Here is a 121,896-nt window from a genome sequence, read left to right as displayed (position 1 = left end):
CAATTAATGTAAAGTTTTATCTAACGAAGTTTCAAGAGGCAGATCTGGAGCAAATAGCTTTCTTTTACACACAAAATCCGGACAAAACCGCACGATGGACAGGTTTTGGCCGTTTACAAAGCAGAACCTCTCCTGAGGAAAACACTCCGGAACCCAGCGAAGGTCTTGGCATTGGGAATGACGAGCGTTCGGGATTTGCAAAATTTGCAAAATGTGTCTAAGAAACAGATGGCCGACACATTCTGCTACGATATGCTGCGAAAAATTTGCCCCTGGCACTTCCCATTTGTTCAGGAATGGGGTTGTTTTGAAAAGGAAAATGGTGCTTGGGAAGTCGGCGCCAGTCATTCATGAAGGAGCTAGCGCCAGAGAAGACCTACAAAATACTCACGGATGGTGTCGATGCAAGCTGTCGGCTTTCAGGGAGAAGCGGATGTTGCCGGGGAGCTCGTGAAACCTAAATCCGACGCAGAAACTGCAGGGGATTCCCCTACAAGAGCTTGAAAACTGGTAACCTTTTATCAGCCTCCGGCAGCTGACGGAGTGACGAAAATCGGTATGGGCAAATATTTTTGGAGATACAGCAAAGGGTTTGGTTTCCAACCTTCCGAATCAGTTGTCAAAGCATGCATATTTGTCTAGTGCGGACGGGGGCGCGGAGTCGATGGATTTTCGGCGACTCCGACTCCGACTCCGACTCCGGCTTTCAAAAACCAGCTCCGACTCCGACTCCGACTCCGGGCAGAATTGTCGACTCCGACCGACTCCAACTCCCGACTCCGACTCCGCAGACCTAGCAGGGCTGCGGAGTCGACAGGTTTTCGGTGACTCCGACTCCGACTCCGGCTCTGGTTTCTAAAATCGACTCCGACTCCGACTCCGACTCCGGTCACAACTGTCGACTCCGACCGACTCCGACTCCGACTCCGACTCCGCAGCCCTGCACACGGACACCAAAACCTTAGATTTTTGGCAGGTTCTTATATGCTTTATTGACATGGGAAATGTGTAAACGAACTTTTGAGACACCCTGTAAGTTTAAGATCTGCTTTTGTCTTAATGTCTTTAAGTGTTTAAGCCAACTGCCATCTTGCTGGAATTTACCTAAATATTACATTTAAAATACCTTTTTTATAATAATACACCATGGAAGTGCTGTGAAAATGCCTAGCTGTCAATATTTTATTTACCTTACATTCATGGCTCTAATTTCTGTCCTTTTTTTGTATTTTCACCATAGTTTGTGATTTTCTAAGTCAACAACTTACTGTTCTACAACCATGCTACCAAACTATCTTTCAGACACGATGTCTGATGGGAGCGCCGCCGCCGCTGCCGCGGACCATCCGTCAGCAGCAGAGACGGATACGTCGTCCGCCGCCTCTGCCGCCGTCAAAACCGATGACGAGTCCGCCGCGCCGACGGATGACGTCATCGTGGAGGAGGAGGCCACGCTGGAGGCGGGCCGCGCCAAGGGCCTGCTGAACTGCGCGCGCTGCGCCGTACGGCTGCAGCACGGCGTGCACGAGCCGCGCCTGCTGCCCGCCTGTCTGCACACACTCTGCCAGCAGTGCGCCTCGGGCGAGAACGGTGAGCCGGGACGGCGGAGTTGGAGACGGGCGGGACCACTGCGGGATCGGCTATCGAAACTCGGAATCCGGTGTTGGTTATTGATGGCAGCTTTCGAGGATTATGTTCATGAATAGGACTGTTAAATGCTTATATTAGAGGACAATGTATTTCGTAAACAGCTCTCATGAGAATAAACAGCTGCTTTTCATCTCCTTCCTGGGTTACGTCGAAGGAAGACTTACCTTTTATTGAATGCGGCCGTTGTCGTCTCCTACGACTTTAAATGACCGTGTCTGCCGCTTGTCTCGTCCTCGTGTGAGAGTGGCCGTTATACGTGGTCTGTCTCGTCTCCGTGTGAGACTGACCAGTATTTGCGGCGATGTCTCACCCCCCGGCCGGCAGAGGGCGCCGAGGTGTGCTGTCCGCTGTGCCGGTGCGTCTCGCCGGGTGTGGTCGCTCACCCGTTACTGGAGACGATGTTACTGCAGTCGCACGAGCACCGCGCCAGCACTGAGTGTGGCCAGTGCGCCGAGCGGGGCGGCCGCGCCAGCCGCGCCGCCGGCACCTGCCGCGACTGTCAGATCGACCTCTGCCACGACTGCATTCAGGTCAGCGGGACCGCCTGCGAGGTAGCGATACCGGGTCATGCGTATTGCCTCCCCTTCTTCACGCGTAGACAGGTGTATTTAGTTCAGATTGACGTTCCCTTTGACGGTCGTGGAGGGCGTGAAAATGACGATACCACGCTTTTATAAAGCCATTTTTAATCTTCATTTTTTTCAATGTGGTATAATAAATCATTGAAAAAAAAACTTAAAGTCACCAGCCTTGATGCGACGAAACACTAAATTAGGGACGCGATACTGTATCACACACCGCCAGTCTCGTATTATGATTTCCCCTTAACCACTTTACCAGACCTTCAGTCTGAACAAACAACTGACTGTCATTTGTCCTTCCGCAGGCTCACAAGATCACGCGGGCGACGTGGGGCCACAAGCTGGAGCTGACGCCCGAAGCAGAGAAAGAGGACCTGTGTCCCACTCATGGCCTGGTCAGTTTACGGTGTCACCCGGAAGAACCAGCAGCTGACGCTGTACGCTGGGAAATGAGTCGGTTATTTTGTGTCAGCTTGAGGTGTTCGTGAGGCGTATGCTGATGTGTGCCTACTGCATATGTTTTCGCGTCGATGATTTCGTTAAAAGTCTCTAAAAGTCTCGCTATTGGCCCCCATACTAGCTTGTTAAGCCCTTTCCCAGACTACCACCATTCTCGCGCTCCTGTGTTGAGCTCCGTAATTTCCCTCCCCGCCGACAGGTGTTTGACAACTACTGCGACTCGTGCAGCGTGCTGTGCTGCCGCGACTGCATCCTCTCCGCCCACCGCTCCCACCAGTCCTGCACGCTGCAGGAGAAGCTGGAGGGCGTCCGCGGCACCATCCGCACCGGCCTCGAGGGCGTCCGGTGAGAGAGCGACCGGGCGGGGCGGCAGGGGTGCTTTTGTGTCGAGAGGGTTAGGCAAGGGTTAGGTATGATGGGTTGAGTCAGGTATGAGAGAGTTTTGTGTGATTGGTTGATGTTTTAGTGAGAAGGTGTTATTTCTGAAAGTGCCAATCAATTATCCTTATGAGGAGGATCCGTGCAGATTTCACATGAAATCCAACAATGATGGAAAATTATGAAAAATGTAGAACAGTCTGGGTGAATGATGGATGATGTGAAAAGAGGTGAATTTGTATCGACACTTGGCTAATAGTTTTACGAATTTCGAATACAGTCATTTAAAGTAACTGGTCCCTTTTACGATACCCGGCAAGAACAATCGTTAAAATGTTATTGACGTAACATTATGGTCCTCCGGGCCGGATAGAGTACCGTAAAATAACTGTAACCAGTTAAGAAATTGATTGACTGCGATTTGATAGGTAACGTAACTATGAGTGTACGATCGGCTTGCGGTGATAGGTCTGCATCTGCAAGTCTCAAAACCCGAAGTGAGGCTGAAATGAGCTCTACGTCCACCACTCGCAGTTCGGTAAGGAGGCGAGCGCTCGTATCACAGCTCAAAGCCGAACAGGCGAAGCGAGTGGCAGACGAGAAGATTAAGGCAGCTGAGGTTCGTGCGAGGCTAGCAAGAGATGAGGCTTTAGCTGAAGCACGACAGGCAGCTGACCAAGCGGAGGTAGACGCGCTGGAGCTTCAAATAATGGAAGAAGAGGTTGGATTGCGAAATTCGGTCGGCACTCCAGATAAAGATGGAATGCGACCGGTGTCCATGCACCACCAGCCGCCGTCCATGGACCGCGCTGTTGACAAGTTGAGCCCTGTGCCGCCGACCCCGATGGCTCGCGCTCAGAACGAGCAGACTGATCAGCGGGTCCAGTGTCAACTGCTTGGTGACACGCCAGCTGCAGCGTGTCAAAGTATTGCCGGAGCGCAGTCTGGAAATGCGGGAGGGAGTAACCCGACTCGTCCACCCGATCAAGAGAACAACCCGGCAAACAGATCGCCCGATCGAAGCCATCGCACAAGACGATGGGTTGAAGCCAACACAAACTTCGCTCCTGTTCATGCCTCGCTGCCCAAGATACAGCTTGGGATGTTTGATGGGTCTCCGTTAGAGTGGCCCCGGTGGATCTCGCTCTTTCGAGCCCTGGTTCATGATAATGCGTCACTGACTGACACAGAGCGCATGATTCACCTCCAGTCGTTCCTGACGGGAGACGCTCGTGAAGCCGTGCGTGGTCTGCTCTGTGACGTGTCGCTCTATGAAGTGGCGCTGAGCGAGCTGGAGACTCAATTTGGAAACCCGACTGCTGTCGTCCAGAGCACACTCAGCAGCATTCTTCAGCACCCGGTAGTGAAGCACAACGATATCGCTGGCCTGACAAGTCTGTCGCGAGCCCTGCACACGGCCGTGTGCGTACTAAAGAGCATGGGCTACCAAGCGGATTTGGCCGCGACCTCTTCAATGCAGCAGGTGATAGCCAAGCTACCAAGCACGCTGGCCTGGCAGTGGGGCCAGTTAGAGGTGGAAATGATGCCACACGTACCCACTCTGGAGGACATTGATTCTTGGCTTGGGAAAGTAGTGCTGGCGGGCCGCCGCGTTCAGCCTGCGCTCTGCTCAAGGGTACAGGACAGTGTCGCCAGATCAGCGCATACACCGGCACCGCTGAACAGGCGCCGGGGCGACACAAGAGGGAACACAAGTTCAGCTCAGCGCACAACTTTAGCGACTGCTTCAGGAGCGGCTGTCAGTGCTGAATGTGTTGTGTGCCAAAGTGGCGCCCACGCACTCGCCGAATGCCCATCTTTTCTGGAGAAAACACCGGAGGAGCGCGGTCACATCGTGCGCAGTGGCCGTCGCTGTTTCCGATGTCTCAGTACTGGCCACTGGCTGAGCAAATGTTCGAGCAGGACAGTTTGTGGAGAGCGGGACTGCAAGGGGAGACATCATCGCCTTCTCCACATACCGTCGGCGCAATCTCCTCATCCCGCTCAAACAAGACCGACGGCGACGACAGACGCCCGTGACGTAATGGCAATGACGCAGACGGAAACGCATACAAGTCAGCGCACCTTGCTACAAATTGTTCCAATCCGGATTCATGGAACTGAAGGACGCTACAAGGATACCCTCGCACTGTTGGACTCCGGTGCCGATACGAGTCTGTGCGAGGAGCACGTGCTAAAGGAACTGGGGATTGACGGAGACAGGAGGGAGCTACAACTGGCCAATGTTGAAGGAAGCGGAGACAACAGACTCGCGATCAGAACGAGTCTGCAAGTGTCCTCCTTGTCCCCAGGAAGTAACGCCAAGACGGTCACAGTACAAGAGGTGTTCTCCGTCGCCCGACTGAATGTGCGTCCTCAAAGCGTGGACTGGAGGCAAAGGAAGGCCTGGAAGCATCTGGATGATATAGTGATTCCAGACAACAATGGAAAGGCCGTTGAACTGCTGCTGGGGGCCAATGTTCTGGAGGCCATGCTGCAGCAGGAGGTCAGAGTCGGCAAGCCAGGACAACCAGTGGCAGTACGAACCCACTTCGGCTGGTGTCTGACCGGAAATGTGGCTCAGCTGGTGACCCATGGCCAGCGAGAGGTGATGCACATTTCCAAGCACCGCTCAGCTGATGACGAGCTGGTGACTATGCTGAAGGACTGGTGGTCAACGGAGGCATTTGGTACTGCGTACAACATGAAAGAGCCGACATCTCAGGAAGACCGGCGAGCTGAAGACATCATGGCAAGGACTACCACGTGGCGCGGCGATCGCTATGAGACAGGGCTGCTGTGGTGTGATGAAAATGTCAAGCTGCCTGACAACTACCCCATGGCCATGCGCCGGCTGGAAAACACAGAGAGGGCTCTGCGCCGAGCTCCTGAGAAGGCGACAGCGTACCAACAGAGTATGGAGGAAAATGTGAAGGAAGGATACGCGCGGAAGCTTGATGATGAGGAACTGCTGGTACAACATGACCGCACCTGGTATTTGCCTCATCACGCAGTCGCCAGCAAGCCAGGCAAATTCCGCGTGGTCTTCGACGCAGCGAGCAGCTATGGAGGTAGCTCTCTTAACGGGCATCTGCTGTCTGGACCGGACCTCCTAAGATCACTCCCAGGGGTGCTGCTACGTTTCCGTCTAGGGTCCGTTGGTCTCTGCGCCGACATAGAGAAGATGTTCATGCAGGTGGCTGTGAGAGTTGAGGACCAGGCCTCACTCCGCTATCTCTGGCGCGATCTGGATAGCACCCGTCCGCCAGATATATACCAAATGGACAGGGTAATATTCGGCGCTCGGAGCTCTCCAGCATCAGCCAGCTACGTACTACGCCGAACAGCCCAGGAGAAGAGTGATGACACTGTAGCTGGACGCAGAGCACGGGATATTGTCGAAAGAGACTTCTATATGGACGATTTGGCCACCTCTGAAGCAGACAGCGATACAGCACAAGAGACGGCGGCAGAGGTGACAGCGCTGCTCTCCAGGGGAGGCTTCAGACTCTGCAAATGGAACAGCAACTCCAGGGAGGTGCTTGCGAGGATCTCGATGGAAGACAGAGCGGCTGGTGCCGTAGATCTAAACGCGTCACTACCGACACAGAAGGTCCTGGGTGTGCAGTGGGATGCAGAGCTAGATGAGCTGAGTCCCAGTGCTCCGTCAGTCACGAATGTCGGGCCGACAACACCAACTACAAAGCGCGAGATCCTACGGGTTATCGCTGGTATTTTTGACCCGCTGGGGCTGGCGAGCCCTTTTCTGGTCCTGGGGAAGATGATACTGCAGACACTCTGGTCGACTGAACACACCTGGGACAGCCCTCTCTCTGACGAGGAGTGCAGCGAAGTGGCAGCTTGGATCTCAGAGTTGCAGTCAATAGAGAAGATTCGAGTCCCAAGATGCTACGCGTATCAGCAACACACCAAGAAAACAGTCACGAAGACGTTACACGTCTTCTGTGACGCCTCTGAGCGAGCCTTTGGGGCAGTCGCTTACCTCAGGCACGAATATGCAGACGGTGCCATCCACTGCTCCTTGATTATGAGCCGATGTAGGGTGGCGCCGCTAAAAAGGTTGACGATCGTCCGTCTAGAGATGCAGGCGGCGGTGCTGGCTGTGCGCTTGGCGGCCCAAGTAGCTCAGGAGCTGAACTTGAATCAAAGTGACACGGTCTTTTGGAGCGACAGCAAAGTCGTCCTCAGCTACATCGAGAACAACAGCAGGCGCTTCCACACGTTCGTTGCTAATCGTGTGGCCGAGATCCGTGACGTGTCTGAGCCCAGACAGTGGCGTCATGTGCCGACCGAGCTCAACCCAGCAGACGACTGCTCGCGGGGATCGAAAGCCTCCGACCTGAAGAGAGACAGCCGATGGATAAGGGGACCCGACTTCTTGTGGCAGTCAGAAGATGCCTGGCCACCAGACCAGCAGCTGTCACTGAAAGATGAGGATCCAGAGCTTAAGACCGTGATGGTCACACAACACAGCACCCGGCTGGCCACCCTTACCCTGCCTGACCCACAACGGTTCTCTAAATGGGTCCGCTACCAAAGAACTGTCGCCTGGATTCTGCGATTCACGAGGAACATGTTGAGAGTGCTGAAGTCTCAGGTCGCACAGCCAAACGCCCTCGAGCGGGAGCCACTATCTGCCGAGGAGCTACATGAAGCAGAAAACATGGCGGTGCGATGTGCCCAACGGCAGGCATTCGCCCAAGAGATTGAGGCACTGAACGAAGGTAAGGAGCTCCCTTCGTCAAGCAGTCTTCTGCAGCTGACTCCAATGCTAGACTCAGAGGGGCTGTTACGAGTCGGCGGACGGCTATCTAATGCTCCTGTGCCAGAAGAGACCCGCCACCCTGTGATCCTCCCGAGAAGTAGCTGCATCTCGAGGCTCATCATCGACGCAGTTCATCGACGATTGATGCACGCGGGAACCGAACATGTCCTAAATGAGCTCCGTCAGGCCTACTGGGTGCCGCGCGCCCGGCAAGAAGTCAAGAAGGTAGTGGCTGACTGCCCTCTTTGCCGACGACGCCGAGCTAAGCCGTGTCAGCCCCGCATGGCCGACTTGCCGACCGCACGTTTCGACACGAAGTACGCCTTCAGTTCAATTGGGCTCGACTTCTTCGGTCCTCTAAAGATCAAGGTGCATGGAGGACGAATCGAGAAGAAGTGGTGTATGCTGGTCACGTGCCTCTCCACGCGCGGGGTCCATCTGGAGCTGACATCCTCCCTGAGTACCGACAGCTTCCTGATGGCCTTCCGCAGGTATATCGCACGACGTGGACCGCCATCAGACGTCTTCTGTGACAACGGATCGTGTCTGCGGGCTGAAGAGAAAGAGCTACGCCAGCTGCTGCGACAATGGAACCAGCACACTATCAGCGATGAGCTCACTCAACGCGATATCCGGTGGCATTTTAACCCACCGGCTGCCTGTGATATGGGCGGAGCCTGGGAACGGATGGTGGAGACTGTCAAACGCGCGCTGAGAGCTGTCCTCGGGCGGCTGCTTGTCTCCGAGGAAGTACTGCACACTGTTCTGACTGAAGTGGAAGCAGTCGTCAACAGCCGCCCACTCACGCACGTGTCGACAGACCCGAACAGTTTGGAGGCACTGACGCCCAATCATCTGCTGTTGGGGCGTCCGGTCAGGCGTCTGCCTCCAGGATTGTTCCGAGACGAAGAGAGCTGCTCTACACGAGTTTGGCGGCAGAGCCAGGCGCTAACAGACCAGTTCTGGCGGAGATGGCTTCGAGAGTATCTACCAGGACTGGCATGCCGACCGAAGTGGAGATCGGAAAGTCGCAGCCTGGCAGTGGGGGATCTCGTCCTCATCGTGGAGAACGGCAGCCCGCGCGGCCAGTGGCCCCTGGGACGCGTGACCGAGACAGTTCCTGGGCCTGATGGCCGCGTCCGGTCGGCGCGCGTACTGGTCCGTGGAGGAGAAGTGCACCGCCCCGCCCGGCGGCTCTGCCTGCTGGAGGAGGCACTCGGGTCATGAGCTGGCGTGCGCCTGGTCCGCTCCGTTGGCGGGGGGAGGGTGTTATTTCTGAAAGTGCCAATCAATTATCCTTATGAGGAGGATCCGTGCAGATTTCACATGAAATCCAACAATGATGGAAAATTATGAAAAATGTAGAACAGTCTGGGTGAATGATGGATGATGTGAAAAGAGGTGAATTTGTATCGACACTTGGCTAATAGTTTTACGAATTTCGAATACAGTCATTTAAAGTAACTGGTCCCTTTTACGATACCCGGCAAGAACAATCGTTAAAATGTTATTGACGTAACAGAAGGGAGCTGGGTGGTGGGAGTGTAGCTAATTGTGAATGGCGTTTGTGTGTTTGTGTTTTTAAGACGGCCAGTTTGATTTTACGTCTCGACACCCACTATGCCGCATGGCCATTGTTAACAATGATGTTTTCCCCTCATTTTCAGAGATATAAAGACAAAAATAGAGGAAGATATACACAATTTGAAAGTGAAACTAAAAGAATTTGACGAGGGGAAAACAAAAGGGCTCCAAGGAATCCATGCCTGTTATGACGAGTAAGTTTGTCCATGCTTAAGTGTTGACCTGTTGGGGTTGATCGGACAAGCAGCACAGTCAGTACAGCTCGCCTCCACCCATTCAGGGTCGTCATTTGGTGTTTTTTACGTGCTTGTCTTGCATTGCTGAGGCTGAGTAGTTGTTTATCATTTGGGAATGTAACCGATATGCTGGCGAGCTTTGACTGTTGACGTTACCTTAGGCGGTTTTTTAAATAAACAACCCGCTTCTGGTAATGGCAACCAATCTAATGAATCAGCTTAGGTATAATCTACACAACTTTGAATTGTTATCTTGGTCTTGCTATTAATTAGTGCTCCTGGTTAACACCAGTGATTTGCAGTTGACGCACAGGGGTGGGTAATTCAAATCCGTTCGGTCTGATGTCACATAAAACTGCTAGTTCCGTGCCGCCCCGGCTGAGTCCCTCCTCTGCCTCTCAGCTCGCTCTCCGTCTCTGCCCGTCAGATACCAGGACCAGAAGCGCAGCTTCTTCCTGAGGCAAATGGAGGCGTGTCGCCGGCGGCACGACGCGCACAGCAGTCAGCTGATGGAGCGCCTTCAGGCGGCCTCGCTGGTCGACGCGCGCGCCGCCCACCTGGAGAAGCTGATCGGCCGACTGCTCGAGTGCCGCCGGCCCACCACCTCACTGCACTACTTCAGGTGGGTGGTGGTGCTTTGAAGAGTCTGATGGGACTGCGGTGGTCATCGGCCTACTCGCTGTAGAGTGGGCACTGGGCGCTGGGCAGTGCTATTGTGTGGGTAACATGAGCTTCCATGTATCTTGAGCGTGTGCGGGAGTCTGGGGAGTTTGTCTGTTTAGTTTGGGGGTTTGCTTTGAGTTTGGTTTGCTTGACGGTGATTGGGATTGGTGTGAGTCGCATTTAAGGCCAGGAAGTTTTGTGAGGGCTGATCTCTGAATTCCAGGGCTCAATCTTATAAACGCCGTGGAATGGATATGGCAGCACTGGCTGAGTTCAGCTGCAGAAAACGGCTATCAAATGCAAAATGGTTTTCACGCATTTCAGTCCATCGTATGTTGACGGTCCAAAGAATTATTTCGTTGACTCGGATAACTGTTTGTCGGCGCTAGTGCGCTGATGACCACTGTCAGTCCGGGCGCCCAAAAACCCCAATTCATCATCATCATCGTCGGCACTAGTATCACTGTTTATGTTGCCAAATGCCGTGAATAGAATAGTACGGCATTTTATAAGATTGGGCCCAGGACAAGTATTTATCTCATACCTATCTACAGGTGATGATCAATACCTTACCTGCTGCGTTTTTGTCTTTTTCGCATGTGCAGTCTTCACATACACCAGGGTAAACCAATGTGTGAGTGTCATTCATATTTGCAGGCATATCTCCAACCTGTCGCAGCGTCTTTTGAACGTGGATATACCGGAGGGGGAGACGGAGATACCGGTGCTGAGCTTGCGGCGCGTGCTGGGCGTGGACCGTGAGTTTCACTGTGTTCCTAGGGTTAGAGGTGAGATGAGGTTAGACGGGGCTGGGGCTGAGGCTGGGCGTGGAACGTGAGTTTCAGTCCAACTTGTGTGGGTGGGAGGGGGGGGGGGGGGCTGAGAGGATGGAGCGATAAGAGGCCGCAGCTTCTCTCTACAATCTATGGAAGCATGCGTGTTGATTTCTTGTAACATAAAATCCACTGCACTGTCTCACGCAAGGTTTGTCTCTTTTCACTTTTCATTTTCCTCTCTGTAAGTTAGAATGGTTCAATTTTCGTTAGTTTGAAGTATATGACAAATTTATCAACCGGCCTCAGCCAAAAAAGAAGTGAAGAAGAAATAACTAACTTCCCTCCGCCGCCGAATAAAGGAAGTCCTCCCCACGGTGGCAACTCTGACGCCCCCCCCCCTCCCCCTCTGACAGGAATACACCCCATGATTGCACTGCTGCTGTACGAGGGTAGCACCTGCCTGCAGCCGGGCACCAAGGCGAAAATTTGCCACCATTTTATGACGTCCATCCAGTCGTTAGTGAGCTCGGAGCTCAAGACCGACTCAGACCTCGGACTGCGCTACGTGCGCATGATGTTCCGGCTGATAGTCAACTGCGCGCGGGACATGTCGCCAGCGATGCGGGAGCTGGTGTCGGAACTCCACAGCGCGGTGACAGCGCTGTTCCAGGAGCAGCCGTCCATGCACCCTCCGAGCGGGACGGCGCCGCCGCCGCCGCCCGTGCCGCTGCAGAGACTGGCCGACCCTCCGGCCAGGAGCTGGCTGATGCAGCAGCAGGAGGAGGAGAGTCACTCCGAGGACGGACAGAGTAGGCGAGAGGGAGAGGTGGACCTGGACGAGCCGCTGGTGGTGTGGAGCGGCAGGTCAGACGGAGGTGCCCGGTCGGCACAGTCGCGCAGTGGACAGGGGACGGCGACATCCTCCGCCGCGCCGCCGACCCTCAGCACGTGGAGCTCGCTCGGCCAGTCGACCTCGGCACCGGCGTCTGCGACTGTAGCGCAGGTGAGACTGCATTCACAATTTGTGGACGAACGATCGAGAGGGAGATCGCATAGTTTTATACTGGACGTGTGCATCATTTCACTGTTTGTCGTTGGCCATTGAAGACTGCCTACTGGTATCAGCTGTGCCGCTCCCTGTCATCAATCATACTAACCGGTCCCTTTACCCACAGGTTACCACCGCACGACCCAACGTTTCGGCGGCCTCCGCAGCACCATCACAGATGCCTGTGTTGTCTGCACGACTGCGGGAACAATCCAAGGCGTCTGACCCGACAGCGGCGCCGGTCCCCGTCCCTGCGACGGCTTCGGCGTCCGCCGTCCGGCACCCGGCGCCCGGACCGGCGGTCAGCCCACGCGGTGTGGCGGACGCTAGACCGACGCGGCCGGGCGCCAACGTCGCGACTCCCAGTCCATCTGCCATCGCCGCCGCCGCCGCTATTTACAATGCCGCCGCCGCCGCCGCTGCCGTCGCGTCCGATGAGGCGGCGACGATGGCGGCGTGGGCGCCTGCCACCGTCACTGTGCCTCGAACAGTCGTCCGGGAGTCTACCAGCGCTCGGGTGACCATGCCCGCCGCCGCGACAGGGGTGCCCATGGCGCCGCATACTGTGAGGTTAGCGGCCACGACGTCCAGTTTCTTCAGAGCGGCGGCGGCGGCAGATAAGACACCGACTCAGAATCCAGCTCAGGCGTCAGCTCAACAATCGCCTAAAGCACCACCTCAGACTCAATCTCAGAAATTATCTCAAGGAGCTGAAAAAGCAGCGACGATGGCGGCGGGGGCACCCGCGCCAGCTCAGAAGTCAGGGCAGGTACCAGCTCACACACAAGCTCAGGAAATAGGTCAGACCACAGCTCAGAAATCAGCTCAGGTACCAGCCTCAGCCGCCGCACCAGCCCCAGCAACATCATCTCAGGCACCAGTTGCCCCCGCAGCGACTCTGGGTGCAGCTGCTACGGTCTCCGCTGCACCCAGAACCGCAGTTCCAACACCGACCGGTGCACACCGAACTCCGCCTGTCGTCGCGTCGTCTAAAGCTGCGGCGATGGCGGCAGGTGCACCTGCGGCTGCCCCTAGAGTTCAGCACGTGACCACCACCCCGCCACGCACCGTCGCCCAAGCAGCTACCAGCGCTCGGCTAACCACGTCTACAGCGTCCGCTACGGCAACGGCGGCAGCAGCTCAGGCACCAGCTCCGGCGGTAGCTACCGCGGCCTCTTCGCCGAGTCTCGCATCTCCAAAAACGATCAGGACTCCTAGTCCTCGAGCTGCGTCAGCCACCACCAGGGCTCCTGGAGCTTTGTTCGCCACCACCAGGGTTCCTGGAACTGCGTCAGTCACCCTCTGGTCTCCTGAAGTTTCGTCAGTCTTCACAGGAAAGTTCCGACTTGCGTCGGCTTCCGTGGGACGCCCGGCTAGGCCTCCTGTCACACCTCCTCGGAGACCGGTCCCGATGCTTCAGCCGATTATCATACACATGCCGAACATCGAATCAATCTCACCAGAACGACCGATCGCTCGAAGCCAGCGACCGCCACAGCGGCCGGCAACGCCACCAGCACCGCCACCACCGCCTCCACCACCGCCGCCGCCGCCGCCGCCCCCAGCGCCGCCGGCGAATGCCAGTGTTTCGGATGACGACGACGACAACTCCCTGTTTGTTGACACCAAAGTGGATGTGATGGATACGGCTCTGGCCATGATGGGTATGTTACCCCCGGAGCCGGAGCCTGCGTCTGCCCCGAAGCCAGCGTCTGCCCCGGCGCAGGTGCCGACGTCTGCCCCGAAGCCAGCGCCTGCGCAGGTGCCGACGTCTGCCCCGAAACCAGCGCCTGCCCCGAAGCCTGCGTCTGCCCCGAAGCCTGCGTCTGCCCCGAAGCCAGCGTCTGTGCAGGTGCCGACGTCTGCCCCGAAGTCTGCGTCTGCCCCGAAGCCAGCGTCTGCGCAGGTGCTGACGTCTGCCCCGGAGGTGAAGACGGCGTCCGCTCAGGAGCCGGAGACAGCGTCTGCCCCGGAAGCGGAGCCAGCGCCCGCCCCGGAGCCGGGGCCGTCATCTATCCTTGAGCCGCAGCCAGCATCCGCCCCGGAGCCGGAATCAGCGTCTGCTCCGGAGCCAGCGCCCGCCCTAGAGCCGGAGGCGGTGGCTGCCCCGGAACCGGAGCCGCCGTGCGCTCAGGAGCCGGAGCCGGAGCCATCTGCTCCAGAGCCGGAGCTAGCGTCTGCCTCGGAGCCGGAGCCGGACCAGTCGTCCGCTCCGGAGCCAGAGCCTGCGTCCGCCCCGGTGCCGGAGCCTTCATCTGTTCTTGAGCAGGAGCTTGCATCCGTTCCGGAGCCAGCGTCTGCCCCCGAGCCGGAGACGGAACAGTCGTCTGCCCCGGAGTCGGGGTCAGATATGGAAATGGCGTCGGACCCGGAGCCAGAGTCTGCCCCGGAGCCGGAGCCGAAGCCAGCGTCTGCCCCTGAGCTGTCGTCTGCCACGGTACTGGAGCCTCCGCCCACCCTGGCCTCGGTGCGGGAGCCTGCACCCGCCCCGGGGCCGTCGTCTGCCCCGCCAGCCGGCCTGGCCTCGGTGCGGACGAAGCCGGCACCGGTGCGGACTGGACACGGCCACTCTGGTGCCAAGGCGGCCTCCAAGACCGCCGGAACAGAGACGGTGTCACAGCCGGCCACCGTGCCAGTGGGAGACCCCGACTGGAAGAAACACCTGCGCGAGAAGCTGCACCGCTCCATGGAGAAACTCCGAGCGAAGCGCGCCGGGTCGACCGCCCATCTCACAAAGACGCTAAAACGCGGCGAGAAAGTGACTCGCGGCTCGCCAGGAGGTAAAAAGCGACGGCACATGGTGGGAGAGCGAGCGGACGGCGAGCCACCAGTTAAGAGTCGTCCCTCCTCGGCGACCGGGAGACTGGACCGCTCCCTTCCGAGCACGCCGGACAGGGACGGCGGCGGGGGCAGCCGCGGCGGCTCGAGGACGTCGTCACCGGGATCGTCCGGCCGCCAGGCGGAGAAGGGCTCGCGGCGCGGCCGAGGCCGGCTCTCGAGCCCCACGCCACAGCCGCAGTCGGCACAGGACCGCGCGCCGCCGGTGGCCCGGCAGCCCTCGCTGCTGGTGGACGACCACGGGCGGAAGGTGAGCCGCGCCGGCGTCAGCGTGGAGACCCCGCTCACCGACCTGCTGGACAGCATGCTACTGGCCGGCACCGCCGCGCCGCAGGCTGACAAAGGTGAGAGGAGGAGAGGGGTACTGCGGGCCAACACAGTGGGCGGTCACTGCGGCATGACGCCCAATGAAGTGGTGCAGTTGTTCGGAGGTGAATGCGTGTCTTCGCAACTGTTTAGAACTGGTATAAGCGGTAAGGGAGATAAGCGTAAGGAGATAAGGTAAGGGAGTATAAGCGGTACTGGTAAGCTGGTAAGGGAGAGCGCTAAGCTTTTGATATGTTATTCTCACTGCGTCTCTTTTTTGTGGTATTTTGTCCCATAGTCGCGCTTTGTTTGGCACTGCATTTAACCAATTATATTCTTTATGTTCTGTCATTTTCATCTGCTGTCGCCTGACAGTTTCCTGACAACTGTTTCAGCGGGAGGCATTAAAAGACCGGCGCCGCACGGACCAAACAAAGCTATCCCCGCTTTCTGCTCTCCAAGAGGTCAGGGTAAGCCACTACCGAAGAAACCCCGGAGTCCCGAGGCGGAGGCCACGGCTGACAAACCTGCTGAATCAGCGACCACAGCGGCGGCGGCGGCGGCAGCAGCGGCGGAGTCATCGGAACGACCTTCCGCGGCGGCGTCCACCACCGGCCGGCGGCGTCGGCGGCGGCGCGCGGGGCTGGACCGGCAGGTGTCGCGACAGCTGATGGACGACCTTCAACTGTCGGAGGATTCGCGCGACTCCTCAGCGCCGGGCACTTCCGCTGGGCCCGGCGGTGCGGCTGGGCCCGGCAGTCCGGCTCGGTCCGGCAGCAGTCAGTCGCAGTCCAGCAGCAGTCAGTCACAGTCTGGAGACAGTCAGTCGCGGTCCGACAGCAGTCAGTCGCAGTCCGCCAGTCCGGCTCGGCCCGGCTCGTCCTCCTCCTCCTCCGGCAGCGGCGGCTCCTCCTCTCCCTCTTCCACCTCCTCTGGCTCGCGCTCGGCGTCCGCCACCTCGTGCAGCTCGGCTGTTCCCACCCCAGCGCCGCCTGAAGACTCCAAGGAACCGCCGCACCGGCCCCGTCCTTCCACGTCCACTCTGGTACGGACGCTGCCCGTGTTCGCCGCCACGCCGCCGCCGACGGCCGTGCGGCCAAAGTTCACCCCGCCGCACCCTGCTGTTGGTGAGGAGGACGGCGGGGGCGGTGATACCGGCTCCTCCGCGCCGGCTGCTCCTGCCACGACCGAGGGGCCGTCCAAGACACCGCCAAAGCCGAAAACAGACGGCGCGGCGACAACGCCGCCGCCACGACGTCTGTCGCCAAGTCCGCCACCACTGTCACCGCCGCCTAAGGCAGGCCGTTCTTCAACATCGCTGCCCACCCACCTGGTCCGTCCTGCGGACCTGGTGCTGTGGGACCGAAAGCGCGACCCGCTGGGCATCGGGTTCGCCAATGACGCGCTCTACAAGCCGCCCGAGCGCGGCCCGCAGTCTCCGAACGTCAGCTACTGCGTGCTGTGCTGGGACGGCGGCGACCTGGTGCTCTGCGACCGCTGCGAGCGCTCCTTCCACGCCGAGTGCTACGTCGGTGACGTCGATGACGAGGAAGAGTAAGTGACGGGATGGGAGGACGGTAGCGGTTAGCTGGCTCCAACGACTTTAGAACAGCGTTAGTGATTTGGGGTATGTTTTTTTAGTTAGGAAGTTCAAAGCTATCTAGAGGCCTGACAGTGGCCACAGTTCAAGCCTGCTTTTGGCCTGAGAAGAAACTAATTTATATCTTGCCCCCTCACCAATCCTAAATGACTGCTCTAATCATTAGTCGATAACTGATATCAATGTAACGTCTTGCGGGTCCGATTTCAGCGTCTGAACGTTACTTGGCATTTTTGTCTGCAGTTTTACCGCTTTACAGCTCGCTCTTGAAACTTAGCACGGCTGCCGAGTGTATCTCTATTTTATAACCCCAATCTCCTTCCACAACCGGATGTGCGAAGCTTCGGTGCCCGCACATTGTGCCAAATTACGACGGCATGCCCGAAGTCGGCATGACATTGCTTTTTTCGCGTATCTGCCTGCATCTTCTCGCGATAAGCAACCAGGTATAAATGTCAGTCCCCCGATGGCTACCGACGCCGGAGTCCCTGCGGCGATCACGTGATTACTGACGTCACAAGGTCAATGGACACGCACTGGTCACATGCCGGAATCAGCCGGCGAACAGTAAAACCACAGTGCGAACACGTGACTCATGTCACGGCCAAATTTATGGGCCGTGTCCGTAAAGTGCCGATAAAGCAAAGCGAGCGTCCGTGCCGCTTCTTGATCTGTACGGACTGCAGAGTGAGGGTTTCTTTTGTTCGTAGATGATAGGCTTAGCTTCTTTGTGTAGGTGAGAAGCATGATTGGTTCGGCTGAAATGTTATCGCTTTTGAGCCACAAGTATGCTTGATATGACCCGATCGGTCGTATAACTGGTTATAATATGAAGTACTGCTACATCGACGTGAATTACACACACTAGCCCCGTTGACATTTTAATGACTCCTTCCCGTAATGAGTGAGGTGTCCCTCCCTCCCTTCTCAATGTCACTGTGTAATGTCTCCCTCTCTCTCTCTCTCTCCAATCAAGAGAAGCTGTGCCTGCCGTGCCTCCCTCCCTCCCTCTCTCCCTTCCCAGTGAGTGTCTGACGTTTCTCCCATCCTCTCTCCCCAGCAAAGAGTGGCAGTGTCTGATGTGCCGGCCCGTACCGCGCGTCCCGGCGCCAACGGACCGCCGTCGGGGCAGGCCGAACCTCACCCGTTCCGAGAAACTCGTCGCTCGCCGGCTGCTCCTGGAACTCTACGCTGCTTACTACCCCTGTCTCTACTTCAAGAACGCTGAGAACATGGCCGTGAGTTAACCAGAGATCAACACATTCACACTTTATTCTAGACAAATCGTAATCTCATACAACTTAACATTTCAGATTTATTGAAAATGACATTGTGTTACAATTTGCGATAATTCACGCAGCCCTATTCAGAGCGCGTGTCTATTGGACGATTCAAAGACCCACATGCAATCACCTGCAGCCTTGCCTCACATTCACACGTGTCGTTGCTGAGATATGCGCACAGGTGTCTGTCGTCCCGCGGCGTGTGTTACGTGCATAGGCACAACGGCCGTCGACCCGCGACTTATCCCCGATCGTCACTCTCGACTGATCTGATACCCGACCGTCTGTGTCGACAGATGCTGCCAGAGTACCGGCGTATCGCCAACCCCGTCTCCCTGGACGACATACGCGATTGCCTACTCAATGACGGCTTCCCCACGCTGATGGAGCTGCTGGCTGCGCTGCGCGGCATCATGGGACTGGTCAGCGTGCTGAAGGTACGGCTAGCGAGATGCTGAACAATAAATGGCAATTGGTAATGGAATCTGCCGTAGGATTTACCGGCGAAGTGTATCGTATATTATACGTTCCACTAACTCGGATACGTGTTTGACTGGTGGTATATAAAACTATTGAGCGATGCAGCCCATTTGAAATGTAGGACATTACGATAGTATGTAGGTTAAAGACGTGCCGTGCCGTAACTGTCGTCCCTCTCTCTCCTTGTCGCCGATAGCGGGGCAGCGCAGCTAAGAAGTACCTGAAGGAGTTGGAGGAGGTCTTTGACATGTTCGTGCGGGACCATTTGAACGAGCACTGGCTCATGCTGGACGACGAGCCAGACCGGAAGAAACGCGCCAAGTAACCGCGGCCGGCGCAGTCCCGTAGCTGAGCCGTCTGGTCGGCCTTCTCGGGGATAACGGAACGGGTGAGGCTCGAACGTTCGATAGGTATTAGTGGTTTTCTCAGTGGACTTTTGGCTATCGTTTTATATGCATGCTTACCAACGAGTGATGTGTAATGTGTATGTTCATAATGGTGTATTTTGGTGTTTGTGAGACGTCTGCTATGCAGTTATTGAAGAGCAGCAAGATGTGAGGTCACCGAGTGTCTGACGAAACATCGACCTTGTTTGCTGAATGTGTATTTTGAAACGTTTTAAAAGCACTGAAAGGTGTCAAGCTATTGCGCGGCACTGCGGTGTGCGGCAGTCATCATAGCTCCCGTTATTGCGTTTCAATGAGGCGCGTAGTACATTGCTGGCAATTTAAGTTTAGCTAGCTATGTCTTTCAACCGGTGAGCTAATGTCTGTATTCGGAACTGTACTTTGAGATCTGTAGCGAGTCTTCATGGCGGTCTACACAAAGTGTTTAACATCTCTTTCTTGTCGCGATTAATGTCTATCGTCGGCTGTGCGGATGCATTTAGTCTTGTTGACATAGGTCGGTGTGTATGGATCTGTTACAACGAAAACGTGGAAGCGCTACGATAACTCTGAACGGTAATGTGTATCGCGGCGAACTGAGTGCCGTACATGCAGGCTTCATGTAAGCTGTGATATATCGTCACCGTAGTGTACAAACAAAACGGAAACGCATGGCCAGTTGGCAGTTAGCGACGCCGCTCAGGACTCTTAGATGAGCAGTACCTACATTTGACCGGAAAATTTCGAAATTTAGCGAACGTAGTGCGGCGTGTATGTTGTACGTTGCCTTAATCTCAGCTCGTTGCCTTCTCAACTGCATTCGATTCCCCGTAGGTCATTTTCAGCACTAGCTTGGCTGTGATCCGACATTTTGGTGCATATTTTTGACACGTGTTTTCAGTCTGCCTTTGGCTATGTGTATATGATCTAATCTTGATACGCTCAGGTCACGCCATGGGCGAAACATGCCTCGGCTAGGTGTAAAGGCCTGGCTACACTATGCGTTTTCTGCGTGCGTTTGAGCGGGTTTGCGTTTTTTTGCGTAATATCGTTCTAGACAAAAAAAAACTTATAAATATAATTTTTACATTAGTTGTGCATTAGTTATGTACAAAAGCTAATAAAGCTCTTATATTAACAAAAAAAGCGTAATATCGTGTTTTTTCTAGAACGATTTAACCCGCAAACCCGCAAAAAACGCACGCAGAAAACGCATAGTGTAGCCAGGCCTTCATGCCGCTGCCACAGTGCCATTTCACAATCGCCCTCGGCAGAGGACGTGCTCTGCGCCTCACGTGCTGGCCAGCTGTCCGGTAGGTGCGCTGAGACGGTGCCTGTGTGACCGCCCATATTGTACGATATGTAGGTACGCTCCGAATCTCGGACGCATGTACAAATATAAATCAAACATCGAACGCGAATGTTTTCTGTTGATTGTGGTAAGTGTATGAAGTTTTTTTTTTTTTTTTTTTGGCGGTTCGTTGGCCGAGAAAATCACTACGATCACTGAAATTATTTATTTATACGGGTCATAGAAAATACGTCATTCGCATAGAGCTCCGGCCGTGCGTGTTAAATCCTGGAGTGAACAGAGGAATGATACATATTATCGCACCGTCCATGTACTGAATCGCTGGCTGTTTGCGTCGGGCTGCGGCCATCAGCACCTCGGTGTTTCTCTGGGAGTACATGCACTCCGATTGTGACGCGGTGGCACGTGCCATGGACGCCGCCCGGTCTGGTGACCCGTATGGCGCGACACGGACCGGCCGCAGTCATTTCCACATAATGCCTGAGGACCTCGGTGTGTGTCACGTGCCCCTCGGGGGCGTCAGACGTGGCCAAGGTGTGGCGACTTCGCCCCGGCTCCCATACGCCACCCGGCACGGGTCAGGGGTCGGTGACCCCGCCCAGGTGACATCTGCCGGGCTGGATAGATGTCGACAGGAGTACGGTGGATGGTAGCGTCGGTGGCGGATATGATTTGCACCTCTATATGATTTGCAACACCTTTTACTTAGCGAGCACCTGTACTTGCGGCCATCCAATCACCAAGTCGGACGCAAGTTCAAAAAAGCAGACTTGACGTGTAACGTCAGCAGTCGTTATTTACCTACGTCATCATTTCCCAATTTTAAGCTCTTGCCGGTTATCCGAAACGAATGCGACTTATATGTTTATTGCAACTGAAAGTAATTAACCCGCGACCTGGTGGGGGGGGGGGCTATTTTTTGCCCCCCCCCCCCTCCAGACTTTTCGATATATCTCCAGAACCGCTGCGCCGATCGTCACCAAACTTTCAGTACCCTCCCGGACATCAATTTTACACATTGTGACCAAATTTTTTTTCCAAAAGCTATGATAGGTTGGCCGGAAATGACGTCAGAGTGACGTCATGTTCTGCCGTTTTCGACCCAAAAAAGGGTTTCGCGGGAAGAGCTGTCAGGCCTATAGCTTTGCAAATACAGAAAAATGTTTAGGACATAAAAGCTGTAGAATTGACAGGGCTACAAAACTGCTATCTCGGATTTTTTATTTTTTTTTTATTTTGACCCCCAAAAATCAAAAAATAGATTTTTGGGATATAATAGTCAAAAAATCCAAAAAGTTTTATGAATTTCGCAAAAACCGGAATATATGTGATAGTCCTTACCGCCATCCATCCACATACCAAATTTTAGATTGATACCTCTTTTTTTGGCGAAGTTATAGTGAAAAAACTGTTCAAAATTGATTACGTCAAATTTTCAAACTCAATTTTTAGCAATTCTAGACCTCGTAGTGCAAAACAAAGACCACCATTAGACTCCCCGTGACGAGCTGCATCGAATCGATACCAATTTTATGCAAAAATATCAACTTTGAAATTTGACCTTTTTTGACCTGACCTTGACCTGACCTCCACCAGAAAGTGACCTAAACCGTACCTGATGGTCTTATAACCAACACCATTGGGTTGGAAATGAAAAACTGGCCATAAAACATGCATCGCACAACCTTAGTAAAGTTGGGTTCATGTGGTGACCCTTGGTGACCTTTGGTGACCTGACCTGTGACCTGACCTGGTATGACCAGTGACCTCTAATAGCAACATATGTACTAGACAACTGACGTCTTATCGCTGATTTTCGACAAAATGCGTTTTACTCGGTGTTATAGCGCTTTCCCTAGAAGCCCCGTGAACGGTGAAACATTTTATCTTTGACCTGACCTGTGACGTCATCGGTGACCCCGAGGTCAATAAAATTTGGTTTCCCTCGACAAATTTGACAGGGCTATCGAACGCCGTTTGAATTTTGCGGATCCGTCCAGTAGTTTCGGAGATACGAGGGGGGGCAAAAAATAGCCCCCCCCCCCACCAGGTCGCGTTATAAACAGACCCCACCAGGGCGCGGGTTAAAGAACGGCAAATTTTGGTTTCTTGCACCCTTTTAACATATGAGACGGTTTCAACAAGGACAGTAACCGACTACGTTCAAGCCGGAATTTTTTCGTATGACACCCTTTGCGTCTCGGCCAGGCTCATGTGTGGTTCGGCCGCTGATGACAGGCCGTCACCTGTTCGACCACCTGTCATGGTCGGACACACCTGTCATTATTATTTTTTTTTGGGGGAGGGGGGCTGACACAGCTGTGACCCTACTTAGGCGATTAGTGATTGTCTCGGCCAAAAACCAACAATCTCAAGAGAGGCGTCGATCAGTTTCGGCAGCCGGCGAAGATAGTTGAAGAAATATGCGAAGAAATATGTTCAGTGCACACCATATGCCTTCGTACATAAGCCACTACAATAGCTCAGAACATGATTTGTTGTTGATATTCAAGGGCCTATATACTGGACTTCGGAGTAAAAGTACTAAACCAAACAAAAGCAAAAAAAAAAAAACATTTTGTAGAATACAAAAGCTCAAATGCATTTAGAATTTCGGCGCCAGTTACACTGAAAATGGTGCGATGACAAAACCAGTATAACGCCTTTTGGGGCGACTAACGGAGCGAGCGAGAGGGTGGGCCTTGCACGTGCGAAATTTCGAGGGGTTACCTCCAACTGACTTGTGCACGGAACCTTACTAATCGGTCTCTAGCGATGTGCCAAATTTGAGCACAATCGGCCCAGCCGTTCTCGAGATCTGGAAGCGGCACGCTGCACGTGCGCACGTGCAAAATGGGTCCCAAATGACTTGTGCACGGCACCCTACTAACTGTTCCCTAACCGTGTACCAAATTTGAGCGCATTCGGTCCAGCCGTTCTCGAGATCTGGAAACGACCCCTGTACGTGCGCACGTGCAACAGCACCCCAACTCTGGCACAATGCAGTGCCTAGTGGGTGCCTACCTACATGCCAACTTTCAGCGCAATCGGCCAAGTAGTTACCGAGATATTGCAACAATTACAAAACGGACACCTCTTCTTTTTGCACGTGGCACGTGCATAAGGGGTCACCCACATGCATCAGGAATAGTCCAATACTTGGTAGAAGGAATGATGCTACCCTACAAAAATTACCGCATGTAAATCGGTCCAGTGGTTGCTGAGATATAAGCGTCGCAGAATCGTGACCACGGCCGGCCGCTCATACTCAGAAATTTCCGTTATTCTACGTAAGACTCCGCTCGCTTCGGTCGCTCCGTAATAAAAAATGTCTTCCTAAAGAATGTTCGCACCCCAAAAAGTTTAGATAAACGAAAATGCGAATGGTCACCCATCAATTAGGTCACCATTCGCGTATTCCACGGAACAATACAACCCGGGTGGGAACTGGGAGACTGGCCGTGACAAATCACTCCCTCCCCCCTCCCCGGGCGGGAGGGGTGGGAGGGAGCGTGAGAGGGCACATCGCCGCGACCATCAGCGACAGGTCAGATCGGCGGCGGCAGGGGCCGAGTTCACAGCTGCGGGCACACCTCCGTCAGAGCGGCGACGAGCAGCGGGCGGGCGAGAGGGGCTCACCGGCGCTGAGGAGCCGTGCAGCGCCGACCTCAGCGAGTACAGAGAGGAGGAGACCGGCGAGCTGACCCGAGACTAGGTCACGAACATCGAGATTCGTCAGTCTTCAGGACGGCAGTCGGCACTGGTTAAATTCACCGGTACACAAGCCTGGTGAAGCAGCTCACAGGTGCGACAGGCGGCGTCCGTGCTCGTGACGCGTCACGGCGGAACTGTGACGCCCCCGGACGGTGTCACACGGTCACCCGTCACTCTGTGTGTCCGAGGTGCAGCGCCGTCACATCACTGACGGACCGCTGACCGGAGTGGCGCCATGGCTAGCCAGGTAAGGGCTAGTCCTTCAAAGTGTTTTAACACCGCTTATCACATAACTTTAATCCAATCGATTGACTGAATGCTGCTCAAGAATCTCAATACTACGGATCAGCCGATATGCAATTTGGTATTTTGTCGGTCGGTTCATGACCTAAATAAAAATACAGAAGGAGGAAAATCTGACCTTCGATGACCTCTGGTGACCTGAATTTTAACATGAGATAAAAATGAGTAATGACTAGTACTTTCATAATAATCCTTGGCGGCTATTCGAACGCCGTTTAACGCTTGTAGTGATGTGTCCGATCCGTCAAAAGGTCGGTCCAACAGGCCGCAAATCATATTCTCAAATATGAATACGTCAGCCTCATAATTTGGTACATGCACGGTTCGTCGGAAGGTCATCTCAGGCTCAAAAGAAACGATATATACCATTCGAAAGCTTACGGTGAGCTGAATCCAAAAATGTATTTTTTATCAAAATCGATCGATGGCCTTTTTTGAAAATTGCGTTTTTGTAAAAACTTGATAATCTTTTATTCAACGAGCTGTCCCGGACATTCTTGAAAACATAAACATGTATTTTTGAGTTCCAGTGAAAGCTGAACGCCAAAAGAGCAATATTCAGCGAAGCAATATTTCCAAACATTAATATGCGTCTCCCACAGCCGAAAATAAGGCGCAATCACACAGCTGCAGTGTCACGATGGACCAAAGTCAGCCACACAGAAGCGTGAAATGACCCTTATCGACTCGCAGACCCGGCGCTCTCGGCCCGCCTGACCGGCCACGGAAAGAACGTTCGGCTCTCGTTCTACTAAACAAATGTCAAAGTTGTCAGTTTAACTGTCCACATCGCTATTAAAGCTATTCAGGATACCTGTGAAGAAAATTCATTGTTCTGTCATCTTCACATCATGCATTAATTTGCATCTGTTCATGTCTACTTCGCTCAATTGAGCTTGGTATCATGCCCATATAAGGAAAATTGGCCGCGCTGAAATGTCAGAGGCTGCACCGGCCTCAGCTCGGGTGGAGTGGGGGTAGCGCCCGGCGGGGCAGGGTAACCTTTGACCGGTCGCACGGCCGAGCAGCTGTCACCAGTACAGCCTCTGACAGTGAAACCCCGCTCACTTCCCCTCCGCGGGCACTGATCGCAGCTGGTTGGAACAAAACATGTATAAGAAAAATGTAAATTAAAGCATGTTGTAAATCAAGCAGAACAATGAATTTTCTTCACAGGTATCCTGAGTAGCTTTAATAGCGATGTGGACAGTTAAAGTGGCAAATATTACATTTGTTTAGTAGAACGAGAGCCGAACGGTCTTTCCGTGGCCGGTCAGGCGGGCCGAGAGCGCCGGGTCTGCGAGTCGATAAGGGTCATTTCACGCTTCTGTGTGGCTGACTTTGGTCCATCGTGACACTGAGATGTGTGATTGCGCCTTATTGTCGGCTGTGGGAGACGCATATTAATGTTTGGAAATATTGCTTCGCTAAATATTGTTCTTTTGGCGTTCAGCTTTCACTGGAACTCAAAAATACATGTTTATGTTTTCAAGAATGTCCGGGACAGCCCGTTGAATAAAAGATTATTAAGTTTTTACAAAAACGCAATTTTCTAAAAAGGCCATCGATCGATTTTGATAAAAAATACATTTTTGGATTCAGCTCACCGTCAGCTTTCGAATGGTATATACCGTTTCTTTTGAGCCTGAGATGACCTTCCGACGAACCGTGCATGAGCAAAGCCATCACGTTTCCGGTGAGCCGCTTTAATTACATATATTTAGCTATAAATTTTTAGACCACCAATTATCTATTTTTTCGCACAAAATTTTGTTTGGGTAGCTAGTAAAGAATTTCAGAAACGTGTCAGTCAAACGTTCGGAAGCCATGACAACCTTATAAATTACGTTTAAGAAAGTTGTTTTTTAAACTACCATACCATTTACAAGTCTCCGGTATCTTAACATATTCACTTTCCATCTGAAAAACGATTCCGATTTGGTCATGAAAGCTACCTCACATGAAACACATATGGACCCATATTCCCGTACGCTAATAAAAAGACAACTTTTCAAAAATATCCTTCAAATGCAACAGTCAGCAGCCAGGAAAGCATATATAGAGAGCGCATAAAATCGGCAATGGCCAATGCGTTTTGTGTGGCTAATGGTACCAGGTATATTGGTCGGAACCTCCCATAACAGTATTAAACGTGACGTTTTCAACAATCATGCTCATTTAGCGTTGATTCCGCGTATTGCGTAATTCCCTCCGTGGTGACGCGGTCATTAATGCGTTTATGTGGGAACGCCCTCAGCGGTGACAGGAAGTGAGGGGGAGGGAGAGGGGAGTGGGAAGAGGGGGAGGGGAGGGGAGGAGAGAGTGAAGGGTGAGCGATCGATGCCACGTGCAGCCGTGAGAGCGGGCAGTGGCCGACGACGCACCTGGCCGGCCGCTATATAGATTTTGGGGGGACAGTTGGGGCGAACAGGGGACGCTCGGTGTATGGAGGGTATAATGCGATCCTCGGGGCGGGGAGTCGCCGCGGTACGGTGGACACTGGACAGCAGGCAGTGCGAGTCACGCTGTGGACAGCAGCGGAGAAGACGTACCGCGGTGGATGGTGGAGAAGCGCTGAAAATAGTGGACAGAGTGGACGAGTTACCAGCGGTGGTGGACGAGCTGGAATAGAGACACAGTGGTAGTGAGCAATATTGTGTGCTTTTACAATTAGCAAAGCACACCACCGAACAACAACACAACATAAAAACGAAAGGAGCGCCGTGCTAATCATTACCAACGAGCCAAATCGCCTGCGTTCTTGTGAAGTCGATTCGCGGATCAAGTGCAAATTACGCCGAGGATAGGACGGCGGATAGCCAATAGGACGGCGCGTTACGGACTGACAGGACGGAGCGTTTGAGACGGACCGTATTCCGAACTCAAACGGAGCTCGATGCCGCGACTGGGCAGCTCCGACCGGTGCCTGGGTACGGACCGGAAGTATGTCGCTTCCGGTGATCCCGCCGTCATCCTGACGGCCTATACATTGTCGCTGCAGGTACTGAGAAGGGTAATGTAAATAAATGCGAAAGATCAAAGAGATAGGCTATGCAAATAAACCGAAAAATGTTCACTGTTCTTTGTAATGTTCCACTGTTAGCCTGATTTCTACTTATGTCCATTGATACGTTACACATAAAAAGCGTTTAAGTTTTCATTTCCCCGGTACCTAAACTCTTCAAAAGTCCCCGCGGTTCATCATAAGTCCGTGTGTACCAATCCCATCCTTATAATCCTTGATGCACCTACAGGTGAAAATCGTTCTTCTAATGTTCTAACTAGAGTTCGCTATCAGCATTCAGTAGTGCCTTTTGTAAAGGTGCATTTGCTGTGGTTGTAAACGCATAGTAACACCACATACGCTTCGGATCACGCCATACAATGTGTCATAAAGTTCGTCTTTACAGTGGCAGTAAATCTCTTTTTTCGTAATGACACAACAAATTGAGGACGTCAAAATGATTACCTTTCAAGTATATGATACTAGTAGGTAGAAAAAGCAATGCCGAGGAGGGAATTGAGAACTTAATCGTGATTATCATGATTCAAGAGAATGCCACATATTCTTGTTCACAAAAAGTGTTTTGTAGCGATTACCTATCATTACTTAAGAACATCGAATTGTGATGCGACCAATAAAAGATTCCCTATCACTGCTTGGTATGATTCACAGGTTCATTGTCTATGACCACTGTAATAGCATTGCAATTGCATAGCAAAGTTGCATTTTTTGCGAAAGTCTCTATGAAGGGATTAGCACCGCTGAATACAGTGAAGTTGAACCGTGAATGAAAGCCTCAAACCCTCCATAAACATCTGTTCACAGTACACAGAGATGAGCGAAGCCAATGGCAAACAGACGAAGGAGCCCATCACGACAGCACAAACGCCCGATATGAACGGGAAAGGAGCAAAAAATGTCGATGCAGAAGGAAACGTAAGTACCAACTACCATTAGAGTGAACGTAAAATGCATTCCTATTCTAGCGTTCTTAAATCAAATAGGTACCTGAACAAAAAGATCATCGGAATAGATCGTTTAAAAACAACTGATACGAGTACATTTTACATTTGTACATTTACAGACGTACATTTGTCTTCCAAAGCACTTTATCGGGTCGTTGCGTACCGTTTACTGGTGTAGCAACTGTGATTCATATACAGCGCAGGTAAAACCGTCAGAGCCATCAGAGACTCCTTATTCTGACCTCTCTCGCCCTCTATATGACCTCTGACCTCTGACCGGTCAGGCGGGCGCCGCCGACCAGGAGCGGGACCAGTGGAGCAGTCCGATTGAGTTCCTGCTCTCCTGCGTGGCCATGTCGGTCGGCCTGGGAAACGTGTGGCGCTTCCCGTTCACGGCGTATGAGAACGGAGGCGGCGCCTTCCTCATCCCCTATTTGGTGGTGCTGCTCTTCATCGGTGAGAGGGAGAGAGGGAGAGAGGGTGAGAGGGAGAGAGAGAGAGAGAGGGGGGAGAGAGAGAGAGAGGGAGCGGTAGCAAGCTATGATGGAAAAATAGGCTATGATGTGCTTGCTTAATTGATCAGTCTAGTTTGGTTGGAGTCCAATAATCCAACATGCTAAAGAAAGTATTACCTACTTGTTCTCTTGGAGCTCGATCACGCTTTACATAGCGAGGTAAGGTAACTTGATTGATCAGCCAGTTTGATAAACATTGCATTATTTGCATGCTCCCAGAGCATTTGCTTGTTGGGTTTGTTATGCTTATGCAGCTTTAGGCGGAAAATGATCAGATATACAGTTTAAAAATACCGGTCCATATTTTCGTGCTCACAAGTGTGGACTTTTATAACCAAGTGAATCAGAGTGCTACCCGCAACTGGCTGTCGTTACCACACAAAGCGCCAATAGGTTCAAAGCTAGACAAGTGTTTCTAGCGCTATGTGTGGAGGCCGCCGCACCCTGTGACTCTAATCCTGCATTCCACAGGAAAGCCGCTATATTTCATGGAGCTCGCCATGGGCCAGTTCTCGTCGTACGGCTGCGTCCGAGTTTGGAACGTGGTGCCGGCCGCCAGAGGTAGGTACAGGTAGGCTGTGCCGCAATGCACCAGCCGCCGCCTGGGTGCGTAGGCTGTCCCACACAGCCTCGCGGTCCCAGGGGATCGTCTGAGAATGGCTCAGCAGTCAGTCTCAGACAAAGCCAAAAGTGAGACTGCTAAAACGATTCGCTTATGTTTTTGCTACCCGTTACCCGAAACTGATGGACCTTCAGGTTTATATAGCAGCTTGTTGGTAACCCATCTCAAATAGTTCTCCAACGCACCTCGTAAGACACTCCGACGCATAGTTCAGGCGACCCACCAGCACGCCATCAGTTCGTGCCGCTGCCGCCAGGTGTCGGGTACGGCCAGATGATTGGCACCGCCTCCGTCGTCTCCTATTACGTGGCGCTGATGGCGCTCACCGTGTTCTACTTCTTCGCGTCGTTCTCGGCGGTGCTGCCGTGGACCTACTGCGACCCGAGCTGGGCCGACATGAGCCACTGCGTCGACCCGACCACCAACATCTCGGAGCTGAACCACACGCACGGAGATGACAGCCTGATCGGATCCACCGAGATGTACTTCATGTGAGTGATCCGATGGGTGTTTGAGACGTGGTAAGAGCAGAAGCAATAGGGGAGTGGAGACTTGAAGCAAGTATTAGGAGATTAACTGATGTGTTTAATGAATTGCGGTAGAAGAGGGGACAGACAAGTAGTCGACAGCATCCACAATTGTGGATTTTGGTGTTAATTTTCCGGAGGCAATTAATGAAAAGACAGCATTAATTTGAATATGAAAGTCAGATGAACTGCAACAGTGCTAAAAAAAAAAACAACTAGCAATGCACGATAGACCAGGCTACCCCGAATACTCCCCGGTAGCTTTCACGACACCATCTAAATTCATAACCCTTCCTATGCCACAGGAGGAACGTGTTAAAGGAGCTACCCAACATCGACGACGGTATCGGGGCGCCCGAGTGGCGACTGACGCTCTGTCTGGCCTTCTCGTGGATCGTGCTGTTCCTGACGCTGGTGAAGGGTGTCCAGAGCTCCGGCAAGGTGGCCTACTTTACAGGTAAGCGGCGCCTGCTTCACCGGTAAGCGGCGTACTGAGCTGAGAGGGCGTTCGGCAGAACTGGGCGGGACGGGAATAGTGATAGGAGTCTCGGGGCAATGACTGGTGTTAGAAAAAAGGAGTAGACGAGCCAGACCAACGAGGAAGGGAGCTAAATCACGTCGCATAGAATAGGTATACAGTATGTATAGGAAAGGAAATATCAAAGATCAGGCTAACAAGCGAGAGCCATAAACCTTTCCGACGTTGCCTCTTCGACCTCCTCTTCGACGGTGCATCACTGTACGACTGACGGCACCCCACGCACCGCCCTGCAGCGCTGTTCCCGTACGTGGTTCTGATCACCCTGCTGGTGCGTGGGCTGACGCTACCCGGCGCCATGGATGGGGTGCTCTTCTACCTGGAGCCGCAGTGGCACGAGCTGCTCAACCCAAAGGTCAGTCGCAGTGAGTTGGTTGTCTGGCAGATCTTAATAATTCAGAACATAACTCATAAAACCGATAAGATCTGAAAATAAAACGTTTTTTTTCATTTCTGCTATGAGTACCTAGAACAAAATGTCAGCACAAACAAAAAGCGTGACTTCAACGATAGACTGTAAGTAACGGACTTAATAAAACATAAAAGGTCCCGACGTTAACCTCCTGGTGATAAAAGTGCAGCCTTTACACTTTTTTACTTAAGCGCCACTCGACATCATCCCAGTATGGACATTGGTCACACCACCTGACCACCATCCTCCATTTCCATATCGACCTTACTGACCGTGCCGAACACCTGACCGTTCATAGGTGTGGTACGCGGCGGTGACGCAATGTTTCTTCTCACTCTCCACCGGCTTCGGAGCGCTCATCATGTTTTCCAGCTACAACGGCTTCAAACACCCCGTCGCCAGGTGGGAGAGCGTGGCGGAGTGGGCCTGACGTCAGCTAATAAAACAGGATAACGAACGGAAAAGAAATATATCGTGGAGTCAAGATCATGCATTTCCTTATTTATTCAGGTTGATTCGTTATCCGAGCACGCTTCATTCACGGCTGCTCAGCTCAACGCTCATTGCTGAACTCTTGGCAGCGAGTCTTGCGGTGCAGTATAACTTCAGGCGTTCACTACTACCGCCATCTAGTGACAGTCGATTGAATCACAACTGCATACGCGCTCCGCCGTCCGGACCACTGCACTAAAATGCCGGTTTTCTCCAAATGCTAATGAAACAAACTACGAATTTCTCGCTTTTCCTTCCTCAGAGACGCCACCATCATCAGTATCACGGACATGCTGACCTCCTTCCTGGCGGGCTTCACCATTTTCGCCATCCTGGGTAACCTGGCCCACGAGCTGGACACCACGGTTGACCAGGTCATCAAGGGCGGCGGCACGTCACTGGCCTTCATCTCGTACCCGCAGGCGCTGGCCAACTTCCACACACTTCCACAGGTCAGATCATGTGTAGACCTCCATATCCAGAGAATTGTCCCCTTGTCGATACAGAGATGTTTGCCGTATGATGTCATAACTGTAAAGTCATAGGCTCTGTGGCGAGCCGACCGGGTGGACGGACAGTATGCTGCAAATTGAAATATGCGGTGCATTTAGCCAGGAAAGCAAAGTAAGAACCTGCTTTTAAATTAATGCATTGGACACGACACAGCCACTGGCACTGTCAAGGCTAATGTTATCTTTGGACTGCTCCACAGGACGTAACCAAAGTTGCTTTGCGGCGCATTTTCATGACAACGATTAGCTTCCGCACACATGCAGGCCATCTGCCGACTGCCACACCTGTTCTGTTCTGTTCACATTTGTTTGCGGTGCTGTTCTTCCTGATGCTGTTCATGCTGGGCGCCACGGCTCTGATGGGCTGTTCTGTTCACAGTTGTTTGCGGTGCTGTTCTTCCTGATGCTGTTCACGCTGGGCGTGGGCTCGGCCACAGCTCTGACCGGCTGTATCATCACTGTCGTGTGTGACAACTTCCCCAACTGGGCGCGCTGGAAGGTCTCCGCCGGCATCTGCATTGCCGGCTTCCTCATCGGACTCATCTACGTCACACCGGTCAGTGCGCGTGACGCCGCAGGCCAGTCGCTATTATTCAATATTCATGCATCAGTTACTATTTGAGCTCATTGAAGTCAGGACTTCTCTGATATTGTAGCAGGTCATTATCGACTGATTCAACAGAACGAGAAACCTATCCAACATTTACGGGGCGTTCCAAGCTCGTATTTCTTCCTTCCCACACATGTCCACTTTGTCCAGGCATAGACCACCACATATCGCCAAGGTTTTCTACTCAACTCTCCGAATTCTCTCTCACCTGACTTCAACCCAACTCCCATCCACAGGGCGGTCAGTTCCTGCTGAACCTGGTGGACTACTTCGGCGGCGGATTCATCATCTTCGTGCTGGCCACGCTGGAGACGATCGCCATACACTGGGTGTACGGCATCAACCGCTTCTGTGACGACATTCAGTTCATGATCGGCCAGCGGCCCAACATCTACTGGCGCTTCTGCTGGGCCGTCTTCATCCCCATCTCACTGATCGCCATCTTCATCTACTCGCTGGTCAAGATGGAGCCGCTGCTGTACGGAGATGTCGGGTACCCGGACATCGCCATCAGTGAGTGTTCAAACTTAAAAGGACACCCACCTGCTCTGAGGGCTGTTTTTTTCATTTGCGATGTTGCTATGTTCCTCCAATATGGTGGCTTATTTTAGAAAAAAATGAGTGCCAACATCAATTCCACAGGTCTCGATTATTTTAATGGCTGATGACGATTTATCATGGACACCAATGACAATGGCAAATACTTGCTCCGTACGATCTTCTCAGGCAATCTGCCTTCATGTTCTGACGCGTATTCCGCCGTCCCATGTCCGTTCCTCCACAGACTGCGGCTGGGTGCTGACTGGCTGCGCGCTGGTCCCGCTGCCCGTCTGCTTCATCCACGCCATCTACGAGAGCCCCCACAGCGGCCTGATGAACGTGAGTGACACATAACAGCGCACTCGGCGACCGGGGCCGGGGGTAATGGGAAGCTCGTACTGCATGGGTTAAAGGCAGTGCAGTGCAGCGCAGTGTTTAGGTTGATCAGCGATATGTTTGATATTGAGGAATGGAGAATGTTCATAGAAGACCAGCAAGCAAATATAGCATATATAGAACCGATTCAATTGCCTAGGCTTCATTATCTATTTATCTCTATGGGCACAAGAGATCATTCTGAGCGACAGAGCTTGCATGCCACCAAGACCAACAATCATAAGTCATAACCAAACAAAATGCCCTATCTCACTGAACCGATTCCCATCTGACGCCCTGTTCTCTTCCGTCCACAGAAGATCCGCCACTCGTTCCAGCCGAACCGGCAGTGGGGCCCGATGAGGTCGCTGGACCGCGAGGCGTGGCTCATCCACACGGGCCAGGAGGAGCGACTGCACGGCACACAGGCCAACCTAAACGCCGCGTTCGCCGCCAGTACGGCTGAGCTGGACACGGCAGGAGGAGGGGACGCCCCAGCTGAGCCTGAGACCCGTACACAGCTGTAGGGTCAATCAGCAGAGAGATTGCGGAGGTGCGGTGTATACGACGGCTGGTGGAGCGGTTAGGAGGGTAAAAGAAAGAGATTTGGAAGAGAGAGAGAGAGAGAGAGAGAGAGAGAGAGAGAGAGAGAGAGAGAGAGAGAGAGAGAGAGAGAGAGAGAGAGAGAGAGAGAGAGAGAGAGAGAGAGAGAGAGAGAGAGAGAGACCCACAAGTATGTGCTGTGCGATGAGCAGGATTATTGCGGGATATGGAAGAGCCCCGATCGAGTGAGTATGTCCCAGTCGCTGCGGAGACGGAAGTGTTTCCTATTTAAACTACATCCCCACCCACATGGAGGGATGTAGTTACGACGTGTACCGATGAGAGATTCGGTGTGATACACTGTGGTCAAGATAGTGAGGTGGGTGTGTGTCTTCGGTAACGCGGGTCAGACATGGCATCTGATATCTGAGGAACGTATAATGAACTGAAGTGGGCATTAGCTACCAATTAGCACAACAATCCAGCAATAATTGTGTTGACTCATCCGAGAAAGTTGAAATGCACGAGCTGGCTACCCACGACAAACGTTGTGATAGGGACAAAAGGCGAACTATACTCTGTTCCGTTTCAAGCTTGCAGCCGAAGTGCCCTGCTGAAAGCAGGGCGTGATTTCTGTATATACAGCTCTTACATTTTAAGACACAAATTCTTGAGCGGAGGAGCAATCTGCCGAAGAAACTCCGACTGCAAGCTTGATATGGAACAGACTATATAGCATCTACAAATTTTATAGCATCTACAAATTTAGACATCTTTGGGTTGTAGGAACTCCGTGAATCATAATGATATCCCGTGGGACCAACTACGCAAAAAGTAATTTAATTAAGAACAACTTTAAAATGTATTCCGTCCAAGAATCCTGTCCATATTTCATGACTGTCTTGCATGATTGATCGCTTATGATTGTCGCCATTTGCATGAGAAGTGTCAGATTGTAGCACGTTGGATAGACATCTCACTGCGGCTAGGTAAACTAACGAAACTAAAGGCGTACTGAGAAAGGAGATGGGCGAAAGTTTTAGCTTAGATCGAGTGATTGAGCATTTGAACAAGGCATTGTACCATGGTATCACGTATCACGATGTGCCGAGTGTCTGACACGATGCATCGAGTTTCTTATTATGTATCTTGGTCTGACACGACCAGACCAGGCCAATGGACTTCTTTGAATAGTTTTAAGCGTGCATTTTATGTAGTAACGGTGTAACGCTGTAATTTATTAAGTAACACTGATTTGAAAACCGACAGAAACCGAATATTCTGCGGTTCCCATTTACGAGCAATTTGTGTGTGTATTACCCGTACGAGGAAGCTGGTTAAATGTACGTACGAGCATCAGGCCTTATGTGAAGTCGTGAGTAGCGCGAACACAGTAGGTATGGCAGCAGTGATTGTCTTTTGTTATGTGGCTTCCTTGATTATGCATCTATGCTGTCATGTGGAAACTTGAGGACGCACAATGGCGGTAACATACGATAATTGTGAATATATGGATGTCCAATTACATGAATACATACTACATATGTAACAAGTAACTAGTGTAGTTTAGCACTAATTTTGTTCCTCTTACGAAACCAATTTCTAACCGGTAGAAAGCGTACACTAGATGCATGGCAGTGGGTAGTGTTAAGCCAGTAAATTTGCCCATCCAAGGCAGGGATAAGATTGACACTCGACAAGGTTTATACGGCAGAAACCCTTTTGATCACCTTATATTTTTGGTATACGAGCACGTGTTTCAGATGAGAAATCCAAAACAATAACAACACACTTTTCAGCAGTCTCACTCGCTCACATGCATACGGTCTGCAGCTGCATGAAAGCTCGCCGCAGCGAATCACATTTCTCTCTCATCCATCTACCCTGGAACTTCCTCTCCCAACATCAATCACAATCAGGGCTTTGACGCACTGCAGGGAAGCGGTCTCTTTGACTTTGATGGCCGGTCAGCCGAGGTAAACTCCTTAACCCGCGCCCTGCTGGGGGTCCTGGATTTCCACGCCCTGCTGGGGGGGGGGGGGTGTTCAAACACCCCCCCCCCCTTCTAACTCGGCTCCTGGGCCACGTAGCGATACGCAGAAGGCGGCGTTCGAAAGAGCGTAAAAAATAATGACGAAATCACTTCGGTCAATTTTTTGGTCAGGTCAAAGGTCAGGTCACCAGAGGTCATTGAAGGCAAAATTTCGCCGATTTCCAGGTCGAATGTCGACAATTTCCAAGAAGCCAACGCATAACTCGGGAACCAATAGAGCTACAGCGCTGCGGAAAAGCGCATTCGATAGCCCTATTAACGCTCTTTCTGAGTAATTCTCTCAGATTTGACCTAGCGTCAACGGTTTTGCCTGCAGGGGGTAAAAACTGCAAAAATAGCCGATTTTTTCGGAAACAGTTTTTCTGCAATAACTTTTGACCCAAACCTTGTACGAGCTTACTTTTACCGGCATCGTGTTCCTCTCGTCAAGACGCATCGAATGAACTATAACTTGACCTTGAAAGGTCAACTTGAAAATTTGACCTCAGGTCAAGGTCATGACCTGACCGGAAAGGGTCATGTTGCATATCAGTCGATCCGTATCGTCCAGCTGAACACATCTAAGGCGTTTTCATCGCTCTAGCATGCCTCTATCAAAAGTTATTTGCGAAAAACTGCTAGATACCATTCGTGACCTAAGATGACCTCAGGGGCATAACCAGGGGTCACGGACACCATTTTCATGTTCAGTGTGTCTAAACCACTTGTAATTCAGTGTTTGGGAGTGTTTATAATGCTTTTCGTCCAAAAGAGGCGCATTTCAATTTTCTCCCATTGACTTATAATGGGGAGGTCGCAAAATTGACCTGACCTTAGGTCATCGATATCAAAATTCTGAGATATACATTTTGTACATGCTATTGTTCTTAGTAATCGCTGAAAGTTTCAAAGCGATCGGTCACTCGGTGTAGCTATGGCAGACATTGAAACTTATTATGAGGTGAGGTCACTTCAAGTGACCTGGTGACCTGACCTTGAATGACCTTGGTCTGAAATTTTCACAACATGTGTAGAATTGATGTATGATAAGGTGTACCAAAAACGGCGGCGCGGAGCGCCGCCGTTTTTGAGATATCCGCGAAAAACCACAGGGGGGGTGTTCAAACACCCCCCCCCCCAGCAGGGCGCGGGTTAACATACATCAGGATGATCTAGCCCGACTGAACTTGGGATCACATGGCATGACTAGACAAGAAAGCCAATTATCCCAGCAGGCTATCGAAACAAACCGTTTTAGATATCTAAGGAGTCGGCTACCAACTAAGTGTCAGCAAGACGGGATGATACCATGGTGTTGAACGTCGGATGTCTGTTGTGAAATTTACCTACGAAAATGACGAAAACCTGCAGCTTGTCGTAAACTACTCTAAATAAGTTAGGAACCCGCGCCAGAGGTGGTGCATCATGATATAAAATGTAGCTTAGTAGTCATAAAGCTACCGAAACAAATCCCTAACCAACGGTGCAAAAATGGCTTTTCCTGCATTTGATATGGCAATGCAAATTCACCTAAGCGACACTTTTGAACAAATTGCACATGACATTCATGCCACCACACTGATCCAAACAAAGTCAATTCTTCAGCGCGAAAATCTCGAAGCATGCATCCATCCTACCCGGTCAGGTACTCGCCTTGGCCAAATTATTGCAGCGTTATCTAACTCCAGTCGACTGTCAGCCTGTCTCCAAATCACCTTATCGTCCATATAGCGACTGGACCTTTCCAAATAGTGACTGTGAAGATTACTCTTACACATCCAGGGCTCACTAAAACGTGTGCATCCGATCGAGTCTCCTATTGCGGGAATCCGTCCTTTTCCACTGATCATAACGAGGCACCAAATGCTGCGACTTGTGGGAACCTTCATAATGCCCCTTACACCCGAGTTATTGGCAAAAAGCTCTCGCATGTCGATGTGTCACTTGGCTGATTCGCATTGTTTTTTTTTTCACACAAAATTGCGCCAAAGTTAGCTCCGCCGACGGAGCTGGCAAAACAAAAACACCAACCATTCCGACACACATTATCACAGTCGAGATCAAGTCTAGCGCTCTAACTACGTCTAACTACGCGTCTGAGCTCTGCACGGAGGCTGAAGCCGCTGCTACTGTGGAGGCGCCCAGGGCAGAAGCAGCGGAGGGGGCTGAGTTTTCAGCGGCCGAGGGATCTCCCTCCCTGTTCCCCACCCACCGTCCGGCGACGATGCTCAGGAACAGCAGCAGGCCCACGTACCGGTTGGAGCGAAACTTGTCCCCGCAGTCGGCGGCGTCGTATATCCGCAACGTCCGCACCTGTGAATGTATCGGACGTAGCAGATTACCGGTCGGCGTCAAAGCAAAAAAGTCGCTTAAAAGCTTTCGATTTATGCAATATACGTGTATCTCAAAAAATCAAAATGGAAATATCCGAATAATTTTGCGTAAGACATCACCATTAAAAAATAATGACCACATCCCTCCTCACGATTCACATCGATCACAAGACATCGAGAAAATCACCCCATTGATGCACACACGTCACACATGCATACCAATGTGCACGCAGTCACTGTCGCTATTACAGTCTCCCATCACACTCCATCGTCCCAACGGCCACCCACCTGATTTCCAACATGCAGACCGACTGCACCGAGCCCCAGGTAGTAAGGCCAGCTCTGTCCCGCCGCCACACCGGCAGCCACCAGGCTTGTCATCATTGCAGCAGAGAACCCTGCCAGCCAGCGCGGCGTGGCGTCCCCGAACCGGAGCGCGGTCGACTTCATACCCAGCGCCAGGTCGTCCGCCTTGTCCTGTGGACGTCAGAGAGGAGCGACTGAGATGCTGCTACTGTTGGATGGTGGTTTGGTAGAAAGAAGTCGGTTCGACTAAATGTGCGGCTTCGGTAGAAAACGGAGCCGTAAGTAAATGCACTTGTTAACTGTTTCGAATCGCTTACTTTGCTATGTTACTCAATCGTCTGCTACCATTTTCCGATATCACGTCGGAACCACTGATATCACATGGGCACCCACTAAATCGGAACATAACAAACTGCTTTTCCTAATAAACTGCTAAGAAGATTCGTCTTGCATGACGACTGCCTTATCCGGCTAGCGCCAGTTCTCACCTGATGTGCGTAGATGGTATCATAGACGATCGTCCAGCACACACCCGCAGCATACAGGGGCAGCGCGGCGGGCCAGTCCACGGCCCCCTGCGCGGACGCCCATGCCATCAGCACTCCCCAGTTGAAGGTGAGCCCGAGCACCAGCTGCGGCCAGTGCGTCACGCGCTTCATCAGCGGGTACAGCAGCACCAGCGATAGGGAGGAGACGCCCAGCAGAATGGTGGGCCAGTTGAGTTGGAGGAGCAGCAGCGCGCCCACCGACAGCTGGGCCGAGAGGAACACGAGCGCGTCTAGAACTGATACCCGGCCGCTGGTGATGGGTCGGCTCCGCGTCCGCTCCACCTGGGGGAGGGGGTTGAGGTCAGAGGACGAGCTGGGAAAGGTGGGAGGTGCTGAGTTACTGTATTACGGTGACCCAGTGTTTTCATCGCCTCGGCTTCAAAGATCAGATGCAACCAAAAATAATCACCAGGGACGATGCATCGTCGCCCTCGTTAACTCCGGGCATTCCAAACTCTTGGGAATCATAATGCGCTAGTCGAATTCTTCGTGAAAATTTGATAACCAACTTGCTGAAATATTGAAAACAAGTCCATCCTGAAGCGTTTTAAAAGTTATTGTACGAAGGAAAACATCGATATTTTTAACATCACTCTGCAGTCCGCAGCTGTCACTATGAGAAGCAGCGATACAAATAACAAGAAGGTGCATATAGCCATACAGATACCCAGATCGATGTAACTGAATAGACGAATGAACGGCCCACGTACCTTGCTGTCAATGTCCCTGTCCCACATGTCGTTGATGGTGCAGCCGGCGCCGCGCATGACAAACGCACCAGCGGCGTACACGGCCAGGAGGGTGGGGTCGGGAAGGCAGCCGGCCGGCGCCGCCTGCGCCAGGCCCCAGCCGCACGGCCAGAACAGCAGCCACGAGCCTGGAATGAGGGGGGTCGACATAAGCTCACAGCAGTCAGTGTGGTCGGCCCAAACCCGCCAGCACAACTGTACCCCATGTCAGTGTACGATCCGTGAATCTCGTCAGACGGAATGCCCGTCAATTAGTCCTTTCCATCGGACGGAGTCAGACCTTACCCCCCATTATCGGCCGTATCCATCAGGGTTCATAGTCTGTACGCATCAATACCGCCCATAACCCCTAACACGTTAGGCACCCATCCCGTGACCTGCGTGACCTGCAATCGCAAGTACGGTTTGTGCTGCCATTTTTTTCTTTTCAAATTTAGTCCGAACCTTTTGATAGAAAGGATTCAAAAGGACAGAGCCACCGCTAAGCGAAGGTTGTTGCGGTGACCCTGCACTCTACCCTCCGATCGCGCATTTCCAGTTATATAGCAGAATTTAGAGTCCAAAATTTAACGTGCGCATATAGCCGCGCACGGCCAATCCCCTCACTGATTTCGCCTGGCTACGGCCTGCCATTAACCACAACCATACCTGTCAGGAGGCCCATAAATGTCAAGCACCGGTCGCGCTTCGAACCCGGACTATTATAACCTGGAACGCGTGCTCTCACCACGCGGAGTGCGGACTGTGGAGTACCATTTGTTTGTTTGTTAATTGTGGCTTTAGGGCGCGCCGACTGCTAAGGTCATTTTGGGCCCACTGACCAATGTAAACATGTGCGGAGTCCAACGCTCACCAACTGAGCTACGGGACCGACACTGAGCTAGGACCGACACGACCCGACGCTGCGGGAGGTCTTCGCTGACCCGTGCCAGGTTATCGAGTTCCTGCGGCACCTGGGCCGACTATAGAGCGCCCACGGCGCTGGACACTCTGGCGGGGTGGCCGGTGCTGGTTTTCCCGGCCCTACCCGGCGTCTGAGCCCGCCGGAACTCGTCTGGGGGCCTGCTGCCCTCCCTGCGCAGTGCGCGGACGTCGCAAGTGTCGCCCCCGAGGGGGCTGGGGCCCCCCATGTGGGCCCACCGGCCGGAACGCCAACAACAACAACAACAACACTGAGCTACTGGACCGGCCATTAGGACCGATAGGTACCAATTATCGGGACTCAACAGTACAATAACCATGCTCACCTATTGGTCTGTCAACTCTCATCAGCTGCAGGTATGGCTGTACAGCTGTCGGGCAGGAGGCCACTAGCCTCTGGGCCGGAGCCAGGACACTCCTAGAGTTGGGCAGTAGCTCGTCTTGGCTCGGCCGGCTGGGGTGAGCTGCAGATCCCAGCAGACCAACAGAGGAGCTGAGAAGGCGAGGCGATGGGTCGTGTAGATGTGGAAGTGAGCCCAGACGTCCAGCTAACCGCCTTGGTCCACAAAGCTGACAACACGACAGCGGTGGACGGAGCCGCATTGACACCAAACGCCTCATGCTGCCCAACAGCATCTGAGAAAAAGTGGAGGGATGTTGTTAAAAAGAAGCCCAGACATATTATAAGCAAATGAAATAATAAACAGACTTTTAGCAAGCACTTGTGGTTGTGTACAAGTGACTTCTCACACTTCAACTTGGTGATAGCAGAGCAGAACCATAGTAATTTTGCAGTAGATCAAGCTGATGAACCCTGAAATAAGCACTCAAACTCATTAAGAAGGAACCCACCTAGACAGGAAGGTACCTAGGGCGGTACTACAGTTCAAGTTATATAACAATAATGATAATGCCAATCGTAGTAAATTGGTAGAAATATAAAACCAGTTCACATTTCTATCCCTATCTCCCAATCAATAAGCATGTGAAACAATGAGCTTACCATAGGAAAAATATCAGAAATTTACTAAGCAAGTTCACAATAATTTATGACATTCATCGAATCAACAGCAGATAAAAATGAAATTAACACACAAAAATACATGGCACCCAAATATACTGCATGCGCTGTTATTGTCCTAAAATCGCAAGCATTGTCTTCACAAAAGCCTAGCAAACAGCTGATAATTTCATCTGGTATACAATTGCATACTAGCAAAAGACGATTAATTTTAAAAAGATTTTCTTACGAGACAACTTACTGCCTCTTAGGAACACAAAAATTGTTTTAATATTTTTCGAATGTGTCGAATAGTTTTTTTGTACATTTACGTAAAAAGTTTGTGAGAACAATTTTCAACATAAAGTTATATACTAGCAAAATATGCCAAAAGATATGCCACTATACATACTAGACGTCTGTTTAGAACGGCGATGCCAGCTGGTGTCCGCGCTGTTGCTGGGTGATGGAGGGTATGTGGTGAAAGAGTAATTGAATTTTGGAATAATTATTTGGATGTGAGCGAATATATGCTGTGACCCAAACTGGGAATCCAGGGCGGAGAAGAACCTGCCACCGAGGAACTCCACGTCTCCAAGGTAATTACGAACACAGCAAAGCGTGTTTCTTTGTTCGCCACTGCGACTGGGAAATTGAAATGACAAACTGCTGAGTGTTTATCCCAAGCAAAGTCATGTCTGCGGACGATACCACATCCAGTCAGAAGGTGGACACCGCCAGTGTCGGTACGTCCTCCATCAACGCTCGCGATGTCAGTGGAAGCACAGCTAATCTTGTGCACAGTTCCAACTCAGTTCCGACAGACTATGACTATGGTGAATGGATAACTGGAATGGAAATGGAGGGCCGGATATCTCCAGCAAGAAGGTTCTTCTGCCTGCTAGTGACATTTGATGTGCTCTTGTGCTGTATCTTCTGGTTGGTCTGTGTAGTTTTAAGTGGGAAGAATGTGTTTGCCGAACTTGAGGACCAGGTCGTGCACTATTCTGTTGAGACATCTCTGTTTGATGTGGTCTCAGCAGCGTTCATCCGCTTCATGCTTCTGATCGTGGTGTATGTGATCATAAGGATGGACCACTGGTGGATGATAGCCCTCACCACAGCTGCCTCATGTATTGCAACTCTATTCAAGATTCTGTATTATCAGTGGCAGTCTGCTTCAGCATCAAATACTTTCCAAGTGACACTTATAGTGTCATTCTTCATCTTAGCATGGCTGGAAGTCTGGCTGTACGATCACAGAGTGATACCTCAGGAGACAAGAGCAAGGCTGATGCTACAGAGGAGAGCTGGCTACACCAACCAGAGGACACCACTGGTGGGTCACCAGCACCAGCGCGTCAGGGACTACCTGTCGACATGCACGGGCAGCGTGTCCAACTTCTACTCGCCGATGGGCTCGCCGCAGGGCTCGGATGATGAGGACGAGGAGGGCGCCGGGCCGCGCTCCCGGCTGAGTGAGGAGGACCGCGCGCTGCGGCAGCAGGCGGAGGAGAACTGCCGGCGCGCGCTGGACCTGCTCAACTCCTCCGACTGGAAACAGGAGGAGGTGTTCGACGACGACGACATCCTCTTCTCGCGCCGCGTCGGCTCGCACACGCTCTTCATGTTCACGTGCACGGTGGCATGCCCGACGGAGACGTTCGCCAACGAGCTGATCCACAACTGCGACCACTGTCCCGAGTGGAACGGCTCGCTGACCTCGTGCCGCCAGCTGCAGCGCATCGACGGGCAGTGCGAGGTGCGCTACCAGCAGACGGGACCGTTCCTGGGCGGCATGGTGTCACCCCGCGACTTCATCAACCTGCGCCTGGCCGGCCGCAAGGGACTCATGTTCTTCAGCTCGGTGGTGTCGATAGCGCACCGCGACGACCCGCGGCCCTCGGACATGGTGCGCGCAGTGAACCGACCGACCATCATCACCATCCGGCCCTGCGTGCGCCGGCCGCGCCACTGCGTCGTCGAGTGGCTGATGAACTTTGACTGTCGCGTGGGCATGGTGCCGCGCCGGATGACCGACCGAGGCACGCGCCAGGCGGCCCGCAGCCTGCACTCGTACCTCCGGCAGCTGGGCCGTCGGCTGGCCGCCGCCGAGGTGTGAGAGGAGCCTGCTGAAGTGTAGGGTGCTGTAGGTGAAGTATGAGACTGTCACTGAAGTGCAAGGCGTGATCGCCGAAAAGTGAGCCACCACCAAGGTATGAGGTGCCCATGGGATGCGAGACGTCGACACCGAAGTGGGAGGCGCTGTTGCCGTGGCGTGAGGTGCCGCCGCAGGCCTGGGTGCGTTATACTTCTCAGTGGTCACCAGTTTGGCTTCAGTTACAGATTGTGCTGTGGGTCGGCCGCTGCTCGCCGGTAAGCGCTCGCGGCTATCTCGGGGTCGTGTCAGAGGCTGCTGGTTCTTGTTGGATCATTTGCTGACGTAGGTTTGTGACCGGTTTTTTTCTGGAGACCTCGCTCGATGTGACGGCGGCAGACCAAGAGCCAGACGTGGTTTGGGGTTGTCGATGGATGAGTACCTGATAGCTATCCAGACGGTCGGGTCAGTATCAAGGATGTCGGCTCGAAGAGCAGTGTTCATTCCTGAAAGAGGCTTCCTAGTTTTTGAAACGTTTGGCGCCTTCCATGGCGATTGACTAGATATTGAACGGTGTCTGATACTGTGATTTGAACATGCTTTCAGGTCAATGAGAATATCAGTTTGGCCGCCAAACCTCGAGTTAACTAGACGTGTATAGCTGGAGCATGACATGTATTTGTATATGACCTTACTCGGCATACCGATTTATTTATCTTATATGCTACGACGTGTTTTCTTAGCATTGTTTGGTAACTGTACATTTTGTGTTGCCTTGCACTGACATTATACGCTCATGAATATACCAATCAATCTTGCCACTTTGCTCTACGACTGTGGTCGCTAATCGGTAGATAGGTTAGGTAAGGTTAGTAGTTACGTAATCTCAGTTGTCTGTGTAGCTAAAGGGTGGCAGTGTTAGGCCAAGTATATCGCTCATCGCACCTAATTATATTAGTAATTTCCTCACCGGACTATTGCGATTATCGGTGTGACACGTGAGGACACGGCCCGTGGTAAAATCGTTACCACACTCCCAGAGCGACATGGATATACCCAGCTCCCAGTTCAAAGTGCACGCGGTTCGTGCCACCGACTATAAACAAGTGGCCCTCCGCAGACAGATGGCTGGCCGAGTCGTGTGTCGTGTCGCTAGGCCGGCCCGAGCTAGATATATCGGGATAGAATGGCTGTGAAGTGGGTGTGCTCGTGACTCGATGAATAGCTACTATCGTGAAGTCAAACTTGTTAGTTTCGTACTGATTTCAATCAGCTTTGTCGAGTGATGATCTGCCACGGTAGGAAGCTAATGTTTCGAGTGCGAGTCACGAATTTGCTACCGTTCCGTCCAGATCTGCTGTTCTGAACACTATTGTGTCTTGTCTATCCTCTTTATCAGGTGCCATCCGTCCTGGACTCCTGACGCATGAATCGTGTAAACCGGCCGAAAGATGTTCGACTTAATCCACACTCGAATCGCGTAAAAAAAAGTTATGGTGAAGCTCAGGCAGCTTGGGAAGTCTCAGTTCATTTCTTTAGCTAATAACGCCCCAATTCAGGTGTGGCCTGCCACAGCTGTTCGTGTTTCTGCTCTGCGAGCGGAGTGTTCAGTCTATTATATCCGACTTTCCCGACAGACAATTCGCTACAGAGCTGGTTTCCATCTTACCTCGGTATCCAGATAAGGTTACTTGGACTTCTAGTGTTTACTAGGCTTGTAGCGCACTTCCGTGTTTTGTTTTTCTTGTAAAGCATATCTTAAAACGGGCAAATCCGAACCACTTGTCCATTTGTCGTCTGGGCTGAAGCGCATATCCAGGGTGATAATGGTCATGAAGCTCTATAAAGTATAAGCTTGGTAACTTGGTTATGGTATCTGTCGTATTGCGTTTGAAGGTTGACTTCCCTGCTCATTGCTCAATGCCCATAGCTGTACTGGCCGGTTCGTCATCCACCGTGGACTGTTGAGTCGTTTCTCACTCACAGCAGGCTTCTGTCACGGACGGCTGTCGCGACTGGATTTGGCCGGCTGGCTCTGTGTGCCGTGGGTCTGACGCGGGAGGGCTGGGGAGTCGGGGAGGGGGTCTGAAGGACGAGAGGCGAGTACCAGGGGCTCGCCTTGGGTCGTAATTCCTTATCAGAGCCTGCTTAGTGCTTACATTTGGTTTGTGTAGCGTATCATGCGTTTTACTGCATGCAAGGGGCGCTATCGCGTCGTAGTAAGTTAATTATCGGTATGATATTCGGCCTCCATTCGTTAACATACTCACGAGGTAACAAAAGTTCAGCCCTCCTGGCCTTCCCTTTAAAATGCATTTTTTGTCCGATAGGCCCTATGGATAGCCACTGCGTTCATCAAACACTGTCCACTTTTTCAGGCGGCCTTGGATACGTCATCGATCATATTTGGAGCGGAAATCTGACTGATAGAGACATAACCTCAGAATTGAACTCAATGATTACAACTTTATCAGGCAAGCATTAACCAATAACCAAATATTGGACCAGCTGTGCTGATCTGAGAATGAGCGTCGGGTTGCATATAAGGCACGCAATACAAGTGTTCCCGGCCACGCTGCACAGATACTCACAAATGGCATGATGAGGCGATTTTTGGTCGATAGGGACGTCAACCGTTGAAGTCTATACGTATACCACTGCGGGAGCGAAGTGGTCGATATCTTCCACCTTTCCAACCCTCAGTGTCCCAGTCTACACACCGGTCTTGACTTACAGAAAAACTCGTCCAACCTAAACCAGTGTGGCATAGCTGTCCTGCTCTCAGGTAGGTAGGTAGGTACTGTCAACGATATAAAAGACATGTAACTATAGCACGTTGTAGGTATCTGTTGCCTAAATATGTGGACAATTCGTGGATGAGGCGACACAACAGACATGAACATTGAACACATAGGCCAATCTCTTGTGGCACCGAGGGCTCTAAGCTTCCTCATTTGACGCCTGGACAGTGTCCGAGCTCACCCCGTGAGTGTTTTTAGTGTTAGGTACGCGTCGAGACGTTCCAGACTCTGTATCATCTGACTGCGGCCAGACCTATTATGTGTCGTTGTCTCACTGAACAGGGGCGGACTTTGTCTCTTGGATGAGAGCCGGTCGTCAGGCGGCGCCGACTGCTGACGGACTTCTACCGCTTGCGGTTATTCCACGCTTTTACAATTGGTGACACTCGCCGGGGCCGCGTGGCGTTTTATCGTAAAATAATCATATCCTCAAATATGTCACATCACCGCGCAACTAAAAACGACATTTGACATGTTTTTGATTGGTTTTATGATTCTCCAGATAACGTACAGAGTGAATACCTATAAAGACAAGGAGGGACGTTATAACTCGAGGCACAATGTTTACCGGTCAGCGATAGAGCAATAAACACTCAACACTGGAGCAGGGTGATCCGCATCTGCGCCGCCCCACCACTGGACAAATCTGGGCAGCACCGCCTCAGTGACTACAGTGGACCTGTTAAACCTCCATCACGCACGCAGCTCTTCCGAGGCCCAATTATGGTCGACAATCGTTCAGCGGTTTGTAAATGCCGCACGCCATGTGTATAAGGGTGGGGTGTTCCTTTCGAATCGGGAGGGCGCTTGTCAAAGTTAGGTGCGGTGCCACGGGAAAACGTTTGGTTGAAGTAACTAAGCAGTATTCAATCACTGAGCGAGACGGGTAATTAGATACGATTCCACGCACGCTTGGGTAATCGGCTCGAATTTCAGGGGACTGTCAAAGCTGGCCTTTCTGTGCGCGTGTGGTAATAAAGGTCGTTCCACCCGCACTTTGCCAACTTGTACTTGCGACATATATTTTATTTGACTTACCGATTTGTACCGGCCACCGCGACCCGCAAGTAAGTTGCAGATTGCAGAACATTTTCGGTACCTACGTGGCAGTGACGAACGCTGAAAAAGGCTACAATCATGGGTGGAGAATGTTTGAAAAAGTTACCCCGGCCGGCGACCGATAGTCGCGGGAAGACGATATACTCACGTTGTTCTCAAATCTCAACGGTCATCATCAAACCCCTATTCTGACGCATGGAATAGGATGCTGTGTTTGCTCAAGGATGAGCGTTGTATCCGACACCGTATTATTCATAACATTTTTGGAATGATCGAAAAGGCAATTTCCTTTTAAATTATTATTTCTTTTTGCTTAAACTTGCAATTTCACACCGAACCCAAACCAAACCATATGCCATTTTGAGTACCTAAATGTTGCGTTTTCAGCTTTTTATTGTGTCTCAAAATAGCTACAAAAAGACAACTCACCATAGTAGAAGCTTTACAGAGAAATTGACAGATCGAACCAAGCAAAGCACTAAAATAGGTCACTGACATCCACGGGCGTAGCCTTTTTCAATGTTGGGCGGCTCTTATAATACAAACAGGGAGTCGATCCAGGAATATCGACCGGTCCCGGTCTCGTAGCTCAGTTGCTAGAGCGTTGGATTCCGCGTGGCGAGAGCACGCGGCCCGGTTACAACAGTCCGAGTTCGAAGCATGATGGCCGCTCGGTGTTTATGAGCACCCTGACGGGTACGCTCATAAACGGGTGTGGTTGCGGTTGGTGGCAGGTCAGTTGAAGGCAATGAGGTCAAGCAGTAGTTTTGAAAAAGTGCGCCGAAGGCGCGCCAAAATTTCGAAACTGAACAGGATTTGAGAGCAATCTTGGCATTGGCGACCACACGCGGGTCTTAGGGTTGGATATTATGGCAAGTTAAGTAAATGGTAAATACCTACCTGATTTGCAATATTACGCCCATGGAAGTCAACATTCGAAGAGCGTGAGTTTTCTTTTCTCGTATGGAGACAGCTTTTAGGATTTACAAGAGTAGAAAAGTTACCCCGGCCGCGCCGGGGTAGGCTGAAAGTTACCCCGGCCACGGCCGGGGTGGCCGGGGCAGGTTCTCCACCCATGGCTACAATTCCGAAACGAATTGTAGAAGAGACGGGATGGGAATGGATGGACATAGAACAGGACATAAGAATTGTCTTGGACCGGCGCAAATAATTACATTTTCTGTTTTCTTATTGCACCATAGTGGCGTGTATAGCATAAAAGCGACGTGATAGATCGCTAATTACCGTCTACCTTTTTCACTATGCATTCCTTTGCAGTTTGCCGGCACAAACGAGACAGCCCAATTGACCGCGGTGTGGCTTTCATTACGCCCACTCGACCATATTACGACTACACGCGTCACAGCCCAGTGCCGAGTGCATGTTTGTAAGCTCCCCTCTGTTGCTGTCAGATCCGATTTCCGACCCGTTATCTATACCTCTCCGCGGTCTGCGGATTCGACGCAACCATTCCATCTCGCAAATATCTACCACGGGTCGGTCGGGAATGATAGGCGGACAGCTGACGGACGGCACGGCGGTCACTATATAGCGACAGGTTATACGCTGTCTATATACTCTGGATTATACTGTCGAGTGTCGGTATAGGTAACTATTTGAAGAATAACGCCTAATGTTTGAACTATGTCGTATAACCGGACCGGCGGAACGATACACTTGCAGATGGATAACGTAAGTGTATGGTGTGCAGTGCTTGTTTGTTTTGTTGGGTTAGGCCCTTTCGGTCGACAAGACCATTGCAGAGCCGGAAGGATGATAGGAATTAGGGGGAGACATTGGTCTGGGCAGGCACCCTAGAGAGTCGCCGGGGCTGAGCCCGTCCAAATGGACAGGCCGACCAGCCCCCCAAGCACTCCCTGCACCCGGCTACGGGGTGCAGCTCCCTCGGGAGCAGCGGTGCCGCTCCAAGGGAGCAGCCCGCATGAGATAAAGTTGCCTGTCCAGCCCGGAGGAGGGTTGTGGCGTGGAGGATAAGGATTTCAGTATCCTGAGGATAGAAGCACGGATAGGAGGTAATGCAGTGCAGTGCAGTGTTGTGCAGAACACTTATCTCGCTGCCTCTGCTACCTATTAATAACGCATGCGTTATTGTGTTGACACGCTAGTGAGTGTGTTGAGTAAGACCGTCGATTGCCCACGATTGAACCCCAGGCACTCATCTGGCTGGCGATGTATCGGCACATGTCTTACACATCTCTCTTGTCGAACCGGATTTCAGCCGTCGGCTTATGTCGAAATGTGATAATTTAGGAACATAATTATTTCCGGTAGCTGCATGATAAGTTATAACTATTTGATGACGACTTCCGAGAAAAGAGTAAATTGATACCGATTTCAGATTTGTATTATGAATGTGCATTTGATGCGTCCAAATAATTATTATTTTGACTCAAATGTATTGAAAACTTAAATGCTTTAGGTGTTCAGGTAACGCATTAGGTACGTTGTTTGAATGTTTAACACCCGTCCGTCACCCTTCGAAAGTCTTTCGACTTCATGGTCATACCTGCACTGATGACTAACTTTAGGTACCAGCTGCTGAGCTGACCAGGGTCTCGGCTGTCGACCGATCTGTGAAACATAAACGTGAACACTGTACTGTCACGCCATACCCAGTCAGACCAGTCCTATGCCACTGCCATGGCAACAGAAGCACGCTTCAGAGCCAGACGAGATGTAAACTTGGATATGCAAACCTAACTACCTTTTAATGGCCATCCAACGTGCCAGTCAACAGACGACCGTTTGGACGATTTTTGGAGCGGTCTTTTATACAGTTCGGTCTTGGGGCTGGGCGGCGGTGCCGGTCAAAAGTCGTTGGGGTTAATAACTACTCAATAAGGTGGTGATTGGTGAGCTTTCATTCAGTAGCCAGCGTTTAACGCCTTGACAAGAGTCACAAGATGCCCGTCTATATCGTTTATTTGACCGAGTTAACCGTACTACTCTCCTCAGGACTGGACTGTGGCGATGCATTTGCATTAGTCTCTTCTCTCTTCGTAAATGTCCGACCCGGCGCGCCACATGCATCGAAAATACCTCGCTGCGACTGTCAATGCATTGATTGATCTATGATCTGTCTAGTGTAGGTAGGTATGCCTGCGCGTTCTTGCTATAGACGTCGTTCCTTCACAAAAACAAGCCCTCCGCGGCCGGCCGCGGTGCGCCGCGGCTGGGAGGGCCGTCGCCAATGACAGCTCGGCTTCCCTCTCCGTACGACGGTGAGGGGCGGCCTATCTCCCGTAGTTTTAGGATGTAGTTTTATATAGCGCAGCCCTCGGCGTGTGTGGGTCCGGCGAGGGGCGCTACCCGAGCGCTGCTGCCCCCTGCCGCTGTCGGTGCAGGGGAGGGGCGGCCTGGAGCTCGATAGCTGGCGAGCTGAAGAGAGGAAGGGGAGCGTGCAAACGTGCAACAGCGCTACTGAAGGGCTGCAGGACGGGGCGGATATGGCGACCACCAAAGGAAAAGTGCAGACAGGTATGTTGTCAATTGTATTGTCGTATAATGTGTTTAGCGAGTTTATATACAGAGTACGTGATTTGGTATTCGTTATGCATATATGCTTACCAGCAGAGGTATAGGTACATAAATGTGTGTTATGCTTACTTTAATGACTTATTTAATCAGAAATGCAAAGATGCGACAGATGTAAATGCTGATTATTGCTGCCGTTTCAGCACTGCTCCCTGCGTCCTTGAGTAATGCTGATGTTTGTTTACGTCGCGCTCCCGCAGTGCTGGGCCTGGTGGAGCCCTCCTCCCTGGGAGTCACCATGATGCACGAGCACATGCACCTCGACTTCAACGTGGCCTTCATACCGCCGGAGGGCAAATATGCCCACAAGGCAGACTGCGATTTCACGCTAGAAAACTCCGGCTGGATTCGGCAAAACCCGTAAGCGAATGAGGAATGCACTGGCGGTCGCAGGGGGGGGGGGGGGCCACGGGGGCCATGGCCCCCCCTTTGGTGCTGAAAGGTGGGGCCATACTATCTTTTGGCCCCACCTTTCAGATCGAACAAAAGTCATAGAAAAGCTTTTCGTATGTTTCATTTTCTTTCTTGCGCCATCAAGGGACGTAAATTTCACTCATGAGTGGGCTCAGTTTCGCATTCTGTCAATTTGTCGGTCAGCGTCGCTGGCACCGGTTCACGAGTATGGCCGGATCTTAGGTATATGGAATATCAGCGTGGGTTTACTTGAGGCTCTCGTAGGCCCAGCATTCAGCAATGGCTGGCATGAGACCCTCTTCGGCAGTGGCGGGTGGGCCCTGCTAAAGGAGATTGGCTCCAAGACACTAAAGTAAGACCTCATGGGTTGGTGCTGTGCACCTCAGAAGCCCGGTGGTGACGCCGTATGCCGGCTTGGTTTCTTAAGGATTAGCGTGGGACCTCCGGGGCCTGCATAGAGTTTGCATGAGCTAGTAAACTATAAGGGCCCCGCACTGGCTGCTGAAGACCCGATGCCGGTGATGGTCTCAGAGGCATGTGTGTTATGTGTACACAGTGGCGGTCGCGGGGGGCCGGGGGGAGGGGCATCAGGGCCATGCCCCCAAAGGTCAATAAAGGGGGCCATCATATCATTTGCCCCCCCCCTCAAACAACCAATGGGCCCCCATATAGGTGTATGGGGCCCTGGCAATTATTCGATCGTCACGAAGCTAAAAAAACCACGCCCAGCTATTAATATAGCTCCCACACCGGTCTTTGAGCGTCCTACACTGACCTCTGAGGGAATTTCAGTGGCGGTCAAGCGCCCCCGTTGACCGCTAAGAGCCTACATCAACCTCTGAGGCCCCACATCTGGCCTATGAGGGCCCCTAACCGGCCTCAGGGGTCTCACCGGCGTCTGAGGGTCTCACACCGGTCTCTGGTGGCCTTATTTCTGTCTCTGGTGTCCCAAGACGAGCCTATAGGTGCCAATAACTATAAGGGCCCCGCACTGGCTGCTGAAGACCCGATGCCGGCCTCTAAGGGTCTGCATTGGCCTCTGAGGAGGGCCCATCCTGGCCTTTGAGGGCCCTCGGCTGGCCTCTGGGGTCCAACGACGGCTCATGCCGGTCTTTTAGGGCCCCACGCTGACCTCTGAGGGCCCATGTTGGCCTGTAATGAGTAAGGACCCACATTAGCCTCTGAGAGCCCAACTCGGTCTCTGATGGTCTCAAACTACTGGCCTTTGTAGTTTGCAGGCCCTGTACTGGTCTCTGAGGGCCCTAAACTGGCCTCTACATGAAAGCATACATGGGTGGGTTTCTGAAGATCAGAGGGCTCACGCAGTCTCCGGCACAGCCTTACGTTGGTCCTGATCGAGATTGCTTTACGTCCTGATGGTCCCGCGCTGATTCCCTCATATTTCGACGTCGGGACCCCATGAGCCGGTGTGGGTCCTGGGGTTGGCAGAGACTGATGAAGTCCTTAGGGCTCAGGGCCAGTCTTTTTAGCAGTAGGACCAGGCAGGTTGAGTGAGCCCCAACAGAGCCGTTGCGAAGCCCCGCAGGAGTCGTGCGCGGCCCTCAGATGCCAATTCTGAAAGCTCGGAACCTGTGGGGGTCTCCAGAGGTCGGTGTACCTACTCTCTCCCGCCGCCACACAACTAGGTACCTAATAGTCTAAAAATGCTCTCTGGGTTTCACATGCTTGTTCAAAGTAAGAGGTATCTGTACTTTTTAGCAAGAGGTATCTGTACTTTTCCGAATTGTTTTATAGTGGTAAGGTCATGAATACGCGTGCCTGACCTTCCAGTATACCTATGCTACACCGATCCGTCGTGATGGTGCAGCGGCCCGACCGGTGGGCACACCGTGAGACGGTAAATGGAACTGGTGATTTTGCCTTAAATTGAGCTCAAAGATTTCACGCAAGAATGAGATGGATGAAACATAAGTAATGCCAACTTTGCGGCGCCTCGTGGACGAAAAAAATTAGCCGATCACCCCCCCCCCCCCCTCCCGGTGACGGATAAATGTTACGTCCCGCGAGTGTGACTTTGGCCCCCCCTTTTGCTAGCGGCTGCGACCGCCAGTGGAGGAATGACAGCACGTTTAGGTAATTATCGTATGTAGGTTTAAATATCATTTTACCATTGAGCTTAGGTACTTAAATAGTCATTCAATTTTTGTGTGTCGGGACGCCATAAATGCCCGATCGACCTTATGGGTATACCTGAATCGTACATTAGCACAGCCTTGAGCCTATATCTGGATGTAGGTAAGTCGCACACCTACCTTATAGCTTGATGTGATGTGGAAAGAAGACTCCATTTAACCATCGTTTCTGCCGCGCACAGGTACGCCAGCCGTCAGAACGTCACGTTCTGTGACGCCGCCGTGGACGCGGCGATGCGTGACGAGCTGCGGACGTACCGGGAGAACGGCGGCGGCGCCGTGGTCGAGGTGACCAACTACGGTATCGGGCGGGACGCCGCGCTGCTGGCCGCCTACAGCCGGGACACGGCCGTCACCATCGTCACCGGCACAGGTCAGAGGTCACCGGGGTTCGGGTCAGAGGTCACAGAACTAGGGGTCCTAGCGTCCTAGCTTCAGGGGCGGCGCCACGAATTTTTGACTGTGGGGTACTATGGTGAAAAGGGCCCATGGATAGTGAAAGGGGCCCATGGTGAAAAGGGCCCTTGCAGAGTGAAAAGGGCCCATACATTTAAAATGGCGTAATATTAAAGGCACTTGCAATAGCAATCTAATAGTTGACAGTGAAAGAATGTTTGACAATAGACAGGGCCGGGGTGTGTTTTTTTTTTTCTCTCTCTTTGTAGGTGGGACACGGAACGCAGAGCGTTAACACAAGAGTTGTTAACGACGCGTTGTGTCGAAGCCGATTCTTAATTGACTTGTCCCGCCGTTCGTTTATCCCGCGCCCTGCTGGGGGAGTGTTTGAACTTTGAACACCCCTCCCACTGCGGTTTTTCGCAAATATCTCACGTTTTTGGCACACCTTATCATACATCTTTTTCGCACATGCTGTGAAAATTTTAGCCCAAGGTCGCCCAAGGTCAGGTCACCAGGTCACTTCAAGTGGCCTCACCTCCTAAAAAAGCTTCAATGCCTGCCATAGCTATACCAAGTGACCGATCGCTTTAAAGCTTCAAGCGATTGATAAAAGTAACAATATTTACAAAATGTATATCTCGAAATTTTGATATCAATGACCTAAGGTCAGATCACTTTTCGGGTCTCTCCATTATACCTAAGTGAATGGGAGAAAATTGAGAAGCGTCTCTTTTAGACGAACGCCATTCTAAACATTTTCAAACACTGAATTACGAGTAAACATGACACGCTGAACCGGAAAAAGGCACCCGTGACCCCTCGTTTCAAGAAAGCAGCGTTGCTGGCACTCGGCCAGAGGCGGCCATATATTGTTTTTACAAAACAAATCAGATGCGGGACAGAACTGACCTCACGAGCGGTCATCCGCTCGCCGCATGTGGCGGCCGGCGCCTCTAGCGCCGAGTGCCGCAACTACCTATGATTATGTCTCCGAGGTCATTTCAGGTCACGAATGGTATCTAACAGTTTTTCGCTAATAACTTTTGGTAGAGGCAAGGTAGAGCGATGAAAACGCCTTAGATGTGTTTGGCTCGACGATATGGATCGACTGATATGCAGCATGACTTTTTCCGGTCAGGTCATGACCTTGACCTAAAGTCAAATTTTCAAGTTGACCTTTAAGGTCAAATTATAGTTCATTCGACGCGTCTCGACGAGAGGAACACGATGCTGGCAAAAATAATGTCGTGTCTCTCTTGAGTCAAGTTATTGAAAAAAAAATCTTAAAAAGCGACGGAGTTTTGCCCTCTGGAGGCTAAACCGTTAAAGGGACCCTCCCACCTTCAAAAAAGTTAATGAATTGGCACGAAAGTGATGTCGCTCGGTTCAGAAAGAGCGAAAACGAATATCTACCAAATTTCATCGAAAAATATTCACCGGTTTTTAAGATATTAGACTTTTACTTTTGTTTACTTTTTGGGATCTCCGCTGTTCCTAGCGACTTTATTTGAAAGTGCGGCATTTGTTGCGCGCAAAGCAGCATATACCACCGCGTGCTACCAAACGTTTTAGTAAAAGATTTAAAAATCGTTAGATCTCCGCTGACGTCACAAATTCTAAGGGGGCATACCAATGCACTAGCCCCTTAGAATCCGAAAACTGCAAGTTTGAAATTCCATATCTCCGAATTAAAGCATTTGTCGATGTTGTGAGTGCCCAAACCGGTATTTGCAGGCCATGGCCACCAATTTGGCTATCTCAACTCAAAACTAATGTTAAGGTGGGAGTGTCCCTTTAACCTGAGGTCAAATCTGAGAACATTATTCAGAAAGGCCTGTAAAAGAATTATCGATTGCGCTTTTCCGCGGCGTTGTAGCTCTATTGGTTCCCGAGTTGTCCGTTGGCAGTTTCGAAAAATGTCGAAACAGCAAAATTTGACATTTGATGACCTCTGGTGAGCTGACCTTTGACCTGACCTAAAAAATGACTGAAGTATTTTCATCATCGTTTTTGACGTTCTTTAGAATGCCGCTTACTGCATGTCGCTACGTGGCCCAGGGGCCGAGTTAGAGGGGGGGTCAAACACGCCCCAGCAGGGCGTGGAAATCCAGAACCCTAGCGGGGCGCGGCCGCGCGGGTTATTACTTAGTACGGTACAGGGGAGGGTTCAGAAAATCTCCAGGCCGGAGGGGTATTCCAAATCGGGGGGCGTGGACCCACATATACCCCCATGTTTTAGTCCGGATTTCGCCCACTATATGTTTGAGGGTTATTTTATTATATTGCCGTCCGATGGGCCCTTCAGATGCAGTAAACGAGCCCCATGATCGCTTGACCAGGGCACTCTGAGCTACATGAAGACCCTCTAAGCTACAGAAAGGCTCTCTGAGCGCTTGAAGGGCCCCCTGAACGCTTGACGGGGCCCTCTTTGCCTTTGCCTAGAAAGGGCCTAGTCTGAACACATGAAGTCCCCTGAACACTTGACGGGGTCCCCCTGAGCTACAGAAAGGCCCTCTGAATATGCAAGGCCCTCTGAGCGTATGAATAGGCCCATGATCCCTTCATGAGGGCCCTCTGAGTGCATAAAGAACGCTCGACGGGGCCCTTCTGAGCTACAGAATGGGCCTGAATACACAACAGAGTCCTATAAGTGCATGAAGGGGCCCCCTGATCACTTAAAGGGGTCCCTGATCGCTTGACGGGTCCCTGGTTGCTTGACGGGGCCCTCTAAGCCACAAAAAGGCCCTATGAGTACATGACAGAGCCTTCTAAGCGCATGAAGAGGCCCCTGATCGCGCGTGACGGGGCCCTCTGAGCTACAAGAAAACTCTGAGCATATAAAGGGCCCCTGAACGCCTGACAGGGCTCTCTGAGCGACAGAAAGGCCCCCAGCGCTTAAAGGGCCTCTGAACGCTTGACGAGGGCCCTAGAGCTACAGAAAAGCCCTGAATACACGAGAGGACCCTTTAAACGCATGAAGGGGCCCCTGATTCCTTGACGGGGGCCTTCTGAACACATGAGGAGGGTCCCTGATCGCTTGACGGGGGCCCTCTAGGCTACATAAATGCCCTCTGAGTACACGACAGAGCTCTCTAAGCGCATTAAGGGCCCCTGATCGCGTGACGGGGCCCTCTGAGCTACATAAGACTATCAGATCATATAAAGGACCCCTGAACGTTGTGCAGGGCTCCCTAAGCGACAGAAGGGCCCTTTGAACTTATAAAGGGCCCTTGAACGTTTGACGGGGCCCCTCTGAGCTACAGAAAAGACCTATACGTACATGACGGAGCCCCTGATTGTTTGACGGAGCCCTCTAAGCCACGACAGGGCCCCTTGACAGCGCGTGGGAGGGTTCTCTGAGCGCCAGGTAGGAGCCCGCTGAGCTATTGAAATCCCTGTTGATCTAAAAAAAGGCCTTCTGTCCGTCTTGAGTGATCTGCCGATCAACAAAGGGCCTTCTACCGGTTTTCGGAAGACGCCGCTTAAATGTATGGCCCTCTGATCGACGTAAACAATCTGCTGATCTGAAAGGGTCCTCTGTCTGTCTTTAGAGGGCCCTACCGATCTACAGAGGGCCCTCAGATGGCTTTTAGATGGCACTGCTGATCTCAAGAGGGCCCTCTGTCAGCCTTCAAAGGGCCCTACCGATCTGCAGGGGCCTGTTATAATCTGTCAATATTGTCCCTTTGTTGGCATTAGTCATTTGACCACTGCTAAAACATATTTAATGGTTTTAGAGGGCCATTGCACGACTACGAAAAAGTGTTTGAAAAAGTTCAGACTGCGCTCCTGACTGTGGGGTACTGGGTATATGCAGTACCCCACAGTCAAATGACTGTGGGGTACTAGTACCCCACGTACCCCACGGTGGCGCCGCCCATGCCTAGCTTCCTACGAAAGCCGATAGATGATTTTGGGAATTCCAACTTTGTCCGAGTTTGACGAAAAAAGAAACACGGCTTAGGATCGTTTTTCCGTTGTTTAAAGACGGACTGATAAAAAGATGCACTTATATGTAGTTGTGGAAATACTAGGTACAATGCAGTATCCACAGTTTGCACATTTTGACCTCGTAACCTATGATAATCTCGACCTAGCCCATGAACATGGACATGATCATGAACACGAACATGACCGCTTGAAAGGGCAATGAAAGGTGTAAAGGGCGTCACTCATGCATTAGTGCCAGCTTCTGGTCCGTTCAATGTCATGATTTCGCCTGGTATGGCCTGGTCAATTAAGTGATCGGGGAAAAACCATAGAGGTAGATGGAAAAGGCTAACATTTTGTGTTTGGCCAGGTGGCCTGATCTGATCTGTAATGTCCTCAGTGACCTGAAGTCTGAAGGTAAAATTTTGCCCGCTTTTCTAAGTTCGCATAATGCCTACGGAGCTTCCAAATGTTGAATTGTAAAAATCGGTCGGTAACTTATTGGGGGATCTTAGGGGAGCCGGGACGGGCCGGAACGTCCCCTTTCCGCTGCGGTTGGCAGGGTCCGGGAATATCTCTACAAACAGGACGCGGGTTAAGATCACTTTTCCTTTGGATCGCATCACCAGCAATTGCAATCCAAAGGTCTATCAGTTCAGTTCAGTTACGTTACGTATCTTTACGGATACGTTCCGGCGGCTCGCAAGCCGCCTGGTGGTCCAGCAGTTTCAGTTTTTGCCGCTAGATGGCCCAGTCACTGCGCGTCGCTTCATTCCTCATTTTTATATTAATTCGAGTTTTTATCGAACTTAAGACAATTATAGATAATTTAATTTATAACTGCCGTTTGACAATCAATTGACAAATGGAAATAATAAGGCCATAGTATCATATAAGCAGTAATAATTACGAGCAATTGCTAATAACTACAATTTAAATAATACGCGCTAATGGAACGAGTTTTGCAAGTGAATTGATAAACAAGGATTACTTTCTACAAAACTACACTATGTCGTTCCGCCGGGGACACACAGCTCGGGGTCGGGGAACCGGCCCCAGACGGGTGTGTCCGCGGATGAACATTTTTATTTTCTTCGATGATCCGAAAATCCTTGTCGGCTACACCACAGTGTATCACCTGGTATCGGTATACAAAAATACACAGTCTATACTTGGTCTATAACGCGCGCTGCTATGCCGCAGCTTACCGCACGCTTACCACAGCTTCTCGGCAAACGTTGCGATTTTTCCAATGCATCAGTTTTCGCTCGTGTACGGTGTAAGGGTACGAGGTACGATACAGTGGTCAGTGGGTACTGGGTAGTGGGTAGTAGGCAGTGTTTATATTATTAGGCAGTATTTGAAAGCAAAAATGGGCGGTACGTGACACATCGCATTGCTCTCCTGTCTATCCTATCCTAGACCTAAGAACCATTTTTTCTGCGGTTTCCGTTTCCCGCTCAGCTGTGTTCGTAATGCTACTGCTTTGCTTATTTGTTTATTTACCTTTTTCGATAATCGCCAGAAAGATTCAAACGTATCTCCATGCCAAATTTTACAGGATTCTACCAACACATGTTCCAGTTGGAGTCGGACCTCGCGCTAACCGTTGAAGAAATTCACGACCGGGCGCTGAAGGACATCACGGACGGATGCCCTGAGGCGCCACTGGTCAAGGCCGGGGTTATCGGCGAGGTCGGATCCGGCTGGCCAATCCATGGTGAGATCATACTTAGGTAAAGGGAATGAACTGTGTTACTTGTTCAGCGTAAGTCGATATATAAGACACTTAAAGTCGGCCAGAGAGACACTTTAATACCTAATACCTATTGTCTTGGAATTCCCTATTTTTCTGCTTACATCACATATAATTTTATCGTACTAAATTCGCCATAAACTTTGTTACGTTCGCTCATTTCAACATAAGACACGATACTCCACCAATATCTCATCGAACCCTTTCAAATTGCAAATAGTTCTCGGACTAAAACGCGGTAGAAAGCCTCTACGAAGCGTCTCACTGCTTGTCGGAAACACCACCCCACTGTTTATTTCCTCAGTGCTGACACCTAGGTTATACAACCCTGGCCTGCAAATGCCCCGCCACCTGCAGCTCATTTATCACATATCTGACTCCGCCTGCGGTTGGCAGATTTTGAGCGCCGCGCCATCCAGGCGGCTGCCCTGGGACAGCAGGCCACGGGGTGTCCGGTGAACTTCCATCCGGGCCGAGACCCGGCCGCCGCGCCCGAGGTGCTCAGGATCTTCCAGGAGGCCGGCGGAGACGTCTCCAACTGTATCATGTCTCACTTGGACCGTACGTAGTCAGACGTTACAGCCACGCGCAGTGTAATGTGCAGTCCGTGCTTGCGTACCGATAATATAGTCATACGGGTAGCCTGCAGCTGCTAGGGCTTATCATTTCATTTAGTTTCTCCATCAACAATCTTTGGGTCGACCCGTTCTAGTTACACTTGATTTTTAATTCGCCATATAACGCGAGTTCGCTGTAACATCGATGCAAGAACGAAGTGCTTATACCGTTATATTGATTCGTGTGAATGCTTGATGACGTTTTAAACACTTAATTACTTCTCTTTTCTCAATGTCCCACACTCCCACAGGCTCCATCCAGACTGCAGAAGGTCTGTCAGAGTTTGCCAAGATTGGCAGCTACCTGGAGTTTGACCTGTTTGGGATCGAGACCAGCCACTACACGCTCGCTCCCCATGTGGATATGCCGTCTGACGCCCAGCGCATTCAGCGCATCAAACACCTCGTGGAGGACGGATATGAAGACCGTGTCGTCATCAGTCACGACATTCACACCAAACACAGATTGGTGAGCAAACAGGGACCCGAGTCCAGCAAGAAGAGTCCGTATTTGCGGAAGCAAATATCCTAATGCGCACGTCGCACGTACTTTTTGATATTGATTGTCGGTTGGGTGTGGGACTGTTATGACTTATACGCAGCAGCCAAAACACGTTTTCCGTTTTCGACTGTTTCAGACAAAATTCGGCGGTCACGGTTTCTCGCACATTCTGGAGAACGTCGTCCCAATGATGAAGGTTCGCGGGCTCACGGAGGAAACCATTAACAAGATACTGTCTACCAACCCGCAGGCTGCCATGACATTCAAGAAATGATTTGTTGATGTGTTACATGACAAATAAGAGAACATCAGTTCTACACGTGTAAGGATATAACTGATAGCCTACTTGTCATTTATTCATGCCATCGGCAAATGAAAAATTTGTATCCAGAGTGCAGGTTTTCCAAGTGTGCCTTGACGTTCTTATATAATTAGCACGCTTTTATTCGACTTAGTTACAAGTTACGACCGGTACCGATGAACTAAATATCGTCTCACGAGGATAAGCCTTGTTTATACCTGGTTTATGCAATGTCTTACCTCGGATTCGGAGTCTTCCCGATGACGAAGATTCTACGTCGTCCGGCCAATGGTGTTCGAGGTCAGCGGGGGCTTGGCTGTGGTTGTCGGACGGGGTTGGCCGGACCAATATACCCTGGGCCGGACGACGTGTAATGTTCTTCGTCCGAGGAGACTGCGAACGCAGCCTTAGTGTGAGCATTGGATGAATGATTTCTTCTTTGAAAAGCGAAACCGACCCCGTTACTATTTTTGGGTATTGGTTTGCCTATTGTAATATATCGTGCGGATGAGTTTTCACTTTTCTTGGTAAGAAAAGAACCCGGTCGATGCCGAAAAGGTTTAGATAGGTAGGTACTTAAAATTCGTCAGATAGTAAAATTGATGCGGATTAGGAGACTCGAGCTTCCTCACATCCATAATATCAGTGCACTGCAGTGTCCATCCAAAGTACCACCTAGCTACTGCAAATAGCCCGCAGTAGCACACAATATTGTCTGAATGGATGATGAATCTCGTTTGTCGGTACTCTGTAGCTATAACATTATATATATATATATATTATATATATCTTGGATATTTCATATTACAACATAATATCAATGTTATATATTGCTATTATGCTATCATTTATTCATCATTGCTATTATAACATTGATAGACATTTTGTTAGGCTACAGTGCTTATGTTATGAAACTATATAATAAGCGCCCCGTAGCTTTGCTCGAAGTTTATGCTATAGTTTGTTTGATTTCATCCTAAATAATTTTATCATCACACTGTATGATAATTCATTCACCACAAGTCCCGGACACCTTTCATTCAGTAGCCTCATTCTCTATTGCTGGGACATCTATGACGCGACTTTGACATAAACAAACTTTTCTACTGCACGTAGTGCATTGAGTACGTGTCACCGAGCCCGCCGCCGCACAGTGGGCCAGGCGCATCAAAAAAGCGGAATTAAGTCGAAAATCAACTTCGGTGAAATTCCTGTAATTATGGGATAGAGTATTGTAAAAATGTCCAAAGTTTCCGAATAAGCAAGTTTCCTTTCCCCAATGTCAAGGCAGATAATGCTATGACGTCGCAAAGTAGGACTTACCGACTGGAGATGGAAATGACTGCTGTGTACCATATTCCGTTCCCCTGATTCAAAAGCTCTCAGCGTAAAATCATTAAAGTTATTGCGTACAAAATAGCTTTAAAAAAAACAGCCGGTATTTCTGCGCATGTTTCTCGTACTCAAGTTCCCGGGAACTATTTCATGCTTACTAGTAGTGGTGGGGTTTACAGTGCCTGTTCGGAACCGTGGTAGTGCAACGACGCAATGAATTTATATAAGGATATAAAGAAAACATCACCGAACAACACAAAGATATTTGCTGCCTGACTTTCCTCAAGGTGTATAGCTTGCTGCCCAATGCAAATATTTTGCGCATTTTTGCGCGAAATGGACAAATAAGGGTTTAACCCTCGCCGGCATAGGCCGTTTTGCATCCCTCGACGGCACAGGGGGATGCGACCCTCCTCGCGTTTGGCCCCTAATTGAGCTAGAGCCTCGCGGAAAAAACCATCGTGTAGGTCGTCACGAGACGAAGCCAACGGTACCCGGTTTTAAGGTCATAGGTCAAATGGTGACCTCTGAGGTCAGGTCAATGGCCGAAAGTCGGGACCTGTTAGAACGTCGTATAGTGTGGCTGCTAAGGGGGTTTTCGGGATGCTGATCACGAATATCATGTTAGTTTTGATCACAGATGATGTCTTCATGCATTTAGGCCAGGTCGGGTCAGCTCAGGTCAGGTCAACCAGTATGGGTCCTGCCGGGTATTCGTAGTAGGTGTCAACCCGCCTCTGACAGCTTCGTAACATGTTACGAAGGCACCAAAACTACTTCGTAAATGTTCAAATGGTTCCTAAATTCGAATTCAGCTCCAAAAACTAGCCCAGAAACATGTAAAACTCGAAAAAGTGAACCGAGGTCATCGAAGGTCAATGACCTGACCTGACCTTCAGGTGACCTTTACACCCACCCTAATGCATGGGACCAACATCATATCACATGTTTGAACGCTTGAAACCACGAAAAGACTGCAAACGCGCGGCCAATGCGGCATAGTGCCCGCCTGTCCCAGGCATATGTGCAGCGCAGAAATTAAATAATGACGTCATAGGTCAGTGACCTAGCGTAACCAATCAAAATTGAAAATGGATATCGGAATCGGCTTTAGCATGATATTTTACCCTGTAACGAATCGTTTTTGGCACCGCAGCTGTGCTCAATGATTTAATTCCGCTTTTTTGAAGAGCCTGGCCCACTGTGCGCCGCAGGCTTCCGCTTGGGCTTCCGATCATCTCTCTCTATTTTTGGCACGTTTGCTTGGGGTCTCTGCTTGTTTTTGAAAAGTGAGTGCTTTCGTTTCAGCCAAGTATCTTTTAGCTATGTCATCTCACTCTCATCCCTTCCTGTTCCCATTCCTGGGCTAATTATAACCAGCATCAATTTTAGCAACAACTTAGCTTAGGTCCCTACCTAAGTAATTTTCGGTGATACGACATTCCAATTAAATTGTCACTAGGCAGCATTTGATGCACAGTCCCTAGGTTGAGACTGTGCGCTCATCTATCCAGGCTGGATTGATTGACGTGGTGAAGTGGCGGGCCAGCATGATCGTACCGTACCTACTGCAGTTTCTGTGCTTTGAGCATTAAATGAGAGTTCTGGTTAGCAAATAGCACTTGCCAGTGGATGAGGTGCTTAACCCAAATTGTATGTCATTGTGTTGTATTTTTTTGTTTATATTTATTGCAATAAAAATGAAAAATAACATTTTGCCCCAAACAAAAAGGCTGACTAAAAATCTGATGGATTGTTCCTTTAGCTACAAGCAAAAGGATTCTGATGTATTCTTATTGTAATTATAATGATAATGATGCAAAAGCAACTTTCTATCCATTTAATGTGTACCTTCATTCTGATTCATCCATAGGACAGGTAGGTAGGTAGTCAATTAAAACTTTATTTCTTGATGAACCTTAAAATTGGGCTTCCGCAGGCAAGGCGAATGGTACAGTGCTTACCTTCATTCATAAATCACTTTGAATCAGTAAACTCTAAGGCAGTCAATTTGAATTAAAACTATTTCTTTACCAGCCTAGCAAGTGGGCTTCCTTTCTGGCTGGTATCTGCTTTGTTTTTCTTGTTTTGTGTGGTCAGTGGTGTTAACAACAGTCTATATGTTTCTCAATATTTCTTGCTGATATTGCTGTCTAAGCTCTATGATTTGTAAATTAAATATGTGCAGCAGGCAGCTGTTTAGTTTGCTGATTGACTAACTATACTTGACATAAGGGAAAGTACCTAAATACCTATCTCTTATTTTTGTAGAACCCATCCATGGCTCAAACACGTAAACCAATTTTAACATGTCTCATTTGGCTTGCTTTGTTTAATAGATCTGTGTTTTTATTGACAATGAAGACACATACAAACTTGAAACTATTCACTGAAGATATGTCTTCACATTGTCAGTCCCACCGTACTGGCTCTGGAGTGAGGTGTGATTGTGAAGCACTGAGCTGTAAAGTGAGCCCTTTATGAGGCACAGTAGAGATGAAGTCCTGAAAATCTGCTGTTTCAAAGCCTTTGGGAAATTTAGCAGTGTTCATTCTGCTAATGGGTACTGGTAGCATAACTGGCATTTCATTTCCTTACTTTTCAGCCAGCTTTGAGCCCTTTATAAGTATTTCCTCAATCCTTAACCATTTTGCCCAATGTCTTGTTTTTTATGTCTAGCTGTCTTTTTGAATGCTTGACTCAGGCCATGATTAATGTCATCATAATGATTGACTTTTGATCAACAACTTGTGGATCAAGAAATGTTGTCCTTTGTTAAGTGATACTCTTTTTTTTGTTGCAAACCTTCATACCTCATTTAATGATTTTTTTTTTCAGATTGATGATTGAAAGGCTGAGAATGAGCCGGCTGGCTGTGCTGACGGCCATGCTGGCCATGCTGGCCTTAGCCCAAGTGGCCAGCAGCCAAGATGACAGTGAAAAACACTCTGCAGTTGTACCAGAACAGGAGGAGGAGGTAAGCTGTCAGCTGAGGTAATCAGTCTTAGTTCTATCACATGATAATCCATTGTGGTTACTTATCTTGTAAGAAGCATCTGCAGACCTTATTTTTCTCACATTCATAAACAGTGAGGTATCAGCCTTACATCAATATTCTGGTGGTAATGGTCTGTCCAACTGTCCCTCAGTTATTCCAGGTGTGGTGAGTTTGGCTGAATTACTTTGATGATAATCGCCATGTAGGTTTCCCTCATTACTTGTCTCCCTATGTAACCACAGGTGCTTCGCTTGTTAAATCTACCACCCTCACCAGTGCAAGACATAATCGCTGCACATTGACAGGTGTTCGCCACTCGCCCCTCGCCCGCGTAACTACATAGGACCACGTGGAGCTGCGCCAATGTCCGACCCCGTCCACTTATCAGTCTTGAGGGGTTACTCACTGCCCAATTAATGATGCATTTAACAGGTCACTGACCGCAGGGCAATTATCACGTTTCTCTTGCATGGCGTGGCGACAATAACCGCAACAGTTTGCCGCCCTAAAACCCGAATAGCGATCATCACGTTTTCTCTTGACCTTTCGATGATGGTGCTCCACTTCTCCTCCTGTTTACCCACTGACTACCCACACTGTATCGTGATTTGATCTCTTAGAAGTGTGACTGCGACCACGTGTCCTAGTCCAGATAATTACCCTTCACGTGACCACCCCTTCCCCCAGTTGGCGGCGGTTAGCTCCTCCTCTGCCACCGAGAAGCCCAAGGGCTCCCTGGACGTCAGCTTCACCCACGGCTTCGTGGCGTCCCTCTCGGTCATCATCGTGTCCGAGCTGGGCGACAAGACCTTCTTCATCGCGGCCATCATGTCGATGCAGCACTCTCGGCTGACGGTGTTCCTTGGCGCCGTCGCCGCTCTCTTCACGATGACCATTCTCTCAGGTGAGCCGGCCGACCATGAGAACGGACTGGGGGCTGGTGGAAATCCACTGAAGGATGAGGGTGAAAGGACTGAGGTTGAAACGTCGACAGATATTGCCCCTCCAATATGAATGATTGTACCGCTTGTATGGAGGCAATGTAAGAAACTACAAATGTAATCGCCATGGACTTTGCACAATACAATGGTGAATTTGAAAATATGATCATTTAACTATGCATTAAAAGATAAGCTTTGGTTCGGTTAAAGGCTATTTTCAACAGCGCACTCCTGATCATCCATCTTTCTGTCGGATAGTAAGGACGCAAATTACCAACTTGCAAAAAAAAAATCGGTACACTGCAGGCATTGTGTCGCGTGCGTCCAGTCTGATACACTGGCTTTGGCTATCTCTCAGTACCTATCAGTGTATACAGGCCACAGCGGTTGGGCGCGAACCGGTCACATGACTGTGAATTGTCGCCGAGCGGGAAACTGGGTCAGAATGAGCAGATGCCAAGCACGGACAGGTGCCAAGTTTCCCCGCTCTCTGTGACTGATAGCGCTGAGAAACCTCCACGCTCGTGGTCGTAGAGGAGACCGCATGTTTTGTAGATAGAAGATGAGAAATGATATCTGTCTGATCTATACACACTACACACTATCCGCGGGTATTAAATGTTATTATAATTATTGTTTTTATCATTATTAACCCGCGAGTTGCTGGGGGGGGGGGCGTTAAACGCCCCCACTTTTTTCGCCGGGCCATAGCATAAAAATGGCGCGCCGCAGGCGCGCCAAATTTTGGGTACCTGTAGGGAATTGATTGAAGTTTATTGTGACAGAGTTTCAAAAAAATCGGTCGGAAAATTTTTGAGATATCGAGGTTTTAGTGACGTCATGATTTCTGATTTTTCGACCAAAAACGGCATATGTTCAAAAAATCATATAAAATCACAGAATAGACATACAGACATGCCGTAAACGCCATTAGAATGCCAATACCATGAACAATCAAATGGCTATCTTCGATTATTGATTATCGTTCCGCATTTTCCAAAATCTTGAACTGAATCTTGACAATTTCTCGTGACTACTTCACGACCATGATACATGAATTTTTGAGCCAAACACGTACACATATGATAAAATGAATGTCACCATCGTGTTCTGCGGCCCAAATTACCCATAAAACATGTGTCATAGGCTGCGAATATCAGTTTTAATTTTCGGGGATATGTGCCTACCCGGTTGACCTGACCTTGACCCTGGGCCTGACCTATACTTGACTGACCCCTACATGGAACTGACACTCTTGTAGGCCTTATATGATGGATTGTGCACCGTTTTGACAGAGTTTCTGACGAGAGGCGCCCATTGCGAAGTCCTGAAGTCCATGCTACTGAAAGCCCGATTTCAGGTGTTTGACCTGACCTTGACCCGACCTGTGACCTCATAATTCAACTTTAAAGTACTCATCTGAAGCGTCTCGTCGCGTTCTTTCGTTTGCCGCCTCGTGCGTTTCGCTGCGCCTATTGGTTCTCGAGTTATCGGCTGGGGGCGTTTAACGCCCCTCCCCAGCAAATGGTGGGTGGCGAAATACCCCAGCAACTGCCGGGTTATGATTATTATTATATTATTTTTTTTTTACCAATACACCACAAATCGCGACCGCAATCTACGTCACATAAAACACTTTAAAAGGGAAATCGCGTTAATCGCTGTCGGTTGTCGCGGCTGGATAGTGTCATTCAGTTGCAGCCATTTTTCGAACGGCAGATGAATAGCACACTGCTCCGAACAGACGAGCAGATACCATCTCATTCCGCCATTTCCAGGTTATTTCAACGGATGCAGGTCCGCTAGCCGGTACTGAACTACACAATGAACTCAGCATACCCGCACTGATAGCGCATCACAGCGATGAAGCCATCAGACTAACATGGGTCCTTCATAAACGATGTCGCACTAGATATAAGTATCTTGCATAACCTGATCTGCGTTTTTATTGCTTTCCGATAATTTTAGTCTTTATGCAGTAAATTGACCAGTTACGCCAAGCATTCCAGTCTCTTCACTGCCATCCGTACCTCCTTGCTATACAAAATTCCATTCTTCGCCATCAGACACTGCGCACGCTGCATCTCATACCGCGCGTGACCGTCTCACCATATCCGTTTCAGTGCTGCTGGGTTTCTCGATTCAGATCATCCCCCGTGCGTACACCTACTACATTTCGAGCGCTCTGTTCGCCGTGTTTGGTCTGAAGATGCTGTACGACGGCTACCACATGGGCCAGAACGAAGCCCAGGAAGAGTTTGAGGAGGTGCAGAGCGACCTGCGCAAACGAGAGGACGAGGTGAGTATAGAGACAGACTGGGCGAGATGGGAGCGGATGTGGAGGGGGAGGATGGAGGGGGGGGGGGGTGACCGTGTTCCGGAGACCGGAGCTGCTTTTGAGTCGGGATGTCGAGGATAAAATTTTTTTGACGAAAGCGAGAAGGGTTGGAAATAGAACATTAAGAGGCCTTTTTGGCACTTATATTAGCTGGATTTGTGATTTGTTTACTCATATTCGACTTGTGAACGAACAGTATTTCTGAGTGGCGTATTAATGGTGTTGGGGTGTCATTGGCACCCGAATTTTTCAATTTTAGCGCACTGATGGATCAGTAGGCACGGAGGTCAGTGCCGCACGGGTGGGATGGGGCGGGACTGTGAGAGTGGGGTGGGCCTGGGGTGGTGAGATTAACCTCGGGGATGGGAGGGGGAGGGTGATAGCGATCACAATACCGAATGGGGAGATGGAGACGAGTGTCGAAGGGAGCGGAACGATGAATGTGGGGCTAGCATCAAGATGACCATTGGCGTTGCGTTTAGTGAGATCGAACTAGCTTTGAAGACAGCCGGCGAGTTCGTAGTTAATATCTTTTGAACTCAATAAGAAGAGGTTTGAGAGTATGCCGTAACGCGTCCGAGAATGTAAAACGGCATTGTATGTTGATAAAAGGAAAGCGAAGAGTAATGCTATAATTCCACAGATTATGCACGTCACTTCCCCAACTACCCTACCTACGCTGTAGGGATTGATTGTTTACCGGTGCCTGTTCTCGCACGTTTGGAAAGCCGCGTTTGTAGCTCCCACCGTTAGACTGAACCAGTTTACATGCTGCCACCGTTCATTGTAGCGGCCGATAGATGTTAGGACGACACTGTCGACCGGACCGAGGACCGTGTGGAACGCGGTGTTTCCTTATACGGAAATCGCGTGCTAGGGCGGCACGATTTTCCTGGGTGATCCTGTACGGCTTCGCTCGGCGGCATGAGGCTTCGACACTAGTCATGTAAATGCTATCATCGTGGCTTGTTACGGATTATAGTCCTACTTGTTAAACGTTGGATATGTAGCGCATTGGAGCATTGTTCACACTTTGTGTTCCTGTATCCCGTTCTTCCCAAGCGAATGTAACTTTCATGTATTTGTAACGTACTTTCAATGTGCTATTCGCCATCGTGTGGTATGTGTTTTGGTAAATCGTGCGCAGTCCGTCCCAATTTAATCCTCTTGTCATACACCCTCGCCATTGTCAATGTTATAAAATTCCTCGTACAGTTCACACGTGCCTTTCCACTGAAGTTTGCACCATCCCCTCCAGTACTGCAACCGCCGTGCAGCTACCACTGTGGCTGAAGCTTGTGAACAATGCACCGTTCGTTGTACTTCCGAACATACCACGCACTCCGCACTCAATGGAGTGACCCCGACACCCTGCTAACTCTCCCCCTTCCCTCCGGCAGCGCACCAAGGATTCCACGGACATCGAGAGCGGCGTGGCGCGGCGGGGCAGTGTGTTCGCCTTCATATCGCGCGTGTTCATCGAGGCGTTTACGCTCACATTTCTGGCCGAGTGGGGCGACCGCTCGCAGATAGCCACCATCCTCCTGGGAGCCAGAGAGGTAACTAGCGGTTCGCACGACGGCCGTCGCCATGACGATCTAGGTTGATCTAGGACGGTTGTATCGATAAACATTGAGTGTAAATTGTCAGATACGGCGATCGGATTGCTGAGCTATTGCGTTTATCATGAGTCATTATAATTATTCATCACTAACACGGAGGGGATCTTATGCTTGAACAAGTATACGTGTGATGTTTTTAACCCGATTTGACCCCCCCCCCCCCAATCAGGACGCCTGAGGCGTGACCCTGGGCGAATGACTGGGTCACGGTCCGTGTGGTTCACTTTGGCCTCTGACACCATGTCGCCCCCGCCTGGGGTGTCACTCTGGGCTGGTATCTGGGTGTAATGACCTCTGACCCCGTGTCATTCCCTCTCAGGACGCCTGGGGTGTGACCTTGGGCGGGTGCCTGGGTCCGGCCCCTGTGTGGTTCACTTTGACCTCTAACCCCGTGTCGCCTCCTCTCAGGTCGACGTCTGGGGTGTCACCCTTGGCGGGTATCTGTGTATATGACCTCTGACCCCATGTCATTCCTTCTCAGGACGCGTGGGGAGTGACCTTTGGCGGGTTTCTGGGTCATGGCCCTTGTGTGGTTCACTTTGACCTCTCACCCCGTGTGGTTCACTTTGACCTCTGACCCCGTGTCGCCCCCCTCAGGACGCCTGGGGTGTGACCCTGGGCGGGTGTCTGGGTCACGCGCTCTGCACCGGACTGGCCGTGATTGGTGGTCGTCTCATCTCACAGCGTATTTCAGCACGTACCGGTGAGTTGGAGAGAGAGAGAGAGTGGAGGGGACGGCTAACAGATCACTATGACAGCTGTTAGAGGCGTGCATATGCACTGGGGGTGCAGGAGGCTGACGATGCACACTGTGCACTAACAGTTGTTGGAAAGGGAGGGACGACAGGGCAGTGGAGAGTAGCAGATGACGCTTGTATAGTAACGTAGGTGGAGTTGTGATTTGCTAGAAAAATCCGCTGTTGTCGTTCCTTTTCATTTTTACTTCGAGCGACGATGCCGTTTTCTTTTTTCGGTTGTTTTAGAACATCGCGTCTCCAGTCTCCTGGTGACCCGCTAACACTATACGCCCTCTCGCGTTGCAGTGACCCTGGTGGGCGGCGTGGTATTCCTGATATTCGCCGTCAGCGCTCTATTCATCAGTCCCGAGAGCTAGGTATGAGCTCGGGGCCCGCGGTCCCTGCGGAGCCGGTGAGTTTCCCGGCTCGCCCGCGCGGCGGCGCTGCAGTCGCCGGCCGCTAGTGAAGCCGCGGCGAGCCGACCGACCCAGCCCTGTCTTCCCTGCCTCCGCGCCGGCCGCCGCGCTGGCCCAGCTGCTGGTGAATGTAATGAGGGGCTGCGGTGCCCTGAACGTCACTAGAAGAGCAGGGTAGGCCTGTGGGTACCGGCTGCCATCGCACTAGAATGTGGCGTTAGAAGAGAGCAGGGCTCATCCGTGTGTCCCTTGGTATTGGTTCCGTGTTGGACCCAGCCCATAGGACTTGTTGACGACGAAGTTGTTTTGTAGGTGGAGGCCGGCGTAAAGCTGGCGTTAGCTATTTGTGTCGGCATTGATGGACATCCGTAGAGATGTGATGTCCTACTGATAGAATGTAGAGGGCTAGACTGTTGCAGTTTCCTAGGTGAATGTGTTGTGAAAATTACGGTCGTGACACAAAGTAATTGTCAGGGATTGTCAAAACACTATTTTCGAACTAGGGGAATTGGGTTTGGGAGAGCGATGAATATTTGATCAGGCGTGAACTAATGTAAAAAGGACGCTGGTCTGAATTATTTACGGATCAAATGTCAACTCGTCATTCACAACACTGTGATTGCTTCTCATACAGATATTAATTCTCGTAAATGCTTTGCTAGCACCTATTGGTTATTAGCGCGGTTAGGTACAAGCCATATTTAAACTCTCGCACGAGTGCAATGCCATGCCGACTGAGCTGTTACCGCCATGGATGTACCGTTTCACCGAAAACAAAATTTACACCACGTGAATGTGATTTCTGCCAGAAATACGCCAACTTTTCATTCACGGGCCTACCAGCTAAACAAAGATACGTTGCCAAACGTTTCAGCGGTCCTTTACAAGGGACCAGGCCTTGTCTCCGGCGGACGCTCAGTTCGGGCTCGATTCGGTGTGCTCAAATTACAAACTGTATTATTGTTTCCCCTATTTATTGAGCGTGTAGAGCGTCAGGAGAGGGATGTTGCGGCGTCAGGAGAGGGATGTCGCGGCGTCGGGAGAGGGATGTCACGGCGCCCTCCGGCCGTTGGCGGGTGTGGGGATTGGGGTGAGCTGTGTATCGCTGTCATGTAGTGTTTTAGATCGCGCGGCTCTCTGTTTGTCTTTGTTGCATTTGTCCTCTGGGTATAGCTCTCTTCTCATGGCATAGCGTCGACCCTCACCAGCTAACGATTAGCGCGTAATGTGCAGAATATGTGCCCTGCCTTGCATCGCGCCATGTGGCAGCAATATCGTTGAGATATACTCATTCTCTTCGTTCTACTTACCAACAAAATCGTATCACACCACCCTCGTATGCACATAAATTCATGTTTTACTCTACAGTCCAGAATGCTGAGGTCGGTGGACAGAACTTGAGAATCGGTGGGGTTGTTTGTGAGATGTACTGTGTACTCGAGTGACGCTAAGGTGCAGGGGATATCGATCTGTTCACGCTGGAACAGATGGTGTCTTGTTGAAATGGAACCGGACATAATTAACGATATTTGCAGTGTTTTAATTTGGGCACAATGATTTCCTGAATCAGCACTTTTCCGATACATGTTCCGGTGCGGTGAGCACCGCGCGATTGTTTTGTTGAGTTCGTTTTCAGCGGGTGAAGGTGGGCGGAACTCGTGCTCCCATTGCACGTTTGTGTTTCGTCCTGTTGCCCCGCCCTTGGTCGGTATTTCCGACCTGGTTGTGTCGTCCGTTTCACACTGTGTCAACTGTGATGTGATGGCATACACGGAATATACCGGTTAACGTGTCTGCATTTGGTCTACACAGCTACACAAGCGCGTCTACTTTATGGGTTTATTGATGACGAAAGCACGAGCACATAGTATGCGGCGGCCCAGCGCGCGGCCGCCGCCGAATGGGGGGCCGGAGTGCGGTCGGGCGGGACGCGCGGACTGTGCGGAACTACATCACAGCAGGCGGGCCGTGGCGACCCGTAACTAGTGCGCGCGCCAGCGGCGGGCCCGGCCGCTGCCGCCTCACCGCCAGTCAGCGGCGGGACTGCCGCGGACCGAACCATCAACAGCGCGACAACCGTCTGACATGTCAGCGAGGACCGTACACAGGGCGGCCAGCGAGAGAAAATCCGTCCAAAGTCGACCGACGCCAGAGAGGAACGTATCGTTTCAGGGGTCGGTTGTCCCCATACATCCACGACGGTCCAAGTACACGTTTCAAAAGCGTTCGCGCCGCTCGGGGCCGGTCGGAGCTGCGACTGCCGTGTGACGCCCGCGCTTCTGGCTGCTCGCTGCGGGGCGACGACGGCCGGAACGTCGGCGGACCGGGCGGCGCGCACCGCGACTGGAAGTCCTCTGTGACGGGAGGATATATCTGTTAGCCGAACCTATGGGCTTAATTCCCTCCATACGCTTCACAAGTTCTTACGCATGTCCAACAGTCGTATTTATTTTTATGCCAGTAGTAAGCAGCTATTTGTGCCCTGCATTTATCACAAGTAAATGAAACAATGAACCACGAAATAGCCCGGATGTCGTGCTCACATATCACCATGGTCTCACCTAAGTGTCCTTAGCGCATTTTGTAGCTCCTGTTGTCCTTGACGGTGCACAGCTCTCCGTGGAACTCTAGGCTGATGTTGAAGTCCAGGTCACGCTGAGAACAACGGCGGAGCAGCGTTAAAACACTACAGACGTGCGACGGACAGGTGAAGGCGGGTGACAGGGGGAACATTCGCGAATAAATGACAGAAAGATCGGGGCTAGCGGTCAAACGCAGGTGGAAAAGAAGCTGGCTGCTCGTGCTCAGCCGGCGAGTTTAGCGAATCTCAGAGCTAGCCGAATACGAAAATTTCCGTGAATTATGGGAGATAACAGACAAGGATGGTTGTTGAAAGCTACACGTCAACAATGACATTATGACCGGCGAATGCATACGGCGGAGGCAAATTTAAAACCAGGCAGGCAGCGAAAATGGCCGGCCATCTAATAAGAAAAGATCAGCTGCAATGTCAGCAAAAGCAACCGGTATTGCTAACGTTTCAACACACTTAATCTGCCCTGCCAATTCATCAGGCGCTCATGAATTTATCATTAGTCGATTGGTAAGGTTGATTCGATGACTCAACCAACCACGAATACGCAGCTTTGATCTCTCACAACGACAGCCACCCTAGGGGCCGGCGACCGAGCCAGGATACCCCCTGAGTTCGGTTGGCGACTCGCTCGGGTTCACAGAGGCGGGACTACACCTGTCACATAGGACGTCTATGGATTCGGCTACCAGACCAAATATTAATGACTTGTCCCGGCGGTTAGTTCAGGTCAGGGTCAGGGTCAGCACTCAGCTATCACGCAATGCGCTGTCTACTGTCCGTCGCATACACTGACATCAGTAGGCGGAACTATGGTCAAGCGTACCCATTTTCGGGAACGCATTTTCGTTCCCATGTTTGGGAACGATAAACCCAAATATGGGAACGCCATGTAGGCATTATTTAAAACAAGAAAAAGAACTCTTAAATGACGTCCAAAAAATATAAAACAATCGTGAACCGCCTGATAGTTGTCTCAATATTGTTGGGAAAGAGTTTGATATTGTAAGGCCCATCGTAGTTTCAAATCGTTCCCCTATTTCTAAAGCAGTCCATCACCCGGGCCGCGAGCCCAAATTTGGGAACGCTCTCGTACACTGGCGCTGCAAGCGTTCCTTATTATGGGAACGGCGTACCCAAAATTGGGAACGATTTCACCGAAGCCTTTCAGGGGCTCTTTTCATTAACAAGCATCACGTCCAACGCCGCAAATTATTGTTAACGCAACAATCATCAGATGACCTTTCCCGCAAGACCGTTGCATGTTTCGCCCGGTCTTCTGCGCTTTTATTCCCGTCGATCTCGCAGCGGGCACGCCCCCCTCTGCAGGATTACGTAATCCACAACGCTCAGCGATGTTCAACAAGGTCTTCCATACCTATATCCACCGTCCGCGCCGAGGGTGGAGACATGTCAAGCACCTGTCTGCTAATCACCGAGAGTTGACGAGCACAAGAAGTATCCAAAAATGGGAACGCTGAATATGTTACACCCTCAAAACACCTAGTCCCAATGAAAATCTAGTTTTTTCCTTTCTTAATGAGTGTAAGTGGCAAAAGGCCTGGTAGGATGGGCACGAGGTATGATCGAAATCAGCATAAAAATTATAAATAAGCCACACAGAGCGACCTATATCAGAGAAATTCCCCCAAACGATCATGCTTAGAAACGCCGAAGACAAAAACCACGCTCATGACGCTGCTTATAAAACAACGCTAAACAGCTAGCATCCAAATAAAATATGTCTTTCAGGGCTGATAAAATACAGCTGAATGATTTTAAACCACTGAAACTGAGTTTACAACAGTAGTTCGGTAAAATCACTGACGTTCCACGCGGTCGATCGCCCCGACACCAAAAGTCAACAATATTACCTCGGGACTGTCCGCGTGTTCGCTTGCATATGTCAGCATCTGGTGTCGCTAGAATGAAACTTCATAACCAGGCGAAAATTATTATACTTGACCTCAAAATGTAAAAAATGCTTCATTTTCCTTAAAATTGCATGTTAAATGTCGTATAACCCATATTTCCACCATTCTGTCATTTTTAAAAAATCATTAAAAATATCATTCCACGGTCAATTTCCTTGTTCCACGGTCAGATTAAAGACAACTTTATGGAGATTTAGTAGATACTTAAATCAGCGTGCACTTTTTTGAGACGTGATGCACTTTTGAGTTTTAGTGGGCGAACGGCCGAAAAATTGCCTTCCGTTCTCATAAATGGGAACGCCCGTTCCCATATTTGGGAACTCCGTTCCCAAAAATGGGAACGTTCCTATATTTGGGTACTCATGACCATAGTTCCGCCTACTGACATAGAAGTCAGACTTCACCAACAGCTGGAAACTTGCCGGGAAGGAATTCGCGTTCCCTGACACGGCGTTCCACTCATGGCCTTTCAGCGCACTTGAGACTGAACATAGTTTGGTTTAACATCTGCAATGTCCATTCAGCTCACCAAGCGGCCATCGGCGGGCCCCGAACGACCCTTGGCTCGCGGACAGCCGAACACAAAACTGTCTCGGACCGAACATCGCCGGCGGGCATATCTGCCAGCGCGAGGATCGTACACGGTATCCGAGTTTGTGTTTCGAATGGACGTAATGTGGCCGTCCGAACAGAATGGGCGCAAGTCGCGCCAGCGTCCCACAGGGAAATCATTGGGCAGGCGCGGCCACATTTTGCAGAGGACCTCAGCCGTCGCCCGTAATGACATTTGCCAACCACAGACAAAGACAAAGCTGTCTCAAGCGGAAATGGGCGAGCCACGCGCTACGGTCACACAAACCGACGGCCAGAAACGGAAAATGGTGCCGCCTCGCGAGAAAATAAGCTAAATGACCTCTGCTGTTCAGAGCGACACAGAGCTATACAGGCGCCGTGAAACCTGACTGCGCTCACAAATTCTTGCAAAGCATCGCCACAAAACACCGAATTTCCCAATGTCGCCGACTGCTTGGTTAAAGGGGAGGGCTTTTTTCAAATAACCTTCATGATAATTCAGTCCGGGGCAAAGAAATAAGTTGGATCTCGAAATCAAAGTAAAAAACGTCAACACTTGTTCAAGCATACGCCGAAAATAATCGGCAATATTCAGAGGAAATCCTCTTGAACGGTTATATCCTGCGCCCCCATGAAAGATGACCACGTTCATTGTTCACTCGACGCCAGCCGCCTCAATGTACCGGAAACGAGTTCATGTCCAGATTAAGTACTCTAGACAATCTCAGGAAGTTCATCTAAACTATTAGTTCATCCCAGGTTCAGAAACAAAATTGCAGAACTACATCAAAATTACATACAGATGGTGCCTAATTTTCTCTCCTGGACATCAGTTTCTGTATTTCTGTAGGCATACATAGGGATAACTGATGAACAATGAGCTCTCATAAATCTTCGGTAGGAGCAGGGCAATCCGAGATCAGAATGGAATTTAAAGTGATTCATTTACGGCATGTGTAGCCGAATTATATTTCAATTTCGTTACTCCTTCCCTTGCTCTAGAATTGGTCATGACTTTCCAGGAAAATGAAAATATGACTCGTGTATGAATGGCCCCGAAAGTGATCTGAGTCATGTCCCCCAATGGTGCTAGAATGAAATGAAAATTAACTGAAACAGAACCGCACGGATGCGGCTGTTCGCAATAACGTTTTCCGCGCCGCCCCTGAGCTAACAGAGACAATCGTTCCATACTTTGTCCCTCCTTGCCCACCGTCCCACCGTCCGTCCAGTCTCACCCCCGTCCCGGGGGAGGCATAGACCGTCACCGTCGCTCGTCCCTCCCTCGGCTGACCGGTCCCTGGGGGGCCACCACCTACGTCGGTCGCCCTCACTCCTCCACCGACACAGCTCGCCACCGGTCACTCACATTATTCCTAGCGTTGGGCTTCATGGAGAACACACCGTCGATGGTCTCGCCCACTTTGCACGTTAGGTAATCGGACGTGTAGAAAACCGTCTGCTTCCAGTGGGTGTAGCGCGCCTCCGGCGCTGAGGGTCAGGTCAGGCGGCCGGGTCAGGGTCGCGGCGACGGCGCCCGGTACTCACGTTGTTACGCGGATTCGGCGAGCACGAGAACACTCCCTCGATCGTCTCGCCAACCTTGGCTGTTATGGTATCGTCTATATAAAACACTGTCTGCTTCCAATGGGTGTAGGCCGCCGCCGGCGCTGTAAGGTCAGAACGGGACGCAGTCAGCTGGCGACTCCCCTATAGGCGGAGGAGGGCGCACGGGCGGGAGGGGCGCACTGGAAAATCACACCTGTTGGAAGCGACAATCAGTTATATGTTGGGAGCGACAATCAGTTATAGACATGGTGAGGGTTGACATTAGGGATGAATTGTGCGGTGTCCACACATACAAAATTTTCCATATCCTTCTTATGACACTGGATACTGGACAACTATGGAACAACGCTCTTATGGACGGGCGCTGATCATATCAATTTCCACAGGTATGACTTTCCAGTCACATGAAGACAGCGGTAGTAAACAGAAAGCATCCTAACGCTGGCACATAACACATGCAACACTGAGATATGTTACAAACGGGACCCTGGACGGGGTCATCACAAATACAACAGACGTCAAGTGTCACAATGGGTTCATCAGTGGGGTACGTCCAGCAACGGAAGGTATATACTGGAGGAACTTTTAAGGAGGAACTTTATATAAAAAACATGCCAAATTGTTGCCCGGCCAGTGTATTGTGAGGGGCTAGGATTAGTTATTGGTGACGTCAGATGTGACGTCTTCAGCTGAGGGCTTTAGGTATATAGGTGCATACAGAGCTCACACTTGTTCATTACTGTAACTTTTGGAAATCAAGATCCTATCACATGTCATAAGCACCATGACGCTCGTATAAGCTGCGTTCTATGCCTCTCGTGTCGGATTTGCCATGCTTCTGAGATATATACACCACATAAATATATAACACCCAACGTCAAAAGGGCACTTGTACACACGATCACGGCTGGCCAGCTTATGTTCCCTGGACAACGCTAACTATCCCACCGAAAACACCGCCTCTGCCGGTATAAGGCGGTCGGCGCGGACCGAGCAGATTCTGACGAGCCATCGGGGACCGGGTCGGGGAATCAGTCTGCCCCTCCCCTCCGCCAACCGCTGCCCACACCGGCCGGCCGCGGTCACGGCAACACCGGCAAACAGCGGCCCCAGATGAGCAATAACCATACCGTCCGGCGGGCGGCGGCACTCCGACAATAAGCCGCGCCTAATGACTCCTCCGAACGCCGACCTATGCATACGGCCGACTGCCCGGGTAACGGGACACAACACACGCAGACAGAGCTCTGCTTTACGGACAATGTAACGATTGATCACATACCGAGATATTCTGAAAGTCGATAAAACCGTGTAACGATGACTGCCCAACTGTCGCACATCTACAGCGTCCTGCATGCGCAGCTTACCTGTGCTGAATCCGACGCGTTTGTGACACTTGGTGAACTCGACGTTGAAGTAGGTGACGAAGGCCTGGACGTAGTCGTTGCGGCGGACCTGGAGGCTGAAGGGAGCGGAGAAGGCCAGCTCCTCCTTGGTGATGGTGGCCAGGTCCACCTCCTTCAGCAGACACGAGTTGGTCACCACCTGCCGAAGGAGGTCAGGGCGGAGGTCAGAGATAGAACAGAGGTCAGAGACACAGTAGGAGCGAAAGGTAGCATGGTGGTCGAAGGCACGGTAGAGGCTAAGAGAAAAAGCAGAGGGCAAAGTCAGAGTGGATGTTAGAGACCGGGGGGGGGGGGGAATTCGTTCAGGAGAGGAGCGATAAAGGTCTTACGCAACCTACTGCGCGCGAAGGGGGAGCAGCTAGGTATGCAATAGTCTGATAAAACTGAGGTGTTTTGCCGAGAAATTGGCAGCTAAAATAGTATTTCCAAACTAAGTAAAACGGCCATGTAATAAAGATGGGAGGCAAGCCAAATTTATCGTACGGACACTGGGAAGCGTATCAGATTGACTTTTGGACTGAAGAAAAAAGTTACGCAAGAATATTTCGAATATAGCACAGCTACATGAGGTTCTGTTCTGTCAAGGTAATATTGGAGCTATACATGATCCAAGAAACGTCAAACCTGACCGATCCTCGCAACCCCAGTGGTTTTATTGCATCGAAACTGCGCAGTCTTATCCCAATAAGACTATCGCACGCAAACCGAAATAAACACCCGTCTAATAAACTCTCCCAACACAGATTTACAACACAATTCTCAGTCAGCATCCCCAATCGGCAAAAAATCGTCCGTCGGGCGCACGCCACTCAGGTTTTTGTCTCCCGAGTGCGGCTCGTCGTGGCGCCTCTGCCAATAGGGGATCGGACGGTCGGCCTCGGCAGAAAACCCACACCGGCGTGCCGAGACGGGCGGCGGTCTCCAGAGACCTGCTGCCATGTGTGCCGACTCTGGACCGCCGAGATACGCTCTCTGGGGCGGCGGAGGGTCTGACGGGCATCGGCCGCCTGTCACGGCTGATCGCCGCCGCCGGCCGCCCGCGCACAGACGGCGGCTCGCGGGCGGCCCCGGCGGCTCGAGGGCGGCCACTTACTGGCGGATATACAGACACCGAGGGAGCGCGCCGCTCGCCAATACCGCTCGGATGATGCCTACTGGGATATATCCAGCACGGACAGGTACCACGATCGAACAATAAAAACTCGCCGGTACTGCACTATCCGGCAGATTGCAGTCTTGGGTCTTACTGATCGGCGACTTGAAGTCTAAAGACAGGCTGCTAAGCGCACTATGCCCAAAGGCAAAGGCAGGGACGTGGGCAACGCAGTAAGTCAATCGATCTCAAATCCGCCGAAGATCGGAGCACCAAAGTCAGCAATAGTTTTCTAAACGTTCGTACGATTTTAGTATTCTTCATAGCTCGTACATACCTACGACTTAAAACGCCATAATATTTATTTGATCAGTCTTACTGTCGCGCTAATAAGCTCGATGTTTGTTTGCTGTTGAGTTTATTTATTGGCGTATTAGATCAACTGCGTGGTCATTTCGCCCCCAGCCCGAAATGTCTCCATCCTGGCCAGCACGTAGCCCGTATACCGTGCAGTGCGTGACCAGGATATAGAACCATCCGCAGCCGACAGCCGAGGGCTATACCGACCTGTTTGTGGTCGACCACGTCGACCAGCGGCTCTGAGACGGCCACCTCTCGGATGCAGCTCATGTCGAACCCGTACACGTCGTCCCACCAGTTGATTTTGTCGTCCTTGTACTGCCGATCCTGTGGGAAGGTAGCAACGGGGGTAAGCGATACGAATGACGTCCACCTCATCTGGTATGCAGTCAACTCATAGGATAAATGTGACACATTAGGTACTATCAATCAGACGGTACCTAATTTGTCACATTCATCCGATGAGTTGACTGCATACTAGATGAGATGTCAAGTAACACCACTTGTAGTAAGCTCCAATTGCTCGTAATTACGGAGCCACATGTCTAAACGTGTTTATTTTATGAGTGAGAGCGTCGGTAGCGATAGAGCTCACCTCGATGGCTGTGATGAAGAGTGTGGCGCGGTCGGGGAAGAGCATGCCGTCCTTGGCCAGGTACTTGTCGCGGGCGTACAGCACCGTGTCCAACATGGACTCGTAGAAGAGGCAGTAGCCCATCCACTCGCTGATGATGATGTCCACCTTCTCCACCGGCAGGGTGATCTCCTCCATCTTACCCTTCATTATCTCAACGACTGGAGGGATAACATGCGTGGGATTAATCGACAGAGAAATCGACGATCGGCCTAAAAAGTCGAGAGAACCGAGCCATTTTAGGAGAGGAGCTTTTAAATCTTATCTCAAGTTCGGAAAAAGCAACAAAAAGTACGACCGTTGATCATTAATCGTCAATAAAGATAACACAAACTTACGTAAGCTATGTTACGTAAAACCACGTTAGGGTGGATCGAATCAATTCATTGCAAATTTCCACGGGCAGGCAAGGCGTATTACTCAAGCAAAATGAACGTAAGACCATCGAACCGTGAATTATTTAAAAGAAGGATCAAAGCTGTATGCGATACCAGGAATAGATAGTAATTTATCAAATACAACGTCACCTCCACAAATTACATAGGCCAATGGCCGGGCCCGGCGTATCATTTATCACGACAGGACCGTCACGTCATATCAAACTCTAAATCGATCTCCGAAATACCAAAACTGATACAGCGACTATCCTTCTTCCACATCTAACCCACTTCCTGTCGCCTCCAGCACGTACTGTGGTCGAGTTTGTTGGCCTTGACGATGGTCTTGGCGTGGTCGACGATGTTGGAGCAGTCGACGCCGATGACCTTTTTGGCGCCTGCCTTAGCGGCGAACATGGAGAGGATGCCGGTGCCGCAGCCGACGTCCAGCACAACCTTGTCCTTGAAGAGGTGCCGGTTGTGGTACATCGAGTTGCGGTAGGTTAGCGTGCGCACCTCGTCCTTCAGCATCTCCTGCGGGTCGGGGGAAAGAGGGTGTGAGAGAGATAAGCTGTGTTGGACGGTTCCAACGGGAAATGATGAGGTGAAGAGGAGTGAATGGGACAGCTGTGGGACAGATCACATGCAGTTTGGATAACGAGCGCATTATTTGAGAGGGCCATTCTCCCTGCATAAAACAAGTGATTAGTCCCAAGTAAGACTGAAGACACCCATGGTCATCCAGTTGTAATATTATTAATTTCATGTATTTGCATGCAGTCAAAGATCATTTAAATGTGAAAAAATAAGAGCAATGTTACATGAATGATTTATTATCTCAGTTAATCGATCTCAGGTTTTTCAGCGGAAGACAAGTAGAACTTTAAACAACCTTCGAAAAAAGAAAAGAAAAAAAGGTCAAATCTTTTTCACAATCGCGGTCCAAGCTGAGGCCCTGTGTTATGTCAGCTATGTGCCCTGTGTTCTGGGTCACTAGACAGCACTGCAACTGTCACCCAACTCCCCTCGAATTCCCTCCTCCCTCCCCCCGCTCTAACACCCCCGGCCGGGTCGCACCGGTACGTTTCCGGCCGGTCCTGCGGCCGACATGGTGTGCTGTGTCACAGTGCCAGCTGCAGTGGGGTGCATTGAACTGATCCTCTCTGCATCGGAATGTTACAGGTAGCGAGGTGCAGCCGCTCGGTAGGGAGCAGCAGAGGACGTGTCCGCTTGATAAAATGTTTGTACAAAGTACGGTGGATGCGGTAGAAGCAAGGCAGTAGGACAAATCCGTCCATCCCGAAAAGTCCAAATAAAGACAATTTTGTGCAGAAGAAAAAGACATTGTCCCCTAGGCTAGGTGACAGACATGTGCTTGGATCCGAGAGCTGGATCTATGATCTCAGTGGATCTCTCGACAAAATAGAGGGGTTGGATCTATGATCCGAGTGGATCTCTCGACAAAATTCAGGGGTTGGATCTATGATCCGAATGGATCTCTCGACAAAATTTAGGGGTCGGATCTATGATCTCTGTGGATCCAGCGGGCAAAAATTTGTGGAGGACCTATGATCTGTATGGATCTCACGACATGTAGCCAATGAAACCCTTATCCTACATAAACCTTACAGTGCAATACAATTGAGAATTATCACTTGTGGACATGGTTATTGGTTAAGACCACCTGTAATCATTAGGTATCATCATTAAATTTGAATTTAAATAAACAACATTTGTACTACGTTTAAAATAAACCAAGAACATGCATATTGCATATTGCTACTTTTTGTGACCAATTGTAACTTTTTCATGACAGCACTGATGACAATCTTATCAACAAGCTACAGCCACTTAAATTCAATGAACAAACAGTACAGACAGATGCAGTGGCAGCAGGGCACTGCAGATTTTCATTTTGGTCCCATTCTTTCCATGCAACGCCAGTAGGGCTAATGTTAAAATGCCAAAATCTATGGGGGGCACTGTACCCTGGTGCCACCCCCCCCCCCCCTGTTCTGCCGCCTATGGACAGATGTTAGGAAATCAAACCTGGAAGCCAAATAGGTCAGTTTTGTTAAAAATAATCCAGCAATCTACTTCTGCCAGGTATGAAATCCCAATCCAGAATGTTCGATGAGCTATTAGTATGTGCAACACAATTTCGATTTAGTAAGAATAGCAACCAACCTCTAATACTTAATATTCTACAACCTAATAAAATTACAAGTTCAAAAATGGCATCAACTTCTTCAGATTACCTACTTTTGGCATCGTGCCACGTGTGGTGCCACGCTGTGCTTTTGTTATGAGAGAGCCTCCAAAAAAAAAAAGACAAACGAAATTCACAGTTCACGTTTTGGTAATATGGTTTTATTACGTCATTATCGTTTGACCAATGAAAAATCTTAATTTGACCAAAACCGTAATGATTCCAAAAGATTCCCCGTAATAGGCCCTTTAAACTAATGACGTAAGATATTGTTATTCTTTAGAAAAGTGAATAAAATAAAGATGCAAGGCGCACACCGCTCAGGGCCATGTAAAACCATTTCAGCTTACGTTTACGTCATTAAATGTAACGCTACAAAGATGATATGCACAAACAATCGTATCGTAAAATTATGTGAGGCAGATAAAATGAACATTCTTTAAAAAAAAAACTCCAGACTTTTGAATTTCCAGTTTGATTTTTTATTTATTTTCATTATACTCGAAGGTAGAACGCCTAGCTCATTTGTTATTTGAAATGACGTCACGAGTTCTATTTAGATACTGAATAATCATTTTACGGTAAATATCCGAGGCCATTACAATTGATATTTCGCTTCCCATCGCTTCCGCAGGCTGTTGAATGTTTTTATACTTTTGTTTATATCTCAGTTTATTTTATCAAATATTTCTTTCAATAGATTGAAATACCTTTACCTAACCAAGCCACATGTGTCAGTATCATCTTTTATTGTTTATCAATCAATTGTGGTAGCTGGAAACTGGAAAGCCTCATGGTTGTCTAATGCAAGATTGTCTTATCAATAGCATTATGTAGATTCTAACATGAATTGTGATGTGGTAGTTACCTAGTTATGTATTGTTCATTAGTCATTACTTTGACTTACCTCTATGTTAATTGTTAATGCAAACTTTTCTGTTGGTATGTGAACTGTGAACAATCTTCATGTCACTCAATTCTCTCAAATTGTGACCGTCATGAGCCTCCTTTATTTTGTATTCTGTATAATGTAACTGGATGCCTTTACTAATATGCCTTTGTATAAGATTGTTTGTTTCTAACCATACTTTGGTATTCATAACTTCTTATGAAAGAAAGTTGTTAACATTTTGAGCACCTATGAGCTATGATCCCAATGGATCTCACGACAAAATTGGGGAGCCAGATCTATGATCCGAGTGGATCTAGCGACAAATTGAAGGGTCAGATCTATGATCCCAGTAGATCTCTCGACAAAATTGAGGGGTTGGATCTATGATCTGAATGGATCTCGGATCGTGATCCATGGGATCGGATCTCAGATCCATTTTTCCGGATCCAAGCACATGTCTGCTAGGTGACATCATTTTTTTTTTTTCAAAAAAGCACACAAATTGTGGCAGCAATTATTGCTGCTGGCACACGCAGCCAAAATACAATTTTGGAATGCTGCAGCAATATAGAGCTGCCTGGTATCTCGGTACCTTTTTTGAATCAATAGTGCTCAAAACATGATTTATACAAAGTTACCTACAAATAGTTTGATTTTTCTGGTATTCTTTTTCCTGACATTCACAATAACAAAATTATAAGAGAAAATCAAACTACTTCAAGTGCAGCCCCAGAACATAACCTAATTGTGTCTCACTGAAAGGCTAACCAGACAGTAGGTGCCCATGCAAAAAATCTGGCAAATATCAACCCTGACATGTCCTGCTCAGTTCATCAATTTCTTTTCAACTACTGGTTAGATATCGCACCTGAACTAAAGGACATCAATCATCACAAGGAGTGGTACCTATAAGCATACATACTCATTATGTCTAACCAGTAAGTCATGGTCATAAAAGCACTAAGCAGCAAAATGTGCTAAATTTGCTAATTCTCTCATGACTTACCTCATGGATGCCAAAGTGGGCATAAGAGTCAAAGTAGTAGTCCTTGGAAGTCATCTCTTCTGGTGAAACCTTTTCATCCTTCTTGGCTTTGAGGAGCTCAGCATCTCCAGCCGCAGCATCAGCATTTACAACCTGCGAAGAACAAAAACAATTACCTACACAATTCAACACAGTAAGTAATGTAAGGCATTATGAAAGAACAAAAACAACAAGACTGATGCTTGGCAGGGTCAAACAGGATCTGAAATGCTGATGAGAGCTCTGTCAACCTTGGCATATTCATCAATCATGATAAGAGGAATGGTGGCTGAGAGAAGACAGTGGCATCACACTCAGCAGCGTATTGCATGACCAAGTCACTGCAATTTAGGTAATGCTACTGCAGTTGGGGAAACTACGAGGCGAAAGTAAAAAAATTGATTGGTCAATAAATGGACTTTTGATGACCATATATGGGCATGAATACAGCCCCCACTACTAAGGGTGAAAAACGGTATAACAAGCCGGTACTTGCGGTATTGCGTCCACTTATTGGAGAGAAAAGGCTTCCATTCTCCACTAGGAATTAGCGTGATTTGATTAAATTCGGCGAATAGACTGGAAAATGGCGATAGGAAAAAGGCTTTTCTGCAGGTTCTGGGCATCACAATCAGCTGGCCATTCAATAAATGGATTGGTTTTTTGAAAGAAAATTGTTAATAGATTTAATTTAATTACAATAAACAAAGATATTTAATTGTAAAATAATAACTTAACCACAATTAGAAAAACTATAAACAAAATAATAAAAATAATGAAATTTTTAAACCACGGTACTGCTTACATTTTTTGGCGCATCTGTTTCAATCCGCCATATTTGCCCATCACTAATTGACCTTGTGTTGTAACTCTGCGATCTAGAGCCGCCAGTTAATTGTGCACCGAGTGAGTGTGGGTCTTGTGTGGTTAAAAACATTCTTATGCCTTATCTTTTCATTTGAATGCTAGGATGCATTGAAAAGATGAAGTTGTCTGATTTTATGACCATATATGGTCATCGCCCCGCCCACACCAGCCGTTGATGGCTAATCCAATTTTTGTTTGGCTCCTCGTAGTTTCCCCAACTGACGGTGGGTAGATGAATTTTGATACTCCTGAGGGGTGTTCACGGGCACCGCACACTGCTGCGTGCGGTGTGTGCGGTGCGTCCAGCAGGCGTGGGGGTAGGGGATGGGTAGGTGGTTCTGACGTCACGGCTGCGTGCGGTAGACGGTCCGCTGTGGCCAGTCCCGACCGGCCACCAGTGTTCCATTTTTGGGAATTTTGGGTGGAAAATCACACCTAATGGGTAAAATATTTTCATCCCCAAAACCAGGTAAATTGGAATTCTTTCATCTTTGAAAAATGCTCAACTCATGCTCAACAATTAACAGCCAGATTACCAGATATACCTAGCAGCGCCATATAGACAGTTAGAATAGAACTTATAGGTTTGCTACATAATACATAATTTCCATGAAAAAAAAAATCGAAATCAAGGCACCACAAACCCAACAACTCACCCTGACTGACAACGAAAGAAAATAACCTTGCACACTTCCAGCTGTTAATAACAAATATGCGTTGAATGACCTTGATCACCTCAACTGCTTGTAAAAACCAGGCTTGTGTTCTGAATAAATGCTTTTGGATATTCATAACAACTATGATTAGTGGTTTGCTGCCAACGCAAAACGGATGAGCCGCTGCTTGCGCAAATTAAACACTACCTCTGCATTTCGCTTTTGACTAAGTTGCGCAGGATACGCCTACAAAATTTTCATCTTTGGACCCGCAGTCAGCTGGGCACACCCTAGCACACCCTAGGGATGAATTTAAAACTTGATTTGCTCTAACTTCTTTCATATACAAAATAGGGGTATGAGACAGGTACCAACTTATTCTACATTCATTTCTGATCCTAATGTATCAATTTCACCACAAATTATGTCCGTCAATGGCTTCTAGAGGACTTTAAAGCTCGATGCGTCGGGCCTGGCAGAGGTCCAAGATGAGAAAAGCCACCCTGCGCACACCCTAGGGATGAATTTAAAACTCCGCGGGCTCTGGCTGGTTTCGTAGGTAAAATAATGTTTTGAGACCGATGCCAATATATTCTGCGTTTATTTCTGATCCTATCGCATTAATTTCGCCACAAATCATGTCCGTCAATGGCTTCTAGAGGACTTTAAAGCTCGAGGCGTCGCGCCTGGTAGAGGTCCAAGATGAGAAAAGCCACCCTGGGCACACCCTAGGGATGAATTTAAAACTCCGCGGGCTCTGGCTGGTTTCATAGGCAAAATAATGTTTTGAGACCGATACTAATTTATTCTGCGTTCTTTTCTGATCATATTATATCAATTTCACCACAAATTATTTACGTTATTAGTTTTTAGATGTCTTTAAAACTCGAGGCGTCGGGTCGGGCAGGGGTTCAAGATGACTGACACGCCACCCTGGCACACCCTGGGGATGAATATGAAACTCTGTGGACTCTGGCAGGTTTCATACGCGAAATGAGGTTATAAGACCGGTAATGATGTATTTTACGTTAATTTCTCATGCCTTTGCAATAATCTTACCGCCAATTATTTATTTCAATTAGTTTCTAAAGGTTTTTAACCCGCGCACCGACGGGGGTCTGCGCCAACTTCGCACCGACGGGGGGGGGGGGGGGGCGGATGACCGTCCCCCCCTGAGATCTCGAGAACGAAGCAAGATAGCGACAAGCGGTAAACGGCATCGGATACGCACGGCCAAGATCTACAATTTTTACTAAGGTCATTTTCAGGTCAGGTCAAAGATGACGTCACAGGGGTCGAAAAAGTCAAAATGGCGGCGCTAGATATGGAGAGTTTTTCTCGAATAACTTTCGAATTAGTCAAGATAGGAACAAACTAAGGGCATCATCGTGATCCTCTCGTCAATCCGCATCGAATGATATATATGTTGACCTCGAAAGGTCAAGGTCAAAGGTTGACCTCAGGTCACGTGACCTCGAGGTCATCATGTATATCATTCGATGTGTCTTGACGAGCTGAACACAAAGAGACCATCCACGCGTCTGTATCTTGTTCCTGTACGGAGTTATTGGCCAAAAACCTTTGGTGACCTTTGATGACGTCACATGACCTCACAGCTGCCCAACAGCAAAACAGACCTCAAGGTAGTGAAGGTTGATCGTATATGAAGTCATGTATGGTATATGGGGCCATTCCGACCCGTTTTAGTGGTAAAAACAGGGAGTTGATTTTTCCCCCATTGACTTATAATGGGGAGGTCGCGAAATTGACCTGACCTTAGGTCACCGATATCAAAATTCCGAGATATACAAATTGTAGCTACTAATGACCTAATAATATCCTGCGACTTTCAAAGGCCTCCGACATCTACTGTAGCTCTGGCACGGTGACAAAGTTGCAAAAAAGTGACTTGAGGTTGGGTCATTCAAAGTGACCTGGTGACCTGACCTTAAAGGGACCCTCCCACCTTCAAAAAAGTTAATGAATTGGCATGAAAGTGATGTCGCTCGGTTCAGAAAGAGCAAAAATGAATATCTTCCAAATTTCATCGAAAAATATTCACCGGTTTTCAAGATATTAGACTTTTACTTTTGTTTACTTTTTGGGATCTCCGCTGTTCCTAGCGACTTTATTTGAAAGTGCGGCATTTGTTGCGCGCAAAGCAGCATATACCACCGCGTGCTGCCAAACGTTTTAGTAAAAGATTTAAAAATCGTTAGATCTCCGCTGACGTCACAAATTCTAAGGGGGCATACCAATGCATTAGCCCCTTAGAATCCGAAAACTGCAAGTTTGAAATTCCATATCTCCGAATTAAAGCATTTTTCGATGTTGTGAATGCCCAAACCGGTATTTTCAGGCCATGGCCACCAATTTGGCTATCTCAACTCAAAACTAATGTTAAGGTGGGAGGGTCCCTTTAAAAGGTTGGAGGTTCAAACTTGCACACCATGTGTAAAATTGATGAGGTTATAGTCATACCAAATTTCGCGGCGCTACGCGCCGCGGTTTTCCCGCTATTCGCGAAAAACCTCAGGGGGGGGGGGCGGATATCCGCCCCCCCGTCGGTGCGAGGGTTAAACACGAAGCGTTCGGCCGAGGGAAAGCCAAGATGAATGAAAGGATAACTTGGCACACCTCAAGGGATAAATTTAAGATACGGTATTCCCAGATCTGCCCAATACATGTTCTGAAGCTGGTAGATGGGATTAAGAAGGCCCTAGCTTTTTAATAAATTATCCCTCGCCCGTATAGGGGTTGGGGGGGGGGGGGGTCGAACGAACCACCCCCTCGTTTTTTCGAGAATAACTCGCGTAAAAAGCGGCCGATCGCGACGAAACTTTCAGGACCCTCGAGTCAATTAATTTGACACCTACTCTGAAAATCTCATATTCCTGACCCAAATGACCTTTGACCTGTGACCTATTTCTTGAGGCCATGTTTGGCCGGAATCGCGATTCGGCGAGCCGCTAATGCGTTCCGTTCACTCCCGTTTATTATCAGCCAGCGTAGCGTTACGCCTTTATTGCGAAAGTGATATAGGTTTTCACTTGTTTTTTTTTCATCCTAGATTTTTTGGTCATCATCGTCACACCCAACCAAAATCCAATTTTAGAACACTGCCGGCCACAGCATCGCTGTGTGCGGTGACGGAAGGCTGACGTAGGGACGCAATGGGCGGAGCTTCGAGGCTGTGTGCGGTCCGACTGCACACAGGGCCCGTGAACAGCCCTCTGACTTGGGAGAGGACAAGCACCATGACCATCCACTGTAATATTCATTCACTCAGATATGTTAAAAATACTAGAATTATGAGGTGCAATTACAGCAATGCTAGCATTTTTATATGCCCAAAAATCACAAAACCATAGGAAATCTTCAATCACAAACACTTAAACACACAAATTGTCACTCCTAAAGGATTGGGGTAGTAGCAAAGCAGGCATCATAATTGTTTTTTGCAAGCAAGGAGAGGCACTGTAGGTTAGGTTACTGTAGGATATAGTAGGTTACTGTAGGTTACTGTAGGTTACGGTAGGTTATAGGAGAGGCACTGTAGGTTATAGCTTGTAGCCTGTGCCCTGTAGGTTGTAGGTAGGGTCAGGTCAGGTTTGATTAGGTTATGTTTGGTTTGATTAGAAAGCATCTCTGGGTATAGCACCTCTCCTTGGTTACAAAAAAAAACAAGTGTGACGCCTGCTTTACGACTGCCAGATTGGGAACCTGTTCTTCGAATCACCATGCCAGTATTGAAACAAACCATCAGGAACAGAAAGCAATATTTCCACTATAAATGCCCCATGCGGTTGAAATATTTTTAAATCAGTGGAATGTGGATTCAGCAGGGAAAAAACTGATGATGAAAATCGATGGAAGCAAAGTACCTAACAGCAGAAACAAACTCTGTAAGCAGAACGAGAATGAATTAAGAATAAATTTTTGCAGCTAGTCAGGACGCAGCAAGATGCAGACTCATATGATCATAAAATGGAATAAATAAACACTTCGACAAAAAAGCTATATTTCAAATATCATTAGAACTACGCACTGAGACCACGTGTTGACATTCATGGCGCAGGAATGCCAGCTCAAACCAGGCAAAGCATCGACGTCTCATCAAATAACATAATGGTTTTCTTACCTCCATTACTTCTGCCATGCTAGCAAGACTGGTTCTTTCTTTAAAAATATATAAATCTAGACCTCACAGCCGGTATCCACTACCCGAACCCAGTAACTACCCTGCGCGCGAAACTCCCCGGGAAAATTCAATGCGCCACCGCGTGTTTCTAAATTCATTCAAGGTTCGGAAAATGAAGCTTGATGTGAGGGTAAAACACAGGAAACTTTTGAATATGCTATTTCAATGACATAGGGCTTCTGAATGGAAATATTCAAATGCATGAGTAATATTATATAGGCAATAGGAATCGTTACCAATTGTGAAATGAAGATTATCGTTCACATCCCGCAAACTATTTAAAAAATTATTATTAGGTATATGACATGGAAACAAATATATTATTTTGGGAAGGTGACGGCGCCTACCAAAGTTGAATTATTTATTTATGTTAGCGGAAGATCACGTTCACAATCACAAATATGATCAATGCTTCTTACCCAAAACAATACTTTTTTTGCCTGAATAAAGGCTGACGTAGTGGCCTCCCCACCAGTTGGAATGGAAAGGAAAAGCATCAGGCTCCCTTGAATCCCGGAGGTCCTCAGTGATAACTGAGGGAATGATGGGTTGGAACGGTTGGAACCGATCAGGTGCTCAATACTAGCAAACCTCAAGAGTCACCTACTAACCTGAGACCTTATAGAATTGGGTCTTGTAACTGTCTTGCATCCTGTAACGGCGCACAGGCCTCGTTCTTTCCGCGTGGGGGGCGAAACGACAAGGGGAGTCGCACCCCCTTTCCTTAGCCTAAAAGAAATAGCTGTGCTGTGCTGAAAGGAAGCCCATTAGCATCGACAAAATTGATCTGTCATGGCCTAGAAACCACCTTGCGACATCGTCGCTGACCCCACCGATGTGCATTATCACCTTCTCCTTCGTATGTGTTGAAGCGGTCCAGTGTTCAGCCGACTCTGCTCCTCTGCCACAGTCCTCGGGTCCGGCGCCGGTGCATGTTCGGTCATCTGTACCACCGTCCGGTACGATCGGTTTGGCGTGCTCGCCCCTCCCCACCTGTAACCGGGCTCTCTGGTGAACGTGTCGTGTCCAAACTAAGGCCACGAATGCGTTTACACGGTCAGCGCGGTTGGTAAAGGCAGACTTAAGTGGGTGGCGACTGAGCTTGTGACCCGAGTTGTATGTTTCTACCTAGTAGTTCACGGGCCATTGCAGCGGAAGTTATGCAGGTTATTGTACGATGCAATTATTAGGTCTCCGTACTGTAGAAACAACCCGAGTCATATAACATTACCTACGTTACCGAGGCGTATGCTCTCTTGATACAAATGCGAGTAAATGACGGGAATCATGCTTTTGACGTATCCAGTATGGATCATCAGACATTCAATCGATTGGAATAACTTAGCACTCACCTGTGCGGCCACTATCATAGCCAGGCTCCCTAGCACGGTCAAACACCAGCAAGGGTGCATTGCGTACCGCGCAGGCTGCGGCTGGTCGGATCAGTTCGTACCGCGAGGCGCCGTGCGGAGCAGCGGTTGAGGACTGACAGAGCTGGTGTGCCACAAACACAGTCGCTCTGATAGCGCTGCAAAGTGCAAACTGCCACGCTGGCGCCGTGGGGATGGCTATGTGGCGAGCAGCATTGTTGTATGCAGCCGAAATATCGTCCCACCCATTTGTGGGTAATTCGAACAGCAGCCCGTTGCAACCGACGGGCTGGTGTTAGATTAGATAGAATCTGTCGTTTGTTCGAGAGAGAGGGCCTCGGCTAAGGAATTTTGACTACTGGGGCAAATCGTCAAAGTGTGTTGGCGCCCTGTGCTGGGGGGGGGGGGGTTTGAACACCTGTGGTTTTTCCTGCGATTTTTCGCGGATATCTCAAAAACGGTGGCGCTCCATCATCCAACAATTCTACACGTGTTGTAAAAATTTCAGACCAAGGTCATTCAAGATCAGGTCACCAGGTCACTTCAAGTGACCTCACCTCATAAAATGTTTCAATGTATGCCGTAGCTACACCGTGTGACCGATCGCTTTGAAACTTTCAGCGATTGATAAGGGCAACAGCATGTACAAAATTTATATCTCGGAATTTTCATATCGGTGACCTAAGGTCAGCTCAATTTTGCGACCTCTATTAGGTATAAGTCAATGGGAGAAAATTCAAAACCACCTTTTTGGACGAAAGTCATTCTAAAGACTATAAAACACTGTACGTGGCTTTGACACACTGAACATGAAAATAGCACCCGTGACCCTCATTTATGCCCCTGAGGTCATCTCAGTTCACGAATGGTATCTAACAGTTTTTCGCGAATAACTTTTGAAAGAGGAATGCTAGGGCGATGAAAATGCCTTAGATGTGTTTGGCTCTACGATGCAGATCGACTGATATGCATCATGACAATTTCCGGTCAGATCATGACCTTGACCTGAGGTCGAATTTTCAAGTTGACCTTCAAGGTCAAATTGTAGCTAATGTGATGCGTCTTGACGAGAGGAACACGATGTCGGTAAAAGAAAGCTAGTGCAAGGCATGGATCAAAAATTATTGCAGAAAAACTGTTCCAAAAAAAGTCTTTTTTGGTAGTTTTTGTCCCTTGCAGGCAAAACCGTTGACGTTAGGTCAAATCTAATAGAAATAACCAGTATAACGCCTTTTGGGGCGACTAACGGAGCGAGCGAGAGGGTGGGCCTTGCACGTGCGAAATTGCGAGGGGGTACCTCCAACTGACTTGTGCACGGCACCCTACTAACCGGTCTCTAGCGATGTGCCAAATTTGGGCACAATCGGCCCAGCCGTTCTCGAGATCTGGAAGCGGCACCCTGCACGTGCGCACGTGCAAAATGGGTCCCAACTGACTTGCGCACGGCACCCTACTAACCGGTCCCTAACTGTGTACCAAATTTGAGCGCAATCGGTGGAGCCGTTCTCGAAATCTGGAAACGACCCCTGCACGTGCGCACGTGCAGCAGCGCCCCAACTCTGGCACATGGATATGCAGTGCCTAGTGGGTGCCTACCTACATGCCAACTTTCAGCGCAATCGGCCAAGTAGTTACCGAGATATTGCAACAATTACAAAACGGACACCTCTTCGTTTTGCACGTGGCACGTGCATAAGGGGTCACCCACATGCATCGGGAATAGTCCAATACTTGGTAGAAGGAATCAAGCTACCCTACAAAAATTGCAGCGTGTAAATCGGTCAAGTGGTTGCTGAGATATAAGCCTCGCAAAAGCGTGACCACGGCCGGCCGGCCGCTCATACTCAGAAATTTCCGTTAATCTAAGGAATTAGGAAAGACTACGCTCGCTTCGCTCGCTCCGTAACCAGAAAGCATGCTAATATGGCTATCAAATGCGCTTTTCCGCGGTGCTTTAGCTGTAATTGGTTCCCGAGTTATGCGTCGACATCTTGTAAACTGTCGATATTCGACCTGAAAATCGGCGAAATTTGGCCTTCACCATGACCTGACCTTTGACCTGACCAAAAAAGTGGCCGAAGTAATTTCGTCATTATTTTTGACGCTCTTTCGAACGAAGATGGATTATGGGGTGCAAAAAGATATGTTTGCCAATGCACACCTATGTTTTTGGATGGAAATTGAAGGTGCAGCTGCACACCGTGCACTCCCTCTTCCGCCGCCCCTGATTTCTTGCCACAAACGTCTTCAACCGCTCCCGAATGAAAGAATGTACGTTAATATTGAATATTCTCATTTTGAGGAGGTTGGGCAAAGCCTGACCACTACTGGGGCATTCCTCGACTCTACTGGGGCATTTGCCCCAGTAGTTAACATGTTAGCCGAGGCCCTGGAGGCTTGTTTTGTGCCAGTTTGGCCCATTTTCGCTGAGCCCGCAGCTGAGCCGCCGCTCGCAGCGTTCACTGGTCGGACACTGCAGCCGCCATGCAAATGATGTATGCCTATAATAGTTGAAATTGTGTTATGATAAGTATAGTTATAGTTGTGTGTATGTAGGGAATACTGTAACTATGCATCTGCCTGCACTATCCAATGACACACATAAGTGATATGCCCATAATGCATGCGCAAAATTACGATTTCAGCAGACTCACTGAAAAATGGTACCTACCTATAGGTAGTACGTAAGTATACTTACGCCTTACGTATACGTAAAAGCCGTTTTACGTATACGTAAAATGGCTTGTTGCCAAGGGGTGATTGAATAATGGAGAAATAACTTTACTCCCCCGGGTGATGGGACGGTTAGGAGTGGACAAGTTTACGCATTTCGCATTACGTAAGCTGGTCCAGTTTGATATACATATGTAGTTTAGAGATGTCAATCGGATACCGACTTTTTGGTATACCGATACCAAACCGATACCAACTCGGTATTTGGTATTCCAGTCCTAATGTGTTTGGTATTTTGTTGGTAAAATAACCCTCGCTAATGTTCAAGAGGCTAAGAAATCGGTAAAAAGTTGGTATTTTCCTCATGTTCCCAAGTTGGTTTGGTTTCGGTATTTCTCCACGGTTTTGGTTGGTAATTGGTTTGGTATCGGTATTCCGATTTTCCGTAATTGACATCACTAATGTAGTTGCTCCTTGCTCTTTGAACTGTTATAATTACCTCATCGAGTGCAAGTAAGGCTACTTGTGCGCTGCACGTGCCATGTCATCATCAGGGATTAATTCAACCCTCTTATACATCTGAACATTCTTGAAGAATTTATTTAAACGACTAAACGTTTACCAAATTGTTACCGTCGTTACTCCGTTACTAATCACTCGATCGATATTACATGGTGGGTCTGTCTCATATGTACTGTTATGTAGGTACTGCTACCTGTATGCAATTAGATATAATTTGTGTTAAAGAAAGTAAGCACCGTAACACCTAGATCCGTTTTCATCCAACCATTGAGATAGTCTGATATGGGGAAAATCTGCGGAATAGCTTATCCAGTACCTATCCCACATATGGCTGATTTTGGTTTATAGGCACTGATGATAGTTGGCTCTATGCCTCCTCTACTTTGGGACGGGTCAAGTCAAACGAACTGTTCATTACTGTGATCTACCCTTGAAAGCTCACATTGAATATCAATCTGTAGAAGTCGTATCTATGCTCTTCCGTGAAGAAAATACGGCGTCTGATGTGAATGCAGAAAAAAATGTCTGCAAAAAATGCTCTCTGCCCTCCTAAAAAATGAGTTGTTGATCCAATAGGACACCGAGGCGAACGGCGCAGGTGATAGTGTCAGTTTTCACCATTACGTGCCCTGATAGTGGTATTGGTTGTCCAGAGGCGGAAATGAGGGGCATTTCCATGCAGTCGACGGACGGAAGGCGCCATGAACTCCATCGCAAATGTATGAGTGGCGCTGTCTTTGTGATTTATCCAGCCGGTATTAATGGAACGGCCAGCGATCGGCTGGTCCACTTGTCTGCAGGCTTTGTGGCGATTGCCCGGAGTAGGTACACCATGGGGAGGCATTTTGAGAAAATTGGCGGTGACATGAATCGATCTAAAGTGATTCGTGAGTGGAATCCTTCCTATTCTAACACATAACCGGTATTCATACATTTAATTTGTTTTAGTTGTGCTTAGCTAAAAATGAAAAGAAACTGAAGACGAAATAAGAAAAGAGCATGTCCCCACAAGGTATGCCATATTTTTATTGGGGACACTAAACAGCTTAAATAAACCATTTGATTTGTACGGTATACCATTCTTGTGCAATTCGTTTGATGGGCGCCTATGTAAATGTGTGTCGTCATTGCCTGTTTATTTGGGTACGTAGGTAATCACACCGTATAAGACCTGCGTCATGTCCGGTTATGTTCGAGTGGTATTTAAACACTTCCATAAACGGGAACAGGTTCCATAAACTGATACAGCACAGGTAAATACAATACATCACACCCGCAGCGTTACCGCAAACCATTGCTGGGCGGGGTCGGGGGCGGCGCCATGCTAATGTGGTCGGATCAGGAGCCAGTATCCGGTGAGCCGCCCTCCCTGAACGCTCTCAGACGCAGATTAGCTCTCTGATTGGTCATCACATAGGCTGAGGTCCATTATCCCGCACGAGGACCTCTACAAGGCTCTCAGCTCCACCAGCGTTGGTGTTGTTGTGTACAGTTATACTCTTTTCCGGGGCATTATTGCTACCTACGCTTTCTTACATTGATTAATATATATTGGTGCATGGAACGCTGCTCGTGATGTGTTAGCTTTGAAGCCATTACATACACGTAGGCTGAGTAGCTACATGATTAGCGTCGCCACGGGGGGGCAAGCGGGGCAGCTTGCCCCCCCAACCTCGGACCGGGCACCCCCTGAGATCGATACAGATCCGATGAGATTTTGGAGTCGGGAAAAAATGGGGGTACCTTTCTGAGAATGCCTGTGAGGTCAGACTCGGTTGAAGGGTACAGTTCAAGCCAGAATCGGAGTCGCAGTCGCCAAAATCTTCACGACGCCGATTCCAGACTCGGGAATGTCAATACTGTGATTCATTCCATGTTCTTTATTACCTACATTTTATAGCCGATTTTTATAAGTTTTGAAGTGCTGACACAATTTCCGTTCAAAGCGTGACACTAAATCTTCGGGCCTTCTTAACTCTCGTCAAATGTCTGCTACAGACTCAAGTACCGTTCAAGTGCCACAGGGCTCATGAGCTTGCTTTTCACACAGGCTCCGAAGGACCTCCACTGAGCTCTAAGAAGCCTTTAGAGGGCCCAAACCGGCCTCTGAGAGTCCCACTTGTATCCATATTCTCTGAGGGCTCATACAGGGATCTTTGAGGACCTTACACATGCGTAGACCTCTGAAGGGCCACATGGATCTTTGAGAATACTTTCGAAAATTTCTGAGAACCTTAGGCCTCTGATAGCTCAGCCGAGCTTTTGAGGCGACAGATTTTGCTGAGCCCAAGCCGGCAGCTTAGGGGTCACAACTCCGTGTGCCTCTGAGGGTCCCAGCACATGTTTCTTATGTCCCTATGTAGGGTCCTTAGGGATTCGACACAGACCTCCAGGGTTCACACTGCTATCTGAGGGCTCCCGGCTCACCCTGGGCCTGGTCTTTTAGCGCCCGCCGCCCACACTGGCTTCTGAGGGCCCCACCTTGGGCTCGGAAAGCCCTAAAGCACCACATACACGTAACTATTTGGGGTGACCAACGCCAATCTTCAGGATCCTAAGCAGGCCTCTGAGAGCTCACACTGACCCTGAGTGGCCTAAAATGGCCTGGAAGTCTCAAGCCTGTCGCTAAGGGATCCCTTGCCGCTATGCCGTGCGAAATTTTGGTTCCGTTAAACATCTTTTCTTCGCGTTTGCAGCACTTCCCTACTCACGAAAAACGAGAAACTTTTTGTTTACACTCTCGTGTGAACAAAATGCCTCCTCTCACTGAAGCAAAGATGAATTAGGTACTTCCGATCCACACTTCCAACACTCAATCTCCGCCGAAAGCCCAACTTATGTAGCTACAATCGGCGGCTGGGATAAGCCCTATGCATCCTCTGCGACTGCATGCATGCGTGAATGAAGGTTTCAGCAAGGTGATTCGATTTTTGAGCGTTTTTAACCTTTTTTTTCTGGGTGATGATCATGAGCGACGAGCGTCTGAACGGGGGCTCTCTAGAGTGCGTCGCAATCGCAGCCATTGTGATTCTACCGGTCGTGTTTTTTTTTTGTCCAAAAAATTTCAAAATTTTGAATTTTCTGTAAAAAAATGACATGTCATAGCTAGAAGGAAAACATTGTCACCATCGTATTCCTCGCACCATTACAAGTCGAATGATATGTAGGTAAAATGAATGAGTAACGACTGGAGAAAGGCAAGATTTAACACAAAAGTTGATTTTGCCCCCCCCCCCCCAACCGAAAATCTCTGGCGACGCCTATTAACATGTATCAGATATACAATCCGTATACCGCATGTCTGTGACTTTGCATAGAATGTATGTATGTACACATACATATTATTGTATAGAATATACTGTATATGTACTGTTACGCAAGTACTCTTTGGAATGCAGAATGTGGATGTATGGTAGGGGAGACCCGGGAGGTATGGGCCCCCTGGAGGTATGGGCCATCGCAGTTTTGAAGAAGTGTTGCGCATTTTTACACATTTGACCGCGTAAACTGGTAGCAGCCATTCCGTTATACAACCCACGTGATTTCCAAAATTTTCCTTGGTCTTCTTTGGCAACGAGCGGTGATAAAGCGTTTTTACCCTCTTCGAGTAAAATACGGTACATGCAGAAAATTCGTGATAAATTTGAACCAGGCTCGTTTTATGATGTCAGACCATCGGTAATATAAAGTTTAAAGCATGCAAATTAAGACTGAATAGACAATTTGAAGCTTTCTTACAAGTTTATGAGCTGAGATGCTACGCACATTCTGGCGTCCTAACCGGGAGGTTCGGGCCACCCACCCCCGTTGATCCTAAATCAATAAAATGATGCTTTCATTGAATGTCCTCTTCAATAACTTTTATTTTTGTCGCGCAAGGTCGAAAATTTAACTTCAAATTTCATTCGGACAGAAGAAATATTATTTATCTTATTTCATGGAGCATGATTGAGTTTACCAAAATACATATGTGCCCACGTGACCCCCCTGAAGTAAGCTGTTGGCCGCTTGTGCGGTTCCTGGGCTCTAAGAGAGATCAAGGTGGATACCAGCTACGAGTATTGTTCTCATTATCGAGAAAAGAATATGAAACATGGCACCGGCCCATACCTCCCGGGCCATGGCCCATACCTCCCGGTGTATTTTGATGGATCGAAAAAGCGCATGATTTATTGAAAGTTATCTCGAGACAAAATAGTTGATCCCAGATGCCTAATATCAAGCACACTTTGCAGGCGAAAGGCAATTTCACGTACACAGAGTGAAAAACCGGGTCTAGCCACTTCCCATTGGAAGAAAATTGCCTTTTCACAAAACCGGCCCATACCTCCCGGGTCTCCCCTACTAGCGGAAAAATTAGCGGCAAGCACCCGCTGCCCACCACAACGTCCCACACGGCAGGCCGTTTTTGTTCTCTGCCAAACGTCAAACGTCTGCTTATAATTGACATTTGAAACAGTTCCTGTGCCTAAACTCCTGGGAAAATTGCGCACTACATTTTCAGAAAAGCAGCTCACTGTCAATAATGCTCTTCCGGTCGTAAGAACACTGATCGCTACGGGCAGTAGGCTCGAAGTAGACAGCTGTTGACGCAAATGAATGAGACGTCAAGCAGCCAGGCGATTTTCATGAACTCCGTCTCCGTTTTTTAATGTTATGTGCAACAAATCAAAATCAAAATCCTTTCACTTTGTTCGCAGCCATTGACGTATAGCAGCCTTATTGTGATATCTTTATTATTCTGTGGTAATATCCATGCACGTCATTCTCAACACACAGTGACGCATAGGTACACGTACACTGCGTCCCTGATTAACATTGGTCTGTGAATGTGCTATCATGATAAAGAAATTGCTGATTCATTGTCTGCAGAATAGTAAAAGTGGTCCCAGAAATTACCATAATAATTTCATGGCTTATACAATGCAATTGTGTGCATTGTGCTGGATATATGCATGCTTGTTATTGACTTATTGCTCCCGCAAAACAGTATTGTCCTAAAAAAAAACGATGGTGACGTAGGTAGAGAAGGGTACCTGACTAAAGATGATAAAAAGAAACAACGCCAAAAAAAAAAAACAAGGATAATGATCATCGATAAAAAAGGACAACTGCCAACTGTTTTTTTTTAGATTATTTTAAAAGAAATCCTTGTTTACCGATCCTAGGAGAAATGGGAATAAAGTTAATTGTTTGAAAAAAAAAATAACTCAGAAATACCAGCAATTTGCAACGTTACATTCAATGAAATAAGCATGCATAATGCATGTGAATGAGGATGAAGTTGTTACAGTAGATGCGCCATGATATTTAATATTCATGCAATCGTGCAGTAAGATACCTACTAACCTTCCGTTTCGTTTTTAGCTGTGTGTGTCAAGCTGCATTTACACAAGTCAAATGACTTATCTGATGGAAGTGCGTTTAACGAGTTTACGATGAAATAATGGCGGCATAGGAACAAAATGGGTTTAATTGGGGCCCTGAACTCACGCCATGAAGTGTGACTTATTGCAAGCGTTTCCATTATTCCGTGCTGGAATAATTAAAAAATCAGTTCACAGAATGCTGAAGCATGCTTGAAATAGTCATCCACTGAACAGGAAATTTATTACAATTGTCCTGACGGCATTCTGTCAAGGCCGAAAATGCATGGCACTGTTCACACATTCACTCTCTATAAAATAACGTTTATGTCTAATTTTCTTAAATGAAATTTGGACTTGCACTACAATCAAAACAAATGAGCTGTAAGGATTCTTCCCGGCCTGCGAGTCGCAGCTCGCTGACACGAACAAATGCACCCATTTCCTGAGAGGGAGTGACGCACATGTTACGCGGCGGCCGGGCCGGTCCGGAGCGGCGGCCCGATGATGACTCCCTATGGAGAGGAGCGACTGGCCGTCGGTGCCACCACATCCGGTCAGCGCCGGTGGACACATCACTCTGAGCGCCCCCGGCGACAGAGGGTGTCGGGCCGGTCACCGCGGCCGGTCTGTCACTCGGGGAGGGGGGGGGGGGCACGGTCAGCCCACGCCGTACCCGAGGGTGTCGTCATTTCAGTCGGGTCCATCTGGCGGGCACTGCCGGGTAAATCTGGCACTGGTCCTCGTAGTTCATTATTTTTGGAGGAGTATTTCAGTCACAACATTCTGCGGAATGAACGGTGTGAACTGTGAACGTATGCACATTTTTTAACGTCAATGCAAGTGTAATTGTGGAGTGTTTTTTTTTCGGGGGGGAGGGGGAGAGGATTTAAAACTTTCAAAACGATGGAAAGGCGATTCTACGATGCATTATCTCATCCATATACATCTGCATGTATTTGTTTTGAATTTATGCATGTCTTTATTTCAGAGTAAAATTAAACCATGATATAGGGCACCATCAATGATTATTTAATGTCATTATCGATGGTTGTTTTGAATTATCGATCAATGTGTTATCGATCGATGTGTTAGTGCTCTAGCTCTACTCTATAGAATGTTTTAAATACAGTTATTCAAAGCAAAATTTTTTAAGCAAAGAATCAGGTCAGCACTTCGCACATATAAATTTAAACACATGTTTGAGCAATTCATGCGCGTTGTCGGTGCAAAATAGCTACAGACTCCCTGACACGATGTGTGTTTAGTGCCTTTCACAGAGTGAAATAAGCGGTATTTGCGGGAGTCATGCAGCCAGACACGGTCCGGATGCTACTGACGTCACCAACCTACGCCAGCGTGGTCTATTTTAGGAGCTGCCGCTACACGTCGCCGACCGTACATGACCTGATGATGTTTGACTTGCCAGGTCCATTCATGCACATGTCGATATTGGTCACTGCTATTTGTTTACGTAAGAGATGCGGAGTTTATTATGAATCTACGGCTGTTAATGCATTTTGTCTCTTTTTCTAAATCCTTACAATTTTCGTATTGGTTTTGACATCCACTAATGAGAGCAGGACATCCACAGGCTTACGTAAGTGGGTCGAGATTTGTGTGTAACCGTTTCCGGCTCAGTGCATTTTGTGTCTAACATTTTTGTCATTTTTGTGTCATTTTATGTCATTTTGTTACATATGAGCCGCCTAAAGTCAGACCTCATCTCAAGCAATGCTGCCGCGCGGTCGGACATCTGGTTCTGCCGTGGTAGACTGCACCGCCGAGCAGTGGTGTATTGCGGTACAGCCTACACTGCCAGTAGAACGGATACGGCTACTTTCAGCAGGGTAACTGCAGGAAGTGGGAAGTGGGCTGGCAGCTGCTTGTGAAATGTTTTTTACTTAAACTTCTTACAACAACTTGCCCAGCAACAAGCCTCGCTTAGCTGGGCAAAGCGACGGAGATTCAGTAAATGACCCAGCTTGAACACTGACCAGCAGATTTGTATATAATACCCCTGCGGCCTGCATGCATGATTCCCTTCATCTGAATCCTTCTAACACTGCTCCTGTGTGGATGTATGAACGAATGTGTACTCCTGGGAATTAGAAACTAGTCACTAACTGTTTTCAGTTATAACTACTATGCCTTCTCTTACACCTTTATACTAACAGCATGATAATGTGTCTCGTTTTTTGCTTCCTTGAGTTTGTTTCATTTCCTAGCTGGGAGTGCCGCGACAATTGTCTTCATTATTTTCCTGGTGGTGTTAACGTAAGGTTAACTGTGTGTCGTTGGGATAGAGGGAGGGGGCACTCCTGGTCACGATAATGGGTGGCGGTGTAGATTAAAAAAAAAACAACTAAGCTGCCTAAATTGAGTGCTGCCTGGTTTGACTTACACTGACTGCTTACTGCTAGGCTATATGTTCGCTACCGCTGCGCTAAATGCATCACATAAAACTGATTTTTAGGTAAGTGGCTGTGAGGAAATAAAACAGGCAGCCTAGAGGGCGAAAGGTTTAACCCTCGCCCGTAAACGGTGTTTTGCCACCTTCGCCCATGCAGGGGGGGGGGGGGGGTTGGTGCGACCCCCCCCTGGCGTTTGAAAACGGAGCGTCATAGAGCTTAGCGGAAAAGACCAACGGATTGCTCTCAACGAGATCTCGCGATTGGTGGTATATTTTTTGGTCCTAGGTCAACATTTGACCTACTTATGACCGGTCAAAGGTCAAATTTTCGGAAAAATCTAACTTTTTCAGATTTCCGCGCCGATTGCGGCAAAACGGTAAGAGATATCGACTTGAAACCTTCACTATCGTGATCCTTGATCAATTCTCTATCGTTTGGTGTATATTTCGATGTCATAACTCTAAAAATGATGCGTTGGGAGCATCGGAAGTCTGCAAGGTCATTTGTGCATTGGGTCACGTCATGGGCGTGTGACGTCCCTGACCTGACCCCGACCCAAAATGAACTACAAGAAACAACCGACGATGCCTGAAATGGATAGCAAATTCGAATTCAGGGCATCAAAATACCCCGAAAAGGCATACAAGTGCAAGAAGTCATTACAGGTCAACCGAGGTCACTGACCTTACCTTGACCTTTAGTAACCTTCAAAATGTCAACGGACATTGTGCCAATGTCAAATCAGCCAGTTGTGATTCTAAAACAATCCATCAGTGTGTCAGGTCAGTCGGCATTTATACCATTGTGAAGCAATCTCCAATTTAGCGTAAATTTGGCCGGAGGTTGTTCCCTTTATGACGTCATAACTCCGTGACCTGACATGACCTTGACAAAAAAAAATTACCAAAAGTTGCGCAAAGGATGCCCCAAAGGGTACTGAAAATTTGAGCAGGCTATCTGAAACGGTTCGGCGTGTAGCTAAGAAAAGCCTCAGGGGGGGGGGGCGTTGCACCAACCCCCCCCCCCCCCTACATGGGCGAGGGTTAACATTTACGTTGGCTAAGCATGCTAGACAAGAATATAAAGTCTTGTGAAACAATACAGCTTATGATAGTCTCATTACCAATTACTATGCCATATTTCCCTTTTTATTTGGATTTTACATCACAATTAACAAATATTTACACTCTACAGTTTCTCTCACTACCTCGCATAGGTATATGATAAGACGCTGGTGCTTCATGTGGATTTGGTTTGGAGTGGGCCGGTGAAATGGGGGGGGGGGGTGCGCCGACCACCGCTGTGCGAGCCGCACGGCGCCGATTTGGCCGTCCGATCCGAGGAGCTGGTCCGCCCCCGCGGCGACCCAGGCCGACGGACAGACGGACGTGCGGCGGGCCGATCCGGGCAGTCAGAGGCGGGGGCTGCCACCGCTCGGAGGTGCCACCGGCAGTCCCGGCTGACCAGACCCGACCCGACCAGACCCGACCCGATCGGACCTGACCGGAGACCAGCAGCGGCCGAGGTGAGGGGTGGCGAGGTGACGAATGGACAGCAGGGATAGGTGCGCTGGTATCGGTGGTCGACAATGAACGCTGGCTTATGGGTTGTGGGATTCTGGTTTAAGATCCGTCGTTTGTTACCTTTTTTAGTCTGTATAATGGGGTTCAACTCAAAGCAAACAAATCACTTTCCTCAAATTAGTATTTTGCTACGGTTTGTGAGTTTTCATGCTTAAAATGATTATAGAAAAAAGAACAAGGAGAAAAAATTAAAAATGTTTTCTATAGGGAAAATATCTTCCATCTATGGCAGGGGCTAGATAGTGTTTGCACACACAGAAAAATATTAACACCGTTAGCGGTGTAATTGCACAGTACATATCTGAGCACTTGAGGAAAGTTAATTTAGTCCTTTCCCCGCTTAAATTACTCGCGCTTCTAAATGAACACCAGGAAGAAGGTAATAGAACACTGTTAGGAGGGTTGGGTGTTTTACTACATGTAGCAAAACACCCAACCCTCCTAACAGTGTTCTATTACCTTCTTCCTGGTGTTCATTTAGAAGCGCGAGTAATTTAAGCGGGGAAGGGATTAAATTAACTTTCCTCAAGTGCTCAGATATGTACTGTGCAATTACACCGCTAACGGTGTTAATATTTTTCTGTGTGCAGAGGAAGCTGATTGCCCATTGACCAATCATAATACCTATCTCCGACCAACAGCATGCTGGCTGGCTGACAACTGGGAGTGGGCCTCTGCCACAGGTGGCTGCATTCTAGGCATTCTTCCGTAAGGGAAACATTCCTGCGTAAGGGAATGATTTCGGAACAAGAATTGGAATATCGTTGCCTTGGGTGATAGTTGGGCCGTAAAGATCCTGATCTGTGATAGTCTTAGTCCAAGCTATAAAAGCTGCTATTTCAGTTCAAAACCCCATGCTAACTGTGGTATATTTCCTCCCAATAGCCGCTGGGTGGAATAAAGGTGCCCCCTTTACTTTTTGTGGAATATCTCAGAAACCTGATCAGCTACGAACGTGAAACTGGGCAAAGCTTCAAATGAATATCCATAAGACAATGTTTGAGGAAAGTTTGGTGGTTGTAGCGCTTGTCAAAGTGACGTCATAAAGTTTTGTCGTTTTCCGATATGGACTGTTTCTGATGTCGATAAGCATGAAACTCAACTGTAAATGAACTAAACAGCACCTGCTGTCATCCTAAAACATCAAAGTACACTTCTAACTGGTTCCTGACCAATAATCGGTCCTTTGTATTCGGTCTTGTATATCGGATATATTGTGAGGAAACTGAGAGTCGCAAATCTATACATATTTTGACTTCTGACGTCACCGCGACGTCATTTCAAATAGAATCGACACCAAATTAGGACGCAAACTCGGCCAGGTATTCAGAAAGATGTGTGCAGTGTTTCGTTTCTCTATCTCTTCGCGTTGCGACGATATCATCGCAGAAGTAAGGGGGGGGGGGGCAACTACATACCGGGTGGCCCAGAAAAAAACGTTCCCAACTTTAAATCAACATTTCTCAGAAAATGATAAAGACACAACATTGAAACTTCTACTAGTCAATGCAGCGTATATTTTCGGTAAATTGTGTTATTTTTATGTTATTCGGTCAATTACTTTTTAAACGGTTTGTGTTTCTAGCATGCCATGTAAAAATCACTTTTTTGCTCTGATGTTTACCAAAAATGTGAGTGAACGGGCCACTTCCATCTCGGTACCACGGCCTGCAGCCATGACTGCTACTGGCAACTAGCCTCACTGATGGTTCAGGCCTTAGGGTGGCACATTCCCTCTATCTTTTTTCCTCATTCGGTCGATTTACTGTTTGATCTTCTTGAAGGGAGGGCGATCAGCAGTAACCCATGCACCGTGCCACTCCTTCTGCTCGAAACAGGACTTAGTGTTGAAACGAATTGCATCCATTAACACCATTTTGGCTCAGTATTTGAATATTCGGCACATAAGTGGGACAAAAATATTTAAAACAACAACACACGTGCTGGTTTCATTCACGTTCCATTTTTCTTTTCTTTTTCCTAACATGGTACGTCTAAGCCAATCTTTACTACCGTCCAACATAAGCAAAAAAAGCAAAAACGTCTTACTTAATTCAACATAAGATTGCTGGCTTGAAAATGATGATAGAGTGTTATAATTTGGCATACCAATGCGCAACGAAGTGACGCAAACTTTATGAGAATTTTGGCTCGTTGTTTACACTCAAATTTGAGATATAGGCCTCCAAAGTTCGGAACGTTTTTTTAGCCACCCGGTATATGCCTCCCCCAAGCGGCAGTCGGGTGACGCGGAGGCCCAGGGGCCGCCGGGTTAAAGATGCAGTCTTTTTACAGAACGGGTGAATTAATAACCATTTTGGCATAATGGTGTCCTCAAAGTTAAAAGTCGTTCCGTACGGTTTAAATAAGCAAATTATTACGGAGCGAGCGAAGCGAGCGGAGTCTTTCCTTAACGGAAATTTCTGAGTATGAGCGGCCGGCCGTGCGGACGCTTTTGCGAGGCTTATATCTCAGCAACCACTTGACCGATTTACACGTGGTAATTTTTGTAGGGTAGCTACTAGCTTCATTCCTTCTACCAAGTATTGGACTATTCCCGATGCATGTGGGTGACCCCTTAAGCACGTGCCACGTGCAAAACGAAGAGGTGTCAGTTTTGTAATTGTTGCAATATCTCGGTAACTACTTGGCCGATTGCGCTGAAAAGTGGCATGTAGGTAGGCACCCACTAAGCACTGCAGTGCATATCCATGTGCCAGAGTTGGGGTGCTGCTGCACGTGCGCACGTGCAGGGGTCGTTTCCAGATCTCGAGAAAGGCTGGACCGATGGCGCTCAAATTTGGTACACGGTTAGGGACCAGTCAGCAGGATGCCGTGCACAGGTCAGTTGGGACCCATTTCGCACGTGCGCACGTGCAGGGTGCCGCTCCCAGATCTCGAGAACGGCTAAGGCCGATTGTGCTCAAATTTGGCACATCGCTAGAAACCGGTCAGTAGGGTGCCGTGCACAAATCAGTTGGAGGTACCCCCTCGAAACTTCGCACGTGCAAGACTCACCCCCTCGCTCGCTCCGTTAGTCGCCCCAAAAGGCGCTATACTGGTTTCATACAAGATTTAAGATAGAAGCCTTTTCCCGTCGAAAGAAAAGGAAATAAATAAGCAGAGCCCTACACTCCTTTGTACTCAGAAATGAGGCTGAAGAAAACCACTTGCAATTACCCACTGCGGCCTCATTTTTAAATTTCATGAACACATTTCATTTTCCTCGTTTGACAATCTCAGATTTATCGCCCTGTATTCTTGCGTACATCTGCCTGCCTGGGGCATCAATGCATGCATTCGAAAACCATTCATCTCAGCATCTATAAAGCTGCGTAAAAGGCCATCCTCTGTTCACCTTCACATGACAGCATTGTCATAAGAGGAAACTCGTGTAATATGATATATGTCCATCAATGCCAGATAATGGTTTAGGCATTTGGTCTTCGTCCCGGCGTAACCCGATCATCTCTTGAGACATGTAGTAAATGGAGCGATATGAAGGCACTGCGGTAGATGGAGAGGAATGGAGACTTAACCCGCGACCGCCTGGGGGGGTCGGATCCGACCCCCCCTCCGTTTTTCTTGAATAGCTCATGAACCGCTTGCGCTATCAACTTGAAACTTCGCATACCTTCTCCCCCATCAATTTGACGTCTCCTGTGCAATTTTTAAGAAAAAAATTTCAAAAATTTCTGAGATATATCGATTTTAGTGATGTAACTACATGGCGTTTTCAGTCAAAAAATGGTAAATGTTTAAAAGATCCCCAAAAATCGAGGTTTTAAGCAAATTGCAAATTAAGGACATGAAAAGACGCAACTCAACGAGTTCTTTAAAATGGCTATCTCGGATTTTCCATAAAATGCGTTTTTCACCCCTAAAAACTCAAAAAACTATATTTTTTGGAAAACAGCCAATAAAATCCAAAATTTTGAGAATTTCCAAAAAACCGGAATATATGTTATAGAGCTCTATTAGAACATTAGATGTCCCAAATTTCAACTTTTTATCTTGATTTTTGACCCCCAAATTGTAAAAAATAGCTCCAACATGCATAGGGCATGGTGACGTCATCAGCATTTTCGCGAATTAGAGGCACTTCTGAACATCGCATGTGAAAACAAATGGCACCACTAGATTTCTGGGACAAAGCTGGTCTAGAAAAGTGCATTTTTATGTCAAAAATAAAAAGTTGAAAAATTGACTTTTTTCTTAGCCCTCGTTTAGTTATGTATGGTATAAACGATTTTTTATGCTTTCAATGCACACTTATCACCAGCACAGTGACGTGGGGTCACATATAACCATTACCATCGGATTTGGCGTCAAAAATAAGCCATAAAACATGTGTCGCACGCCCATGTAGCAGAAAGTGAAAACCGTGACCTTTCGTGACCTGACCTGACCTTGACCCGTACTTAGTATGACCCCTATACGCACATGGTACCTTCACTAGGTCTTTGAGGTCATTTGTGGTGAGTTTCGAGCAGCAGCTATCGATTCCGCTGTCCGTAAGCCTAATCATGCAAAACCCCTGAATTTGACCTTTGACCTGACCTTGACCCGAAAGTTGACCTCAATCTTAAAATCTTAAGAGTGCTTTGGGAAGGTCTCGTAGAGACCTTTCGAACGCCGCCTCGCGGGGCTCGATACGACCATTGGTTCTCGAGATAACAGGGGGGGTCGGATCCGACCCCCCCAGGCTGATGTGGGTACGGAAATAGCCTAGGCGGTGCCGGGTTAATGGAAGGACATAAAAGACCCCATTTAGGTCTGGTGGGTGGAATAAGCTTCATGTCCTTTTATAGGTGGTTCTTCCCGATCTGTGAGAAGTGATGTCTTAGTGGTATACGAGTCTTATTCTGGCATTCTTTAATGTGAAATATGCATTGAAAGGTCATTTGAAAGGTACGGCCCTCCAGCAAAAGAGTGGTTGGTTAGCCTATGTGCTTTTGGTGTAATAACTTCGAATGACAGAGACACTCCTCTAAAACGACTCAATAGAAATGAGAAGATGGTTCGTGCACACACTTCGGCAATGGTTTTCAACAGACACTAGACATATTCATAAATGCAGATCGTTTATTGTGATGCTGGCAACAACCACTTAATACCTGGAGGGCCGTACTTGTGCTTCTACAAAACAGCTGAAGAGTTACGCTATCTAATGTCTCATGAAAACAATGGAATACCATAACACTTGGCGCAAGACACGAATTAATGAGCCTCATGCATTGCAATTTCGTTCCAACTGGCAAACACTGGTACCTACCTGGAATTAAACTAACTAGATTTGGTTTCTGGCTGCCTTAAAAACACACACACACAAACATGTAAAACATTCTAGGTGAATTTGAAATCACTGTACAAACATCGCGCTCGAGTATTCTATGGATTATGCTGCCTGGTCTGATGCACTATGTAATCCATCAACAACTCAGATTCACTAAAAACAACCTACGATGGTATATAAATCAATCACGCACTTTTCTGCGCCAATAGCTAACTCCTTTCCCTTTGAGCTATTGCTTCCCCATGGGATTTAAGAGAGAAGTGAATAAAGCAGCCGAGCTCTCCAGGGAAAACAGTCCACCACGTATCGGGTCGATCGACCAAACTAGCCGCTGACCGGTTAAAGTGGCCGAAAGGTTAGGATGGCGGCCCACTATGCAAGCACTTCTGGTGCTTTCCAGCCTCAAGTCCCTAACGTCAATGCCGCTGGAGTAAAGATGACTGGGAACTGCATCGAAGAGCTGAATATTATTCCAACCCATTGGGTTCGAGTATACATAAGTTGCACCTTAAGGTATTACGTTGCACCATTTCTCGCCAGCGCTTGGGTTGTGGGGAGGCAGGAGCAGAGCCCAGCATTTGTGGGCGTTAACATGTTGGCTTAGTGTCCTTACAAGAAAGAAAATATATCGCACCAGATCAGGACAAGGTCATTGACCAGCCGATGGAACCCAGGGACAGCGTGTAATTGAGTGACCTGCCACAGCCTATCATGAGGCAAACGAGCAGCACTTAGTAACTGATTGGAAAAGATAGTTTTGCTCCTACTCATGTCGAAATAAGAGGCTGCTGATGACGACCCATTCTCGTAAAGAGCGTTTCGGTGGAGCGATCAAGGTATTTAGTTGCAAACATTTACGAGACCGTTGGTCGAGCGGATGGCGTTTCATTGCATGTGCGGAATAAGCCCATCATAACAATGAGAACAAGTCACTAACAAAGCTTACGGAAAGTTAAGACTCAAGAATGGCTCACGAACTATCTCGTCAAACAGTAAGACTATCAAAGTTTTATTCAAACAGATAACGGGTCATTACTCCAACTGTGCCTGAAGGTTTGTGCCATTCTCGGAGAGACCTCCAGCCTTAACTTAATTGTCTCAGCACATTGTTAGAGATCTTAAAACACTTCACTACTTAATCCAAGTGGGCCACTGATACTGTCAACCTACCGGGAATGCCATTTTCTAGCAAGTAGACACAGCTGGTTCGAATTTCGCCTGTAAGTGCAGGAAATGGCCCTGCAGACATCGACCTTAGCCTGCCCGAGGACAGGACATCCCATTAAGCGACATTAGGCTGCTAACCCGTCTGCAAGGAGGCCCTGCCATGGGGTTGTCCGCTCCGGCATTACAGCAAACCATCCGATCCATTCCGCGGGCGGGAAAATGCTCTCGGTAATGCTGGCGAGCCGCCGTGATGAGCTGGATCCTGCGGGTCGTTACGCGTACCGTCCGCCTAGGCACAGAGGCTCGCAGATACCGGCCCCCGCGCGCGGCAACGCCACAGGCATAATGGGCACCGGTGACCTTCTTTTGTGTGACCTCTGCACTGTATTCCTTGCACAGTGAGACGGAGCGAACGACCGTCAGGGAACGATCCGTCAGCTGCGGCTGGAGGATGACCGATATTAAACGGTTTATTTAATGGAATGCCGGACACACAGTTACTTCTGAATTTACTGGCCATGCTTTGCTGGGGGACCATCCGTCGTTTTAAATGGGGCGGTAGTTCATAAGTGCTGATGATGTCGTTTGCACAATATCAGCGTTTCCAGTTTGTCCTTGTAGTCACGTATAGTGTGTACTTCACTGTGCTAAATGCACGTGCAATACATCTGTTGATGGTTGCGAGTATCATCATACTGATTGTCGTGCCTTGTTTATGCTTACAGGACGCATAAAACATGGACCGAATTTCATATGCATGGCGGAAATAAGACAATGAATTGTTAAGCATCCCTCATTTTACGATGAGGAATACTCGCCAGTTCCTGGACCCTGACATACAGAAGGGGCAATTTGCTTTGTGGATGCTTGATAACCAAGGCAATGCACCATTCCCCAGAGTTGTTAGTGTTCTAAATGTGTGACTAGCCAAAGCCACATGATCATCTGGCTGGCACCAAAATACTATCAAAATGAATTAACACATGTTCGAGTCATCCATTAAAAAGAAAAAGAATACCCGATTTGACTTTAAGATGAAAAAACCTACCACTATATGCTAAATCATTATTTCTAAGAGCTTTATATCGAATTATGCACATGTCTATTTCAGCTCTGGGAATGTTCAAAACAAGGCTAGACTACCCACCAATAATCTGATAATCTGATGCCTGTCAAATCTTAACGTATGTAGTTTCGAAGCTCGGGCCGATCACGCCCCGGTGTAAAGTCACTGAAATGTCGTTTGAGACAAACAGTTTGACCATTGTTACCAGTTTTGATACAATAAGTTGTCCAGAAGCTTGTACTCTGCTGTCTGACGTTTAACCTACTGACTATCTCTGCGGCTTTGAATGGACCTTCAGCATGTTATTGAAGTGATAGTGAGCCCTGTCCTACCGCAGATGATGCCGTCCAGTCTGGTGTGGATCCTGTTCTGTCTGCAGTCGGGCGCAGTCCTGGCGCTCGTGCTGCCACTCAGAGGTGAGACGTAGATCCGACGTAGTTACATACCAGCCCTGCACAAATTCACCTTCTGTTTTCTAAAATAGCACCTTGAAGGGCATCCCTATAGTGACCCCGTGATCGCGGTCATATGTCGTGGTTAACGAACGAGGCTTTGCTCGACTGTCAGAAACGCAAATACAGCCCAAGGGGACCAATAAAGGTAGATAGAGAGAACAGATACAGATACAGATACAGATAGTTTATTCGGATCCTCCATAAGATGGATTTTCTGGTACCCACGTCAGTTACATAATATGCAAAAGTACACCACAATGCTGCAATAAAATAGTTAAAATAGATCATACCTATTACATCATAAAATGTCGACTCCGTACGCTACCAATGTATCACATGAAACTGAGTCACATGTGGCTATTCCAAGTGCTAGCTGCACGGTAGAAACTGCGCCGCCAGGTAGTTGAAGATCAGAATGCATACGCCGTTTATTGTTTATCCGTTCATAAAGTATAATCAAATAATATGTAGCGCTAAACTTCTACTTTTCGCAAAAATTGTGACAAAAATATCAGCAATAGTTCAAATAGTCCTGAGTCCAAGCAGAAAGGCCCACAAGTTATACTGTTCCATTTTGCTGACACTTTGACTGCCGTACTGTACGGTTTACTCTTCCCATCGAGGTGTGGCGGACCGTCGCGTCGAGGGGAGCCGAAGAGCCGCTGCGGCGCTCCTCCGATTGAAGGCCGCTCAACTGTGTTAGGCCGGCGGCGTGGGCCGCGGCGGCAGAATGGCGGCAAATTCGGCATTCAGGCGGCGATCAGCACGCTGATTACAGAAACGGGCTTCAAACGAGGCCATCAATTTGAAATGCCCAGTCACATACTGAATCTGCCGCCTGTTAGGTAAACATAAACTACCTTGGGGAGGGGCCTGAGGAATTTGCGTGCATGCAGTGCGCACAAGGTTGCAGGGCCCGATTTTATTCCAACCAACCACTCACTTTTGTGAGTGAGAGGAGGCATTTGTGTCGCTCACAAATGCCTCCTCCTTCTCTCCCTATTAAGCGTTCTTCCAGGCATACGAATGCCAATGCATGTTTTATCACAAACATGCGCGATGAACTGAAGAATGTGTACATTTTGGATACACTTCTGATGCTGAATTGATTGCAGAAGGTTAACAATCTTTGCAATTTGTGGCACGATCCAGTGCACAATGAGCTATGCTCAATCAAGCACTAATAATTGTTTTGCTGTCTAATGTGCTGTGATATCAAACACGATAATAACGCTTCCCTTCAGTCATACATTATTAGTTCCCATTCTTTCCAATATGCCTCTGATAGCACAGATGTATATGAATATGTACAAGAAAAGACAAACACCCAAATGTTTGCGATGCAATCAGGGCCTGCTTCTGTATCCGAGGAGGTTTGGCATCATTCGTCGTCATGATAAAGTGGATCAATGCCCACTTACAGGGCAAACAGTAATAAAACCGTTACGATTCAGGGTGAACTTGAAGGCTGGGGATGAATGTGTGCTGTCCTCGATTTATGCTGCGCACAAACTACCAGGACAAAAAAAAAAGTTTTTTTCTGTCAATGCTTATTTCAGTCATGCCTTATGAATCCAGTCTAATATGTAGGCTTTGCACATCGAGAAGGCTACAAATCACTCATGTAATATAAAACAATAAAATATTGCTATATTTATCCCATACCACAGCCTTCATGGAGCGCCTTCGGGCCAAGAGCAGAATTGATGATGGGTCAGCCCTCCCGAAGGTTAGCCGGCAGCGCAGATTGTTTGCTGGCATTGTTTGGGCCCCCTGTGGATAATGTTCCATTTACGGCTGATGCGATGTTATGCGTCACGATCGTCGTTCGATTGATCGGCCTTACCGATCAGCCCCGCCCTCTCATAGCCCGCTGGCTGTCGGCTGATCAGTCACGTGCTACACCTGAGGTCGCCGGTATACTGAGATTGGGGGCGCGCAGGTCGAGTGTGGGTGTGGGCAGGTGAGGGGGCGGGAGGGACAGGGGATGGTAGCCATCCTCTGTCCTGTTTAGTGTAGAAACGCCAGTTTCGAAGTTTTCTTGTGGCGTCAATAGAGCAAGGAATGGAAATTTTATGTCAAACTACAGTCAATTTCATGATCCATCCATTGCCTTTGCAAGAATAGCTTTCGAAGTAGAATGATTCAAATGTGGGCGCATTCTTAGATCAAATGACTATGTCGGAGGGCTTCAAATATATGCTGACTCACCGAAAAGGTATCATTTTAGGCCATTTTCCAATAAAATGGTGGAGCGTGTCAGATGCCAGACAAAACAATAAAGGGATATCGAACTGCAAGAAAAGCAGGCTACGAGTGACAGAAATAAACGCTGTAGAGTGGACTGCCTCTACAATTGCCTGTAATAATGCCAAACATAATAAATTTCTCAATTGATATGAAGATGAGTCAGCGGTGCAGCATGGCGTGCTGTAACAAGTGGCACTTTTTTCCGTGCATGAGCGTCTACGGTCTAACTCATCCCATCACTGACCGGGCATCTAATCACATCAGAATTAACCCGGCGCCTGTCTAGCCGCCCTGCCGCCCACACTGCCGTACTGACCGCTCTCTCTCTTTGTCCCACAGATCTGGACTCCCACTCGCCGTACGCCATGCGACCTCCACACGCGTTCCGCCGTCTGCTGGGACACAAGAGAGCCGAACACTCGGCCTGGTCGGCCCCCGGCGCCTCCGAGGACCTCAACTGGAAGCGTGCTCCCAACGGGCTCGGAGCCAGTGGCTTCTACGGCGACGTCTTCAACCAGGGCTTCGGCGCGTTCTCCCCGGTGAAGAGAGGATTTCACGCAGGCGGCAGGATGCACAAGGCGACTGGCGGAAGATTTAATGAAGGTTCCGTTGGTGAGGGATTCGAGACGGCGAAGAGGCGACCGGAGATGACCGCCAGCGGATTCTACGATGACGTTTTCAGGGGAGGCATGGGACTCTTCGAGCCAATGAAGCGCAGACCCGAGATGTCGGCAAGCGGATTTTATGACGATATCTTCAGAGGAGATATGGGACACTTTGAACCCATGAAGCGTAGGCCCGAAATGTCAGCGAGCGGGTTTTATGACGACGTTTTCAGAGGCGGCATGGGCCACTTTGACACGATGAAACGGGAGGTGGGCGGCGGGCCGTCCGTCGAGCCGTCAGCCGTCTCTCAGGAGCTCACCGGGCCGAGACTGGCCTCCGATCGCTCGGCGGACGAACTGGACGAGCCACGCGCCAAACGGCACGCCGAGGACGAGACGCTGTCGGCCCAGGGGCTGGTCAGCGAGCGGCTCTCCGGTCCGGAGCACCAGTTCAGTACGATGCGGTAGGCGCCCGACGGGACGGCCACCTCAACGCCATCTGGCTGCAATACTGGAACGACTCGCACGGCTAGCTGTCATGTCGGAGCGGTTCAACGCATAGCTCTCTCTCCGAAAGAAGTTGAGATATGGCTAGATTACTATGATCCGTATTCTATGAACCATTTCAAATTGATGCTTATTTTTATAAATAACTTACTGGTTATCTTGGGGATTTGAATAGCTCTTTGAACTGTTTTCTTCAGGGCCTCGTCTAAGGGATTTTCACTGGGGGGGGGGGGGGCAGAGACTGAAGGACCCAAACCTAGGGTACCCCCAAATCCTGTTTTCTCAACGAATTTAGGCCACTTATTTTTCGTCACACCTAAGACCATGATTTTTTTAAACAAAAAACAAAAAAGGGCAATCCGAGCCATGCTCGTATAGGGGGGAGGGTCGAACGGACCCCCTTGGTTTTTCAAGAATAGCTCACGTAAAAGCGGCTGACCGCGACGAAACTTTCAGTACCCTCGCGTTAGTCAATTTTACACTTACTCTGAAAATGTCATGACCCTGACCGTAATGACCTTTGACCTGTGACCTACTTTTCGAGACCATATTTGGCCGGAATCGCGATTTGGCGTATGTCGGCTCGCATTAGCCGCGCGTTTGCAGTCTTTTCGTGGTTTCAAGCGTTCAAACATGGAATATGATATTGCTCCCATGCATTAGGGTGGGCGTCAAGGTCACCGGGAGGTCTGGTCAGGTCATTGACCTTTGATGACTTCGGTTCACTTTTTCGAGTTTTACATGATTCTAGGCCAGTTTTTGGAGCTGAATTCGAATTTAGCAACCATTTGAACATTTACGAAGTAGTTTTGGTGCCTTCGTAACATGTTTTGAAGCTGTCAGAGCCAGAGGCGGTTTCCACCTACTACGAATACCCGGCAAAACCCTTACTGGTTGACCTGTCCTGACCTGACCCGACCTGGCCTAAATGCATGAAGACATTATCTATGATCATAACTAACATGATATTCGTGATCAGCACCCCGACAAAAAATAACAGCCACCCTTTACGACGTTGTAATAAGTCCCGCGAGTTTCCCGACTTTTGGGTCATTGACCTGACCTGGAAGGTCAACCGATGACTTAGGACCCTAAAATGAGGTATCACCGGCTTCCTCTCGTGACGGGCAGCACGGTGGTTTTCTCCGCGAAGCTCTAGCTCGATCAGGGGCGAAACGGCAAGGGGCAAGGTCCAACGCCCCCCCCCCCTCCCTGTTCGCGGCTGGAAAAACACCAATACGGGCGAGAGTTAAGATTAATGTGTTACCCCCTCACATTGCCCCACCAGACAGTGATAAGCATACTTATCCATGTTGGGCGTTTGATTGAGTGGGGGGTGGGGCGCAAACACGAGTTGGGTGGGTCACTGGTCAGCTGCCAATTGACAATTTGCTACTTGAATCACAGTAGCAAAATCACGGAATCACAGTAGGTACTCAGCTCTATAGATCACAAAACTCTGGCTTTTCCCGTAGTCATGGAGTATGAACAGTTTTGAACAAATAATGTTTCTCGTTAAATCCATGTAAGACTCCTAACGAAAACGTATTGCAGGGAAGGTAATTTTGTGAGAAGTTCACGTTTTGACTGGGGGGGGGGGGCAAATGTTGGCCACTGGGGGGGGGGGGGCAATCCGCTCGACTGGGGAGGCAATTGCCCCCCCAGTTAACATGTTAGACGAGGCCCTGGTTTTCTTCAATATTTTTTTTTGCGCGCACGTTAGTTCTCTTGCATTTGACTGATTTATTGATACTGTTCCTAAATGGGTTGGAAGCCAATTCACTAGGTGGCAATCAACTGAGAACAAACTGCAATTAATTGTCGTGGGCAGCTTTCAGCTTTAACTTCGTGATGGCTCTGGAGCTTGATCTGTCACAATGAAAGGTTTCCGTACTGTTGACGGAGGCAGCTGTAAACTGTCGTGTGACTCTGTACTGTTTCCTATACGGTGTGGGATAGCTATAAACTGTTAATTTAGGATAGATCTAAAACGTCACATGGAATGGCGCTGATCTGTCACATTTGACAACTCTGAAATTCCACCATTGATGGCTCTTGCCTGCTCCCATTGTCGTTTAGATGGTTCTGAATCGCAGGACGTGTCAGCAGCTTGTTGCCGTGAGATGGCTCTTACCTATCAGCGTGGTAGGGTGCCGGAGGTCGTCAGTTTACAAACTAACCGTGACCTTACGTGACCGTTAATCTGAATGGGGCTGAACTATCACCTGTGAGTTGGCACTGTCACCGTGGTTGGGACAGTCACTGTGGTTAGCGTTGGACATGTCTCCGTGGGTAGCAATGGAACTGTCTCCGTGGCTAGCGATGGAACTGTCTCCGTGGCTAGCGATGGAACTGCCACTGCAGCTGCTCTGGGCCAGACGTGAATGTTACGTGTCAGCCATGAACGGCGCTGGAAAATAGAATCGCCAAATAAATCATATCACATACGTCGCGACGACTTTGGATCGACTACTAGCCTCGAATAATAAATGCTCTACAGACTCGAATGAATGGCAACCGGAAGAAGCTTGTCGTGGTAATACATACTCAATGCATATAAATACATACTTACATACTTTATACATACTCGATTTGCCATATTGTGCGAGGCTGAATCCCGTGTTTGCTATAAATATCCCCGGGGACTGGCCGGACTGACGGACCAACACTGGAAGACGGTGGCCGTGATGGATAATAGAGCTGATCGGATATAGCAGGTATTTCATCGAGAATGTTAATCGTTTAGCGATTACTACAAATATGTAGTTTTAAAAGAAAACACGCTGCCCTCACTTTCTGTTAAGTGCAACGAATGATTAAAGCGAATAATTTTTTTTTTCGAGCAGTATGTAAAGCGAAGACCAAATGAACAGATGCCAAGAAATCAAAACAGGTTTCGCTGAAGTGTCTTGCAGCAGGACAGATATGTAAATGATGGAGACCCACAGAATAACCAGAGCGGTCCCCTCAGGCTCATTTAGCCTCGAAAGATTAAAGTCAATCCCTGATTTAAAGAACTGATGGGCAATCGATAGCAAGGATTAGTGTGTCCCTCTCATATATAAAAAGAAATAATCATAACTCGCAGTCAGTTACCTCAAGGTGAAGCATGTATGTACTATTTCCTATCTACATATCAAATTACACACATTGGCTCGGAAAAATATATTGAGCACTTACTTTTATCAGCTTAACTACCTAAAAACAATTTCATCTGTACTCTATCGCAAGTGCTTACATGCAACGCCCACTGACGGATGTCTGCGGCCGATATACCTACTAGCGAATCAATTCAGAGTAAAATAACATTTTTGAGTTGGCGTGATCTGAAAAGCACACAGGTCATTTGGGGGTCTAATTTTGCACGTCCATGTGCGCACGGGCACAACTCCCCATCAACCATTGCGCTCGCTGCTCATTGCCCAAATAACAAGTGCGGCTTAAATCAGAAGCTTTTTACTGATCATTGTCCCATGTGTCTCATGGTTGGGATGCAGACAAGTTGCGGTGAAAATGTCCGGCGCACATGTTTACTTCCCGTACCGTGTTAAAAATTCTGCTCGAGCACCTAATCGTGTGTTGTTGGCTTGTTTGTTATGAGTTTAATTATTCTGTTTGTGAAGCGGGGAGCAGTCAGTATGGTTAAGAGGCAGGCAATGTCGAATGGAAAAACGATTAATTACGAATTGGACACAGAAGTTGAGACTTCACAGTTCACTTGCCGTCGAAGTTTATAAATGAGGCGTTAAACGCCTGATTTCCATAAAAAATAAGGACATCCAGAGAAGAGAAAAGTGGAAACAAACTTTATAATATAAGAAGGTGCACCGCAATCTCAGTCAGTTTCATTGGTGATGGAGAAACTTTGGGCTTACGCCGGCAGCGACCATTTCTTCTCAGTTCTTGCTTCCACCCTCTGTCGATTGGGGTTGGGTTGGCGGGTGATTGATTATCCCGTAGCAGTGTCCGTGGCGATGCTGGAAAAAATGCTGACGGGCAAGGGCTTCAAAATGCATATGATGTTCGCCACTGTGATTGCTCGTACCGGGTAGTTAAATAGGTGTCCTAGGCGGTTGGATCGTGTCCGCCGTGTATTCTCGCTCCTCCATCCCAGTGAGTGACTGCCCCTATTCCAGGCGATTAACTACGTCCAATGTCCAGTCTGTACACCGAGTAAGGATTGTTAAACATGAGAGGTCATTACAAGCAAAGGCTTTATTCGCTAATGAAGAGCGCAAAGCTGTAGGAAATAGGAATACAATTAGGCATCGCTCTTATGACCGTTTATGTTTTGCTTGGAGTAGGTTATTTCGGTCTGACAGGTCCATTGGAGAG

General features: G+C 49.1%; 8 protein-coding genes across 21 annotated transcripts; 6 read left to right on the top strand and 2 right to left on the bottom strand.

Annotated features, from left to right (window-relative positions):
* Positions 1-1,078: 1,078 nt before the first annotated feature.
* Positions 1,079-19,928, top strand: LOC122389908 (nascent polypeptide-associated complex subunit alpha, muscle-specific form-like). Its single transcript, XM_043382401.1, has 13 exons — positions 1,079-1,590; positions 1,975-2,180; positions 2,537-2,626; positions 2,890-3,035; positions 9,522-9,632; positions 10,102-10,296; positions 10,995-11,095; positions 11,527-12,116; positions 12,289-15,343; positions 15,701-16,859; positions 17,966-18,143; positions 18,485-18,625; positions 18,865-19,928. The coding sequence occupies exons 1-13, from the start codon at positions 1,281-1,283 to the stop codon at positions 18,991-18,993; spliced, it is 6,411 nt and encodes a 2,136-aa protein (XP_043238336.1). The 5' UTR covers positions 1,079-1,280; the 3' UTR covers positions 18,994-19,928.
* Positions 19,929-23,915: 3,987 nt separating this feature from the next.
* Positions 23,916-35,591, top strand: LOC122389905 (sodium-dependent nutrient amino acid transporter 1-like). The gene is made up of 13 exons (XM_043382391.1): positions 23,916-24,327; positions 28,213-28,323; positions 28,637-28,808; positions 29,339-29,428; positions 29,746-29,980; positions 30,322-30,473; positions 30,791-30,909; positions 31,265-31,368; positions 31,721-31,910; positions 32,350-32,526; positions 32,817-33,093; positions 33,365-33,459; positions 33,813-35,591. Exons 1-13 carry the CDS (start codon positions 24,316-24,318, stop codon positions 34,020-34,022), a joined length of 1,944 nt encoding a protein of 647 aa, XP_043238326.1. The 5' UTR covers positions 23,916-24,315; the 3' UTR covers positions 34,023-35,591.
* A 1,636-nt stretch (positions 35,592-37,227) lies between these two features.
* Positions 37,228-42,089, bottom strand: LOC122389904 (4-hydroxybenzoate polyprenyltransferase, mitochondrial-like). Of its 2 annotated transcripts, none has more exons than XM_043382389.1 (6): positions 41,931-42,089; positions 41,254-41,563; positions 39,968-40,134; positions 39,198-39,539; positions 38,692-38,880; positions 37,228-38,383 (listed from the first exon to the last, which is right to left on the bottom strand). In XM_043382389.1, the coding sequence occupies exons 1-6, from the start codon at positions 41,931-41,933 to the stop codon at positions 38,159-38,161; spliced, it is 1,236 nt and encodes a 411-aa protein (XP_043238324.1). In that variant the 5' UTR covers positions 41,934-42,089; the 3' UTR covers positions 37,228-38,158. The 2 variants fall into 2 exon arrangements, with proteins under 2 accessions (XP_043238324.1, XP_043238325.1); XM_043382390.1 differs by lacking the exon at positions 41,931-42,089 and adding an exon at positions 41,780-41,810.
* Positions 42,090-42,357: 268 nt separating this feature from the next.
* On the top strand, positions 42,358-44,842 carry LOC122389927 (stAR-related lipid transfer protein 3-like). Of its 3 annotated transcripts, none has more exons than XM_043382434.1 (2): positions 42,364-42,526; positions 43,160-44,842. In XM_043382434.1, the coding sequence occupies exon 2, from the start codon at positions 43,222-43,224 to the stop codon at positions 44,047-44,049; it is 828 nt and encodes a 275-aa protein (XP_043238369.1). In that variant the 5' UTR covers positions 42,364-42,526; positions 43,160-43,221; the 3' UTR covers positions 44,050-44,842. The 3 variants fall into 3 exon arrangements, with proteins under 3 accessions (XP_043238367.1, XP_043238369.1, XP_043238368.1); XM_043382433.1 differs by having other exon boundaries at positions 43,017-44,842; XM_043382432.1 differs by having other exon boundaries at positions 42,358-44,842.
* A 6,383-nt stretch (positions 44,843-51,225) lies between these two features.
* LOC122389931 (phosphotriesterase-related protein-like) lies at positions 51,226-62,024 on the top strand. The gene is made up of 7 exons (XM_043382440.1): positions 51,226-51,383; positions 51,641-51,800; positions 54,190-54,380; positions 59,898-60,056; positions 60,489-60,653; positions 60,961-61,178; positions 61,348-62,024. Exons 1-7 carry the CDS (start codon positions 51,353-51,355, stop codon positions 61,483-61,485), a joined length of 1,062 nt encoding a protein of 353 aa, XP_043238375.1. The 5' UTR covers positions 51,226-51,352; the 3' UTR covers positions 61,486-62,024.
* A 615-nt stretch (positions 62,025-62,639) lies between these two features.
* LOC122389920 (transmembrane protein 165-like) lies at positions 62,640-73,692 on the top strand. 10 transcript variants are annotated; one of them, XM_043382420.1, is made up of 8 exons: positions 62,640-62,656; positions 64,054-64,136; positions 65,686-65,824; positions 66,533-66,749; positions 68,910-69,085; positions 70,525-70,683; positions 71,344-71,449; positions 71,790-73,692. In XM_043382420.1, exons 3-8 carry the CDS (start codon positions 65,690-65,692, stop codon positions 71,858-71,860), a joined length of 864 nt encoding a protein of 287 aa, XP_043238355.1. In that variant the 5' UTR covers positions 62,640-62,656; positions 64,054-64,136; positions 65,686-65,689; the 3' UTR covers positions 71,861-73,692. The 10 variants fall into 10 exon arrangements, with proteins under 10 accessions (XP_043238355.1, XP_043238362.1, XP_043238359.1 ...); XM_043382427.1 differs by lacking the exons at positions 62,640-62,656; positions 64,054-64,136 and adding an exon at positions 62,672-62,693; XM_043382424.1 differs by lacking the exons at positions 62,640-62,656; positions 64,054-64,136 and adding an exon at positions 62,674-62,725.
* Positions 73,693-73,724: 32 nt separating this feature from the next.
* Positions 73,725-92,394, bottom strand: LOC122389919 (protein arginine N-methyltransferase 1-like). Of its 2 annotated transcripts, none has more exons than XM_043382415.1 (9): positions 92,228-92,394; positions 86,546-86,677; positions 82,753-82,972; positions 82,023-82,222; positions 81,635-81,754; positions 79,936-80,113; positions 78,369-78,490; positions 74,461-74,554; positions 73,725-74,253 (listed from the first exon to the last, which is right to left on the bottom strand). In XM_043382415.1, the coding sequence occupies exons 1-8, from the start codon at positions 92,243-92,245 to the stop codon at positions 74,471-74,473; spliced, it is 1,074 nt and encodes a 357-aa protein (XP_043238350.1). In that variant the 5' UTR covers positions 92,246-92,394; the 3' UTR covers positions 73,725-74,253; positions 74,461-74,470. The 2 variants fall into 2 exon arrangements, with proteins under 2 accessions (XP_043238350.1, XP_043238351.1); XM_043382416.1 differs by lacking the exon at positions 78,369-78,490 and adding an exon at positions 78,548-78,669 and having other exon boundaries at positions 92,228-92,383.
* Positions 92,395-106,058: 13,664 nt separating this feature from the next.
* LOC122389926 lies at positions 106,059-117,753 on the top strand. Its single transcript, XM_043382431.1, has 3 exons — positions 106,059-106,157; positions 114,082-114,160; positions 116,789-117,753. The coding sequence occupies exons 2-3, from the start codon at positions 114,082-114,084 to the stop codon at positions 117,520-117,522; spliced, it is 813 nt and encodes a 270-aa protein (XP_043238366.1). The 5' UTR covers positions 106,059-106,157; the 3' UTR covers positions 117,523-117,753.
* The last annotated feature ends 4,143 nt before the right edge of the window (positions 117,754-121,896 follow it).

Source organism: Amphibalanus amphitrite, unplaced genomic scaffold (assembly GCF_019059575.1).
Source record: "Amphibalanus amphitrite isolate SeventyFive unplaced genomic scaffold, NRLGWU_Aamphi_draft 000376F_arrow, whole genome shotgun sequence".
Lineage (NCBI taxonomy): Eukaryota > Metazoa > Arthropoda > Thecostraca > Balanomorpha > Balanidae > Amphibalanus > Amphibalanus amphitrite.
The sequence above is the reverse complement of the archived record's forward strand: the minus strand, read 5'-3'. Positions and strand labels throughout refer to the sequence as shown.

What these genes read in the sequence shown, in the direction of transcription:
- LOC122389908 (XM_043382401.1), top strand. Translation starts at nt 1,281, where the DNA reads ATGCTACCAAACTATCTTTCAGACACGATGTCTGATGGGAGCGCCGCC. An exon ending in GCGCGTGCTGGGCGTGGACC is followed by an intron (nt 11,096 to 11,526) that starts GTGAGTTTCACT and finishes CCCCTCTGACAG; the next exon opens with GAATACACCCCATGATTGCA. An exon ending in AGAACGCTGAGAACATGGCC is followed by an intron (nt 18,144 to 18,484) that starts GTGAGTTAACCA and finishes CTGTGTCGACAG; the next exon opens with ATGCTGCCAGAGTACCGGCG.
- LOC122389905 (XM_043382391.1), top strand. An exon ending in ATGTCGATGCAGAAGGAAAC is followed by an intron (nt 28,324 to 28,636) that starts GTAAGTACCAAC and finishes CTGACCGGTCAG; the next exon opens with GCGGGCGCCGCCGACCAGGA. An exon ending in GTACCCGGACATCGCCATCA is followed by an intron (nt 33,094 to 33,364) that starts GTGAGTGTTCAA and finishes GTTCCTCCACAG; the next exon opens with ACTGCGGCTGGGTGCTGACT.
- LOC122389904 (XM_043382389.1), bottom strand. An exon ending in ACAGGGACATTGACAGCAAG is followed by an intron (nt 39,540 to 39,967) that starts GTACGTGGGCCG and finishes CCCCTCCCCCAG; the next exon opens with GTGGAGCGGACGCGGAGCCG. An exon ending in ATACCATCTACGCACATCAG is followed by an intron (nt 38,881 to 39,197) that starts GTGAGAACTGGC and finishes TGACGTCCACAG; the next exon opens with GACAAGGCGGACGACCTGGC.
- LOC122389927 (XM_043382432.1), top strand. Translation starts at nt 42,622, where the DNA reads ATGTCTGCGGACGATACCACATCCAGTCAGAAGGTGGACACCGCCAGT.
- LOC122389931 (XM_043382440.1), top strand. Translation starts at nt 51,353, where the DNA reads ATGGCGACCACCAAAGGAAAAGTGCAGACAG. An exon ending in ATCCGGCTGGCCAATCCATG is followed by an intron (nt 60,057 to 60,488) that starts GTGAGATCATAC and finishes TGCGGTTGGCAG; the next exon opens with ATTTTGAGCGCCGCGCCATC. An exon ending in TATCATGTCTCACTTGGACC is followed by an intron (nt 60,654 to 60,960) that starts GTACGTAGTCAG and finishes ACACTCCCACAG; the next exon opens with GCTCCATCCAGACTGCAGAA.
- LOC122389920 (XM_043382417.1), top strand. Translation starts at nt 65,206, where the DNA reads ATGAAGACACATACAAACTTGAAACTATTCACTGAAGATATGTCTTCA. An exon ending in TGCGCAAACGAGAGGACGAG is followed by an intron (nt 69,086 to 70,524) that starts GTGAGTATAGAG and finishes TCCCTCCGGCAG; the next exon opens with CGCACCAAGGATTCCACGGA. An exon ending in GCGTATTTCAGCACGTACCG is followed by an intron (nt 71,450 to 71,789) that starts GTGAGTTGGAGA and finishes CTCGCGTTGCAG; the next exon opens with TGACCCTGGTGGGCGGCGTG.
- LOC122389919 (XM_043382415.1), bottom strand. An exon ending in CCCACTTTGGCATCCATGAG is followed by an intron (nt 82,973 to 86,545) that starts GTAAGTCATGAG and finishes CCCGACCCGCAG; the next exon opens with GAGATGCTGAAGGACGAGGT. An exon ending in ACGCGTCGGATTCAGCACAG is followed by an intron (nt 78,491 to 79,935) that starts GTAAGCTGCGCA and finishes CCTGACCCTCAG; the next exon opens with CGCCGGAGGCGCGCTACACC.
- LOC122389926 (XM_043382431.1), top strand. Translation starts at nt 114,082, where the DNA reads ATGATGCCGTCCAGTCTGGTGTGGATCCTGTTCTGTCTGCAGTCGGGC. An exon ending in GCTCGTGCTGCCACTCAGAG is followed by an intron (nt 114,161 to 116,788) that starts GTGAGACGTAGA and finishes TTTGTCCCACAG; the next exon opens with ATCTGGACTCCCACTCGCCG.